The sequence below is a fragment of the Carcharhinus amblyrhynchos genome, unplaced genomic scaffold (genome assembly GCF_965287045.1).
Source record: "Carcharhinus amblyrhynchos unplaced genomic scaffold, sCarAmb.v2.hapA scaffold_47, whole genome shotgun sequence".
NCBI lineage: Eukaryota > Metazoa > Chordata > Chondrichthyes > Carcharhiniformes > Carcharhinidae > Carcharhinus > Carcharhinus amblyrhynchos.
The window spans coordinates 3,165,074-3,309,252 of NW_027649788.1; the positions used below are offsets into that span (position 1 = coordinate 3,165,074).

At 47.4% G+C, this 144,179-nt stretch overlaps 1 protein-coding gene across 1 annotated transcript; it reads left to right on the top strand.

Annotated features, from left to right (window-relative positions):
* The first annotated feature begins 24,094 nt into the window (after positions 1–24,094).
* Positions 24,095–76,969, top strand: LOC145337370 (putative G-protein coupled receptor 139). Its single transcript, XM_080182161.1, has 2 exons — positions 24,095–24,179; positions 76,074–76,969. Exons 1-2 carry the CDS (start codon positions 24,095–24,097, stop codon positions 76,967–76,969), a joined length of 981 nt encoding a protein of 326 aa, XP_080038287.1.
* The last annotated feature ends 67,210 nt before the right edge of the window (positions 76,970–144,179 follow it).

Here is a 144,179-nt window from a genome sequence, read left to right on the forward strand (position 1 = left end):
CGTCGTTAGTGTACGCTTAAACTGAACCAGATGATGGGCAAGGCGACAGATCAGTGACTATCACTGCTGTGCAGATACATGGATTTGGGCCAGTGTCTGCAGGAGTTTGCACATTCTCCCCGTGCTTGCGTCAGTTTTCTCCTGGTGCTCCGGTTTCCTCTCACACCCCAAAGATGTGCTGTTAGGCTGATTGGTGGAACAAATTGTCCCTAAATTAGTCTTCCCTCAATCTGGAATTCCATAAGCATAGACAAGGGTCATGGGTGGAGAGGGGACTCAATGTTAAAATGGCGGTGCGGGCTCGTTGGGCCGAAGGGCCTGTTTCCCGTGCTTTTTTCTTTGACTGTCATCAAAACTTGACCATCACTCTTGAGGAACCAGTTCGAACCTCGTCATGCCCACTTACCCAATCACAGACCCATAACCGTTAAGACAATTATCTTCCAATCTAATATGACCTTCCCCAAAACTATGGACTTCGGAAAACTAAAAGCAATGCATCATCATTTCACCAGCAACTTCATTTAAGACTCAAGAATGATGCTTCTCAGGAGGAAGCAGATGCCAGCCCGTAGCTGCAACATTTTTTGCTTAAGTAGCACCTTCCTGATGCAATTTTGCTGATTTCCTCCCTGCCTTCCATTCCTACTTCATGACTGCTTCTGATATGATATAGAACATAGAACACTACAGCACAAACAGGCCCTTCGGCCCACGAGTTGCGCCGATCACATCAACACCTATCTATAACCCCCAATCCCATAAAACCCCATATACTCATCCAGAAGTCTTTTAAAAGACCCCAGCGAGTTCGCCTCCACCACCACTGACAGCAGCCGATTCCATTCACTCACCACCCTCTGAGTGAAAAACTTACCCCTAACATCACTTCTGTACTTTCCTCCCCGCACCTTAAACCTGTGTCCTCTCGTAGCGACCATTTCAACCCGGGGAAATAGCCTCTGAGAATCCACCCTATCTATTCCTCTCAACATCTTATAAACCTCTATCAGGTCGCCTCTCAACCTACGTCTCTCCAGGGAAAAGAGACCCAGTTCCCTCAACCTATCTTCATAAGGCATGCCTCCCAGTCCAGGCAACATCCTTGTAAATCTCCTCTGTACCCTTTCAATAGCTTCTACGTCTTTCCTATAGTGAGGCGACCAGAACTGCGCACAGTACTCCAAATGAGGCCTGACAAGGGTCTTATAAAGTTGATGATACTTGTGTCCTCTATAGTGATTCATGTTGCAAAATTAATTTCAAGTTAATTCAGTTTAAGGGAAACTGCTGATGAGAATTTGAAGCCAGGTAGCTGGGTTGGAGTAGACATCCACTTTCTGGATGCAATTACCTTACTGATGTCATGGAGGGAGTTGGCAATATTGATTAGGACTGGAAGCAAAAGAAAGTGGCCAGGAACCCTGTGAAGATCGACATTCTTCAATTGAGTTGCATGTTGATCCATTTGATTTGGGCAGCTGGACACCATCCACTTTTTTTTTATTATTATTAATTCATAAGATGTAGTGCTTGCTGCCTTAGCCAGCATTTATTGTCCAATTCCATGAGATAGCGGTGGTGATCTTCCTTTTTGAACTGCTGCAGTCCATGTAATATATGTAAACACATTGTGTTGTTTGGGAAACAGTTCCAGGATTCCTCTCTAATGGCAGTGAAGGATTGGCAATGTATTTCCCGATCAGTATGTTGAGTGACTTCGAGGAAAATTTCCAGGCGGTGATTTTCCCATGTGTCAACTGCCTTTTTCTTTCTAGATGACAGTGGTTGTGGGTTTGGAATTTGCTACTTCAGAAGGCTTAATAAGATTCTGTAGTGCAACTGTTAGATTGCACATACTGCTACCAATGCACATTGACGATGGAGGGAGTGGGTATTTTTTGATGAGGTGCCAATCAAATGGGTTACTATGTCCTGGACGGCATAACGTGTCTTGAGCATTGTTGAAGCTGTACTCATCCCAAAAGAAATAACAGAGTACTCCATCAAACACCTGATTCCTTGGTTTTCGAAAGTCAGGAGATGAGATTTTGCCATTGGTTATTTCTAATCATGGGATCTGAGCATCGTTGGCTGGGCCAGCATTTATTGTTCCTCTCCCCTTTCCGTTGAACTGAATGGCTTGTTAGGTTATTTCAGAAGGCATTTTCAGAGACAACAATATTGTTTTTAGTCTGAGGTTACATAAAGGCCAGCCCAGGCAAGGATCATAGATTTACTTGAGTAAAGGACATCAGTGAACCAGATGGGTTTTCACAACAATTGACAACGGTTTCATAGGGTTTGAACACAGGTCTTCAGTTCAACAGCCTGGCCCTATGTCTTTGGATTATTGCACTGATTACAATACGACTGCATACGATCTCCCCTCCCACCTGACCTGCTGTTGGAGCAATAGTATGCATATGAGTAAACCAGTTCAGTTTCAGGACAACAGTAAACCCCAGGGTGTCGGTAACGGACAATTCGGCGACGGTAATGCAATTGAATGTCAAAGGAGGAATGATCAGATTTTCTCTTATTGGAGATAGTCATTGCCTGACACTTGTGTGGCGCTAACACTACTTGTCATTTGTCAACCCAAAAGTGGATATTGTCTATTTCTTACTACATTTGAACATGGTCGACTTCAGTATCTGAGGGTTTGCGAATGGTGTTGTGCATTGTTCAGTTATTAGTGAATGTCCCCACTTGGAAGAATAGCGAAAGGCAGGTAGGCCTCAGAAACGCACATGAGAAGCTCCAGCAGTAGTGCCATGGAACGGAGGTGGCGGACCTCCAACAATTACATGTGCTCGTGAAAACAGAGGTCCTGAGGGTGTTGGCATGAGATCCCAATGAGGAAGGAACGAGTTTACAGAGGAGTGTTTTGGAGGTTTCCTCTGCAGTCCTGAGGAGGTGATGCTTTTAGCCGAGGGTTCTATCAAGAAATACATCTGGGTGAACAAGTTTGGGGCCTTGATGCTGTTGTGACCACCAGGGTGATATCCAATTCCATCTTGGTGCTGGTAGTGTGAAGGTGAAATATATTGTTGACTGCTTTCCTGGGTTCCTATATGTGAAGACATGTCTCGTGACTGGCAGGCAGCTCTTCAATATCTAAGTCTGCACGCTAATGTAGATGATGACATCTGTGTTGATAAATCTACCAGGACCAAGTTGAAAGTCGTAATGTGACGTACAAGTGAAGATGTGTGGGGTAAATCCGAGGTAAATATTCTGTGAAGGATCTGGTTTTGTCACCCAGAAGTACCGTGAAACATCTGGACAGCAATTCAATGGTTGAGGAAAGAAAAAAACTCTTGACTGTGACAAACAGATTTAACCTGCCAGGATGTACAGCAGCGTTCAGTAAAGGAAAGGAATTGTATCCCCAGTTCTTTTGAAAGCCATTTTTCAGCCAATGTGAGTGTTATTAGGAGCTGAGCACCAATTGCTAATTCTTCCTTGTTTAAAGTCTGCTCCATCCACACTGATGAGAACCTTTCACTGGGGTCAAGACAGCACACTGATGAGAAGGACCTTCCTATTGGCTGGGAGCAGGTGATTGATAGCCGCTACAACAAATGGGGAGAGGGTGTAGATTGCAGCCCCGCCCTCTTCATTCTCCAGGCAGCGGCGCGCTCGGGTTGTAACCGTCAGTGCGCGAGACGGACAGCACGGAAGGAATTCCAAGACTCGCGCACTGCGCAGGCCCTTTGTGAGTTGTTATCTGGGGAGGTGGGGAGGAGGGGGAGATGGGGAAGGAAGGGGAGGTGGGGAAGGAAGAAGCAGTTGTCCGTATGCGCATGCGCCGGGCTCTTTGAGCGCGTGCAGTTTTACCTCACAAACAACGACGCGCAGTCGCAGAGTTGCTTCTTTCCAGAAGTTTCGGCGGTAGAAAGTCCGGGTGAGAAAGTGATGCAAATATTTATACTCGGTTCTGAGCAGGGAGGATTTTCAGCTTTTTTAATCGTGTTTAAGAAGCGGCCTGGTTCCTGGACCAATTCTGGGGAGAAAATGGCGAATTCCGACTTTCCCAGAAAGCAAAGAGAGTGAAGATGGAGATAGTGAAATCAGAGAGAGTAATCCCAGGGAGATAGAGATAGTGAGATCAGAGAGAGTAATCCCAGGGAGATAGAGATAGTGAAATCAGAGAGAGTAATCCCAGGGAGATAGAGATAGTGAAATCAGAGAGAGTAATCCCAGGGAGATAGAGATAGTGAGATCAGAGAGAGTAATCCCAGGGAGATAGAGATAGTGAAATCAGAGAGAGTAATCTCAGGGAGATAGAGATAGTGAAATCAGAGAGTGTAATCCCAGGGAGATAGAGATAGTGAAATCAGAGAGAGTAATCTCAGGGAGATAGAGATAGTGAAATCAGAGAGAGTAATCCCAGGGAGATAGAGATAGTGAAATCAGAGAGAGTAATCCCAGGGAGATAGAGATAGTGAGATCAGAGAGAGTAATCCCAGGGAGATAGAGATAGTGAAATCAGAGAGAGTAATCCCAGGGAGATAGAGATAGTGAAATCAGAGAGTGTAATCCCAGGGAGATAGAGATAGTGAAATCAGAGAGAGTAATCCCAGGGAGATAGAGATAGTGAAATCAGAGAGAGTAATCCCAGGGAGATAGAGATAGTGAAATCAGAGAGAGTAATCCCAGGGAGATAGAGATAGTGAAATCAGAGAGAGTAATCCCAGGGAGATAGAGATAGTGAGATCAGAGAGTGTAATCCCAGGGAGATAGAGATAGTGAGATCAGAGAGTAATCCCAGGGAGATAGAGATAGTGAAATCAGAGAGAGTAATCCCAGGGAGATAGAGATAGTGAGATCAGAGAGAGTAATCCCAGGGAGATAGAGATAGTGAGATCAGAAAGTGTAATTCCAGGGAGATAGAGATAGTGAAATCAGAGAGAGTAATCCCAGGGAGATAGAGATAGTGAGATCAGAGAGAGTAATCCCAGGGAGATAGAGATAGTGAGATCAGAGAGAGTAATCCCAGGGAGATAGAGATAGTGAGATCAGAGAGTGTAATCCCAGGGAGATAGAGATAGTGAAATCAGAGAGAGTAATCCCAGGGAGATAGAGATAGTGAAATCAGAGAGAGTAATCCCAGGGAGATAGAGATAGTGAAATCAGAGAGAGTAATCCCAGGGAGATAGAGATAGTGAAATCAGAGAGAGTAATCCCAGGGAGATAGAGATAGTGAGATCAGAGAGAGTAATCCCAGGGAGATAGAGATAGTGAGATTAGAGAGTGTAATCCCAGGGAGATAGAGATAGTGAGATCAGAGAGTGTAATCCCAGGGAGATAGAGATAGTGAGATCAGACAGTGTAATCCCAGGGAGAGAGAGATAGTGAGATCAGAGAGTGTAATCCCAGGGAGATAGAGATAGTGAAATCAGAGTGTGTAATCCCAGGGAGATAGAGATAGTGAAATCAGAGTGTGTAATCCCAGGGAGATAGAGATAGTGAGATCAGAGAGAGTAATCCCAGGGAGATAGAGATAGTGAGATCAGAGAGTGTAATCCCAGGGAGATAGAGACAGTGAGATCAGAGAGCGTAATCCCAGGGAGATAGAGCTAGTGAGATCAGACAGTGTAATCCCAGGGAGATAGAGTTAGTGAGATCAGAGAGTGTAATCCCAGGGAGATAGAGATAGTGAGATCAGATAATGTGTAATGGGGGGAGGGTGGGAATGGAGGCAGTGAGATCTGTCTGTAAACACAAGAGGATGGTACCAATATGAACAGACAGTGTCCAATCCGGGCAGGATGGAGACATGGCGATCAGACAGTGTGTAAACTGGAGAAAACGGAGGCAGCGAGTTCAGACATTGCGTAACCCGGGAAGGATGGAAACTGAGTTCGGGGGCATGGAGCCAGTGAGATCAGACGATGTGTAACCCGGAGGGGATGGCCGCAGTGTGTAGCCTGGGGAGGATGGAGGGTGATGCTAACGGGTAAGGCCGTAAGAACATAAGAAATAGGAGCAGGAGTAGGCCATCTAGCCCTTCCAGCCTGCCCTGCCACTCAATAAGATCATGGCTGATCTGAAAGTGGCTCAGTTCCACTTTCCCGCTTTCTCCCCATAACCCTTAATTCCCTTGTCTATCAGAAATCTATCTACCCGTGTTTTAAAAATATTTAGCGAGGTGGCCTCAACCAGTTCAACGGGCAGAGAATTCCAGAGATTCACCACCCTTTGAGTGAAGAAGTTCCTCCTCAACTCCATTCTAAACCGCCCCCCCACCCCCCCCAACCTTATGTTGAGGCTGTGCCCTCTAGTCCTGCTGTCCTTTCTGAGCGGGAAGAATCTCTCTACTTCTACCCTATCCATCCCTTTCATTATCTTGTACATCTCTATAAGATCCCCCCTCATCGTTCTAAACTCCAACGAGTACAGACCCAGTCTCTTTAGTCTCCCTTCATAGTCTAACCCCCTCATCTCCAGTATCAGCAGTGAACCTCCTCTGCACTCCCTCCAAGGCCAAAATATCCTTGTGCAAGTACAGCGACCAAAACTTCACACAGTACTCCAGCTGCAGCCTCACCAATGCCCTGTACAGTTGCAGCAAGACCTCCCTGCTTTTATATTCTATCCCCCTCGCTATAAAGGCCAGCATCCCATTCGCCTTCTTGATCACCTGCTGCACCTGCAGACTGGGTTTTAGCGACTCATGGACAAGGACCCCCAGGTCCCTCTGCACCATAGCATGCTGCAGCTTTTCGCCCTTTAAATAGTAATCCCTCCTACTATTATTTCTGCCAAAGTGGATAACCTCACACTTGCTAACATTGTACTCCATCTGCCAGGTCCTCGCCCACTCGCTCAGCCTATCCAGATCCCTCTGCAGACTTTCCACACCCTCCACGCAATTTGCTTTTCCACTCATCTTCGTGTCACCAGCAAATGTCGTCACCCTAAACTCAGCCCCCTCCTCCAGATCATCTATATAAATGGTAAATAGCTGAGGCCCCAGCACCGATCCCTGTGGCACTCCACAAGTCACCAACCGCCAATCAGAATAGCACCCATCGATACCAACTCTCTGCCTCCTATTGGACAACCAATCCTCTATCCACACTAACACCTTACCCCCAACTCCATTTTTAGTCATTTATTTTTCATCAAATTGATTTTCCCCAGCTACATTTGCACTTTTCATGTGTGACACTTCCCTTCCTTTTCTGGAATTCTCCATCTGAATATCAGCGAATAGACACGGATGAACACTTACAATAAACCAGAATTCCAGAGTGAGATTGACCGTACTTCCTCTGAGCCTTTGAATAATGTTCCCTTAACCTGTGTATTTGTTTGGATGATGCAACGTCTGAGCATCTGACATTGTTTTCTTAACCTCAGAAGTTGACTACCCGCACTATAGTTTGAAAAGATGATGCCGTTTTGCTGCGTTTCCCAAAATAATGTCTTCATTCGTTGGCGTCCAGAAAGAAATTTAGCATTTCACTCATTCGTTCCTTCAAACGAGGGAAGAAGTGTTAGGGCTTTTAGAGGGCATTAAAACCAATAAATCTCCGGGGCCTGATTGCATTTATCCTAGGCTGCTTAGAGAGGCGAGGGATGAGATTGCTGGGCCTCTGACGCAAATCTTTGTCTCTTCTTTGGACACAGGGGAGGTCCCAGAGGACTGGAGGATAGCGAACGTGGTACCGTTGTTTAAAAAGGGTAGGAGGGATAGCCCAGGTAACTATAGGCCAGTGAGCTTAACGTCAGTGGTAGGTAAGTTGATGGAGAGGATTCTTAGGGATAGGATGTATGCGCACTTGGAGCATTGCGATCTGATTAAGGATACGCAGCATGGCTTTGTCAAGGGGAAGTCTTGCCTTACGAATCTGGTAGAATTCTTTGAGGAGGTGACAAAAACGGTTGACGAAGGACGAGCCGTTGATGTCGTCTGTATGGATTTCAGTAAGGCGTTTGACAAAGTCCCTCATGGTAGGTTGGTACAGAAGATTAAAGCTCATGGGATATGTGGTCAGGTATCTAGATGGGTAGAGAACTGGCTTGCAAAGAGGAGTCAGAGAGGAATTGTGGAGGGGTCTTTTTCTAGCTGGAGGTCTGTCACTAGTGGGGTGCCGTAGGGACCCCTTCTCTTTGTAGTGTATATAAATGATTTGGAAGGGGGAGTCGGTGGTGTGATCAGCAAATTTGCTGATGACACCAAGATGGCTGGATTGGCGGGCAGTGAGGAGCAGTGTCTCGCAACACAGCGGGATATTGATAGGCTGGTTGATTGGGCAGATACGTGGCAAATGGAGTTTAATCCGGATAAATGTGAGGTGATGCATTTTGGCCGGAATAATGTAGGGGGAAGTTATATGATAAAGGGTAAGCCTGTAAGGAGTGTAGAGTCGAAGCGAGACCTGGGGGTGCAAGTGCACAAGTCTTTGAAGGTGGCAGTGCAAGTGGAGAGTGTGGTGAAGAAAGCCTATGGTATGTTAGCCTTTATAGGAAGGGGTATAGAATATAAGAGCCGGAGCCTAATGTTGCAGATGTATAGAACGTTGGTTAGGCTGCATTTGGAGTACTGCGTACAGTTCTGGTCGCCTTACTACCAGAAGGACGTGGAGACTCTGGAGAGAGTGCAGAGGAGATTTACCAGGATGTTGCCTGGTATGGAAGGACTGGGGTATGAGGAAAGATTGAAGAAATTGGGGCGCTTTTCCCTTGAACGACGCCGACTGAGGGGGGATCTAATAGAGGTATATAAGATTATGAAGGGTATAGATAGAGTAAACAGAGGTAGGCTATTTCCTATAATAGAGTCACGTAGGACAAGGGGCCATGGACTTAAGGTGAGGGGGTAGAGGTAGAACACAGATATTAGAGGGAGGTTTTTCACACAGAGGGTAGTGGGGGTATGGAATGCTCTGCCAAGTAAGGTGGTGGAGGCAAACACGCTAGAGTCCTTTAAGAGTAACTTAGACAGGCACATGAGGAGTATTCGCAATAAAGTGGATGAACTTGCAGCGTGGACCAGTACCTGGGACTTTGATGTTGTGGCCATTTCAGAGACTTGGATAGAGCAGGGTCAGGAATGGATGTTGCAGGTCCCGGGGTACAAATGCTTTAGCCGGAGTAGAGAAGGAGGTAGAAGGGGGGGTGGGGTAGCATTATTGGTCAAGGACTGTATCACAGTGTCAGAGAGGAACTTTGATGAGGACTTGTCTGTTGAGGTAGTATGGGCGGAGATTAGAAATAGGAGAGGAGAGGTCACCCTGTTGGGAGTCTTTTATAGACCTCCAAAAAGTTCTAGAGAGGTTGAGGAAAGGATTGCGGAGACGATCCTTATTAGGAGTGAAAGTAATAGGGTAATTGTTATGGGGGACTTTAACTTTACTCATGTTGATTGGAATTGCTATAGCTCTAGCTCGTTAGAGGGGTCAGTTTTTGTTCAAAGTGTGCAGGAAGGTTTTTTGACTCAGTATGTAGATAGGCCGACTAGAGGTGAGGCTATATTGGATTTGGTGCTGGGTAATGAGCCAGACCAGGTGCTAGACTTGGAAGTTGGTGTGCATTTTGGGGATAGTGACCACATTCGATTACGTTCACCTTAGTGATGGAAAGGGATAGGCATGAACCTCGGGTCAGTAGTTTCAGCTGGGGGAAGGGTAATTATGAGGCTATTAGGAGAGAATTAGGAAGCATTGGTTGGACTAGGAGATTACAGGGACTGGGAACGTCCGAGATGTGGAGATTTTTCAAGGAGCAGCTACTGCGGGTCTGTGATAGGTATATCCCTGTCAGGCAAGGAGGATTTGGTAGGCCCAGGGAACCGTGGTGCACTAAAAAAGTTGATTCGTTGGTTAGGAAGAAAAAGGAGGCTTATGTTCGGATGAGGCTTGAGGGCTCAGGTAGTGCATTAGAAAGCTTTAGATTGGCTAGGAGGGAGTTGAAGAGGGAGTTAAGATGGGCTAAAAGAGGACATGAGATGACTTTGGCTGATAGGATTAAGGAGAACCCTAAGGCATTTTACAGGTATGTCAAGAACAGAAGGTTGGTTAGGGCAAGATTAGGGCCAGTTACAGACAGTAGAGGGAAGTTGTGTGTGGAACCGGAGGAGATTGGAGAGGCGTTGAACCAATATTTCTCTTCGGTGTTCACGCAAGGGGACATGAATGTAGCTGAGGAGGACACTGGGGTGCAGGGGTGTAAATTAGATAGTATTGCAATTGATACGGGGGATGTGCTGGATATTTTAGAGGGTTTGAAAATAGATAAGTCCCCTGGTCCGGATGGGATTTACCCTAGGATTCTCTGGGAGGCAAGAGAGGTGATTGCGGAGCCTCTGGCTCTGATCTTCAGGTCGTCGTTGGTCTCTGGTATAGTACCGGAAGATTGGAGGACAGCAAATGTTGTCCCATTGTTTAAGAAGGGGAGCAGAGACTTCCCTGGGAATTATAGACCGGTGAGTCTTACTTCTGTGGTGGGTAAGGTTTTGGAAAGGATTATTAGAGACAGGATTTATAGTTATTTGGAGAGTAATGAATTGATTAGAGACAGTCAGCATGGTTTTGTAGCGGGTAGGTCGTGCCTTACTAACCTTATCGAGTTCTTTGAGAAAGTGACCAAAGAGGTGGATAGGGGTAAGGCAGTTGACGTGGTGTATATGGATTTTAGTAAGGCGTTTGATAAGGTTCACCATGGTAGGCTTCTGCAGAAAATGCAGATGTATGGGATTGGGAGTGATCTAGGTAATTGGATCAGGAATTGGCTAGCAGATAGGAGACAGAGGGTGGTGGTTGATGGTAAATATTCATCATGGAGTTCGGTTACGAGTGGTGTGCCTCAGGGATCTGTTTTGGGGCCACTGCTGTTTGTAATTTTTATTAATGATCTGGATGAGGGTATAGTTGGGTGGATTAGTAAGTTTGCTGATGACACCAAAGTCGGAGGTGTGGTAGATTGTGAGGAAGGGTGTCATAGTTTGCAGGGTGACTTAGAAAGGTTGCAGAGCTGGGCCGCGAGGTGGCGGATGGAGTTTAATGTGGAGAAGTGTGAGGTAATTCATTTCGGTAGGAATAACAGATGTGTTGAGTATAGGGCTAACGGGAGGACTTTGAATAGTGTGGAGGAGCAGAGGGATCTAGGTGTATGTGTACATAGATCCCTGAAAGTTGGGAATCAAGTAGATAAAGTTGTTAAGAAGGCATACGGTGTCTTGGCGTTTATTGGCAGGGGGATTGAATTTAGGAGTCGCAGCATCATGATGCAACTGTACACAACTCTGGTGCGGCCGCACTTGGAGTATTGTGTGCAGTTCTGGTCCCCACATTACAGGAAGGATGTAGAGGCTTTGGAGAGGGTGCAGAGGAGGTTTACCAGGATGTTGCCTGGTATGGAGGGGAGATCCTATGAGGAGAGACTGAGAGATTTGGGGTTGTTTTCGCTGGAAAGAAGGCGGCTAAGAGGGGACCTTATTGAAACATATAAGATGATTAGAGGTTTAGACAGGGTGGATAGTGATAGCCTTTTTCCTAGGATGGAGAAAGCTAGCACGAGGGGGCACGGCTTTAAATTAAGGGGGGGTAGTTATAGGACTGATGTCAGGGGTAGGTTCTTTACCCAGAGGGTGGTGAGGGACTGGAATGCCCTGCCAGCTGCAGTTGTAAATGCGCCTAGTTTGGGGGCGTTTAAGAGATCTGTGGATAGGTTTATGGATGATATGGGATTGGTTTAGATTAGTGGGTTAGTGTTTTTTTTAAAAGCTGGTCGGCGCAACATCGTGGGCCGAAGGGCCTGTTCTGCGCTGTAATGTTCTGTGTTCTATGACTGAGCTGGAGATGGGTGGATATAGGAGAACCTTTAATTAAGGGTCATTAGCATTGGGGTGTCCCTAGAAATGTAAATGGGTGTAGTATGAAAATAATGTTTTTCTCTGTTTTCATTCACAGGTTTGAAGTCGGTCCACCTCGTGTCCAACGAGGGGCATACACGCGATGGGTCGTACTGGGGCTGCTCTTGGTTGTTCGAGATTGGCCCAGTGCTTCACGTCGTTAGTGTGTGCCTAAACTGGACAAGATACTGGGCAAGACGACAGCTCAGTGACTATCGCTGATTGCTGTGCAGACACATGGATTTGGGCCGGTGTCTGTGGGAGTTTGCGCATTCTCCCCGTGCTTGCGTGGGTTTTCTCCGGGTGCTCCGGTTTCCTCCCACACCCCAAAGATGTGCTGTTAGGCTGATTGGCAGGAATAAATTGTCCCAAAATCAGTTTTCCCTCAATCTGGATGGCCATGAAACATTAGATCGGGGTCATGGGTAGAGAGGTGGAGTTGAGATGGCAGCGTGGGCTCGTTGGGCCGAAGGGCCTGTTTCCCAGGCTGATTTTGTTCTTTGTTCTTTGACTGGTTAATGTTTTCCCCGACTGGTCAATGTTTTCCCCTCGGTTGGTTAATGTTGTGCCCCTGCTTCTCCAGGGACTGTGCCCGACTGGTTAATGTTTTCCCCTCACTTCTCCAGCCACCAAGTCCAGCTGGTTAATGTTTTCCCCGACTGGTTAATGCTTTGCCCCTGCTTCTCTGGAGACTAAGTGCAACTGGTTAATGTTTTCCCTTCTACTCCAGGGAGCAGATCCAACTGGTTAATGTTTTCCCCTCACTTCTACAGGGACTCAGTGCACCTGGTTCATGTTTTGCCCCTGCTTGTCCAGAGGGTACAATAAAAGGGGGACTGCCATTGCCCACACCGCAGCAGCAGCAGCAGGTTAATGTTTTCCCCTGGCAAGTGGAAGCCTCCCTTCCCCCATCTGGCTGACACACTGACTTTCCCATTCCCTCAGCATCTTTACAAACACTGCCTGCCATTTCTTCAAAGCTTTGTTGGCAGCTGCCTGCACCGGCTTCAATATTCACCTCTCCCCCACTCTCACTCGAACACTCAACCTGTGCCTGAACTGAGAGAGGCAGAGAGTGAGTTTTTAAAGTTTATTAAGTGTCCGAAGTCAGGCTGACATTAACACTGCAGTGAAGTTACTGAGAGAGAGAGGGACAGTGAGAGAGAGACAGAGAGACAGACAGAGAGTGGGGGATCGATATTTAAAGGTGTCACCTTGAATGGTTCGTACTGACAAGCAAGGCCTACATTCACACTGAATCAGCTTACTGGGACACAGAGATACAGAGGGAGAGGTGAAAGTTTTCCCCGACTGGTTAATGTTTTCCCCCCTGCTTCTCCAGGCTCCAAGTCCCACTGGTTAATGTTTTCCCCGGTTGGTTAATGTTTTCCCCACGGTTGCTTAATGTTTTGCCCATCCAGCCGGAGACTAAGGCCCACTGGTTAATGTTTTCCCCAGTTGGTTAATGTTTTGCCCGACTGGTTAATGTTTTCCCCACGGTTTGTTAATGTGCTCCCATCCAGCCAGAGCCCAAGGCCCACTGGTTAATGTTTTCCCCAGTTGATTCATGTTTTCCCCACGGTTGGTTTATGTTTTGCCCATCCATCCAGAGCCCCAATCCCACTGGTTGATGTTTTGCCCGGTTGGTTAATGTTTTGCCCCTGCTTCCTCAGGGACCAAGTCCAACTGGTTAATGTTTTCCCCTCCGTTCTCCAGGGGTTAGGTCCGACTGGTTCATGTTTTCCCCAACAGGTTAATTATTTCCCCGACTGGTTAACGTTTTCCCCGGTTGGTTAATGTTTTCCCCGACTGGTTCATGTTTTCCCCACGGTAGGTTAATGCTGTGCCTCTGCTTCTCCAGGGACTATATCCAACTGGTTCATGGTCTCCCCAAGCTCCTCCTGGGACTATGTCCAACTGGTTAATGTTTCCCCTTCTGCTTCTCTAGGGACTAAGTCCCACTGGTTAATGTTTTCCCCATGGTTGGTTCATGCTTTCCCCACCGTTGCTTAATGTTTTCCCCATCCAGGCAGAGCCTAAGTCCCACTGGTTAATGTTTTGCCCGACTGGTTAATGTTTTCCCCACGGTTGGTTAATGTTGTGCCCCTCCTTCTCCAGGGACAATGTCCGACTGGTTAATGTTCTCCCCTTGCTTCTCCAGGGACTCTGTCCGCCTGGTTAATGTTTTCCCTTCTGCTCCAGGCACCCAGTCCAAATGTTTCAGCTTTCCCCGGCTTCTCCAGGGACAAGGTCGGACTAGTTACTGATTTCCCCACGGTTGGTGAATGTTTTGTCCACTCCAGCCAGTGCCTAAGTCCCACTGGTTAATGTTTTCCCCGGCTGGTTAATGTTTTCCCCATGGTTTGTTAATGCTTTGCCCCTGCTTCTCCAGAGACTAAGTCCGACTGGTTGATGCTTTCCCCAAGCTTCTCCAGGCACCATGTCCCACTGGTTAATGCTTTCCCTTCTGCTCCAGGCACCCAGCCCAACTGGTTAATGTTTTCCCCCTGCTTCTCCAGGGCCCAAGTCCCACTGGTTAATGTTTTCCCCGGTTGGTTAATGTTTTCCCCGACTGGTTAATGTTTTCCCCACGGTTGGTTAATGTTGTGCCTCTGCTTCTCCAGGATCTATGCCCAACTGGTTCATGTATTCCCCTCGCTTCTCCAGGCACCCAGCCCAACCGGTTAATGTTTTCCCCCTGCTTCTCCAGGGCCCAAGTCCCACTGGTAAATGTTTTCCCCATGGTTGGTTCATGCTTTCTCCTTGGTTGGTTAATGTTTTGCCCATCCAGCCAGGGCTTAAGTCCCACTGGTTAATGTTTTCCCTGACTGGTTAATGTTTTCCCCCCCCGGTTGGTTAATGTTGTGCCCCTGCTTCTCGAGGGAGTATGACCAACTGGTTCATATTTTCCCCTCGCTTCTCCAGGCACTAAGTCCAAGTGGTTAATATTTTCCCCCTGCGTCTCCAGGCACCATGTCCCAATGGTTAATGTTTTCCCTTCTGCTCCAGGCACCCAGCCCAACTGGTTAATGTTTTCCCCCTGCGTCTCCAGGCACCATGTCCCACTGGTTAATGTTTTCCCCGACTGGTTAATGTTTTCCCTGACTGGTTAATGTTTTCCCCCCCGGTTGGTTATTGTTGTGCCTCTGCTTCTCCAGGATCTATGCCCAACTGGTTCATGTATTCCCCTCGCTTCTCCAGGCACCCAGCCCAACTGGTTAATGTTTTCCCCCTGCGTCTCCAGGGACCCATGTCCCACTGGTTAATGTTTTCCCCGCAGTTGGTTAATGTTTTGCCCACTCCAGCCAGAGACTAAGTCCCACCGGTGAATGCTTTCCCCGTTTGGTTAATGCTTTCCCCGTTTGGTTAATGCTTTCCCCGACTGGTTAATGCTTTGCCCCTGCTTCTCTGGAGACTCAGTGCAACTGGTTTAATGTTTTCCCTTCTACTCCAGGGACCAGAGTCTAACTGGTTAATGTTTTCCCTTCTGCTCCAGGCACCACGTCCAACTGGTTCATGTTTTGCCCCTGCTTGTCCAGAGGGTACAATAAAAGGGGGACTGCCATTGCCCACACCGCAGCAGCAGCAGCTGGTTAATGTTTTCCCCTGGCAAGTGGAAGCCTCCCTTCCCCCATCTGGCTGACACACTGACTTTCCCATTCCCTCAGCATCTTTACAAACACTGCCTGCCATTTCTTCAAAGCTTTGTTGACAGCTGCCTGCACCGGCTTCAATACTCACCTCTCCGCCGCTCTCACTCGAACACTCAACCTGTGCCTGAACTGAGAGAGGCAGAGAGTGAGTTTTTAAAGTTTATTAAGTGTCAGAAGTCAGGCTGACATTAACACTGCAGTGAAGTTACTGAGAGAGAGGGACAGTGAGAGAGAGGGAGAGACAGACAGACAGAGAGTGGGGGATCGATATTTAAAGGTGTCAACTTGAATGGTTCGTCCTGACAAGCAAGGCCTACATTCACACTGAATCAGCTTACTGGGACACAGAGATACAGAGGGAGAGGTGAAAGTTTTCCCCGGTTGGTTAATGTTTTCCCCCCTGCTTCTCCAGGCTCCAAGTCCCACTGGTTAATGTTTTCCCCGGTTGGTTAATATTTTCCCCCACGGTTGGTTCATGTTTTGCCCATCCAGCCATAGCCTAAGGACCAGTGGTTCATGTTTTGCCCGGTTGGTTCATGTTTTGCCCAGTTGGTTAATGTTTTGCCCCTGCTTCTATAGGTACCAAGTCCAACTGGTTAATGTTTTCCCCTCGGTTCTCCAGGGATTAGGTCCGACTGGTTAATGTTTTCCCCTTGCTTCTCCAGGGACCATCTCCAACTGGTTAATTATTTTCCCCTCGCTTCTCCAGGGACTATGCCCAACTGGTTAATGTTTTCCCCCTGCTTCTCCAGGCACCAAGTACGACTGGTTCATGTTTTCCCCCGCTTCTCCTGGGACCAAGTGCCACTGGTTCCTGTTTCCCCCAACTGGTTAGTGTTTTCCCCTACTTGTTAATGTTTTCCCCGGTTGGTTAATGTTTTCCCCGACTGGTTAATGATTTGCCCACGGTTGGTTAATGTTTTGCCCCTGCTTCTTCAGAGACCAAGACCAACTGGTTAATGTTTTCCCCCTGCTTCTCCAGGCACCAAGCCCAACTGGTTAATGTTTTCCCCTCGGTTCTCCAGGTGCCAGGTCCGACAGGTTCATGTTTTCCCCTCGCTTCTCCATGCACCAAGTCCAACTGGTTCATGCTTTCCCCGGTTGGTTAATGTTTTCCCCTCGGTTGGTTCATGTTTTGCCCATCCAGCCAGAGCCGACGTCCCACTGGTTAATGTTTTCCCCGGTTGGTTAATGTTTTCCCTACGGTTGGTTAATGTTTTCTCCCTGCTTCTCCAGGGACAAGGTCCGACTGGTTAATGTTTTCCCCGTGCTTCTCCAGTCACCATGTCCAACTGGCTAATGCTTTCCCTTCTGCTCCAGGCACCCAGGCCAACTGGTTAATGTTTTCCCCCTGCTTCTCCAGGCACCCAGCCCAACTGGTTAATGTTTTCCCCTCGCTTCTTCAGGGATCAAGTCCCACTGGTTAGTGATTTCCCCATGGTTGGTTCATGCTTTCCCCACCGTTGTTTCATGTTTTGCCCATCCAGCCAGACCCTAAGTCCCACTGGTTAATCTTTTCCCTGGTTGGTTAATGTTTTCCCCAGTTGGTTAATGTTTTCCCTGACTGGTTAATGTTTTGCCCTCCTGGTTAATGTTTTCCCCACGGTTGGTTAATGTTGTGCCCCTGCTTCTCCAGGGATTATGTCCAACTGGTTCATATTTTCCCCTTGCTTCTCCAGGCACCATATCCCACTGGTTAATGTTTTCCCCGTGGTTGGTGCCTGGAGAAGCAGGGTCAAAGTATTAACCAACCGTGGGCAAAACATTAACCAATCGGGGAAAACATTAACCAGTGGGACTTGGTCTCTGGAGAAGCAGGGGGAAAACATGAACCAGTCGTACTTGGTGCCTGGAGCAGAAGGGAAAACATTAACCAGTCGGGCTTGGCGCCTGGAGAAGCAGGGGGAAAACATTAACCAACTGCGAACAAAACATTAACCAGTTGGGGAAAACACGAACCAACCGGTGAAAACATGAACCAGGAGGGGAAAACATTAACCAATCGGGGAAAACATTAACCAAACGGGCAAAACATTAACCAGTGGGACTTGGTCTCTGGAGAAGCAGGGGGAAAGCATTGTACAGTTGGACTTGAAGCCTGGAGAAGCGAGGGGAAAACATTAACCAGTCGGACATAGTCCCTGGAGAACCGAGGGGACAACATTAACCAGTTGCACATAATCCCTGCAGAAGCAGGGGCAATACATGAACCAGTCGGGGAAAACATTAACCAACGGGGGAAAACATTAACCGGGGGAATTAGTCTCCAGCTGGATGGGCAAAACATGAACCAACCATGGGGAAAACATTAACCAACCGGGGAAAACATTAACCAGTGGGACTTGGAGCTTGGAGAAGCAGGGGAGAAAACATTAACCAGTCAGGGAAAACTTTCACCTCTCCCTCTGTATCTCTGTGTCCCAGTAAGCTGATCCAGTGTGAATGTAGGCCTTGCTTGTCAGTACGAACCATTCAAGTTGACAACTTTAAATATCGATCCCCCACTCTCTGTCTGTCTGTCTCTCTCTCACTGTCCCTCTCTCTCAGTAACTTCACTGCAGTGTTAATGTCAGCCTGACTTCTGACACTTAAGAAACTTTAAAAACTCACTCTCTGCCTCTCTCTGTTCAGGCAAACAACTGCAACATTAGACTCCAGCTGTTATTATCAATACCCCTTCCTATAAAGGCTAACAAACCATTGGCTTTCTTCACAACCTTCTCCACTTGTACTGCCGCCTTCAAAGACTTGTGCACTTGCACCCCCAGGTCTCACTGTGTTTCTATACTCTTTATAGGCTTACCCTTTATCATGTAACTGCCCCCTACATTATTCTGGCCAAAATGCATCACCTCACATTTATCCGGATTAAACTCCATTTGCCATATATCTGCCCAATATCCCAGCCTATCAATATCCCGTTGTATTGCCAGACACTGCTCCTCACTGCCCGCCAATCCAGCCATCTTCGTGTCATCTGCAAATTTGCTGATCACACCACCGACTCCCTCTTCCAAGTCATTTATATACACTACAAAAAGAAGGGGTCCCAGTACCGAGCCCTGTGGCACCCCACTAGTGACAGACCTCCAGCTAGAAAAGGACCCCTCCACAACTCCTCTCTGTCTCCTCTTAGCAAGCCAGTTCTCTACCCATCGAGATACCTGGCCTTGAATCCCATGAGCCTTAATCTTTTCCACCAACTTACCATGAGGGACTTTGTCAAACGCCTCACTGAAATCCTTGGTTGGAGTTGAGTTGTAGTGGGACTCCCCACCTCGGGATGATTCCGTATGCTGGGATGGGGCTCCGGTGGTGTCTTCACAATCCCGAGTTGGGAATGCTTCCACCCAGCGGGTGAATTGATCGATTCAGACTAAACAATATTTCTTCCCTCGGCGAGTGGGTAGGGGGCCTCTGAAGTCGATCTGCAGGTTTTCCCAGGATCCCTTTGGTCGGGGTTGGTGGGTCAGTTTGACTCTCAGGGGTGGGCCCGGGTTGTGCTGGGCGCGTATGATACAGCGCTGGCAATGTTTGGCTCCACCCCGTCCCATCCCTGGCCACCACCAATCAGCTGATAGTGGGGCCAGAGTCCCATCCCGGCCGGAGTGGTGGGGCTCGTGGTGGACTCGGAGTAGTTTGGTGGGTAGAAATGAGGGGGCGACGACTTGGTGCCCTCTGCGCCACACTCCATCTTTGTCCCTGGACGCCCCTGCCTGTTCCCACTGTGCCACCTCATGTGGGCTGGTGTTACCCTGCAGCTTATAAAGATCCACTTCCTCCAAGGGTGCTGTTGTGGTGGGGGCTGTGTGCGGGAGGGCTTCCCCAGCTACAGCCTTGGCTGCAGTGTCTGCGAGTTGGTTCCCTTTCTGTTCCGCTGTCTTTACCCTTTGGTGGGCTTTTATCTTCATTACGGCTGCTTCTGAGGGCAGCCTGGCTGCAGCTACCAGGTCTCGGGTTATATTTTCATGCCTTATGCACCCCCCCAACTCCACCCCCCCCACCCCCAACCGTGCTGATAAAACTGTGCCTTTTCCAGGTCATCATGTAATCGTGGACCACCCCAAATGCGTATCGGCTGTCAGTATACACATTTACTCACTTTTCCCTTCCTGTCTTGAGGGCTTCCGTGAGGGCTATGAGTTTGGCCATTTGGGCTGAGGGCTTCCCACTCATCGTGTCCTTTGCTCCCAGTGTCCCTTCCTGGTCTACTATTGCCCAGCCTGTGTGGTATTGTCCCTCTACTTGTCTTCGGGACCCGTCTACATACAGTATGAGGTCGGGGTTATCTCGGGGTTGGTCATTAATGCCTCCCTCCGCTTCAGTGTCTGGGTTAATCGGGCAGTAATGCGGACTTCCCTCTGATAGGAGTCCCTCAGTGGGGTTCTTCCCAGGGTCCCGCACTATCTGGACTGACCGGTCTCGGGGGAGGAGTACCGCTTCCCAGTTGGCCCTTCGGGCGTCCGAAACAGTCCGGAGTCGGCCTGTATTCAGGAGCTCAGCGATGGTGTGTTTCGTGTGTGAAATGATTTGTCCTGACACAGTGATCGGTTCCCGTACCCTGACTGCCCAGGAGGGGCAATCTAGAGCTGCCACACACTTGTGCAGTCCCTGGGCTCCCGGGGATTGTCGGGTGGAATAATATGCCACCGGTCGCATGGTCCCCCTGTATTCTTGGGTTCCCACGGAGCGATAAAATCCCTCTTCTGGGTCATAGAAGAGGTGGAAGGGTTTGATTATATTAGGCGGGCGTAGGGCTGGAGCTGCTAATAGTTCTGATTTTAGGCGGGTGAATGCTACCTCCTGTTCGGGTCCCCACTCGATCGTTCCTGCTCCTGGCTTTCCCCCTTTGACCAGCCGCTGAATTGGTTCAGACAGAGATGCGAACTGGTCAATGCAATCCCGGCAGTCGTTAAATAGTCCCATAACTCTACACACCCCTTTAACTGTGTTTGGACAGGGCATATTTATAATCCCGGTCTTCCGATCGGAGGAGAGGGCTGTCTTTCCCTGACTTATGTTGTTTCCCAAATCCCGGAGCTCCTGTTGTGCAATCTGTGCCTTGGTTGGGTTGATTTTAAACCCCGCAGCCTGCGAGGCGCGTAGGATTGTGGACAGGGCTCCGATATGTGCTGTGCGGTTGGTGGAGGCAATGAAGATGTGGTCCACATATTGGAGGAAGGTGCTTCCGTATGGGGACAGATCGCAGTCCTCAAGGGCCTCACTCATAACTGGGTGGAAAATGTTGGGAATGTTGTGGAGCCCTTGGGGGAGGCGTGTCCGTGTGTACTGTTTCCCTCCACAGGGAAAGGCCAACCTTTCCTGGGAGTCTGTGTGAAGCGGGATGGACGAGAATCCGTTTGCTGTGTCTAACACAGAGAAAATACCATGTTCAGATCCGAGTCCGTTAAAAATAGTGGATGGACTGGCGACTATGGGGTGTTCTTTGGGGGTTATTTTGTTGAGGGCAGTGTAGTCTATGGCCAGTCGGTAACTTCCGTCTGGCTTACGGACTGGTCGTATCGGGGAGTTGGTGTTAGACACTGTAGGTCTTCAAATACCCTGGGCAACCAAAGCCTGAATGGTTTTCTCAGGGGCCTGTAGTGCCTGGGGCTTTATGGGGTATTGTATGTGAGGGGTGCGGATGGGCCCGTGTATGTGTAGGGGAGGGGTTTTTACCAGGCCGCAGTCTTGTTTCCCTGCTGCCCAGACTTGGGGTAATGATGGACATAGAAGCCCTACTATCCCTTCCCTTCTCCAATCTCGGGCTGTGGGTGTGTGGTCTCCTGCCCGGATTGCATCCACGTTTGTGTTCGGGACCCAATATCCCCGAATCCCACTTTTGTGTTCCTTTCTCGCAGTCCACAGCAGGCGCTTGTTAAAGGCACCCACCACCGCCCCCAAACTCCCCCCAGGAGGTCTATTCCCAAGATTGTTCCTTCCAGATTGGGGCAGACCCAGAAGTGTACTGGGAGTAAGATGTCCTCAATCTCTAGTAGGACTGCCTGGCTCTGGTAAGCTGTAGTTCTATTTCCCCCGACCCCCCCACTACTACGATGGAACGGTGGGTTGTAGGAAGTGCCATGTTGGTGAGGGATATCGCGGCCCCCCCCGCCCCGTATGTATTAATATTCTGCATCACCGGCCCCCCCCAACGATGTGTTAACCCAGATGTGGGGGTGGGCTCCCGGGGTGAGGGGGGGCCGATGCGATTCATGCGGTCTTTCTCTCCGCCAGAGTCTGGATAATATCCAGCAGCTGCTGGTGGCTGAGGTGTGCGGGATTGGGAATGACTTCATTCCCTTTCAGCTCGGGGGGGGCTTGCCGGGGTTTGGTCGTACCTGGGGGGGGCTCCCTCTCTCTCTCTCTCCTTGGGAACCTCCTGCTTCAGCAAGCTGAATCGCTGTGTCCAGTCCTGCTGCAATTGGGGCAAATGTGGGAGGGTTGGGACGCCTGGGCTGGGCCGTCCTTTCTATAATGACCAGGTTTCCCACACTTGTAGCAGCTCCCTCCGTCAGTTCCCAGGGAAGATCCCCCTGCCCTAGCGCTTTGGATCTTTCTCTGTTGGTTGTCTACAGTAATAGCCCAGTTCTCTCGCTCGTCAAAGGTGTTAAAGTTTACCAACCTGGTCTTTAGGATTGCTCGGTGCGCTGGGCTCAGCCCGTCCTTATATAGCTGGAGGAACGCGGGGTTCTGTCTATCGGCATCGGGCATTCCCCCGTGGGCCCAAAAAGGCATCAAATTTCCATCGCCCGTATTCCTGGGCTTTCTCCTCCTTCCCCTGCACTAACCCTACGATTGCGTTCCAGCTCACGGGGACTCGCCCCATGGTTTGGGTAATATCATCTTTAAAATCCCTCAGAGCTCGGTCTTGCTCTGGGCGGCTCTGGTTCAGGTTGGCGCACCAGGTCCCGTTCTGGTGCTGTCCCTGAAGCCGGGTCCAATAATTCCCCGGCATTTTGGCTCTTAGGAGCCCTGCTATCTCCCGATGATATAAATTGGGACACATTTGCATCTCTTTAAGTGTTTTTGCCAGAAGATCGCGTTACTGTGTGTGGGCTGGAGGGTCGGGAGTTTGTCCAGCAGTTTCACGGTGTCCCCCCCCCGGGGTAAGGGATACACGGGTCATCTTTCTCCGAGCCTGGGCAGATCGCCCTCACCCGTCTCCCCCTTGCCCCCCCCAGGGACACACTCAATTTTAACGGGGGGGCTGCCATAACGCTCTGGGATGGGGGGGTCGGTGGGAGGTGGAATGCTCCCTCCTGTTGGGGCTAATGGACCCGTCTCATCCACTAAACATTCCCAGTCGGGACACTCCTCACTGGGAGGTTGGTGTGAGAAGTCGGACAGCGCTGGCAGCACAGGGTTAGTGTCCATCACAGCGGCGTGTTGTCCCTGTGCAGCTTGTTCCTGCTTGCCTTGTACATATTTATGAACTCGTCCTGCAAGGGTGAGATCAGCCTTTAATATTAGCATCCAAGCCTTCTCATCCTTGCTCCTTTTCTCTTTCACCCACCACTCCCGTTGGGTTTCGAGAGGGTCGTGGGGTTTCCACCCTGCCTTCATCGTGCTTTTAATTAGATTCTTGTTTTTTCTCTCTGCTCGATAGCGGGTGAGGGACCCTTCTGGTCCCCATTCAAAGGTGATACTGTTGCTCTCCGTGTTAGTTTCCTTTACACGGGTCAGTAGTGTAACTAACCCTGGCTCTAATGCTTTCACAGATACTTGTGTGTGTATCTGATTGGGTTATGGTCTCGTGTTCCCACTGTTAGTACGTTTGTCCCTTCAGTGACAACCCGCAGAGCCCGACCTGCGTGTAGCGGGGAGATTGCCGCTCTCAGAGGCAGGTGAGCTCTGTACAGCCTCTCCGCAGGGGCCGCAGTGTACGGAGAGACTCCCGACTACAGTGACCGGGGCCACTAGCTCCTACCCAAACTCCTATCGCTAAATCGACTCTCAGAGGGCAGCCGTTTCCCGATCTCCCAGGGAGTCACCCGGACCTGGGTGCGGACTGGCGTGTAGTCGACCGCGGGTCGGAGTTCCCCCGATGTGTAGTGGTTTTTTCACGCTACCAGAGGTCTCCTGCTTGTAGTGGTGGAGACACTCACAGAGGCTCCAGAATTAGGAGCGCCCGGACATGGAGCAAATTCCTGGGGGATTTTGCCCCCAGTGGCCCGATCTCTCGCGCCTGCAGAGGTCCTCACCGACTTGCAGCTTCCGGACGTGTCCCGAACTCCGTGAGTCCGATCCCAGTGGCCCGAAACCTTGGACGTCCTCCTTCACCTTAAATCCCAGGGTGCTGTCCCTGAACCATAAATCCCAGAGGAATATCCCTACTCTGTAAGACCTGTTCTGTCGGCTCCCCTAGTGGGCAGTCAGTCTGTGGTCGGGCTGGTCGGGGGGGTCAGCGGGAATGTAAAAATAACACGATCCCAGCCCCCCCGCCCAAAAAGAAACTTAAACCCACGTTCCCGCTGTGCAGCTACTGAACGGACCCTGTTCACAAGTACAGATCGAGGCAGCCGTGAAACACCGCTCTGACACTGGGACACTCATATTCCACGGGTTTGATGAAATGAGTAAAGATACTCACCCAGTGCCGGGAGGCGGCGTTCCAGCGACGGTCGCGATCCCGGACGAGCCCCCAATTGTTAGCGCCAGTGAGCGAAATGACCACGACGGACTCAGGGTGAAGTTCAATAACGGCACAGCTTTATTTTCATTTCCGTCGATGGAGAAGCACAGTCAGGACATCCAATCGGACTGTCCCGAAAGCGCTCTGCCCGTCCCTGGCAGCAGGCTATAGTTATAGCTGAACTTCGGGGCAGTGTGCGATTCAAATGCTAATACTTTTATTTACAGTATTCGACCTTAGCCACCCTGTCTCGATGTTTCCAAGTGTTGAGGAAATTGTTTTCGGTGTGTGTTAATTGTTTTGTCTGGTTATTTAATAGTCTAGAATCTCCGGGGTTTGAATCATAGGTGTGTCATTGATCTCAAAAGAGGTTTTGAGGGGCCAGGAATGTTTCCTTAACGATGCTAATTTTAGGTGTCTCCATGGGTTGGTTGACTGTTTTAAAGGTGCTGATTTTGACGGGGTGGAGATTTAGTTCCTGTCGGTGCCATCCTGTCCAGCTTCCCTTATGTGCCAGCCCTCACCTGCATTCTAAAAGCATGCTCTTGCCCACAGATTGGTGTCTGTTACTTTGTGATTCTTGGTGGAGGGGCTCTGAGGGGAGCTTTAGTTTGCTGCCATTTTGTGAGCCCAATTTCATGAAATTTATCGTCCGATAACAAGGGCAATTTAAAATCAAACTGTTTGAGTTCAGTGGAAATGCAAAGGTAATATATGTCTAGGAATGTTTCCTCAGGGGGACTCAGGAGGTTTTTAAAATGAGTCAGATCTCACATTCCATTATCCTAGAATTGTGCAATTATAGAATGTGTGCAGAGCGAAAAGAGTCCAAGAATCTGAATAACTTATTGAAATCGACGGATCTGCAGGGACATTTTGAATCAGACAGGGGAACATATCCCGTGGTGTGATGAATTGCGCTACTGTGTCGGACAGATTTATTTTCATTTAATGGAGGGCGGGTCCGAAAGGCCATTGGTTTCAGAAAAAAAAAGGCTGATAAGGAATATTCACACGAGGGCAAAAAATGATCAAACTGTCGTTTTGCGGTAGGAAGATTCTATTCGAACCTCTATCGTCATTCGTTCACCCTATAAACAGACCACAAGTCATTGGGAAGTCTTTTCTGTGAGTCCAAATACACTCTTCCCATTGCCAGCTGATCAGGACCATATTGTGCACAGAACAGGGGAAAACAACGAGACTGTGAATGTGTTGAGTCATCTCCCTTTCTTGGATTTGCCATTCAAGGCATTGTGTCTTCCCATGGTATCTCTTTTTACTGGAAACATTTTCCAATCTCCAAAACAGACGAAGCAGTTGATGGACAGAGACTCTGTTCTGTCAAAAGTTAATCCATTTGTGTTGCAAAGATAGGCAACTATCATAGAGGATGAGTTATGTATGCAGGATTGATGCATACTGTGGGGGGTCACGGATGGCTGTTTCGACCCTGTCTGGGAGCAGAATTCATGATTAATATCACAGTTCTTGTTAAACTGGGAAACTACATCAAATATTTGCAACTCATGGTACACATGATTCGTCTGTTTTGGATAATGGAACCGCGTACACAATGTTTTTTTCAAGAATTTATGCAAAACAATGGCATTTACTATTTCCGTCCTGCACCATTTCAAATGGTTTGGCGGAACTCTGAAGTAGGGATTGAAAAAAAACTGGTAGATGATTCGTTGAGTACAAAGATCTGAAGATTTTTATTCCAGTATTGTTTCACGCTACAAATGACAACTGGGCTATTTCCAGCGGAACTGCTGCTATGTGGATGGTCAAGTGTCACGTGGATCTGTACCGTCAAAATCTCATAGCAAAACAGAACAAGAGACAAGAGAAGCTGGAACAGTTCGGGAGGGCAAAGTATTACTGATTCTCCATTTAAGTTCAGTATGTTCCTCAGTGGTTTTATTCGATGACAATTGTTTTAACGGTGTTGAGGGACTTAAGCATTTGTGAGTTTTGACTTTTTTTTGGTTTTGATCGACAAGAGCGTGACCTGGAAACAAAGAGAGAGAGGGATGGAGAGAAAAGAATAATAATAGCAGATTTACAGAGGGACAGCTAGGTAGAGGAATGGATAGAGAGATAGATAAACAACAAGGTAGACAGACAGACTGACTGGCATACAGGCAGACAGACTGTCAGACAGTCAGGTTGACAGATAGATGGATAGAAAAATAGACAGATAACCAGATAGACAGACGGATGAGTGCACGGGTGGGCAAACGGGCGGACGGACGTGTGATGGATGGACAGATGGATGTTGGAGAGACAGACAAACAGAGCCCCCGTTATTTCCTTCTCGTAATCTGTATGCCACCACGAGCCATTTTGCTGCGTCACTTTGGTGTGTCCGATTCTACCTGCTACAAATTTGTATTTGGTACACATGGTTCAAACTTTTCCCTTGTGTTTATGAATCTGTTTATTGTTTTGCCTGTATTTTTCCACTCATTGTTTTTTTTTTCAGTCCTTGAATTGGTTGCAGTTTCCCCTGGGTCATGGACTTATTCTGTATACTTTACCCACTGCTATTTTGTCTCTCGTCGTGCCTCTCTCTATTGCCCCCGACCCATCGTTAATATTATTTTCACGATTTTGCCCTTCCAAATATTGTACTTCTGGTTCACTGAAGATCACATATTGTAGCACACCGATGCTGTGAGCTGTTTTCATTGTTTGCTTTTATTAATTAATTTAATAATTGATGTAGCAGGATATTTCACTGCTTCCTTTAACGCCTCTCTGAATTTCGACTGTGTTGCTACATAAATAAATGTGTTTGTGCAGCAACTTAAATCGCGCAGCATATATGCAATGTATTCAAATATATAAAATGAAGGATCATCGAAGCCATTTGCAACATTAAAGAAATATAAAAGGTACACCAACCACAGAAATATAAAGCTCCCAGATACGGTGAACAGTAAAACTATAGATTTCCTTCTGCTCTCCATTTCTGGATCATTGCAATTATCTGCTTTTTTCTGACCCCTTAATCCCTTGCGGACTCGACTGGCCACTAAAATGTGTCTGACAGTCATGGCGTTGAGCAACAGAATTAACCCGAATGGCATCAACGGGGTTAAAATCTTTTCAAAATGTCTAAACCCAATCCATCTGGGGTCAGTGAAATAGCTTGGCTTATTCAAACAGAGCCATGGTACATTGTCGAGAATTATTTTAGGTTTAAATCTAAAATAGATAGGAATATTTTTCAAAACGAACAAAGTGCTAGTTGTCCCTAGAACGACGGACGCAGTTTTCTTGGTGCAATATTTTGATGCTAGCGTTTGGCAACAAATCTATCAAAAGTGAAAGCGACTGTGAACCAGACAGAACAGTCTGTGGCTACACGGAGCAGGACATAGCGAACACTACACACAGGCGTTACTGCGAGGAAATTCAGTGGGAAATAATAATTCTTGATTTGATAGAGAATGACCTCAGTAATAATGACCAGTAGATCCGCTATGGCCATTGCCATCAGGTAGCACGTGGTACAACTGGAAAGGCCACTTTTCCCGTTGGACAGAATGATGATTGCCACTGAGTTAACTGCAAATAAAAAGAAGGAACAGACATTATAAGCCACCAATAAGCATCTTCCCTTTCTGCACAGAGCATACTTTTCTTTTTGCAGCAATGAAGCGTGCATGGGGATTCCGACGTTTCCAGATTCCCTTGCAAACTCAAAACACTCCCTCAATCAGAGAAAACGATTTGTTTTGGGCCATTCCCTGGATTCCGGAACGGTGCTGTTGATGTTTCAGTGTTTTATATTCAGAAGAATAATAATGTTAGTATTCAGGCATGATCAAAGTGCAGCATTATTTTCCACATGGGAGATTACTAAATTAAGAGAAGTTGTGTTCTTTTTGGATCGAAACCCTTTGCCTATTGTTTGTGTTCCTATCTTCAGGTGATTTTTTTTTGTGGCGCAGTTGTATTATTACGGAAGTCACACCAAAACTGTGGAGGTGTGGATTAGCTAAAAATAACGCGTCTCTATAATAGGGAGACGAGGAGGATAAGGGGTGACTCAACAGAAGAAATTCAAATTTTCGAGGGGTTTGAGATTTTGAATGTGGATAAGATACCTGTAACACTTATGAGGCTGTGCAAACATAAATTTCATCAAAACTAGGCAAAACTATTTATGAATCCACAAAGATATATATTTCACAGGCAATCTTTTATTCCATGAGTGGAGTAAAAATACATTTGCTCCGACATAGAATCATAGAGTACTGAAAGTATGGAAGGAAGCCTTTCGGCCCATTATATAGCAACTGGCTCTCTGAAAGAATATTCAACCTCGTATCAGAACCATGACCTATCCCCGTAACTTTACACTTTACTGCTTTTAGTTTGCATGCCGATTTCCTATTCCATGCCTTGAAAGGATATTCCTCTATCATTTGTTTCATGGAAATTCAATCCAGATTCCAGCAACAGTCTGAGTGAAAATAAACTCACATTCTCTTTCGAACTTTGTGCCCATTATGTTGCATCTCTTCTCTAGTTTTTGCTGCTCTCTCAGTTGGGAGCAATTTCTCATGATTTTGTTCTGTGTCCCTCGGCATCTTGAACAACCAGATCAAGTGGCGTCTCAGCCTTATTTCCTCCGCAGATGATAGACCACTCTCTCCAATCCATCAAAACAGCTCCAGTTCGTTTGGCTTGGAATCAGGCTTCTGAATTTCCTCTATACACTTTCCAAAGCCTTCACATCCTTCTCAAGTATTGTACACATACATGGACGGAGTGTATTTCAAACGTTTATGAAATGTGAAAAAATGTTCACGGAGTGAGTTTTCACCACGGCGAGGAAGGAATGGAGATTAGACCAGCTGTAATAAAGATAGCCTGAGGACAAAATAAAGATTGAAGTAAATCAGTTGGGGCGAGTTTCCATGTTTTAAGATCCGAAACTTGAGTATTACATGGTCAGAGATATTAATGTTTATTTCATGACATTTGTGGAGATAACCTCTTAAAAACACTGCGCCCAGGACCTACTGATTATCAGGACCACACTTGGGGAAGAAGATCAATCGTTACAAGACAATTCAGTCATTGAATTTCCTTAGTATGAGTGAAGTTTCATAGAACATAGAACATTACAGCGCGGAACAGGCCCTTCGGCCCACAATGTTGCGCCGACCAGTCTTATTTTTAAAAAAAAACATTGACCCACTAATCTAAACCAATCCCTTTTCGTCCATAAACCTATCCACCAATCTCTTAAACGCCCCCAAACTAGGCGCATTTACAACTGCAGCAGGCAGGGCATTCCAGTCCCTCACCACCCTCTGGGTAAAGAACCTGCCCCTGACATCCGTCCTATAACTACCCCCCCTTAATTTAAAGCCATGCCCCAGATTCTTCCCAGATTGAACTATATTGTCCATTGACAAGTCTTTATCTGCTCTCCAGTTACCACCCCAAACACAAGATTATTTTAACATGATAAACATTATTTTTTTCTCATTACTGAAGCCAGATGCCACATTTTAATTGGTCAGCATATTCAGTATAACTTTTGCCAGCTCGTCACCTTGGAAATTCATGTTCCTGATGATTTTTTTCCCCTACTTCGATGTTTGGATCAACAGAAACAATATTGCACTGAATCCAACAACTGAAAGTCATGGGTGAGATGGAAATAGTTCGTCCAATACAACATGACTGCAAGAATAATTCAGGAAATTTATTTTCTCCAGATTATTTATTTCATTAGAATCCAACTAATTATGTCACTTCAATGCAATACAACATGACAAGAAACAGATTTATAGCAGAAACAAGCTTATGCATAGTTACACTATATAATGTGTTTTAGCTACGTACCAGGAACACCAACTAAGGCAAGCAACAGATAGAATATTTTCCAGACCAATTCAATAGGTAGATGCATTTTCTGCGTGGAATGGCCCTCTTCCTTTGCTGAGCAAGTTATTCCTCTGAATTAAAATCTGTAGTGACACGTCCCTGTGCATTCACCTTTATGCGTTCCCTCGATCTCCATGGAGATACAGCTGTTGCAAAAGTGTTCTAAAAATTGTGATCTTTATATTAGAACAAACACATTAGGAGAACGGGATAAATTCCCTGTGGATTGAATACACGAGATGCTGAGACTAAATTGAATCAATGTGTTTTTTTCATTTACTAAGAAACCGTCATTATATGCAATGTTTATTCATAATTGTAGACTATATTTAAAAGCAAACGAAAGTGATATCATTACCCTCCAACCACCATGACTCCCATGCCTTGACCTCATGTCAGGAGTGCAAGGACTGGGAGTTGAATGTCCAAAGCTACTCAGTGTTCTAAAAGAATATACATGGTAGAACACGATCTGGGGTTGCTTTACTGGGTAAATATAATGTCAAAGCTCCATGAAGAAATTATATTGGCATTAAAGACAAAAATGTTGCTTCTATCACGGTGGAAATAAAAAAAGAAAGAACATTCTGGTAGTAGAAAGTTGAGGGCCCCGAGCTTTAATTCCAAAGTAGGGTACAGTATATAACAATAAAAGAAAAAGAATGCTCCTGAGAAAAGTGCAGCAGTGATCACGGGTGATTTAAATATGCATCTTGACAGGATTAGTGAAATTCGCAAAGAAAATCTCCCTCTTAACGCCAGCAGTTATTCAGACAATATCTCCCACCGAACTTGCATTGCAGGTGTTCTGCGCCAAATGTCTTCTCGTTCTGTCATTAGAGTTCACTAATCATGATTGAAATCATCCCTTGTCCTCCCGAATTATCAACATCAACCTAATGATACAACATTGCTATCTTTCACATTTTCCATATAGTCAGCTCGGCTCACCTCATCCAGGAATGTTTCCTTTCTCTTTAGATGATACGGTTCTTGCCGTAAACTTATCCTGAACGAACTCTGGAAACTCTTGCCCACTTCTGCCCTTTACAGTAGTATTAACACTCACGTGTAATCAAATAAATGAAATCTCAAAATATAACTATCAGTCTAGTCTCTTACTTAGATGCAAATTGCCGTTAAATGTGTTCATCTTTGTATTTCCTACCATCGGGTGACATGGACAGCGCACTGGGTGAAATGGACGGTGGAAATTGAAAAGGAGAGAAAAGGGCCTGAAATATACTTGGGCCAAATAATCCAAGTTTCATGCATCTGAGGCCTGCAGTCGAGAGGGTGCAGAGATACAGTCCATATTATTGATTTCAGAATCGCGATTCTGAAAAATTCAATGTTTTGGAAAATGGCACCGTCACATGTCTGTCCATGAAATGAGGAAGACAAAAAACAGAAAATTCCACTCCAATTGGCCTCATATCTGTCATTGGGCAAATACCTGAATTCATTAAAGGAAAGAACAGCAGGAAATTTAGAAAATCAGAACACCATCCAGATTAGGAAATATGGTTTCACGAAAGAAAATTATGTTTTAAGGATTTACTAGAATGTTCTGAGGATTTAACAGAAAGATTCGGTCATGGACATCAAGTAAAGTAATGTATTAGTACTATGAAAAAAACGAGAATTCGTTAATGTTCCACATAAAAGGTTGCAGCTCTTCGTGTTAAGAGATTAGCATGGATATCGGATTAGTTCACAAACAGGAATCATAGAATTGGGATAAACAGTTCATTTTAAGGTTAGTATAAAGTAAGTATTGAATTCACAGGGATTAATCCTTGTGGATCACTGACTTGCAATCAATATGAATTTATTCAATACAGTCAACTCTTCTGAAAATTCCAAGATAGGTCGAAAAGTACATCGTTATGAGGAGACACAAAGTTCCCGTGTAGATTAAATGAAGAGGTAAAACTTGGACATGTTACACACAATGTGGGAAAATTGAGGTTGCCACATGGTTCGGAAGAATACAAAAGCAGAGCATATTTCATATTGAAAGCCACTGCAGAATGTTGTGATATAGAGGGGCAAGGATGTCCTGGTACACGAATGACAAAGTCATAGAAACATAGAGGCACACGGTGCAGATCATGGGAATTCGGCCCATTGAGTCTGCAAAGATTTTCTAACAGAGAATTTTACCTCGGCACACCAACCATGCTTTCCCATGGCTAATCAATCTAACCTGGTCTCCTTGAGAAAATAAGGGACAATTTAGCATGGACAATCGACTGAACCTGCACATCGTTGGCTTTTGGGAGGAGACCTAACACACCCAGAGGAAAAACATGCAAACACGGAGAGAATGTCTCGCTCCACACAGTCAGTCACCCACGACAGCAACTAAATCCAGGTCCTCACGCGGGGAGACTGCTGTGCTAATCCCTGTGCCACCACACGGCCCTCTCTGTCGTATCAGCAACTATATTATCTCATCGTAAAATATGATACCCAGGCCGAATGGTCCCTTGTTTCTGGGCCCGATGACCTCATAACCTTATTTAAAAGGACACGTGTTCTATGTCCTGCATGTTCATGGGAAGGAAGGAGAGGAGGGTTGTGTTGGCTGGAGTTCGGTGGATGTCTGCAAATAATCCTATACTGGGTGTGATTGAAGACTCTCTATTGTTTTGAAATTGAAGAGGAACAGGGAGAGACCCGAAAAAAATGTTGTTTGTCCGGTCAAGTCTGTGTCGAGAAATGATGTTTTTCTAAACTAATGATTTTGTTTTGCATCTACGCAGCCTGTATCCCCCTATTCCCTGTTTATTCATGTATCTATCTGTCGAGATTTTTTTTTAACCATTGCTATTGTATCTGCTTCTGTCATCCCCTCCGTCAGCGAAATACAGGTACTTACCACCCTCTCTGTTAAGAAAAATCTTGCCTCTCTCATCTCTTTTAAAGTTTCCCCGTTATGCCATAAAAAATATGTCCTGTAGCAATTGACATTTATACCCTGAGATTAAAAGACTCTGACAAGACATTCTGCCGATTGGTCTCGTAATTGTGTAAACATCTATCAGGTCAATCCTCAGCTTTTACCAAAAATAATCTGTGGTTGGTGAGTAAAGTTGAACATTTTGAGATTGGAGCATCAGATGTGTTGCATGTGGTGGAGTTGAGGTTTGAAGGAAGGAATGAGTGAAATGCTAGATTCCTTTCTGGAGGGCAAGGGATAAAGACAGTATTCTGGGAAATGCAGCATAACGGCATCATCTTTTCAAAATATAGTGCGGGGAGTCAACTTCTCAGGTTGAGAAATCAATGTCAGAAGCTCAGACGTTGCATCATCCAAACAAACACACAGGTTAAGGGAACATTATTCAAAGGCTGTATAGAAGCAGACTAAGAGAAGTTTGGTCAATGTCCATTTGGAATTCTGGTTTATAGTAAGTATTCATCCGTGTCTATTCGCTGATATTGAGATGGAGAATTCGGGAAAGGGAAGGGAAGTGTCACACATGAAAAGTGGAAATGTGAGTGGGGAACATCAAATTGATGGAAAAAAAATGACTGTAGTGTACAGCCTTGCCAGAAAGATGGAATGATAGAAACTGAATCTTTAATGTTTCGAATATAGAGATGAAACGGCGACATAAGCATACCAGAGACTGCTAAGAATAGAGGGTGTTAGCACAAGTGGGCAAAACGACCACGACGGACTCAGGGTGAAGGTCAATAACGGCACAGCTTTATTTTCATTTCCACCGACGGAGAAGCACAGTCAGGACATACAATGTTGCAGATGTATAGAACGTTGGTTAGGCCGCATTTGGAGTACTGCGTACAGTTCTGGTCGCCTTACTACCAGAAGGTCGTGGAGACTCTGTAGAGAGTGCAGAGGAGGTTTACCAGGATGGTGCCTGGTTTGGAAGGACTGGGGTATGAGGAAAGATTGAAGAAATTGGGGCTCTTTTCCCTTGAAGGACGCCGACTGAGTGGGGGATCTAATAGAGGTATATAAGATTATGAAGGGTATAGATAGAGTAAACAGAGGTAGGCTATTTCCTATAATAGAGTCCCGTAGGACAAGAGGCCATGGACTTAAGGTGAGGGGGGAGAGGTACAACACAGATATTAGGGGGAGGTTTTTCACACAGAGGGTAGTGGGGGTATGGAATGCTCTGCCAAGTAAGGTGGTGGAGGCAAACACGCTAGAGTCCTTTAAGAGTAACTTGGACAGGCACATGACTGAGCTGGAGATGGGTGGATATCGGAGAACCTTTAATTAAGGGTCATTAGCATTGGGGTGTCCCTAGAAATGTAAATGGGTATAGTATGATAATAATGTTTTTCTCTGTTTTCATTCACAGGTTTGAAGTCGGTCCACCTCGTGTCCAACGAGGGGCATACACGCGATGGGTCGTACTGGGGCTGCTCTTGGTTGTTCGAGATTGGCCTCGTGCTTCATGTCGTTAGTGTGTGCCTAAACTGGACAAGATTCTGGGCAAGACGACAGCTCAGTGACTATCGCTGATTGCTGTGCAGACACATGGATTTGGGCCGGTGTCTGTGGGCGTTTGCACATTCTCCCCGTGCTTGCGTGGGTTTTCTCCGGGTGCTCCGGTTTCCTCCCACACCCCAAAGATGTGCTGTTAGGCTGATTGGCAGGAATAAATTGTCCCTAAATCAGTTTTCCCTCAATCTGGATGGTCATAAAACATTAGATAGGGGTCATGGGTAGAGAGGTGGAGTTGAGATAGCAGCGTGGGCTCGTTGGGCCGAAAGGCCTGTTTCCCAGGCTGATTTTGTTCTTTGACTGGTTCATGTTTTCCCCGACTGGTCAATGTTTTGCCCTCGGTTGGTTAATGTTGTGCCCCTGCATCTCCAGGGACCAAGTCCCACTGGTTCATGTTTTCTCCGACTGGTTAATGTTTTGCCCCTGCTTCTCCGGAGACCATGTCCGACTGGATAATGTTTTCCCCTCGCTTCTCCAGGGATTCAGTACACCAGGTTCATGTTTTGCCCCTGCTTGTCCAGAGGGTACAATAAAAGGGGGACTGCCATTGCCCACACCGCAGCAGCAGCAGCAGGTTAATGTTTTCCCCTCGCAAGTGGAAGCCTCCCTTCCCCCATCTGGCTGACACACTGACTTTCCCATTCCCTCAGCATCTTTACAAACACTGGCTGCCATTTCTTCAAAGCTTTGTTGACAGCTGCCTGCACCGGCTTCAATACTCACCTTTCCCCCGCTCTCACTCGAACACTCAACCTGTGCCTGAACTGAGAGAGGCAGAGAGTGAGTTTTTAAAGTTTCTGAAGTGTCAGAAGTCAGGCTGACATTAACACTGCAGTGAAGTTACTGAGAGAGAGGGTCAGTGAGAGAGAGGGAGAGACAGACAGACAGACAGACAGAGAGTGGGGGATCGATATTTAAAGGTGTCAACTTGAATGGTTCGTACTGACAAGCAAGGCCTACATTCACACTGAATCAGCTTACTGGGACACAGAGATACTGAGGGAGAGGTGAAAGTTTTCCCCGACTGGTTAATGTTTTCCCCCCTGCTTCTCCAGGCTCCAAGTCCCACTGGTTAATGTTTTTCCCGGTTGGTTAATGTTTTCCCCACGGTTGGTTCATAATTTGCCCATCCAGCCAGAGCCTATGGACCACTGGTTCATGTTTTGCCCACGGTCGGTTAATGTTTTACAAAAGAACGTAAGAGCATAAGAAATAGGAGCAGGAGTAGGCCATCTAGCCCTTCGAGCCTGCCCCGCCATTCAATAAGATCATGGCTGATCTGTCGTGGCTCAGTTCCACATTCCTGCCCTCTCCCCATAACCCTTAATCCCCTCTCTTATCAAAAACCCATCAACTCGCGTCTTAAATATATTTAGCGAGGCAGCCTCCACCACTTCAACGGGCAGAGAATTCCAGAGATTCACCACCCTTTGAGTGAAGAAGTTCCTCCTCAACTCCGTTCTAAACCACCCCCCCTTTATCTTGAGGCTGTGCCCCCTAGTCCTACTGTCCTTTCTGAGCAGGAAGAGTCTCTCCACCTCTATCCTATCCATCCCATTCATCATCTTATACGTCTCAATGAGATCTCCCCTCATTCTTCTAAACTCTAACGAGTACAAGCCTTGTTTATTCAGCCTCTCCTCATAGCTCAACCCCCTCAACTCCGGTATCAGCCTAGTAAACCTCCTCTGCACTCCCTCCAAGGCCAAAATATCCTTGCGTAAGTGCGGCGCCCAAAACTGCACACAGTACTCCAGCTGCGGCCTCACCAATGCCCTATACAGCTGCAGCAAGACCTCCCTACTTTTATATTCAATCCCCCTCGCTATGAAGGCCAGCATCCCATTCGCCTTCCTGACCACCTGCTGCACCTGCAGGCTGGGTTTTTGCGACTCATGCACAAGGACCCCGAGGTCCCTCTGCACCGTCACCTGCTGCAGTTTTTCGCCACGTAAGTAATAGTCCTTCCAAACATTAACCAGGCAGGAATAGTCCCTGGAGAACCGAGGGAAAAACATTAACCAGTCGGGCATACTCCCTGGAGAAGCAGGGGCACAACATTAACCAACCGTGGGGGAAACATTAACCAGTCGGGCAAAACATTAACCAGTCGGGGAAAACATTAACCAGTCGGGGAAAACATTAACCAACCGGGGAAAACATTAACCCATGGGACTTAGGCTCTGGCTGGATGGGCAAAACATTAGCCAACCGTGGGGAAAGCATGAACCAACCACAGGGATAACATTTACCAGTGGGACTTGGGCCCTGGAGAAGCAGGGGGAAAACATTAACCAGTTGGACTTGGTGCCTGGAGAAGCTTGGGGAAAACATTAACCAGTTGGACTTAGTCTCTGGAGAAGCAGGGGCAAAGCATTAACAAAATTTGGGAAAACATTAACCAACCGGGGAAAGCATGAACCAACCATGGGGAAAACATTAAACAGTGGGACTTGGTCCTTGGTTAATGTTTTCCCCCCTGCTTCTCCAGGGACCAAGTCCCACTGATTAATGTTTTCCCCATGGTTGGTTCATGTTTTCCCCACGGTTGTTTCACGTTTTGCCCTTCCAGCCACAGACTAAGTCCCACTGATTAATGTTTTCCCCTTTTGGTTAATGTTTTCCCCTTTTGGTTAATGCTTTCCCCAACTGGTTAATGTTTTCCCCGACTGGTTAATGTTTTCCTCACAGTTGGTTAATGTTTTGCCCCTGCTTCTCCAGAGACCAAGACCAACTGGTTAATGTTGTCCCTTCTGCTCCAGCTACCAAGTATGACTGGTTTATGTTTTCCCCCTGCTTCTCCAGGGACCAAGTCCCACTGGTTCATGTTTTCCCCGACAGGTTAATTATTTCCCCAACTGGTTAATGTTTTCCCCGGTTGGTTAATGTTTTGACCCTGCTTCTCCAGAGACCAAGACCAACTGTATCTCCAGGGAATATGTCCACTGGTTAATGTTTTCCCCTCGGTTCTCCAGGGACCAGGTCCAACTGGTCAATGTTTTCCCCCTGCTTCTCCATGCACCAAGTCCCACTGGTTAATGTTTTCCCCGGTTGGTTAATGTTTTCCCCACGGTTGGTTCATGTTTTGCCCATCCAGCCGTAGCCTACGTCCCACTGGTTAATGTTTTCCCCAGTTGGTTAATGTTTTCCCCAACTGGTTAATGTTTTCCCCACGGTTGGTTAATGTTTTGCCCCTGCTTCTCCAGGGATTATGTCCAACTGGTTAATGTTTTCCCCCTGCTTCTCCAGGGATCAAGTCCCACTGGTTAGTGATTTCCCTATGGTTGGTTCATGCTTTCTCCACCGTTGTTTCATGTTTTGCCCATCCAGCCAGACCCTAAGTCCCACTGGTTAATGTTTTCCCCACGGTTGGTAAATGTTGTGCCCCTGTTTCTCCAGGGACTATGTCCAACTGGTTAATGTTTTCCCCTCGCTTCTCCAGGGACTCTGTCCGACTGGTTCATGTTCTCCCCAAGCTCCTCCAGGGATTATGTCCGACTGGTTAATGTTTTCCCTTCTGCTTCTCCAGGGACTAAGTCCCACTGGTTAATGTTTTCCCCATGGTTGGTTCATGCTTTCCCCACCGTTGCTTAATGTTTTGCCCATCCAGACAGAGCCTAAGTCCCACTGGTTAATGTTTTGCCTGACTAGTTAATGTTTTCCCCAGTTGGTAAATGTTTTCCCCGACTGGTTAATGTTTTCCCCGACTGGTTAATGTTTTCCCCACGGTTGGTTAATAATGTGCCCCTGCTTCTCCAGGGACTCTGTCCGCCTGGTTCATGTTTTCCCTTCTCCTCCAGGCACCAATCCACAATGTTTCAGCTTTCCCCGGCTTCTCCAGGGACAAGGTCCGACTGGTTACTGCTTTCCCCATGGTTGGTTAATGTTTTGCCCACTCCAGCCAGCACCTAAGTCCCACTGGTTAATGTTTTCCCCCACTGGTTAATGTTTTCCCCGACTGGTTAATGTTTTCCCCATGGTTTGTTAATGCTTTGCCCCTGCTTCTCCAGAGACTAAGTCCGACTGGTTAATCCTTTCCCCAAGCTTCTCCAGGCACCCAGCCCAACTGGTTAATGTTTTCCCCCTGCTTCTCCAGGGGCCCAAGTCCCACTGGTAAATGTTTTCCCCGTGGTTGGTTCATGCTTTCCGCACGGTTCGTTAATGTTTTGCCCATCCAGCCAGAGCCTGTCCCACTGGTTAATGCTTTCCCCCTGGGTCTCCAGGGACCATGTCCCACTGGTTAATGTTTTCCCCGGAGTTGGTTAATGTTTTGCCCACTCCAGCCAGAGACTAAGTCCCACTGGTGAATTTTTTCCCCGGTTGGTTAATACTTTCCCCGGTTGGATAATGTTTTCCCCGACTGGTTAATGTTTTCCCCGACTGGCTAATGCTTTCCCCTCACTTCTCCAGGGACCATCTCCAACTGGTTAATGTTTTCCCATCGCTTCTCCAGGGACTATGACCAACTGGTTAATGTTTTCCCCAGCTGGTTAATATTTTCCCCGGTTGGTTAATGTTTTCCCCTACTGGTTAATGTTTTGCCCCTGCTTCTCCAGCAACTGGTTAATGTTTTCTCCTTGGTTCTCCAAGGACTATGTCCGACTGGTTAATGTTTTCCCCTCGCTTCTCCATGCACCAAGTCCCACTGGTCAATGATTTCCCCCCTGCTTCTCCAGGCTCCAAGTCCAACTGGTTAATGCTTTCCCCCTGCTTCTCCAGGGACCAAGTCCCACTGGTTCATGTTTTCCCCACGGTTGTTTCACGATTTGCCCTTTCAGCCGCAGACTAAGTCCCACTGGTTATAGTGACCACAATTCGGTTACGTTCACCTTAGTGATGGATAGGGATAGGCATGAACCTCGGGTAAGTAGTTTTAGCTGGGGAAAGGGTAATTATGAGGCTATTAGGAGAGAATTAGGAAGCATAGGTTGGACTATGAGATTACAGGGACTGGGAACGTCCGAAATGTGGAATTTTTTCAAGGAACAGCTACTGCGGGTCTGCAATAGGTATGTCCCTGTCAGGCAAGGAGGATTTGGTAGGGCTAGGGAACCGTGGTGTACTAAAAAAGTTGATTCGTTGGTTCGGAAGAAAAAGGAGGCTTATGTTCGGATGAGGCTTGAGGGCTCAGGTAGTGCATTAGAAAGTTTTAGATTGGCTAGGAGGGAGTTGAAGAGGGAGTTAAGAAGGACTAAAAGAGGACATGAGATGACTTTGGCTGATAGGATTAAGGAGAATCCTAAGGCGTTCTATAGGTATGTCAAGAACAGAAGGTTGGTTAGGGCAAGATTAGGGCCAGTTATAGACAGTAGAGGGAAGTTGTGTGTGGAACCGGAAGAGATTGGAGAGGCATTGAACCAATATTTCTCTTCGGTGTTCACGCAGGGGGACATGAATGTGGCTGTGGAGGACACTGGGGTGCAGGGGTGTAAATTAGATAGTATTGCAGTTGAAACCGGGGATGTGCTGGATATTCTAGAGGGCTTGAAAATAGATAAGTCCCCTGGTCCGGATGGAATTTACCCTAGGATTCTCTGGGAGGCTAGAGAGGTGATTGCAGAGCCTCTGGCTCTGATCTTCAGGTCATCGTTGGTCTCTGGTATAGTACCGGAAGATTGGAGGACAGCGAATGTTGTCCCATTGTTTAAGAAGGGGAACAGAGACTTCCCCGGGAATTATAGACCGGTGAGTCTTACTTCTGTTGTGGGCAAGGTTTTAGAAAGAATTATTAGGGATAGGATTTATAGTTATCTGGAGAGTAATGAATTGATTAGAGACAGTCAGCATGGTTTTGTAGCAGGTAGGTCGTGCCTTACTAACCTTATTGAGTTCTTTGAGAAAGTGACCAAAGAGGTGGATAGGGGTAAGGCAGTTGACGTGGTATATATGGATTTTAGTAAGGTGTTTGATAAGGTTCACCATGGTGGGCTTCTGCAGAAAATGCAGATGTATGGGATTGGGGGTAATCTAGGTACTTGGATTAGGAATTGGCTAGCAGATAGGAGACAGAGGGTGGTGGTTGATGGTGAATATTCGTCATGGAGTTCGGTTACGAGTGGTGTGCCTCAGGGATCTGTTTTGGGGCCACTGCTGTTTGTAATTTTTATTAATGATCTGGATGAGGGTATAGTTGGGTAGATTAGTAAGTTTGCTGATGACACCAAAGTCGGTGGTGTGGTAGATTGTGAGGAAGGGTGTCATAGTTTGCAGGGTGACTTAGACAGGTTGCAGAGCTGGGCCGCGAGGTGGCGGATGGAGTTTAATGTGGAGAAGTGTGAGGTAATTCATTTCGGTAGGAGTAACAGATGTGTTCAGTATAGGGCTAACGGGAGGACTTTGAATAGTGTGGAGGAGCAGAGGGATCTAGGTGTATGTGTACATAGATCCCTGAAGGTTGGGAATCAAGTAGATAAGGTAGTTAAGAAGGCATACGGTGTCTTGGCGTTTATTGGTAGGGGGATTGAATTTAGGAGTCGCAGCGTCATGTTGCAACTGTACACAACTCTGGTGCGGCCGCACTTGGAGTACTGTGTGCAGTTCTGGTCCCCACATTACAGGAAGGACGTTGAGGCTTTGGAGAGGGTGCAGAGGAGGTTTACCAGGATGTTGCCTGGTATGGAGGGGAGGTCATATGAGGAGAGACTGAGGGATTTGGGGTTGTTTTCGCTGGAAAGAAGGAGGCTAAGAGGGGATCTTATTGAAACATATAAGATGATTAGAGGTTTAGATAGGGTGGATAGTGATAGCCTTTTTCCTCGGATGGAGAATGCTAGCACGAGGGGGCATGGCTTTAAATTAAGGGGTGGTAGTTATAGGACGGATGTCAGGGGTAGGTTCTTTACCCAGATGGTGGTGAGGGATTGGAATGCCCTGCCTGCTGCGGTTGTAAATGCGCCTAGTTTGGGGGCGTTTAAGAGATCTATGGATAGGTTTATGGACGAAAAGGGATTGGTTTAGATTAGTGGGTCAGTGTTTTTTTTAAAAAAAAAACTGGTCGGCGCAACATCGTGGGCCGAAGGGCCTGTTCTGCACTGTAATGTTCTATGTTCTATGGTTAATGTTTTCCTCGTTTGGCTAATGTTTTCCCCCACTGGTTCATGTTTTCCCCTACTGGTTAATGTTTCCACCGGTTGGTTAATGTTTTCCCCGGTTGGTTAATGCTTTCCCCGACTGGTTCATGTTTTGCCCCACGGTTGGTTAACGTTGTGCCCCTGCTTCTCCAGGGACTATGTCCAACTGGTTAATGTTTTCCCCTCACTTCTCCAGGCACCAAGTCCAACTGGTTAATGTTTTCCCCCTGCTTCTCCAGGGACCAAGTCCCACTGGTTAATGTTTTCCCTGACTGGTTAATGCTTTGCCCCTCCTTCTCTGGAGACTAAGTGTGACTGGTTAATGTTTTGCCTTCTACTCCAGGGAGCAGATCCAACTGGTTAATGTTTTCCCCTCGCTTCTCCAGGGACTCTGTCCGACTGGTTAATGACTTCCATGATGCTCCAGCGGCTTTGGCTTTCTGGTTAACGTTTTCCCCAGCTGGTTAATATTTTCCCAACTGGTTAATCTTTTCCCCGTTTGGTTAATGTTTTCCCTACGGTTGGTTAATGTTTTGCCCCTGCTTCTCCAGGGACTATGTCCAACTGGTTTATGTTTTCCCCTCGCTTCTCCAGGGACAAGGTCCGACTGGTTAATGTTTTGCCCCTGCTTCTCCAGGGTCTATGTCCAACTGGTTAATGTTTTCCCCTCGCTTCTCCAGGGGCCAAGCCCGACGGGTTCATGTTTTCCCCCTGCTTCTCCAGGCACCATGTCCAACTGCCTAATGCTTCCCTTCTGCTCCAGGCACCCAGGCCAACTGGTTAATGTTTTCCCCCTGCTTCTCCAGGGATCAAGTCCCATTGGTTAGTGATTTCCCCATGGTTGGTTCATGCTTTCCCCACCATTGTTTCATGTTTTGCTCATCCAGCCAGACCCTAAGTCCCACTCGTTAATGTTTTCCCTGACTGGTTAATGTTTTCCCCAGTTGGTTAATGTTTTCCCCGACCGGTTAATGTTTTGCCCTACTGGTTAATGTTTTCTCCACGGTTGGTTAATGTTGTGCCCCTGCTTCTCCAGGGACTATGTCCGACTTGTTGATGTTTTCCCCAAGCTTCTCCAGGGGCTCTGTCCGACTGGTTCATGTTCTCCCCAAGCTCCTCCAGGGACTATGTCCGACTGCTTAATGTTTTCCCCGTGGTTGGTTCACACTTTCCCCACCGTTGCTTAATGTTTTCCCCATCCAGGCAGAGCCTAAGTCCCACTGGTTAATGTTTTCCCCGACTGGTTAATGTTTTGCCCGACTGGTTAATGTTTTCCCCTGCTGGTAAATGTTTTCACCGGTTGGTTAATGTTTTCCCCGACTGGTTAATGTTTTGCTCATGGTTGGTTAATGTTTTGCCCTTGCTTCTCCAGAGACCAAGACCAACTGGTTAATGTTTCCCCCTGCTTCTCCAGGCACCAAGTGCGACTGGTTAATGTTTTCCCCCTGCTTCTCCAGGCACCAAGCCCAACTGGTTAATGTTTTCCCTTCTGCTCCAGGCACCAAGTACGACTGGTTCATGTTTTTCCCCTTCTTCTCCAGGGACCAAGTCCAACTGGTTCATGTTTTCCCCTCGGTTGGTTAATGTTTTGCCCATCCAGCCGGAGCCTACGTCCCACTGGTTAATGTTTTCCCCGGTTGGTTCATGCTTTCCCCACCGTTGCTTAATGTTTTGCCCATCCAGCCAGAGCCTACGTCCCACTGGTTAATGTTTTCCCCGGTTGGTTAATGTTTTCCCTGTGGTTGGTTAATGTTTTGCCCCTGCTTATCCAGGGGCAATGTCCAACTGGTTAATGTTTTCCCCTCGGTTCTCCAGGGGCCAAGCCCAACTGGTTATTGTTTTCCCCCTGCTTCTCCAGGGACTATGTCCAACTGGTTAATGTTTTCCCCCTGCTTCTTCAGGGATCAAGTCCCACTGGTTAGTGATCTCCCCATGGTTGGTTCATGAGAGACTGAGAGATTTGGGGTTGTTTTCACTGGAAAGAAGGTGGCTTCGAGGGGATCTTATAGAAACATATAAGATGATTAGAGGTTTAGATAGGGTGGATGGTGATAGCCTGTTTCCTCGGATGGAGAAAGCTAGCACGAGGGGGCATGGCTTTAAATTAAGGGGGGGTAGTTATAGGACGGATGTCAGGGGCAGGTTCTTTACCCAGAGGGTGGTGAGGGACTGGAATGCCCTGCCTGCTGCAGTTGTAAATGCGCCTAGTTTGGGGGCATTTAAGAGATTGGTGGATAGGTTTATGGATGAAAAGGGATTGGTTTAGATTAGTGGGTCAATGTTTTTTAAAAATAAGACTGGTCGGCGCAACATTGTGGGCCGAAGGGCCTGTTCCGCGCTGTAATGTTCTATGTTCTATGCTTTCCCCACCATTGTTTCATGTTTTGCCCATCCAGCCAGACCCTAAGTCCCACTGGTTAATGTTTTCCCCGGTTGGTTAATGTTTTCCCCGACTGGTTAATGTTTTCCCCACGGTTGGTTAATGTTGTGCCCCTGCTTTTCCAGGGACTGTGTCCAAAAGGATAACATACTCCCCAACCTTCTCCAGGGACTATGTCCGACTGGTTAATGTTTTCCCTTCTGCTTCTCCAGGTTCTAAGTCCCACGGGTTAATGTTTTCCCCACTGTTGCTTAATGTTTTGCCCATCCAGGCAGAGCCTAAGTCCCACTGGTTAATGTTTTGCCCGACTGGTTAATGTTTTGCCCAGTTGGTAAATGTTTTCCCCGACTGGTTAATGTTTTCCCCACGGTTGGTTAATATTTTGCCCCTGCTTCTCCAGGGACTATGTCCAACTGGTTAATGTTTTCCCCTCGGTTCCCCAGGAACAAAGTTCGACTGGTTAATGTTTTGCCCCTGCCTCTCCACGGGGCTATGTCCAACTGGTTAATGTTTTCCCCATGGTTCGTTCATGCTTTCCCCGACTGGTTAATGTTTTCACCAGTTGGTAAATGTTTTCCCCCCCCGGTTGGTTAATGTTGTGCCCCTGCTTCTCCAGGGAATATGTCCAACTGGTTAATGTTTTCCCCCTGCTTCTCCAGGGACCATGTCCCACTGGTTAATGTTTTCCCCATGGTTGGTAAATGTTTTCCCCTCGCTTCTCCAGAGACCAAGACCAACTGGTTAATGTTTTCCCCCTGCTTCTCCTGGCACCAAGTGGGACTGGTTAATGTTTTACCTCTGCTTCTCCAGGCACCAAGTCCAACTGGTTAATGTTTTCCCCTCGGATCTCCAGGGACCAGGTCCAACAGGTTAATGTTTTCCCCTCGCTTATCCATGCACCAAATCCAACTCGTTCATGTTTTCCCCATGGTTGGTTAATGTTTTCCCCACGGTTGGTTCATGTTTTGCCCATCCAGGCAGAGCATAAGTCCCACTGGTTAATGTTTTGCCCGACTGGTTAATGTTTTCCCCAGTTGGTTAATGTTTTCCGCGACTGGTTTATGTTTTGCCGTACTGGTTAATATTTTCCCCAGTTGGTTAATGTTTTCCCCGGTTGGTTAATGTTTTGCCGGACTGGTTAATGTTTTCCCCACGGTTGGTTAATGTTGTGTCCCTGCTTCTCCAGGGACTATGTCCAACTGGTTGATGTTTTCTCCAAGCTTCTCCAGGGGCTCTGTCCGACTGGTTCATGTTCTCTCCAAGCTCCTCCAGGGACTATGTCCGACTGCTTAATGTTTTCCCTTCTGCTTCTCCAGGGACTAAGTCCCACTGGTTAATGTTTTCCCCAGTTGGTTAATGTTTTCCGCGACTGGTTTATGTTTTGCTGTACTGGTTAATGTTTTCCCCAGGGTTGGTTAATGTTGTGCCCCTGCTTCTCCAGGGACTGTGTCCAACTGGTTAATGTTTTCCCCTCGCTTCTCCAGTGACTCTGTCTGCCTGGTTAATGCTTTCCCTTCTGCTCCTGGCAACAAGTCCAAACGTTTCAGCTTTCCCCGGCTTCTCCAGGGACAAGGTCCGACTGGTTACTGCTTTCCCCATGGTTGGTTAATGTTTTGCCCACTCCAGCTAGCGCCTAAGTCCCACTGGTTAATGTTTTCCCTGGTTGGTTAACGTTTTCCCCGACTGGTTAATGTTTTGCCTCTGCTTCTACAGGAACCAAGTCGAACTGTTTTCCCCTCGGTTCTCCAAGGACTATTCCTGCCTGGTTAATGTTTTCCCCTCGGTTCTCCAGGGACTATTCCTGCCTGGTTAATGTTTTCCCCTCGCTTCTCCAGGGACTCTGTCCGACTGGTTAATGTTTTCCCCGACTGGTGAATGCTTTGCCCCTGCTTCTCTGGAGACTAAGTGCAACTGGTTTAATGTTTTCCCTTCTACTCCAGGGACCAGAGTCTAACTGGTTAATGTTTTCCCTTCTGCTCCAGGCACCACGTCCAACTGGTTCATGTTTTGCCCCTGCTTGTCCAGAGGGTACAATAAAAGGGGGACTGCCATTGCCCACACTGCAGCAGCAGCAGCTGGTTAATGTTTTCCCCTCGCAAGTGGAAGCCTCCCTTCCCCCATCTGGCTGACACACTGACTTTCCCATTCCCTCAGCATCTTTACAAACACTGCCTGCCATTTCTTCAAAGCTTTGTTGGCAGCTGCCTGCACCGGCATCAATACTCACCTCTCCCCCGCTCTCACTCGAACACTCAACCTGTGCCTGAACTGAGAGAGGCAGAGAGTGAGTTTTTAAAGTTTCTTCAGTGTCCGAAGTCAGGCTGACATTAACACTGCAGTGAAGTTACTGAGAGAGAGGGACAGTGAGAGAGAGGGAGAGACAGACAGACAGAGAGAGGGGGGGATCGATATTTAAAGGTGTCAACTTGAATGGTTCGTACTGACAAGCAAGGCCTACATTCACACTGAATCAGCTTACTGGGACACAGAGATACAGAGGGAGAGGTGAAAGTTTTCCCCGACTGTTTAATGTTTTCCCCGCTGCTTCTCCAGGCTCCAAGTCCCACTGGTTAATGTTTTTCCCGGTTGGTTAATGTTTTCCCCACAGTTGGTTCATGATTTGCCCATCCAGCCAGAGCCTATGGACCACTGGTTCATGTTTTCCCCACGGTTGGTTAATGTTTTACAAAAGAACATAAGAACATAAGAAATAGGAGCAGGAGTAGGCCATCTAGCCCTTCGAGCCTGCCCTGCTATTCAATAAGATCATGGCTGATCTGTCGTGGTTCAGTTCCACATTCCCGCCCTCTCCCCATAACCCTTAATCCCCTCGCTTATCAAAAACCCATCAACCCGCGTCTTAAAAATATTTAGCGAGGCAGCCTCCACCACTTCAACGGGCAGAGAATTCCAGAGATTCACAACCCTTTGAGTGAAGAAGTTCCTCCTCAACTCCATTCTAAACCACCCCCCCTTTATCTTGAGGCTGTGCCCTCTAGTCCTACTGTCCTTTCTGAGCAGGAAGAGTCTCTCCACCTCTATCCTATCCATCCCATTCATCATCTTATACGTCTCAATGAGATCTCCCCACGGTTAACATTAACCAGTGGGACTTGGTCCCTGGAGAAGCAGGGGGAAAACATTAACCAGTCGGTCTGGGTGCCTGGAGAAGCAGGGGAAAAACATTCACCACTTGGACTTGGTCCCTGGAGAAGCAGGGGGAAAACATGAACCAGTTGGGCATACTCCCTGGAGAAGCAGGGGCACAACATTAACCAACCGTGGGGAAAACATTAACCAGTCGGGGAAAGCATTAACCAGTCGGGGAAAGCATTAACCAGTCGGGGAAAGCATTAACCAACCGGGGAAAGCATTAACCAACCGGGGAAAGCATTCAGCAGTGGGACTTAGTCTCTGGTTGGAGTGGGGCAAAACATTAACCAACTGCAGGGAAAACATTAACCAGTGGGACTTAGGCACTGGCTGGAGAGGGCAAAACATTTACCAACCGTGGGGAAAGCAGTAACCAGTCGGACATTGTCCCTGGAGAAGCCGGGGAAAGCTGAAACATTTGGACTTGGTGCCTGGAACAGAAGGGAAAACGTTAACCAGTCGGACAGAGTCCCTGGAGAAGCAGGGGCACAACATTAACCAACCGTGGGGAAAACATTAACCAGTCGGGCAAAACATTAACCAGTCAGGGAAAACATTAACCAACTGGGGAAAACATTAACCAGTCGGGCAAAACATTAAACAGTGGGACTTAGGCTCTGCCTGGATGGGCAAAACATTAAGCAACGGTGGGGAAAGCATGAACCAACCATGGGGAAAACATTAACCAGTGGGACTTGGTCCCTGGAGAAGCAGAAGGGAAAACATTAAGCAGTCGGACATAGTCCCTGGAGGAGCTTGGGGAAAACATCAACCAGTTGGACATAGTCCCTGGAGAAGCAGGGGCACAACATTAACCAACTGTGGGGAAAACATTAACCAACTGGGGAAAACATTAACCAGTGGGTCATAGGCTCTGGCTGGATGGGCAAAACATGAACCAACCGAGGGGAAAACATGAACCAGTACAGCAAAACATAAACCAATCGGGGAAAACATTAACCAACTGGGGAAAACATTAACCAGTGGGACTTAGGCTCTGGCTGGATGGGCAAAACATTAACCAACCGTGGGGAAAGCATGAACCAACCATGGGGAAAACTTTTACCAGTGGGACTTGGGCCCTGGCGAAGCAGGGGGAAAACATTAACAAGTTGGGCTGGGTGCCTGGAGCAGAAGGGAAAGCATTAACCGGTCGGACTTGGTGCCTGGAGAAGCAGGGGCAAAGCAGTAACAAACTATGCGGAAAACATTAACCAGTCGGGGAAAGCATTAACCAACCGGGGAAAACATTAACCAACCGGGGGAAACATTAACCAGAGGGACTTAGGCGCTGGCTGGAGTGGGCAAAACATTAACCAACCGTGGGGAAAGCAGTAACCAGTCGGACCTTGTCCCTGGAGAAGCCGGGGGAAGCTGAAACATTTGGACTTGGTGCCTGGAGCAGAAGGGAAAACATTAACCAGTCGGACAGAGTCCCTGGAGAAGCGAGGGGAAAACATTAACCAGTTGGACACAATCCCTGGAGAAGCAGGGGCACAACATTAACCAACCGTGGGGAAAACATTAACCAGTCGGGGAAAACATTAACCAACCGGGGAAAACATTAATCTGTCGGACCTGGTCCCGGGAGAACCGAGGGGAAAACATTAACCAGTGGGGCTTGGTCCCTGGAGAAGCAGGGGGAAAACATTAACCAGTCGGGCTGGGTGCCTGGAGAACCGAGGGGAAAACATTAACCCGTCAGGCAAAACATTCACCAACCGGGGAAAACATTCACCAGTGGGACTTAGTCTCTGGCTGGATGGGCAAAACATTAACCAACCGCGGGGAAAACATGAACCAGTGGGACACGGTCCCTGGAGACGCAGGGGGAAAAAATTAACCAGTTGGGCTGGGTGCCTGGAGCAGAAGGGAAAGCATTAACCAGTTGGACTTGGTGCCTGGAGAAGCGAGGGGATAAATGAACCAATTGGACATACTCCCTTGAGAAGCAGGGGCACAACGTTAACCAACCGGGGGGAAATCATTAACCAGTCGGGGAAAACATTTACCAGTGGGACTTGGGCTCTGGAGAAGCGGGGGAAAACATTAACCAGTTGGGCTGGGTGCCTGGAGCAGAAGGGAAAGCATTAACCAGTTGGACATGGTCCCTGGAGAAGCTTGGGGAAAGCATTAACCAGTCGGACTTAGTCTCTGGAGAAGCAGGGGCAAAGCATTAACAAACCGTGGAGAAAACATTAACCAGTCGGGGAAAACATTAACCAACCGAGAAAACATTAAGAACGGGGGAAAACATTAACCAGTGGGTCTTCGGCGCTAGCTGGAGTGGCCAAAACATTAACCAACCGTGGGGAAAGCAGTAACCAGTCGGACCTTGTCCCTGGAGAAGCCGGGGAAAGCTGAAACATTTGGACTTGTTGCCTGGAGCAGAAGGGAAAACGTTAACCAGGCAGACAGAGTCCCTGGAGAAGCGAGGGGAAAACATTAACCAGTTGGACATAGTCCCTGGAGAAACAGGGGCACAACATGAAACAACGGTGGGGAAAACATTAACCAGTAGGGCAAAACATTAACCAGTTGGGGAAAGCATGAACCAACAGGGGAAAACCATGGGGAAATCACTAACCAGTGGGACTTGATCCCTGGAGAAGCAGGGGGAAAACATTAACCAGTTGGGCGGGGTGCCTGGAGAAGCAGGGGGAAAATATTAACGAGTTGGCCTGGGTGCCTGGGGCAGAAGGGAAAGCATTAGCCAGTTGGACATTGTGCCTGGAGAAGCACGGGGAAAACATTAACCAGTTGGTCTTGGCCCCTGGACAACCGAAGGGAAAACACTAACCAGTTGGACATAACGCCTGGAGGAGCAGGGGCAAAACATTAACCAGTCGGACCTTGTCCCTGGAGAACCGAGGGGAAAACATTAACCAGTTGGACTTAGTCCCTGGACAAGCAGGGGCAAAACATTAACCAACCGTAGGGAAAACATTAACCAACCGGGGAAAACATTAACCAGCTGGGGAAAACATTAACCAGTTAGGGAAAACATTAACCAACTGGGGAAAACATTAATCAACCGGGGAAAACATTAACCAGTGGGACGTAGGCTCCGGCTGGATGGGCAAAACATGAACCAACCGAGGGGAAAACATGAACCAACCGGGGAAAACATGAACCAGTTGGAGTTGGTGCAAGGAGAAGCGAGGGGAAAACATTAACCAGTCGGACCTGGTCCCTGGAGAACCCAGGGGAAAACATTAACCAGTTGGGCTTGGTCTCTGGAGAAGCAGGGGCAAAACATTAACCAACCGTGGGCAAAACATTAACCAGTCGGGGAAAACATTAACCAACCAGGGAAAACATTAACCCGTAGGGAAAAACATTAACCAGTATCGGAAAACATTAACCAGTCGGGGAAAACATGAACCAGTCGTACTTGGTGCCTGGAGCAGAAGGGAAAACATTAACCAGTTGTACTTGGTGCCTGGAGAAGCAGGGGGAAAACATTAACCAGTCGAACTTGGTCCCTGGAGAAGCAGTGGGAAAACATTAACCAGTTGGTCTTGGTCTCTGGAGAAGCAGTATCAAAACATTAACCAAATGTGAGCAAAACATTAACCAACTGAGGAAAACATTAACCAGTGGGACTTAGGGTCTAGCTGGATGGGCAAAACATGAAACAACGGTGGGGAAAGCATGAACCAACCATGGGGAAATCACTAACAGTGGGACTTGATCCCTGGAGAAGCAGAGCGAAAACATTAACCAGTTGGGCTGGGTGCCTGGAGAAGCAGGGTGAAAACATTAACGAGTTGGGCTTGGCCCCTGGAGAACCGAGGGGAAAACATTAACCAGTTGGACTTGGCCCCTGGAGAAGCAGGGGCACAACATTAACCAACCGTGGGGAAAACATTAACCAACCGGGGAAAACATTAACCAGTGGGACGTAGGCTCTGGCTGGATGGGCAAAACATGAACCAACCGAGGGGAAAACATTAACCAACCGGGGAAAACATGAACCAGTTGGACTTGGTGCATGGAGAAGCGAGGAGAAAACATTAACCTGTCGGACCTGGTACCTGGAGAACCGAGGGGAAAACATTAACCAGTTGGGCTTGGTGCCTGGAGAAGCAGGGGGAAAACATTAACCAGTTGGGCTTGGTGCCTGAAGAACCGAGGTGAAAACATTAACCAGTCGCACTTGGTGCTTGGAGAAGCATGGAGAAAACATTAACCGGTTGGTTTTGGTCACTGGAGAAGCAGCGGCAAAACATTAACAAACCGTGGGCAAAACATTAACCAGTTGGGGAAAACATTAACCAACCGGGGAAAACATTAACCCGTAGGGGAAAACATTAACCAGTCGGGGAAATCTTGAACCATTGGGAGTTGGTCCCAGGAGAAGCAGGGGAAAGCATGAACCAGTTGTACTTGGTGCCTGGAGAAGCAGGGGGAAAACATTAACCAGTTGGTCTTGGTCTCTGGAGAAGCGAGGGGAAAACATTAACCAGTTGGTCTTGGTCTCTGGAGAAGCAGTATCAAAACATTAACCAAACGTGAGCAAAACATTAATCAGTCGGGGAAAACATTAAAAAGTAGGGGAAATTATTAACCTGTCGGGGAAAACATGAACCAGTGGGACTTGGTCCCTGGAGAAGCAGGGGGAAAACATGAACCAGTCGTACTTGGTAGCTGGAGCAGAAGAGAAAACATTAACCAGTTGGACTTGGTGCCTGGAGAAGCAGGGGCAAAACATTAACCAACCGTGAGCAAAACATTAACAGTCGGGGAAAACATTAACCAGTCGGGGAAAACCTTAGCCAACCATTGAAAACATTAACCAGTCGGGGAAAACATTAACCACTCGGGGATAACATTAACCAGTGGGACTTAGTCTGTGGCTGAAAGGGTAAAACGTGAAACAACCGTGGGTAAAACATGAACCAACCATGGGGAAAACATTAACCAGTGGGACTTGGTCCCTGGAGAAGCAAGGGGAAAGCATTAACCAGTCGGACATAGTCCCTGGAGAACCGAAGGGAAAACATTAACCAGTTGCACATAATCCCTGGAGAAGCAGGAGCAAAACATTAACCAGTCAGGGAAAACATTAACCAGTGAGGGAAAACATTAACCAGTGGGACTTGGGCTCTGCCTGGATGGGCCAAACATTCAGCAACGGTGGGGAAAGCACGAACCAAGCATGGGGTAAACATTAACCAACCGGGGAAAACATGAACCAGTGGGACTTGGAGCCTGGAGAAGCAGGGGGGAAAACATTAACCAGTCGGGGAAAACTTTCACCTCTCCCTCTGTATCTCTGTGTCCCAGTAAGCTGATTCAGTGTGAATGGAGGCCTTGCTTGTGAGGCAAATCATTCATGTTGACACCTTTAAATATCGATCCCCCCCTCTCTGCCTGTCTGTCTGTCTCTCCCTCTCTCTCACTGTCCCTCTCTCTCAGTAAATTCACTGCAGTGTTAATGTCAGCCTGACTAGGACACTTAATAAACTTTAAAAACTCACTCTCTGCCTCTCTCAGTTCAGGCACAGGTTGAGTGTTCGAGTGAGAGCGGGGGAGAGGTGAGTATTGAAGCCGGTGCAGGCAGCTGTCAACAAAGCATTGAAGAAATGACATGTGTCAGAGGCCCAGCAATCTCATCCCTCGCCTCTCTAAGCAGCCTAGGATAAATGCAATCAGGCCCCGGAGATTTATCGGTCTTAATGCCCTCTAAAAGCCCGAACACTTCTTCCCTCGTAATCAATAGATCTTTCAATCGGTCTACCGCTCCCTCAATGACCGTACTAGACATCAAGCCCCTCTCCTTCGTGAATACTGATGCAAAGTATTCATTCAGGATCTCCCCCATTCCCTCTGCCTCTAAGCACAATTCCCCACGTCCGTCCCTGAGAGGACTGATTTTACCCCTAACCACCCTTTTGTGAGACGACCTCAAATATTACCGAGAGCCAGAACAGGTCCCCATCCCACACTTAGCAGAAGTACTGAGAGAGTTACGTCTCTAAGTGGGACACTCTGTTCGATTATACCACCAGTTCCAATCACATATCAAAACCCTAGAGCATGACACAGAGTCAGCCTTACAGAGCCAGACATGGGTTCGGAGGGTGTGGGACTGGGGTCTAAGTGTGGACATTTACCCCTGGATCTGGATAGTCTCGCACATACTGGTTACCTTCCAACTCATACTGGCAATATCCTGGGGGGGGTCATAATGTGCTATACATCCCACCAGCACAAGAAAAATAAAACTAGGAGGGAACTCATCGGAACGATTGGCAACACGGGACAATCAACATCTCAGGAAGACTTCTCCCGCATACACCTAATTTGACAAACCCAGGGCTCCCCTAAACTGTACGACTGCAGCGTGCAAATGCAGGGAGCACCGGACATAGCATTTGTGAAAGAAATCGGTCTGAGGGAGGAGGAACAAGCCCGCTCCCACACAGGGGGAACTGTTATGGGACAACAAATTTTATGAAATTGGGCTCACAAAATGGAAGCAAACTAAAGCTCCCCTCAGAGCCCCTCCACCAAGAATCACAAAGTAACAGACACCGATCTGTGGGCAAGAGCATGCTTTTAGAATGCAGGTGAGGGCTGGCACATCAGGGAAGCTGGACAGGATGGCACCGACAGGAACTAAATCTCCACCCCGTCAAAATCAGCACCTTTAAAACAGTCAACCAACCCATGGAGACACCTAAAATTAGCATAGTTAAGGAAACATGCCTGGCCCCTCAAAACCTCTTTTGAGATCAATGACACACCTATGGTTCAAACCCCGGAGATTTGAGACTATTAAATAACCAATCAGACAAAACAATTAACACACACCGAAAACAATTTCCTCAACACTTGGAAACATCAAGACAGGATGGCTAAGGTTGAATACTGTAAATAAAGTATTAGCATTTGAATCGCACACTGCCCCGAAGTTCAGGTATAACTATAGATCAGACAGTGTAATCTCCCTGGGATTACACTGTCTGATCGCACTCTCTCTATCTCCCTGGGATTACACTGTCTGATCGCACTCTCTCTATCTCCCTGGGATTACACTGTCTGATCGCACTCTCTCTATCTCCCTGGGATTATACTGTCTGATCTCACTATCTCTATCTCCCTGGGATTACACTGTCTGATCGCACTCTCTCTATCTCCCTGGGATTACACTATCTGATCTCACTATCCGTATCTCCCTGAGATTACTCTCTCTGATCTCACTATCTCTATCTCCCTGGGATTACACTGTCTGATCTCACTATCTGTATCTCCCTGGGATTACTCTCTCTGATCTCACTATCTCTATCTCCCTGGGATTACACTGTCTGATCTCACTATCTCTATCTCCCTGGGATTACTCTCTCTGATCTCACTATCACTATCTCCCTGGGATTACTCTCTCTGATCTCACTATCTCTATCTCCCTGGGATTACTCTCTCTGATCTCACTATCTCTATCTCCCTGGGATTACACTGTCTGATCTCACTATCTCTATCTCCCTGGGATTACTCTCTCTGATCTCACTGTCTCTATCTCCCTGGGATTACTCTCTCTGATCTCACCGTCTCTATCTCCCTGGGATTACTCTCTCTGATCTCACCGTCTCTATCTCCCTGGGATTACTCTCTCTGATCTCACCGTCTCTATCTCCCTGGGATTACTCTCTCTGATTTCACTATCTCTATCTCCCTGGGATTACACTGTCTGATTTCACTATCTCTATCTCCCTGGGATTACACTCTCTGATCTCACTATCTCTATCTCCCTGGGATTACTCTCTCTGATTTCACTATCTCTATCTCCCTGGGATTACTCTCTCTGATCTCACTATCTCTATCTCCCTGGGATTACACTCTCTGATCTCACTATCTCTATCTCCCTGGGATTACTCTCTCTGATCTCACTATCTCTATCTCCCTGGGATTACTCTCTCTGATTTCACTATCACTATCTCCCTGGGATTACACTCTCTGATCTCACTATCTCTATCTCCCTGGGATTACTCTCTCTGATCTCACTATCTCTATCTCCCTGGGATTACTCTCTCTGATTTCACTATCTCTATCTCCCTGGGATTACTCTCTCTGATTTCACTATCTCTATCTCCCTGGGATTACTCTCTCTGATTTCACTATCTCTATCTCCCTGGGATTACACTCTCTGATTTCACTATCTCTATCTCCCTGGGATTACTCTCTCTGATTTCACTATCTCTATCTCCCTGGGATTACACTCTCTGATTTCACTATCTCTATCTCCCTGGGATTACTCTCTCTGATCTCACTATCTCTATCTCCCTGGGATTACTCTCTCTGATTTCACTATCTCTATCTCCCTGGGATTACTCTCTCTGATCTCACTATCTCTATCTCCCTGGGATTACTCTCTCTGATTTCACTATCTCTATCTCCCTGGGATTACACTCTCTGATCTCACTATCTCTATCTCCCTGGGATTACTCTCTCTGATTTCACTATCTCTATCTCCCTGGGATTACTCTCTCTGATCTCACTATCTCTATCTCCCTGGGATTACTCTCTCTGATTTCACTATCTCTATCTCCCTGGGATTACTCTCTCTGATTTCACTATCTCCATCTTCACTCTCTTTGCTTTCTGGGAAAGTCGGAATTCGCCATTTTCTCCCCAGAATTGGTCCAGGAACCAGGCCGCTTCTTAAACACGATTAAAAAAGCTGAAAATCCTCCCTGCTCAGAACCGAGTATAAATATTTGCATGGCTTTCTCACCCGGACTTTCTACCGCCGAAACTTCTGGAAAGAAGCAACTCTGCGACTGCGCGTCGTTGTTTGTGAGGTAAAACTGCACGCGCTCAAAGTGCCCGGCGCATGCGCATACGGAAAACTGCTTCTTCCTTCCCCATCCCCCCACCTCCCCCCCTCCCCAGATAACAACTCACAAAGGGCCTGCGCAGTGCGCGAGTCTTGGAGTTCCTTCCGTGCTGTCCGTCTCGCGCACAGGCGGTTACAACCCGAGCGCGCCGCTGCCTGGACAATGAAGAGGGCGGGGCTGCAATCTACACCCTCTCCCCATTTGTTGTAGCGGCTATCAATCACCTGCTCCCAGCCAATAGGAAGGTCCTTCTCATCAGTGTGCTGTCTTGACCCCAGTGAAAGGTTCTCATCAGTGTGGATGGAGCAGACTTTAAACAAGGAAGAATTAGCAATTGGTGCTCAGCTCCTAATAACACTCACATTGGCTGAAAAATGGCTTTCAAAAGAACTGGGGATACAATTCCTTTCCTTTACTGAACGCTGCTGTCCATCCTGGCAGGTTAAATCTGTTTGTCGCAGTCAAGAGTTTTTTTCTTTCCTCAACCATTGAATTGCTGTCCAGATGTTTCACGGTACTTCTGGGTGACAAAACCAGATCCTTCACAGAATATTTACCTCGGATTTACCCCACACATCTTCACTTGTACATCACATTACGACTTTCAACTTGGTCCTGGCAGATTGATCAACACAGATGTCATCATCTACATTAGCGTGCAGGCTTAGATATTGAAGAGCTGCCTGCCAGTCACGAGACATGTCTTCACATATAGGAACCCAGGAAAGCAGTCAACAATATATAAGAACATAAGAAATAAGAACATAAGAAATAGGAGCAGGAGTAGGCCATCTAGCCCTTCGAGCCTGCCCCGCCATTCAATAAGATCATGGCTGATCTGTCGTGGCTCAGTTCCACTTTCCCGCCCTCTCCCCATAACCCTTAATCCCCTCTCTTATCAAAAACCCATCAACCCGCTTCTTAAAAATATTTAGCGAGGCAGCCTCCACCACTTCAACGGGCAGAGAATTCCAGAGATTCACCACGCTTTGAGTGAAGAAGTTCCTCCTCAACTCCATTCTAAAACGCCCCCCCCTTTATCTTGAGGCTGTGCCCCCTAGTCCTACTGTCTTTTTTGAGCGGGAAGAGTCTCTCCACCTCTATCCTATCCATCCCATTCATCATCTTCTACGTCTCAATGAGATCTCCCCTCATTCTTCTAAACTCTAACGAGTACAAGCCTAGTTTATTCAGCCTCTCCTCATAGCTCAACCCCCTCAACTCCGGTATCAGCCTAGTAAACCTCCTCTGCACTCCCTCCAAGGCCAAAATATCTTTGCGCAGGTGCGGCGCCCAAAACTGCACACAGTACTCCAGCTGCGGCCTCACCAATGCCCTATACAGCTGCAGCAAGACCTCCCTACTTTTATATTCAATCCCCCTCGCTATGAAGGCCAGCATCCCATTCGCCTTCCTGACCACCTGCTGCACCTGCAGGCTGGGTTTTTGCGACTCATGCACAAGGACCCCGAGGTCCCTCTGCACCGTCGCCTGCTGCAGTTTTTCGCCACGTAAGTAATAGTCCTTCCTACCATTCTTCCTACCAAAGTGGACCACCTCACACTTGCCAACATTAAATCCCATTTGCCATTTCCTGGCCCATTCGCCCAGCCTATCTGGATCCTTCTGTAGACTCTCCCCACCCTCCGCACAATTTGCCTTTCCACCAATTTTGGTGTCATCAGCAAATTTCGACACCCTACACTCGGTTCCCTCCTCCAGATCATCTATATAAATGGTAAAAAGCTGAGGCCCCAGCACCGAACCCTGGGGCACTCCACTAGTCACCATCTGCCAATCCGAATAGCACCCGTTGACCCCCACTCTCTGCCTCCTATTTGACAACCAGTCCTCTATCCACGCTAACACCCTACCCCCAACTCCATGCCCCCTGACCTTCTGCAATAACCTCTTGTGAGGTACCTTGTCAAACGCCTTCTGAAAATCCAGAAAGACCACATCCACCGGCTCTCCTCTGTCCACCGCCCTAGACACATCCTCATAGAACTCCAGTAAATTTGTCAGACATGACTTCCCTTTAACGAAACCGTGCTGCGTCTGCTCTATCAAGCAATTCCCCTCAAGATGCCTCGCTATTTCCTCCTTGATGACGGATTCTAACATTTTACCTACAACAGACGTTAAACTAACAGGCCTATAATTCCCCACCTTTTGCCTGGCACCCTTCTTAAACAACAGCGTAACATTAGCCGTTTTCCAATCTTCCGTCATTTCCCCGGAATCCAGCGACGTCTGGAAAATAACCACCAAGGCATCCACTATCACCTCCGCCATTTCTTTCAGGATCCTCGGATGCATTCCATCCGGTCCTGGGGACTTGTCCACAATCAGCCCCTCCAGTCTGTCGAGCACCGCCTCTCTAGTAACAGTAATGTCATTAAGACCCTCCAGTCCTACCACCTTTCCATCACTAACGCCCGGCAAATTATTCACGTCCTCCTCCGTGAAGACCGAAACAAAAAAGTTATTCAAGACCTCAGCCATTTCCCCATCCCCTACCACTAAGTCCCCCTTCTCATCAAGTCCCACTGGTTAATGTTTTCCCCGACTGGTTAATGTTTTCCCCACGGTTGGTTAATGTTGTGTCCCTGCTTCTCCAGGGACAATGTCCAACTGGTTAATGTTCTCCCCAAGCTCCTCCAGGGACTATGTCCGACTGCTCAATGTTTTCCCTTCTGCTTCTCCAGGCACTAAGTCCCCCTGGTTACTGATTTCCCCATGGTTGGTTCATGCTTTCCCCACCGTTGCTTAATGATTTGCCCAACCAGGCAGAGCCAAAGTCCCACCGGTTAATGTTTTGCCCAACTGGTTAATGTTTTCCCCAAGGATGGTTAATGTGTTGCCTATCCATCCAGAGCCTGTCGCACTGCTTAATGTTTTGCACGTTTGGTTAATGTTTTCCCCGGTTGGTTAATGTTTTCCCAAACTGGTTAATGTTTTCCCCGTTTGGTTAATGTTTTCCCTACGGTTGGTTAATGTTTTGCCCCTGCTTCTCCAGGGACAAGGCCCGACTGGCTAATGTTTCCCCTTCTGCTTCTCCAGGGACCAAGTCCCACTGGTTAATGTTTTCCCCATGGTTGGTTCATGTTTTCCCCACGGTTGTTTCACGTTTTGCCCTTCCAGCCACAGACTAAGTCCCACTGGTTAATGTTTTCCCGTTTGGTTAATGTTTTCCCCGACTGGTTAATGTTTTCACTGGGTGGTTAATGTTTTGCCCCTGCTTCTCCAGGGACTATGTCGAACTGGTTAATGTTTTCCCCTCGCTTCTCCAGGGACTCTGTCCGACTGGTTAATGTTTTCCCCGACTGGTTAATGCTTTGCCCCTGCTTCTCTGGAGACTAAGTGCAACTAGTTTAATGTTTTCCCTTCTACTCCAGGGACCAGAGTCTAACTGGTTAATGTTTTCCCTTCTGCTCCAGGCACCACGTCCAACTGGTTCATGTTTTGCCCCTGCTTGTCCAGAGGGTACAATAAAAGGGGGACTGCCATTGCCCACACCCCAGCAGCAGAAGCTGGTTAATGTTTTCCCCTCGCAAGTGGAAGCTTCCCTTCCCCCATCTGGCTGACACACTGACTTTCCCATTCCCTCAGCATCTTTACAAACACTGCCTGCCATTCCAGGCCTGCCTGCCTGGAATTTAATGTTGGCAAGTGTTGGCAAGTGTGAGGTGGTCCACTTTGGAAGGAAGAATGGTAGGAAGGACTATTACTTACGTGGCGAAAAACTGCAGCAGGCGACGGTGCAGAGGGACCTCGGGGTCCTTGTGCATGAGTCGCAAAAACCCAGCTTGCAGGTGCAGCAGGTGGTCAGGAAGGCGAATGGGATGCTGGCCTTCATAGCGAGGGGGATTGAATATAAAAGTAGGGAGGTCTTGCTGCAGCTGTATAGGGCATTGGTGAGGCCGCAGCTGGAGTACTGTGTGCAGTTTTGGGCGCCGTACTTACGCAAGGATATTTTGGCCTTGGAGGGAGTGCAGAGGAGGTTTACTAGGCTGATACCGGAGTTGAGGGGGTTGAGCTATGAGGAGAGGCTGAATGAACTAGGCTTGTACTCGTTAGAGTTTAGAAGAATGAGGGGAGATCTTATTGAGACGTATAAGATGATGAATGGGATGGATAGGATAGAGGTGGAGAGACTCTTCCTGCTCAAAAAAGACAGTAGGACTAGGAGGCACAGCCTCAAGATAAAGGGGGAGGCAGTTTAGAACAGAGTTGAGGAGGAACTTCTTCACTCAAAGGGTGGTGAATCTCTGGAATTCTCTGCCCGTTGAAGTGGTGGAGGCTGCCTCGCTAAATATTTTTAAGACGCGGGTTGATGGGTTTTTGATAAGAGAGGGGATTAAGGGTTATGGGGAGAGGGCCGGAAAGTGGAACTGAGCCACAACAGATCAGCCATGATCTTATTGAATGGCGGGGCAGGCTCGAAGGGCCAGATGGCCTACTCCTGCTCCTATTTCTTATGTTCTTATTTTCTTATGTTCTTATTTCTTCAAAGCTTTGTTGACAGCTGCCTGCATCGGCTTCAATACTCACCTCTCCCCCACTCTCACTCGAACACTCAACCTGTGCCTGAACTGAGAGAGGAGAGAGTGAGTTTTTAAAGTTTCTTAAGTGTCAGAAGTCAGGCTGACATTAACACTGCAGTGAAGTTACTGAGAGAGAGGGACAGTGAGAGAGAGGGAGAGACAGACAGACAGACAGAGAGAGAGTGGGGGATCGATATTTAAAGGTGTCAACTTGCAAAGTTCGTACTGTGAAGCAAGGCCGACATTCACACTGAATCAGCTTACTGGGACACAGAGATACAGAGGGAGAGGTGAAAGTTTTCCCCGACTGGTTAATGTTTTCCCCCCTGCTTCTACAGGCACCAAGTCCCACTGGTTAATGTTTTCCCTGGTTGGTTCATGTTTTCCCCACGGTTGGTTCATGTTTTGCCCATCCAGCCAGAGCCCAAGTCCCACTGGTTAATGTTTTCCCCGGTTGGTTAATGTTTTCCCCGGTTGGTTCATGTTTTCCCCTCGGTTGGTTCATGTTTTGCCCATCCAGCCGGAGACTAAGTCCCCCTGGTTAATGTTTTCCCCGGTTGGTCAATGTTTTGCCCATCCAGCCAGCGCCTAAGACCCACTGGTTAACGTTCCTAAAAAAAAAATGAATGTTCAGGTCTGTGTTCAATTGACTTTGTAGAATAAAAAGTAACAAAATTTAAAGCTTGAGGATCTTTATATATCTTGACAGGATCGGCGCGGTGAGAATGTTTCATGTTGTGGGAGAATGTGTTAATGGGACAGCGATTAGGACATTGATACTTTCTCTGATTTTCATGATTCTTTGGAAAGCAAGTTTTTAGAATACACTTAGAATACACTTAAGCCAGAGTGAGATGGAAACTTGATTAGTGCGGGAAAAGGAGTGGGTTTCGGGGTGAGTGGAAATGTGGAGGTGACGAACCGATGAGCTGTGATCTTGCTGAATAGTGGGACAGACTCGAGCCGCTCTGTATCCTACTCTGGTTCCTCATTCTTAAAATGGAAAGTTGGCTGTCACACGTGAACTGATGCCATAAGGGCACAAAATGAATTCTGGGCTGAACAAGTGACACAAAACAAACATAAGAACATAAGAACATAAGAAATAGGAGCAGGAGTAGGCCATCTGGCCCTTCGAGCCTGCCCCGCCATTCAATAAGATCATGGCTGATCTGTTGTGGCTCAGTTCCACTTTCCTGCCCTCTCCCCATAACCCTTAATCCCCTCTCTTATCAAAAACCCATCAACCCGCTTCTTAAAAATATTTAGCGAGGCAGCCTCCACCACTTCAACGGGCAGAGAATTCCAGAGATTCACCACCCTTTGAGTGAAGAAGTTCCTCCTCAACTCCGTTCTAAACCGCCTCCCCTTTATCTTGAGGCTGTGCCCCCTAGTCCTACTGTCTTTTTTGAGCGGGAAGAGTCTCTCCACCTCTATCCTATCCATCCCATTCATCATCTTATACGTCTCAATGAGATCTCCCCTCATTCTTCTAAACTCTAGCGAGTACAAGCCTAGTTTATTCAGCCTCTCCTCATAGCTCAACCCCCTCAACTCCGGTATCAGCCTAGTAAACCTCCTCTGCACTCCCTCCAGGGCCAAAATATCCTTGCGCAGGTGCGGCGCCCAAAACTGCACACAGTACTCCAGCTGCGGCCTCACCAATGCCCTATACAGCTGCAGCAAGACCTCCCTACTTTTATATTCAATCCCCCTCGCTATGAAGGCCAGCATCCCATTCGCCTTCCTGACCACCTGCTGCACCTGCAAGCTGGGTTTTTGCGACTCATGCACAAGAACCCCAAGGTCCCTCTGCACCGTCGCCTGCTGCAGTTTTTTGCCACATAAGTAATAGTCCTTCCTACCATTCTTCCTACCAAAGTGGACCACCTCACATTTGCCAACATTAAATCCCATTTGCCATTTCCTGGCCCATTCGCCCAGCCTATCTAGATCCTTCTGCAGACTCTCTACACCCTCCGCACAATTTGCCTTTCCCCCAGTCTTGGTGTCATCAGCAAATTTCGACACCCTGCACTCGGTTCCCTCCTCCAGATCATCTATATAAATGGTAAATAGCTGAGGCCCCAGCACCGACCCCTGGGGCACCCCACTAGTCACCAACCGCCAATCCGAATAGCACCCGTTGACCCCCACTCTCTGCCTCCTATTTGACAACCAATCCTCTATCCACGCTAACACCCTACCCCCAACTCCATGTCCCCTGACCTTCTGCAATAACCTCTTGTGAGGTACCTTGTCAAACGCCTTCTGAAAATCCAGAAAGACCACATCCACCGGCTCTCCTCTATCCACTGCCCTAGACACATCCTCATAGAACTCCAGTAAATTTGTCAGACACGACTTCCCTTTAATGAAACCGTGTTGCGTCCGCCCTATCAAGCAATTCCCTTCAAGATGCCTCGCAATTTCCTCCTTAATGACGGATTCTAACATTTTACCTACCACAGATGTTAAACTAACCGGCCTATAATTCCCCGCCTTTTGCCTGGCACCCTTCTTAAACAATGGCGTAACATTAGCTGTTTTCCAATCTTCCGGCACTTCCCCGGAATCCAGCGACGTCTGGAAAATAACCACCAAGGCATCCACTATAACCTCCGCCATTTCTTTCAGAACCCTCGGATGCATTCCATCCGGTCCTGGGGACTTGTCCACAATCAGCCCCTCCAGTCTGTCGAGCACCGCCTCTCTAGTAACAGTAATGTCATTAAGACCCTCCATTCCTACCACCTTTCCATCGCTAACACCCGGCAAATTATTCACGTCCTCCTCCGTGAAGACAGAAACAAAAAAGTTATTCAAGACCTTAGCCATATCCCCATCCCCCACCACTAGCTCCCCTTTCTCATCCTCTAAAGGACCAACGTTCACCCTAGCCAGCCTCTTCCTTTTTATATATTTATAAAAACTCTTGCTATCCTTTTTTATATTAAGTGCTAGCCCAGCCTCATAGCTTCTCCTACCCTCCTTTATCAACTTCTTTGTCAATCTTTGTTGACATTTAAACCTTTCCCAATCCTCTTCTCGCCCACTGCTCTTAGCTACTCTAAATTCCTCCGCTTTTAATTTAACACTTTCCTTCACCTCCTTCGTTATCCACGGCTTATTACCTCTCTTCCTACTGTCCTTTTTAACCATCGGAATAAATTTCTGCTGAGCACCAAGAAAGATCTCCTTAAAGATCCTCCACTGCTCCTCAGCAGACCTACCTTCCAACGCACTCCCCCAGTCCACATTCGCCAATTCTTCTCTCATCCTACCATACTCCCCTCTATTCAAAACAAACCCCAACTCCTCCTCATCAATCTAACATTTGCAAATGTCTCTCTTCATGCTTGCTACAGAATTGCTATGCCTGGTTACCACACAATCCATTTGTGGGTGAAGTTACATCCTAATGGTGAGAATACTCTCCATTCTGTTGTACCACAATGTCAGATGACATATGTTTCAAACATTTCTATCAATCTAAAATGTGACACCCACTGTGGACCAGCAACAATAGCATCATTGTTTCCAACCACTCTGTGCTACCTTGCGCCTGGTGTATTCCCGATCCTACCATTACAATCCAGCTAGGGAATCAAACCTGATTCAACTAATGCAAGAGAGCAAGTCAGGATCAGTATCGGAAATACCTAAAAATTGGATGCCAAGGTGGTGAAGCGAAAACATGAGACTGTGCCCATGCCAGACAATGGAAGCATGGCACTATAGCCAGGAATAAGTGATACCACAATCAGCCTCTCCGATTTTTTTTAACAAATTTGTCATTAGATGTGACTGTCTAGGTGAGAAAGAATTGCTCATCTCTAATTTCCCATGAGAAGCTGCTGAATAACTGAAGTTCCATCATAAACTGCTGCAGTCCATGATTAATCGGAAGAACCAACAAGCTGGAAGGGGCATCTGAGCTTTTTTACTGAGTAATAATAAAGGGACGGAGATATTGTTAATGGTCAGGGTGGATCATGGCTTGGGGACAAGCTGCAGTTGATGTTATCCATATGCATCTGTTGCCTTTGTCTTGTGAGGTGGTAGAGGTTGTGGATTTGGACGGTGCTGTCACAGAAGCCTTGTCATTTCCCTTGTAAATGATACGCACTGGTGACACTGTGCGTTGTTAGCAGAGGGATGCTTTAAAGCCACCATATAAGTCTTTCTTCTGTATTCCTGGGCATCGCCTGAAGCAACACAGTTCAAAATACCTACTTGAAAATAAAAATAAACGTCTGGACATCTGTAATCTAATCATGTCTTGAGAACACGACCTTTTGAGCTAATCACAATGAACCAGAGAGTCTGGTGGGCTGTAAGAATGATACTCCTTCTATGCCGATATGTGTGGTTAAATTCCCCTCCAATTTGATATTCATGTTTGCTGAAGACACCAACCCGTAAATGGCTCGGATCTCAAACAGGGGTATAGGAGTGATACAGAGAACCTGGCATACTGATGCAGCAACAATAAGCTGTCCCTCAATGTCAAGAGAACGGAGGAAATTGTCATCGAATTCAGGGAGCGTACAGGAGAACATGTCCCTGTCTACATCAACGAGAACGAAGTTGACAGCGTCGAGAGCTTTACATTTTTAGGTGTCCAGATCACCAACAACCTGTCCCGGTCCCCCTATGATGACATTGTAAATTAAGAAAGCCCATCAACGCCTCTACTTTCTCAGAAGACTAACGAACTTTGGCATGCCAGCTACGAATCTCGCCAACTTTTGCAGATGCACCATAGAAAACATTTTTTCTCGTTGTTTCACAGCTTGGTATGGCTCCTGCTCTGCCCAAGAAGCAAGGTTATGAATTTAGCCCAATCCATCATGCAAACATAAGAACATAAGAAATAGGAGCAGGAGTAGGCCATCTCGCCCTTCGAGCCTGCCCCGCCATTCAATAAGATCATGGCTGATCTGTCGTGGCTCAGTTCCACATTCCCTCCCTCTCCCCATAACCCTTAATCCCCTCGCTTCAACGGGTAGAGAATTCCAGAAAACATTAACCAGTCGCACTTAGCCTCCAGAGAAACAGGGGCAAAGCATTAACCAGTCGGGGAAAACATTAACCAGTAAACATTAACAAGTGGGACTTGGCCTCTGGCTGGATGGGCAAAACATTAACCAACCGTGGGGAAAGCATGAACCAACCATGGAGGAAAACATTAACCAGTGGGACTTGGGCCCTGGAGAAGCAGGGGGAAAACATTAACCAGTTGGGCTGGGTGCCTGGAGAAGCAGGGGGAAAACATGAAACGTGGGACCTGGTCCCTGGAGAATGGAGGGGAAAACATTAACCAGTCGGGCAAAACATTAACCAGTCGGGGAAAACATTAACCAGTGGGACTTAGGGTCTGGCTGGATGGGCAAAACATGAAACAACGGTGGAGAAAGCATGAACCAACCATGGGGAAATCACTAACCAGTGGGACTTGATCCCTGGAGAAGCAGGGGGGAAACATTAACCAGTTGGGCTGGGTGCCTGGAGAAGCAGGGGGAAAACATAAACCAGTCGGGGAAAACATTAACCAGTAGGGGAAAACATTAACCAACCGGGGAGAACATTAACCAGCCGGGGAAAACATGAACCAGTTGGAGATGGTCCCTGGAGAACCGAGGGGAAAACATTAACCAGTTCGACTTGGTGCCTGGAGAAGCAGGGGCAAAACATTAAACAACTGCGCAAAACATTAACCAACCGGGCAAAACATTAACCAGTGGCCTTGTGCTCTTGATGGATCGGCAACACATTAACCAACCATGGGGAAAACATTAACCAACTGGGGAAAACATTAACCAGTGGGACTTGGAGCCTGGAGAAGCAGGGGGAAAACATTAACCAGTCGGGGAAAACTTTCACCTCTCCCTCTGTATCTCTGTGTCCCAGTAAGCTGATCCAGTGTGAATGTAGGCCTTGCTTGTGAGGCGAATCATTCAAGTTGACAACTTTAAATATCGATCCCCGACTCTCTGTCTGTCTGTCTGTCTGTCTCTCCCTCTCGCTCACTGTCCCTCTCTCTCAGTAACTTCACTGCAGTGTTAATGTCAGCCTGACTTCGGACACTTAAGAAACTTTAAAAACTCCCTCTCTGCCTCTCTCAGTTCAGGCACAGGTTGAGTGTTCGAGTGAGAGCGGGGGAGAGGTGAGTATTGAAGCCGGTGCAGGCAGCTGTCAACAAAGCTTTGAAGAAATGGCAGGCAGTGTTTGTAAAGATGCTGAGGGAATGGGAAAGTCGGTGTGTCAGCCAGATGGGGGAAGGGAGGCTTCCACTTGCGAGGGGAAAACATTAACCAGCTGCTGCTGCTGCGGTGTGGGCAATGGCAGTCCCCCTTTTATTGTACCCTCTGGACAAGCAGGGGCAAGACATGAACCAGTTGGACATGGTGCCTGGAGCAGAAGGGAAAACATTAACCAGTTAGACTCTGGTCCCTGGAGTAGAAGGGAAAACATTAAACCAGTTAGATTCTGGTCCCTGGAGTAGAAGGGAACACATTAACCAGTCGCTCTTAGTCTCCAGAGAAGCAGGGGCAAAGCATTAACCAACCGGGGAAAACATTAACCAGTGGGACTTGGTCCCTGGAGAACCGAGGGGAAAACATTAACCAGTTGGGCTTGGTCTCTGGAGAAGCAGGGGCACAACATTAACCAACTGTGGGCAAAACATTAGCAGTCGGGGAAAACATTAACCAGTCGAGGAAAACATGAACCAGTGGGACTTGGTCCCTGGAGAAGCAGGGGGAAAACATTAACCAACCGTGGGCAAAACATTAACCAGTCGGGCAAAACATTAACCAAATGGGGAAAACATTAACCAGTGGGACATAATCTGTGGCTGGATGGGCAAAACGTGAAACAACCGTGGGGAAAACATTAACCAACCACGGGGAAAACATTAACCAGTGGGAGATGGTCCCTGGAGAAGCAGGGGGAAAGCATCAACCAGTGGGACTTTGAGCCTGGAAAATCAGGGGGAAATCGTTAACCAGTTGGACTTGGTGCATGGAGAAGCAGGGGAAAACATTAACCAGTGGGACTTAGGCTCTGGCTGGATGGGCAAAACATTAACCAACCAAGGAGAAAGCATGAACCAACCACGGGGAAAACATTTACCAGTGGGACTTGGGCCCTGGAGAAGCAGGGGGAAAACATTAACCAGTTGGGCTGGGTGCCTGGAGCAGAAGGGAAAGTATTAACCAGTTGGACATGGTGCCTGGAGAAGCTTGCAGAGAGCATAAACCAGTCGGACTTAGTCTCAGGAGAAGCAGGGGCAAAGCATTAACAAACCGTGGGGAAAAGATTAACCAACCGGGGGAAAGCATGAACCAACCATGGGGAAAACATTAACCAGTGGGACTTAGTCCCTGGAGAGGCAGAAGGGAAAACATGAACCAGTCGGACATAGTCCCTGGAGGAGCTTGGGGAGAACATGAACCAGTCAGACAGAGCCCCTGGAGAAGCTTGGGGAAAACATTAATCAGTTGGACACAGTCCCTGGAGAAGCAGGGACACAACACTAACCAACCGTGGGGAAAACATTAACCAGTCGGGCAAAACATTAACCAGTGGGACTTAGGCTCTGCCTGGATGGGCAAAACATTAAGCAACGGTGGGGAAAGCATGAACCAACCATGGGGAAAACATTAACCAGTGGGACTTGGTCCCTGGAGAAGTAGAAGGGAAAACATAAAGCAGTTGGACACAGTCCCTGGAGAAGCAGGGACACAACATTAACCAACCGTGGGGAAAACATTAACCAACCGGGGAAAACATTAACCAGTCCGGCAAAACATTAATCAACTGGGGAAAACATTAACCAGTGGGACTTCGGGTCTGGCTGGATGGGCAAAACATGAAACAACGGTGGGGAAAGCATGAACCAACCATGGGGAAATCACTAACCAGTGGGACTTGATCCCTGGAGAAGCAGGGGGAAAACATTAACCATCTGGGGAAAACATTAACCAGGGGGACTTAGGCACTGGCTGGATGGGCAAAACATTCACCAACCGTGGGGAAAGCATGAACCAACTGGGGAAAACATTAACCAACCGGGCAAATCATTAACCAGTGGGACTTGGTGCCCGGAGAAGCAGGGGGGAAAACATTAACCGGTCGGGGAAAACTTTCACGTCTCCCTCTGTATCTCTGTGTCCCAGTAAGCCGATTCAGTGTGAATGTAGGCCTTGCTTGTCAGTACGAACCATTCAAGTTGACACCTTTAAATATCGATCCCCCACTCTCTGTCTGTCTGTCTGTCTGTCTCTCCCTCTCTCTCACTGTCCCTCTCTCTCTCTCTCAGTAACTTGACTGCAGTGTTAATGTCAGCCTGACTTCGGACACTTAATAAACTTCAAAAACTCCCTCTCTGCCTCTCTCAGTTCAGGCACAGGTTGAGTGTTCGAGTGAGAGCGGGGGAGAGGTGAGTATTGAAGCCGGTGCAGGCAGCTGTCAACAAAGCTTTGAAGAAATGGCAGGCAGTGTTTGTAAAGATGCTGAGGGAATGGGAAAGTCAGTGTGTCAGCCAGATGGGGGAAGGGAGGCTTCCACTTGCCAGGGGAAAACATTAACCAGCTGCTGCTGCTGCGGTGTGGGCAATGGCAGTCCCCCTTTTATTGTACCCTCTGGACAAGCAGGGGCAAAACATGAACCAGGTGTACTGAATCCCTGTAGAAGCGAGGGGAAATCATTAACCAGTCGGACGTGGTCTCCGGAGAAGCAGGGGCAAAACATTAACCAGTCGGAGAAAACATGAACCAGTTGGACTTGGTGCATGGAGAAGAGAGGGGAAAACATTAACCAGTCGGACATCGTCCCTGGAGAAGCCAGGGGACAACATTAACCAACCATGGGGAAAACATTGACCAGTCGGGCAAAACATTGACCAGTCGGGGAAAACATTAACCAGTCAAAGAACAAAGAACAAAATCAGCCTGGGAAACAGGCCCTTCGGCCCAACGAGCCCACGCTGCCATCTCAACTCCACCTCTCTACCCATGACCCCTATCTAATGTTTTATGGCCATCCAGATTGAGGGAAAACTGATTTGGGGACAATTTATTCCTGCCAATCAGCCTAACACCACATCTTTGGGGTGTGGGAGGAAACCGGAGCACCTGGAGAAAACCCACGCAAGCACGGGGAGAATGCGCAAACTCCCACAGACACCGGCCCAAATCCATGTGTCTGCACAGCAATCAGCGATAGTCACTGAGCTGTCGTCTTGCCCAGAAACTTGTCCAGTTTAGGCATACACTAACGACATGAAGCACTAGGCCAATCTCGAACAACCAAGAGCAGCCCCAGTATGACCCATCGCGTGTATGCCCCTCGTTGGACACGAGGTGGACCGACTTCAAACCTGTGAATGAAAACAGAGAAAAACATTATTATCATACTATACCCATTTACATTTCTAGGGACACCCCAATGCTAATGACCTTTAATTAAAGGTTCTCCTATATCCACCCATCTCCAGCTCAGTCATGTGCCTGTCTAAGTTACTCTTAAAGGACTCTAGCGTGTTTGCTTCCACCACCTTACTTGGCAGAGCATTCCATACCCCCACTACCCTCTGAGTGAAAAACCTCCCTCTAATATCTGTGGTACCTCTATACCGAAGTTCAGTTATAACTATAGCCTGCTGCCAGGGACGGGCAGAGCGCTTTCGGGACAGTCCGATTGGATGTCCTGACTGTGCTTCTCCGTCGACGGAAATGAAAATAAAGCTGTGCCGTTATTGACCTTCACCCTGAGTCCGTAGTGGTCGTTTCGCCCACTCGCGCTAACACCCTCTTTTCTTAGCAGTCTCTGGTATGCTTACGTCGCCGTTTCATCTCTTAATTAGAAAAATTAAAGATTCAGTTTCTATCATTCCATCTTTCTGGCAAGGCTGTACACTACAGTCATTTTTTTTCCCATCAATTTGATGTTCCCCACTCACATTTCCACTTTTCATGTGTGACACTTCCCTTCCCTTTCCCGAATTCTCCATCTCAATATCAGCGAATAGACACGGATGAATACTTACTATAAACCAGAATTCCAAATGGACATTGACCGAACTTCCTCTTAGTCTGCTTCTATACAGCCTTTGAATAATGTTCCCTTAACCTGTGTGTTTGTTTGGATGATGTAACGTCTGAGCTTCTGACATTGATTTCTCAACCTCAGAAGTTGACTCCCCGCACTATATTTTGAAAAGATGATGCCGTTATGCTGCATTTCCCAGAATATTGTCTTCATCCCTTGCCCTCCAGAAAGGAATCTAGCATTTCACTCATTTGTTCCTTCAAACCTCAACTCCACCACACGCAACACATCTGATGCTCCAATCTCAAAATGTTCAACTTTACTCACCAACCACTAGATTATTTTTGGTAAAAGCTGAGGATCGACCTGATAGATGTTTACACAATTATGAGACCAGTCGGCAGAATGTCTTGTCAGAGTCTATTTATCTCAGGGTATAAATGCCAATTGCTGCAGGACTTATTTTTTATGGCATAACGGGGAAACTTTAAAAGAGATGAGAGAGGCAAGATTTTACTTAACAGAGAGGGTGGTAAGTACCTGTATTTCGCTGACGGAGGGGATGACAGAAGCAGATACAATAGCAATGGTTAAAAAAAATCTTGACAGATAGATACATGAATAAACAGGGAATGGGGGTATACAGTCTGCGTAGATGCAAAACAAAATCATTACTTTAGAAAAACATCATTTCTCGGCACAGACTTGACCGGACAAACGACATTTTTTTTCGGGTCTCTCCCTTTTCCTCTTCAATTTCAAAACAATAGAGAGTCTTCAATCACACCCAGTATAGGATTATTTGCAGATGTCCACCGAACTCCAGCCAACACAACCCTCCTCTCCTTCCTTCCCATGAACATGCAGGACATAGAACACGTGTCCTTTTAAATAAGGTTATGAGGTCATCGGGCCCAGAAACAAGGGACCATTTGGCCTGGGTATCATATTTTACGATGAGATAATATAGTTGCTGATACGACAGAGAGGGCCGTGTGGTGGCACAGGGATTAGCACAGCAGTCTCCCCGCGTGAGGACCTGGATTTAGTTGCTGTCGTGGGTGACTGACTGTGTGGAGCGAGACATTCTCTCCGTGTTTGCATGTTTTTCCTCTGGGTGTGTTAGGTCTCCTCTCAAAAGCCAACGATGTGCAGGTTCAGTCGATTGTCCATGCTAAATTGTCCCTTATTTTCTCAAGGAGACCAGGTTAGATTGATTAGCCATGGGGAAGCATGGTTGGTGTGCCGAGGTAAAATTCTCTGTTAGAAAATCTTTGCAGACTCAATGGGCCGAATTCCCATGATCTGCACCGTGTGCCTCTATGTTTCTATGACTTTGTCATTCGTGTACCAGGACATCCTTGCCCCTCTATATCACAACATTCTGCAGTGGCTTTCAATATGAAATATGTTCTGCTTTTGTATTCTTCCGAACCATGTGGCAACCTCAATTTTCCCACACTGTGTGTAACATGTCCAAGTTTTACCTCTTCATTTAATCTACACGGGAACTTTGTGTCTCCTCATAACGATGTACTTTTCTACCTATCTTGGAATTTTCAGAAGAGTTGACTGTATTGAATAAATTCATATTGATTGCAAGTCAGTGATCCACAAGGATTAATCTCTGTGAATTCAATACTTACTTTATACTAACCTTAAAATGAATTGTTTATCCCAATTCTATGATTCCTGTTTGTGAACTAATCCGATATCCATGCTCATCTATTAACATGAAGACCTGCAACCTTTTATGTGGCACATTAACGAATTCTCATTTGTTTCGTAGTACTAATACATTACTTCACTTGATGTCCATGACTGAATCTTTCTGCTAAATCATCAGAACATTCTCGTAAATCCTTAAAACATAATTTTCTTTTGTGAAACCATATTTCCTAATCTGGATGGTGTTCTGATTTTCTAAATTTCCTGCTGCTCTTTCCTTTAATAAATTCAGGCATTTGCCCAATGACAGATATGAGGCCAATTGTAGTGGAATTTTCTGTTTTTTGTCTCCCTCATTTCATGGACAGACATGTGACGCTGCCATTTTCCAAAACATTGAATTTTTCAGAATCGCGATTCTGAAATAAATAATATGGACTGTATCTCTGCACCCTCTCGACTGCAGGCCTCAGATGCATGAAACTTGGATTATTTGGCCCAAGTATATTTCAGGCCCTTTTCTCTCCTTTTCAATTTCCACCGTCCATTTCACCCAGTGCGCTGTTCATGTCGCCCGATGGAATGAAATACAAAGATGATCACATTTAACGGGAATTTGAACCTAAATAAGAGACTAGACTGATTGTTATATTTTGAGATTTCATTTATTTGATGACACGTGAGTGTTAATACTACTGTAAAGGGCAGAAGTGGGCAAGAGTTTCCAGAGTTCGTTCAGGATATGTTTACGGCAAGAACCGTATCATCTAAAGAGAAAGGAAACATTCCTGGATGAGGTGAGCCGAGCTGAGTATACGGAAAATGTGAAAGATAGCAATGTTGTATCATGAGGTTGATGTTGATAATTTGGGAGGACAAGGGATGATTTCAATCATGATTAGTGAACTCTAATGATAGAATGAGAAGACATTTGGTGCAGAACACCTGCAATGCAAGTTCGGTGGGAGATATTGTCTGAATAACTGGTGGCGTTAAGAGGGAGATTTTCTTTGCAAATTTCACTAATCCTGTCAAGATGCATATTTAAATCACCCATGATTACTGCTGCACTTTTCTCATGAGAATTCTTTTTTTTATTGTTATATACTGTACCCTACTTTGGAATTAAAGCTCGGGGCCCTCAACTTTCTACTACCAGAATGTTCTTTCTTTTTTTATTTCCACCGTGATAGAAGCAACATTTTTGTCTTTAATACCAATATAATTTCTTCATGGAGCTTTGATGTTATATTTAACCAGTAAAGCAACCCCAGCTCGTGTTCTACCATCTATATTCTTTTAGAATACTGAGTAGCTTTGGACATTCAACTCCCAGTCCTTGCACTCCTGACATGAGGTCAAGGCATGGGAGTCATGGTGGTTGGAGGGTAATGATATCACTTTCGTTTGCTGTTAAATATAGTCTACAGTTATGAATATGCATTGCATATAATGGCGGTTGCTTAGTAAATGAAAAAAACACATTGATTCAATTTAGTCTCAGCATCTCGTGTATTCAATCCACAGGGAATTTATCCCGTTGCCCTAATGTGTGTGTTCTAATATAAAGATAGCAATTTTTAGAACACTTTTGCAACAGCTGTATCTCCATGGAGATCGAGGGAACGCATAAATGTGAATGCACAGGGACGTGTCACTACAGATTTTAATTCAGAGGAATAACTTGCTCAGCAAAGGAAGAGGGCCATTCCACGCAGAAAATGCATCGACCTATTCAATTGGTCAGGAAAATATTCTATCTGTTGCTTGCCTTAGTTGGTGTTCCTGGTACGTAGCTAAAACACATTATATAGTGTAACTATGCATAAGCTTGTTTCTGCTTTCAATCTGTTTCTTGTCATGTTGCATTGCACTGAAGTGACATAATTAGTTGGATTCTAATGAAATAAATAATCTGGAGAAACTAAATTTCCTGAATTATTCTTGTAGTCGTGTTGTGTTGGACGAACTATTTCCATCCCACCCATGACTTTCAGTTGTTGGATTCAGTGGAATATTGTTTCTGTTGATCCAAACTTCGAAGTAGGGAAAAAACCATCAGGAACATGAATTTCCAAGGTGACGAGTTGACAAAAGTTAGACTGAATATGATGACCAATTAGAATGTGGCATCTGACTTCAGTAATGAGAAAAAAATAATGTTTATCAAGTTAAAATAATCCTGTGTTTGGGGTGGTAACTGGAGAGCAGATAAAGACTTGTCAATGGACAATATAATTCAATCTGGGAAGAAACTTCACTCATACTAAGGAAATTCAATGACCGAATTGTCAATGAACGATTGATCTTCTTCCCCAAGTCTGGTCCTGATAATCATTAGGTCCTGGGCGCAGTGTTTTTAAGAGGTTATCTCTACAAATGTCATGAAATAAACATTAATATCTCTGGCCATGTAATACTCAAGTTTCGGATGTTAAAACATGGAAACTCGCCCCAACTGATTTACTTCAATCTTTATTTTGTCCTCAGTCTATCTTTATTACAGCTGGTCTAATCTCCATTCCTTCCTCGCCGTGGTTCAAACTCACTCCGTGAACATTTTTTCACATTTCATAAACATTTGAAATACACTCCATCCATGTATGTGTACAATACTTGAGAAGGATGTGAAGGCTTTGGAAAGTGTATAGAGGAAATTCAGAAGCCTGATTCCAAGCCAAACGAACTGTAGCTGTTTTGATGGATTGGAGAGAGTGGTCTATCATCTGCGGAGGAAATAAGGCTGAGACGCCACTTGATCTGGTTGTTCAAGATGCCGACGGACACAGATAGAACAAAATCATGAGAAATTGCTCCCAACTGAGAGAGCAGCAAAAACTAGAGAAGAGATGCAACATAATGGGCACAAAGTTCGAAAGAGAATGTGAGTTTATTTTCACTCAGACTGTTGCTGGAATCTGGATTGAATTTCCATGAAACAAATGATAGAGGAATATCCTTTCAAGGCATGAGATAGGAAATCGGCATGCAAACTAAAAGCAGTAAAGTGTAAAGTTACAGGGATAGGTCATGGTTCTGATACGAGGTTGAATATTCTTTCAGAGAGCCAGTTGCTATATAATGGGCCGAAAGGCTTCCTTCCATACTTTCAGTACTCTATGATTCTATGTCGGAGCAAATGTACTTTTACTCCACTCATGGAATAAAAGATTGCCTGTGAAATATATATCTTTGTGGATTCATAAATAGTTTCGCCTAGTTTTGATGAAATTTAGGTTTGCACAGCCTCATAAGTATTACAGGTATCTTATCCACATTCAAAATCTCAAACCCCTCGAAAATTTGAATTTCTTCTGTTGAGTCACCCCTTATCCTCCTCGTCTCCATATTATAGAGACGCGTTATTTTTAGCTAATCCACACCTCCACAGTTTTGGTGTGACTTCCGTAATAATACAACTGCACCACAAAAAAAAAATCACCTGAAGATAGGAACACAAACAATAGGCAAAGGGTTTCGAACCAAAAAGAACACAACTTCTCTTAATTTAGTAATCTCCCATGTGGAAAATAATGCTGCACTTTGATCGTGCCTGAATACTAACATTATTATTCTTCTGAATATAAAACACTGAAACATCAACAGCTCCGTTCCAGAATCCAGGGAATGGCCCGAAACAAATCGTTTTCTCTGATTGAGGGAGTGTTTTGAGTTTGCAAGGGAATCTGGAAACGTCGGAATCCCCATGCACGCTTCATTGCTGCAAAAAGAAAAGTATTCTCTGTGCAGAAAGGGAAGATGCTTATTGGTGGCTTATAATGTATGTTCCTTCTTTTTATTTGCAGTTAACTCAGTGGCAATCATCATTCTGTCCAACGGGAAATGCGGCCTTTCCAGTTGTACCACATGCTACCTGATGGCAATGGCCATAGCGGATCTACTGGTCATTATTAATGAGGTCATTCTCTATCGAATCAATGATTATTATTTCCCACCGAATTTCCTCATAATAACGCCTGTGTGTAGTGTTCGCTATGTCCTGCTCCGTGCAGCCACAGACTGTTCTGTCTGGTTCACAGTCGCTTTCACTTTTGATAGATTTATTGCTATTTGTTGCCAAAAGCTAACATCAAAATATTGCACCAAGAAAACTGCGTCCATAGTTCTAGGGACAACCAGCACTTTGTTCGGTTTGAAAAATATTCCTATCTATTTTAGATTTAAACCTAAAATAATTGTCGACAATGTACCATGGTACTGTTCCAATAAGCGAAGCTATTTCACTGACCCTAGATGGATTGGGTTCAGAAATTTTGAAAAGATTTTAAACCCGTTGATGCCATTCGGGTTAATTCTGTTGCTCAACGCTCTGACTGTCAGACACATTTTAGTGGCCAGTCGAGTCCGCAAGGGATTCAGGGGTCAGAAAAAAGCAGATAATTGCAATGATCCAGAGATGGAGAGCAGAAGGAAATCTATAGTTTTACTGTTCACCATATCTGGGAGCTTTATATTTCTGTGGTTAGTGTACGTTTTATATTTCTTTAATGCTGCTAGTAGCTTAGATGATCTTTCATTTTATATCTTTGAAAACATTGCATATATGCTGCGCAATTTAAGTTGCTGCACAAACACATTTATTTATGTAGCAACTCAGTCGAAATTCAGAGAGCAGTTAAAGGGAGCAGTGAAATATCCTGCTACATCAATTATTAAATTAATTAATAAATGCAAACAATGAAAACAGCTCCCAGCATCGGTGTGCTGCAATAGGTGAAATTCAGTGAACCAGAAGTAAAACATTTGGAAGGGCAAAAACGTGGAAGTACTATTAACGATGGGTCAGGAGGCAACAGCCCATGACTCAGGAGAAAGGGCAACCAATTCAAGGGCTGGAAAAAGAAACAATGAGTGGAAAATGCAGACAAAACAATAAACGGATTGATAAACACACGGGAGAACTTTGAATGATTTGTAGCAACTACAAATTTGTAGCAGGTGGAATCGGACACACCAAAGTGACACGGCAAAATGGCGAGTGGTGGCATGCAGATTATTAGAAGGAAATAACGGGAGCTCTGTTTGTCTGTCTCTCTAATGTCCATCTATCCATCCATCACATGTCCGTCCGTCCGGCGACCCGTCTGTCTGTCTGTCTATTTATCAATCCATCTGTCTGTCAACCTGACTGTCTGACAGTCTTCCTGCCTGTATGCCAGTCTGTTTGTCTGTCTACCTTTTTGTTGATCTATCTCTCCAAACATTCCTCTACCTATCTGTCTGTCTCTCTATAAATCTGCAATTATTTTTTCCCTCTCCTTCCCTCTCTCTCTTTGTTTCCAGATCACGCTCTTGAAGATCAAAACCAAAAAAAAGTCAAAACTCACACATGCTTAAGTCCCTCAACACCGTTAAAACAATTGTCATCGAATAAAACCACTAAGGAACATACTGAACTTAAATGGAGAGTAAGTAATAAGAACATAAGAACATAAGAAATAGGAGCAGGAGTAGGCCATCCAGCCCTTCGAGCCTGCCCCGCCATTCAATAAGATCATGGCTGATCAGAAGTGGATCAGTTCCACTTTCCCGCTTTCTCCCCATCACCCTCAATTCCCTTGTCTATCAAAAACCTATCTACCCCTGATTTAAATATATTTAGCGAGGCAGCCTCCACCACTTCAACGGGCAGAGAATTCCAGAGATTCACCACCCTTTGAGTGAAGACGTTCCTCCTCAACTCCGATCTAAACTGCCTCCCCACCCCGCCCTTTTCTTGAGGCTGTGCCCTCTAGTCCTGCTATCTTTTCTAAGCGTCAGGAATATCTCTACCTCTACCCTATCCATCCCTTTCATTATTTTCTACGTCTCTATAAGATCCCCCCTCATCCTTCTAATCTCCAACGAGTACAGACCCAGTCTATTTAGTCTCTCTTCATAGTCTAACCCCATCATCTCCGGTATCAGCCTAGTGAACCTCCTCTGCACTCCCTCCAAGGCCAAAATATCCTTGCGCAAGTGCGGCGACCAAAACTGCACATAGTACTCCAGCTGTGGCCTCACCAGTGCCCTGTACAGTTGCAGCAAGACCTCCCTACTTTTATATTCTATCCCCCTCGCTATAAAGGCCAGCATCCCATTCGCCTTCTTGATCACCTGCTGCACCTGCAGACTGGGTTTTAGCGACTCATGGACAAGGACCCCCAGGTCCCTCTGCACCATAGCATGCTGCAGCTTTTCGCCCTTTAAATAGTAATCCCTCCTACTATTATTTCTGCCAAAGTGGATAACCTCACACTTGCTAACATTGTACTCCATCTGCCAGGTCCTCGCCCACTCGCTCAGCCTATCCAGATCCCTCTGCAGACTTTCCACACCCTCCACACAATTTGCTTTTCCACTCATCTTCGTGTCACCAGCAAATGTCGTCACCCTAAACTCAGCCCCCTCCTCCAGATCATCTATATAAATGGTAAATAGCTGAGGCCCCAGCACCGATCCCTGCGGCACTCCACAAGTCACCAACCGCCAATCAGAATAGCACCCATCGATACCAACTCTCTGCTTCCTCTTGGACAACCAATCCTCTATCCACGCTAACACCTTACAACCAACTCCGTGCACCCAAACATTCTGTAGCAACCTTTTATGAGGCACCTTATCAAATGCCTTCTAAAAATCTAAAAACACCACATCCACCGGTTCCCCTCTGTCTACCACACGAGTCACATCCTCATAGAAATCCAAGAAATTCGTCAAACACGACTTCCCCTTAACGAATCCATGCTGCATAATTTGTAATATTTTGTCCTCCTGAACAACTCCTGCTTCTCTTCTCTCTTGCCCTTTTTTGCTCTGAGATTTCGATGGTACGTGACACTTGACCATCCACATAGCAGCAGTTCCGCTGGAAATAGCCCAGTTGTCGTTTGTAGCGTGAAACAATACTGGAATAAAAATCTTCAGATCTTTGTACTCAACGAATCATCTACTTTTTTTTTCAATCCCTACTTCAGGGCTCCGCCAAACCATTTGAAATCGCATGAAATGGTGCAGGACGGAAATAGTATATGCCATTGTTTTGCATAAATTCTTGAAGAAAAAACATTGTGTACATAGTTCCATTATCCAAAACAGAAGAATCATGTGCACCATGAGTTGCAAATATTTGATGTAGTTTCTCACTTTCATAGAAGTTGGAATATTAATCATGAATTCTGCTCCCAAACAGGGTCGAAATGGCCATCCGTGACCCCCACAGTATGCATCAATCCTGCATACATAACTCATCCTCTATGATAGTTGCCTATCTTTACAACACAAATGGATTAACTTTTGACAGAACAGAGTCTCTGTCCGTCAACTGCTTCATCTGTTTTGGAGATTGGGAAATGTTTCCAGTAAAAAGAGATACCATGGGAAGACAGAATGCCTTGAATGGCAAATCCAAGAAAGGGAGATGACTCAACACATTCACAGTCTCGTTGTTTTCCCCTGTTCTGTGCACAATATGGTCCTGATCAGCTGGCAATGGGAAGAATGTATTTGGACTCACATAATAGATTTCCCAATGTCTTGTGGTCTGTTTATAGGGTGAACGAATGACTATAGAGGTTCGAATAGAATCTTTCTACCGCACAAGGACAGTTAGATCTCTTTTTGTCCTCGTGTGAATATTCCTTATCAGCCTTTTTTTTCTGAAACCAATGGCCTTTCGGACCCGCCCTCCATTAAATGAAAGTAAATCTGTCTGACACAGTAGCGCAATTCATCACACCACGGGATACGTTCCCCTGTCTGATTCAAAATGTACTCGCAGATCCGTCGATTTCAATAAGTTATTCACATTCTTGGACTCTTTTCGCTCTGCACACATTCTATAATTGCACAATTCTAGGATAATGGAATGTGAGATCTGAGACTCATTTTAAAAATCTCCTGAGTCCCCCTGAGGAAACATTCCTAGACATATATTATCTTTGCATTTCCACTGAACTCAAACAGTTTGATTTTAAATTGCCCTTGTTATCGGACAACAAATTTTATGAAATTGGGCTCACAAAATGGCAGCAAACTAAAGCTCCCCTCAGAGCCCCTCCATCAAGAATCACAAAGTAACAGACACCGATCTGTGGGCAAGAGCATGCTTTTAGAATGCAGGTGAGGGCTGGCACATAAGGGAAGCTGGACAGGATGGCACCGACAGGAACTAAATCTCCACCCCGTCAAAATCAGCACCTTTAAAACAGTCAACCAACCCATGGAGACACCTAAAATTAGCATCGTTAAGGAAACATTCCTGGCCCCTCAAAACCTCTTTTGAGATCAATGACACACCTATGGTTCAAACCCCGGGGATTCGAGACTATTAAATAACCAATCAGACAAAACAATTAACACACACCGAAAACAATTTCCTCAACACTTGGAAACATCGAGACAGGGTGGCTAAAGTCGAATACTGGAAATAAAGTATTAGCATTTGAATCGCACACTGCCCCGAAGTTCAGCTATAACTATAGCCTGCTGCCAGGGACGGCCAGAACGCTTTCGGGACAGTCCGATTGGATGTCCTGACTGTGCTTCTCCGTCGACAGAAATGAAAATAAAGCTGTGCCGTTATTGACCTTCACCCTGAGTCCGTCGTGGCCGTTTCGTCTACTGGCGCTAACAATTGGGGGCTCGTCCGGGATCGCGACCGTCGCTGGAACGCCGTCTCGCGGCACTGGGTGAGTATCTTTACTCATTTCATCAAACCCGCGGAATATGAGTGTCCCAGTGTCAGAGCGGTGTTTCACGGCTGCCTCGATCTGTACTTGTGAACAGGGTCCGTTCAGTAGCTGCACAGCGGGAACGTGGGTTTAAGTTTCTTTTTGGGCTGGGGGCTGGAATCGTGTTATTTTTACATTCCCGCTGACCCCCCCGACCAGCCCGACCACAGACTGACTGCCCACTAGGGGAGCCGACAGAACAGGTCTTACAGAGTAGGGATATTCCTCTGGGATTTATGGTTCAGGGACAGCACCCTGGGATTTAAGGTGAAGGAGGACGTCCAAGGTTTCGGGCCACTGGGATCGGACTCACGGAGTTCGGGACACGTCCGGAAGCTGCAAGTCGGTGAGGACCTCTGCAGGGGCGAGAGATCGGGCCACTGGGGGCAAAATCCCCCAGGAATTTGCTCCATGTCCGGGCGCTCCTAAGTCTGGAGCCTCTGTGAGTGTCTCCACCACTACAAGCAGGAGACCTCTGGTAGCGTGAAAAAACCACTACACATCGGGGGAACTCCGACCCGCGGTCGACTACACGCCAGTCTGCACCCAGGTCCGGGTGACTCCCTGGGAGATCGGGAAACGGCTGCCCTCTGAGAGTCGATTTAGCGATAGGAGTTTGGGTAGGAGCTAGTGGCCCCGGTCACTGTAGTCGGGAGTCTCTCCGTACGCTGCGGCCCCTGCGGAGAGGCTGTACAGAGCTCACCTGCCTCTGAGAGCGGCAATCTCCCCGCTACACCCAGGTCGGGCTCTGAGGGTTGTCACTGAAGGTACAAACGTACTAACAGTGGGAACACGAGACCGTAACCCAATCAGATACACACACAAGTATCTGTGAAAGCATTAGAGCCAGGGTTAGTTACACTACTGACCCGAGTAAAGGAAACTAACACGGAGAGTGACAGTACCACCTTTGAATGGGGACCAGAAGGGTCCCTCACCCGCTATCTAGCAGAGAAAAAAAACAAGAATCTAATTAAAAGCACGATGAAGGCAGGGTGGAAACCCCACGACCCTCTCGAAACCCAACGGGAGTGGTGGGCGAAAGAGAAAAGGAGCAAGGATGAGAAGGCTTGGATGCTAATATTAAAGGCTGATCTCACCCTTGCAGGACGAGTTCATAAATATGTACAAGGCAAGCAGGAACAAGCTGCACAGGGACAACACGCCGCTGTGATGGACACTAACCCTGTGCTGTCAGCGCTGTCCGACTTCTCACACCAACCTCCCAGTGAGGAGTGTCCCGACTGGGAATGTTTAGTGGATGAGATGGGTCCATTAGGCCCAACAGGAGGGAGCATTCCACCTCCCACCGACCCCCCCATCCCAGAGCGTTATGGCACCACCCCCGTTAAAATTGAGTGTGTCCCCGGGGGGGGGCAAGGGGGAGACGGGCGAGGGCGATTTGCCCAGGCTCGGAGAAAGATGACCCGTGTATCCCTTACCCCGGGGGAGGGACACTGTGAAACTGCTGGACAAACTCCCGACCCTCCAGCCCACACACAGTAACGCGATCTTCTGGCAAAAACACTTAAATAGATGCAAATGTGTCCCAATTTCTATCATCGGGAGATAGCAGGGCTCCTAAGAGCCAAAATGCCGGGGAATTATTGGACCTGGCTTCAGGGAGAGCACCAGAACGGGACCTGGTGCGCCAACCTGAACCAGAGCCGCCCAGAGCAAGACCGAGCTCTGAGGGATTTTAAAGATGATATTACCCAAACCATGGGGCGAGTCCCCGTGAGCTGGAACGCAATCGTAGGGTTAGTGCAGGGGAAGGAGGAGAAAGCCCAGGAATACGGGCGATGGAAATTTGATGCCTTTTTGGGCCCACGGGGGAATGCCCGATGCCGATAGACAGAACCCCGCGTTCCTCCAGCTATATTAGGACGGGCTGAGCCCAGCGCACCGAGCAATCCTAAAGACCGGGTTGGGAAACTTTAACACCTTTGACGAGCGAGAGAACTGGGCTATTACTGTAGACAACCAACAGAGAAAGATCCAAAGCGCTAGGGCAGGGGGATCTTCCCTGGGAACTGACGGAGGGAGCTGCTACAAGTGTGGGAAACCTGGTCATTATAGAAAGGACGGCCCAGCCCAGGCGTCCCAACCCTCCCACATTTGCCCCAATTGCAGCAGGACTGGACACAGCGATTCAGCTTGCTGAAGCAGGAGGTTCCCAAGGAGAGAGAGAGAGAGAGAGCCCCCCCCAGGTACGACCAAACCCCGGCAAGCCCCCCCCGAGCTGAAAGGGAATGAAGTCATTCCCAATCCCGCACACCTCAGCCACCAGCAGCTGCTGGATATTATCCAGACTCTGGCGGAGCGAAAGACCGCATGAATCGCGTCGGCCCCCACCCCACCCCAGGAGCCCACCCCCACATCTGGGTTAGTGCATCGTTACGGGGGGGCCAGCGATGCAAAATATTAATAGATACGGGGGGGGGGGGGGGGCCGCGATATCCCTCACCAACATGGCACTTCCTACAACCCACTGTTCCATCGTAGTAGTGGGGGGGTCGGGGGAAATAGAACTACAGCTTACCAGAGTCAGGCAGTCCTACTAGAGATTGAGGACATCTTACTCCCAGTACACTTCTGGGTCTGCCCCAATCTGGAGGGAACAATCTTGGGAATAGACCTCCTGGGGGGGAGTTCGGGGGCGGTGGTGGGTGCCTTTAACAAGCGCCTGCTGTGGACTGCGAGAAAGGAACACAAAAGTGGGATTCGGGGATATTGGGTCCCGAACACAAACGTGGATGCAATCCGGGCAGGAGACCACACACCCACAGCCTGAGATTGGAGAAGGGAAGGGATAGTAGGGCTTCTATGTCCATCATTACCCCAAGTCTGGGCAGCAGGGAAACAAGACTGCGGCCTGGTAAAAACCCCTCCCCTACACATACACGGGCCCATCCACACCCCTCACATACAATACCCCATAAAGCCCCAGGCACTACAGGCCACTGAGAAAACCATTCAGGCTTTGGTTGCCCAGGGTATTTGAAGACCTACAGTGTCTAACACCAACTCCCCGATACGGCCAGTCCGTAAGCCAGACGGAAGTTACCGACTGGCCATAGACTACACTGCCCTCAACAAAATAACCCCCAAAGAACACCCCATAGTCGCCAGTCCATCCACTATTTTTAACGGACTCGGATCTGAACATGGTATTTTCTCTGTGTTAGACACAGCAAACGGATTCTCGTCCATCCCACTTCACACGGACTCCCAGGAAAGGTTGGCCTTTCCCTGTGGAGGGAAACAGTACACACGGACACGCCTCCCCCAAGGGCTCCACAACATTCCCAACATTTTCCACCCAGTTATGAGTGAGGCCCTTGAGGACTGCGACCTGTCCCCATATGGAAGGACCTTCCTCCAATATGTGGACCACATCTTCATTGCCTCCACCAACCGCACAGCACATATCGGAGCCCTGTCCACAATCCTACGCGCCTCGCAGGCTGCGGGGTTTAAAATCAACCCAACCAAGGCACAGATTGCACAACAGGAGCTCCGGGATTTGGGAAACAACATAAGTCAAGGAAAGACAGCCCTCTCCTCCGATCGGAAGACCGGAATTATAAATATGCCCTGTCCAAACACAGTTAAAGGGGTGTGTAGAGTTATGGGACTATTTCACGACTGCCGGGATTTCATTGACCAGTTCGCATCTCTGTCTGAACCAATTCAGCGGCTGGTCAAAGGGGGAAAGCCAGGAGCAGGAACGATCGAGTGGGGACCCGAACAGGAGGTAGCATTCACCCGCCTAAAATCAGAACTATTAGCAGCTCCAGCCCTACGCCCGCCTAATATACTCAAACCCTTCCACCTCTTCTATGACCCAGAAGAGGGATTTTATCGCTCCGTGGTAACCCAAGAATACGGGGGGACCATGCGACCGGTGGCATATTATTCCACCCGACAATCCCCGGGAACCCAGGGACTGCACAAGTGTGTGGCAGCTCTAGATTGCCCCTCCTGGGCAGTCAGGGTACGGGAACCGATCACTATGTCAGGAGAAATCATTTCACACACGAATCACACCATCGCTGAGCTCCTGAATACAGGCCGACTCCGGACTGTTTCGGACGCCCGAAGGGCCAATTGGGAAGTGGTACTCCTCCCCCGAGACCGGTCAGTCCAGATAGTGCGGGTCACTGGGAAGAACCCCGCTGAGGGACTCCTATCAGAGGGAAGTCCGCACTACTGCCCGATTAACCCAGACACTGAAGCGGAGGGAGGCATTAATGACCAACCCCGAGATAACCCCGACCTCATACTGTATGTAGATGGGTCCCGAAGACAAGTAGAGGGACAATACCACACAGGCTGGGCAATAGTAGACCAGGAAGGGACACTGGGAGCAAAGGACACTATGAGTGGGGAGACCTCAGCCCAAATGGCCAAACTCATAGCCCTCACGGAAGCCCTCCAGACAGGAAGGGAAAAGCGAGTAAATGTGTATACTGACAGCCGATATGCATTTGGGGTGGTCCACGATTACATGATGACCTGGAAAAGGCGCGGGTTTATCAGCACGGTTGGGGGTTGGGGGGTGCATCAGGCATGAAAATATAACCCAAGACCTGGTAGCTGCAGCCAGGCTGCCCTCAGAAGCAGCCGTAATGAAGATAAAAGCCCACCAAAGGGTAAAGACAGCGGAACAGAAAGGGAACCAACTCGCAGACACTGCAGCCAAGGCTGTAGCTGGGGAAGCTCTCCCGCACACAGCCCCCACCACAACAGCACCCTTGGAGGAAGTGGATCTTTATGAGCTGCAGGGTAACACCAGCCCACATGAGGTGGCACAGTGGGAACAGGCAGGGGCGTCCAGGGACAAAGATGGAGTGTGGCGCAGAGGGCACCAAGTCGTCGCCCCCTCATTTCTACCCACCGAACTACTCCGAGTCCACCACGAGCCCCACCACTCCGGCTGGGATGGGACCCTGGCCCCACTATCAGCTGATTGGTGGTGGCCAGGGATGGGACGGGGTGGAGCCAAACATTGCCAGCGCTGTATCATACGCGCCCAGCACAACCCGGGCCCACCCCTGAGAGTCAAACTGGCCCACCAACCCCGACCAAAGGGATCCTGGGAAAACCTGCAGATCGACTTCAGAGGCCCCCTACCCACTCGCCGAGGGAAGAAATATTGTTTAGTCTGAATCGATCAATTCACCCGCTGGGTGGAAGCATTCCCAACTCGGGATTGCGAAGACACCACCGGAGCCCATCCCAGCATACGGAATCATCCTGAGGTGGGGAGTCCCACTACAACTCGACTCCGACCAAGGATTTCAGTGAGGCGTTTGACAAAGTCCCTCATGGTAGGTTGGTGGAAAAGATTAAGGCTCATGGGATACAAGGCCAGGTATCTCGATGGGTAGAGGACTGGCTTGCTAAGAGGAGTCAGAGAGGAGTTGTGGAGGGGTCCTTTACTAGGTGGAGGTCTGTCACTAGTGGTGTCCCGCAGGGCTCGGTACTGGGACCCCTTCTCTTTGTAGTGTATATAAATGATTTGGAAGAGGGAGTCGGTGGTGTGATCAGCAAATTTGCTGATGACACCAAGATGGCTGGATTGGCGGGCAGTGAGGAGCAGTGTCTGGCAATACAACGGGATATTGATAGGCTGGGATATTGGGCAGATATATGGCAAATGGAGTTTAATCCGGATAAATGTGAGGTGATGTATTTTGGCTGGAATAATGTAGGGGGCAGTTATATGATAAAGGGTAAGCCTATAAAGTGTATAGAAACACAGTGAGACCTGGGGGTGCAAGTGCACAAGTCTTTGAAGGTAGCAGTACAAGTGGAGAAGGTTGTGAAGAAAGCCAATGGTTTGTTAGCCTTTATAGGAAGGGGTATTGATAATAACAGCTGGAGTCTAATGTTGCAGTTGTTTGCCTGAACTGAGAGAGGCAGAGAGTGAGTTTTTAAAGTTTCTTAAGTGTCAGAAGTCAGGCTGACGTTAACACTGCAGTGAAGTTACTGAGAGAGAGGGACAGTGAGAGAGAGGGAGAGACAGACAGACAGAGAGTGGGGGATTGATATTTAAAGTTGTCAACTTGAATGGTTCGTACTGACAAGCAAGGCCTACATTCACACTGGATCAGCCTACTGGGACACAGAGATACAGAGGGAGAGGTGAAAGTTTTCCCTGACTGGTTAATGTTTTCTCCCCTGCTTCTCCAAGCTCCAAGTCCCACTGGTTAATGTTTTCCCCGGTTGGTTAATGTTTTCCCCATGGTTGGTTCATGTTTTGCCCATCCAGCCACAGACTAATTCCCCCGGTTAATGTTTTCCCCCGTTGGTTAATGTTTTCCCCGACTGGTTCATGTATTGCCCCTGCTTCTGCAGGGATTATGTGCAACTGGTTAATGTTTTCCCCTTGGTTCTCCAGGGACTATGTCCGACTGGTTAATGTTTTCCCCTCGCTTCTCCAGGCTTCAAGTCCAACTGTACAATGCTTTCCCCCTGCTTCTCCAGAGACCAAGTCCCACTGGTTAATGTTTTGCCCATTTGGTTAATGTTTTCCCCGATTGGTTAATGTTTTCCCCTACTGGTTCATGTTTTCACCGGTTGGTTCATGTTTTCCCCAACTGGTTAATGTTTTGTTCACAGTTGGTTAAAGTTTTGCCTCTGCTTCTCCAGGCACCAAGCCCGACTGGTTAATGTTTTCCCTTCTGCACCAGGCACCAAGTACGACTGGTTCATGTTTTCCCCCTGCTTCTCCAGAGACCAAGTCCCACTGGTTAATGTTTTCCCCGATTGGTTAATGTTTTCCCCGGTTGGTTAATGTTTTCCCCGACTGGTTAATGTTTTGCCCACGGTTGGTTAATACTTTGACCCTGCTTCTCCAGGCACCAACCACGGGGAAAACATTTACCAGTGGGACTTGGGCCCTGGAGAAGCAGGGGGAAAACATTAACCAGCTGGGCTGGGTGCCTGGAGCAGAAGGGAAAACATTAACCAGTGGGATATGGTGCCAGGAGAAGCAGGGGGAAAACATTAACCACTTGGACTTGGTGCCTGGAGAAGCAAGGGGAAAATATGAACCAGTTGGACATAATCCCTGGAGAAGCAGGGGCACAACATTAACCAACCGTGGGGAAAACATTAACCAGGACGGCAAAACATTAACCAGTCAGGGAAAACATTAACCAACTGGGGAAAACATTAACCAGTGGGACTTAGGGTCTGGCTGGATGGGCAAAACATGAAACAACGGTGGGGAAAGCATGAACCAACCATGGGGAAATCACTAACCAGTGGGACTTGATCCCTGAAGAAGCAGGGGGAAAACATTAACCAGTTGGACATGGTGACTGGAGAAGCAGGGGCAAAACATTAACCAGTCGGACCTTGTCCCTGGAGAAGCAGGGAGAAAACATTAACCAACCGTAGGGAAAACATTAACCAACCGGGGAAAACATTAACCAGTCGGGGAAAACATTAACCAGTCGGGGAAAACATTAACCAACTGGGGAAAACATTAACCAACCGAGGAAAACATTAACCAGTGGGACGTCGGCTCTGGCTGGATGGGCAAAACATTAACCAACCGTGGGGGAAAATATTAACCAACCGGGGAAAACATTAACCAGTGGGACTTGGAGCCTGGAGAAGCAGGGGGGAAAACATTAACCAACCGGGGAAAACTTTCACCTCTCCCTCTGTATCTCTGTGTCCCAGTAAGCTGATCCAGTGTGCATGTAGGCCTTGCTTGTCAGGACGAACCATTCAAGTTGACACCTTCAAATATCGATCCCCCACTCTCTGTCTGTCTGTCTCTCCCTCTCTCTCACTGTCCCTCTCTCTCAGTAACTTCACTGCAGTCTTAATGTCAGCCTGACTTCTGACACTTAATAAACTTTAAAAACTCACTCTCTGCCTCTCTCAGTTCAGGCACAGGTTGAGTGTTCGAGTGAGAGCGAGGGAGAGGTGAGTGTTGAAGCCGGTGCAGGCAGCTGTCAACAAAGCTTTGAAGAAATGGCAGGCAGTGTTTGTAAAGATGCTGAGGGAATGGGAAAGTCGGTGTGTCAGCCAGATGGGGGAAGGGAAGCTTCCACTTGCGAGGGGAAAACATTAACCAGCTGCTGCTGCTGCGGTGTGGGCAATGGCAGTCCCCCTTTTATTGTACCCTCTGGACAAGCAGGGGCAAAACATGAACCAGTTGGACGTGGCGCCTGGAGCAGAAGGGAAAACATTAACCAGTTAGACTCTGGTCCCTGGAGTAGAAGGGAAAACATTAAACCAGTTGCACTGAGTCTCCAGAGAAGCAGGGGCAAAGTATTAACCAGTCAGGGAAAACATTAACCAGTGGGACTTGGTCCCTGGAGAAGCAGGGGGAAAACATTAACCAGTTGGACTTGGTGCCTGGAGAAGCGAGGGGAAAACATGAACCAGTCGGACCTGGTCCCTGGAGAAGCAGCGGCACAACATTAACCAACCGGGGGGGAAAACATTAACCAGTCGGGCAAAACCAGTGGGACTTTGTCCCTGGAGAAGTAGAAGGGAAAACATTAAGCAGTCGGACATGGTCCCTGGAGGAGCTTGCGGAGAACATGAACCAGTCGGACAGAGCCCCTGGAGAAGCTTGGGGAAAACATTAACCAGTTGGACATAGTCCCTGGAGAAGCAGGGACACAACATTAACCAACCGTGGGGAAAACATTAACCAGTCAGGGAAAACATTCAGCAGTTGGGCAAAACATTAACCAACCGGGGAAAACATTAACCAGTCGGGGAAAACATTAACCAGTGGGACTTGGCCTCTGGCTGGATGGGCAAAACATTAACCAACCGTGGGGAAAGCATCAACCAACTATGGGGAAAACATTAACCAGTGGGACTTGGTCCCTGGAGAAGTAGGGGGAAATCATTAACCAGTCGGGCTGGGTGCCTGGAGAAGCAGGGGGAAAACATGAACCAGTTGGACTTGGTGCCTGGAGAACTGAGGGGAAAACATTAACCAGTCGGACATACTCCCCAGAGAAGCAGGGGCACAACATTAACCAACCGTGGGGAAAGCATTCACCAGTCGGGGAAAGCATTCACCAGTCGGGGAAAGCATTCACCAAACGGGGAAAGCATTCACCAAACGGGGAAAGCATTCACCAAACGGGGAAAGCATTCACCAGTGGGACTTAGTCTCTGGCTGGAGTGGGCAAAACATTAATCAACTGCGGGGAAAACATTAACCAGTGGGACATGGGTCCCTGGAAATGCAGGGGGAAAACATTAACCAGTTGGGCTGGGTGCCTGGAGCAGAAGGGAAAACATTAACCAGTGGGACATGGTGCCTGGAGACGCAGGGGGAAAATATTAACCACTTGGACTTAGTGCCTGGAGAAGCGAGGGGAAAATATGAACCAGTTGGTCATACTCCCTCGAGAAGCAGGGGCACAACATTAACCAACCGGGGGGGAAAACATTAACCAGTCGGGGAAAACATTAACCAATGGGACTTAAGCCCTGGCTGGATGGGCAAAACATTAACCAACCAAGGAGAAAGCATGAACCAACCATGGGGAAAACATTTACCAGTGGGACTTGGGCCCTGGAGAAGCAGGGGGAAAACATTAACCAGTTGGGCTGGGTGCCTGGACCAGAAGGGAAAGCATTAACCAGTTGGACATGGTGCCTGGAGAAGCTTGCAGAGAGCATAAACCAGTCAGACTTAGTCTCAGGAGAAGCAGGGGCAAAGCATTAACAAACCGTGGGGAAAAGATTAACCAACCGGGGAAAAGCATGAACCAACCATGGGGAAAACATTAACCAGTGGGACTTGGTTCCTGGAGAAGCAGGGGGAAAACATTAACCAGTCGGGCTGGGTGCCTGGAGAAGCAGGGTGAAAACATGAACCGTGGGACCTGGTCCCTGGATAACCGAGGGGGAAACATTAACCAGTCGGGCATACTCCCTGGAGAAGCAGGGGCACAACATTAACCAACCGTGGGGAAAACATGAATCAACTGGGGAAAACATTAACCAGTGGGCCTTGGGCTCTGGCTGGATGGGAACACATTAACCAACCGTGGGGAAAACATTAACCAGTCGGGCAAAACATTAACCAACTGGGGAAAACATTAACCAGTGGGCCTTAGTCTCCGGCTGGATGGGCAAAACATTAAGCAACCGTGGGGAAAACATTAACCAACCGGTGAAAACATTATCCAGTGGGAGTTGGAACCTGGAGAAGCAGGGGGGAAAACATTAACCAGTCGGGGAAAACTTTCACCTCTTCCTCTGTATCTCTGTGTCCCAGTAAGCTGATTCAGTGTGAATGTAGGCCTTGCTTGTCAGTACGAACCATTCAAGGTGACACCTTTAAATATCGATCCCCCCTCTCTCTGTCTGTCTGTCTGTCTCTCTCTCACTGTCTCTCTCTCTCTCTCTCTCTCTCTCAGTAACTTCACTGCAGTGTTAATGTCAGCCTGACTTCGGACACTTAAGAAACTATAAAAACTCACTCTCTGCCTCTCTCAGTTCAGGCACAGGTTGAGTGTTCGAGTGAGAGCGGGGGAGAGGTAAGTATTGATGCCGGTGCAGGCAGCTGTCAACAAAGCTTTGAAGAAATGGCAGGCAGTGTTTGTAAACATGCTGAGGGAATGGGAAAGTCAGCGTGTCAGCCAGATGGGGGAAGGGAAGCTTCCACTTGCGAGGGGAAAACATTAACCAGCTGCTGCTGCTGCGGTGTGGGCAATGGCAGTCCCCCTTTTATTGTACCCTCTGGACAAGCAGGGGCAAAACATGAACCAGGTGTACTGAATCCCTGGAGAAGCGAGGGGAAAACATTAACCAGTTGGACTTCGTCCCTGTAGAAGCAGAGGCAAAACATTATCCAGTCGGGCAAAACATTAACCAGTCGGGGAAAACATTAATCAGAAAGCCAAAGCCACTGGAGCACTGTGGAAGTCATTAACCAGTCGGACAAAGTCCCTGGAGAAGCGAGGGGAAAACATTAACCAGTTGGATCTGCTCCCTGGAGTAGAAGGGAAAACATTAACCAGTTGCACTTAGTCTCCAGAGAAGCAGGGGCAAAGCATTAACCAGTCGGGGAAAACATTAACCAGCTGGACTTGGTGCCTGGAGAAGTGAGGGGAAAACATTAACCAGTCGGGCACAGTCCCTGGAGAAGCAGGGGCAAAACATTAACCAACCGAGGGGAAAACATTGACCAGTCGGGGAAAACATTAACCAGTCAAAGAACAAAGAACAAAATCAGCCTGGGAAACAGGTCCTTCGGCCCAACGAGCCCACGCTGCCATCTCAACTCCACCTCTCTACCCATGACCCCTATCTAATGTTTTATGGCCATCCAGATTGAGGAAAAACTGATTTCGGGACAATTTATTCCTGCCAATCAGCCTAACAGCACATCTTTGGGGTGTGGGAGGAAACCGGAGCACCCGGAGAAAACCCACGCAAGCACGGGGAGAATGCGCAAACTCCCACAGACACCGGCCCAAATCCATGTGTCTGCACAGCAATCAGTGATAGTCACTGAGCTGTCGTCTTGCCCAGTATCTTGTCCAGTTTAGGCACACACTAACGACATGAAGCACTAGGCCAATCTCGAACAACCAAGAGCAGCCCCAGTACGACCCATCGCGTGTATGCCCCTCGTTGGACACGAGGTGGACCGACTTCAAACCTGTGAATGAAAACAGAGAAAAACATGATTATCATACTATACCCATTTACATTTCTAGGGACACCCCAATGCTAATGACCCTTAATTAAAGGTTCTCCTATATCCACCCATCTCCAGCTCAGTCATGTGCCTGTCTAAGTTACTCTTAAAGGACTCTAGCGTGTTTGCCTCCACCACCTTACTTGGCAGAGCATTCCATACCCCCACTACCCTCTGAGTGAAAAACCTCCCTCTAATATCTGTGTTGTACCTCTCCCCCCTCACCTTAAGTCCATGGCCCCTTGTCCTACGTGACTCTATTATAGGAAATAGCCTACCTCTGTTTACTCTATCTATACCCTTCATAATCTTATATACCTCTATTAGATCCCCCCCTCAGTCGGCGTCGTTCAAGGGAAAAGCGCCCCAATTTCTTCAATCTTTCCTCATACCCCAGTCCTTCCATACCAGGCAACATCCTGGTAAATCTCCTCTGCACTCTCTCCAGAGTCTCCACGTCCTTCTGGTAGTAAGGCGACCAGAACTGTACGCAGTACTCCAAATGCAGCCTAACCAACGTTCTATACATCTGCAACATTAGACTCCAGCTCTTATATTCTATACCCCTTCCTATAAAGGCTAACATACCATAGGCTTTCTTCACCACACTCTCCACTTGCACTGCCACCTTCAAAGGCTTGTGCACTTGCACCCCCAGGTCTCGCTTCGACTCTATACTCCTTACAGGCTTACCCTTTTTCATATAACTTCCCCCTACATTATTCCGGCCAAAATGCATCGCCTCACATTTATCCGGATTAAACTCCATTTGCCACGTATCTGCCCAATCAACCAGCCTATCAATATCCCGCTGTGTTGCCAGACACTGCTCCTCACTGCCCGCCAATCCAGCCATCTTGGCGTCATCAGCAAATTTGCTGATCACACCACCGACTCCCCCTTCCAAATCATTTATATACACTACAAAGAGAAGGGGTCCCAGTACCGAGCCCTACGGCACACCACTAGTGACAGACGTCCAGCTAGAAAAAGACCCCTCCACAATTCCTCTCTGACTCCTCTTTGCAAGCCAGTTCTCTACCCATCTAGATACCTGACCAGATATCCCATGAGCTTTAATCTTCTGTACCAACCTACCATGAGGGACTTTGTCAAACGCCTTACTGAAATCCATATAGACGACATCAACGGCTCGTCCTTCGTCAACCGTTTTTGTCACCTCCTCAAAGAATTCTACCAGATTCGTAAGGCAAGACTTCCCCTTGACAAAGCCACGCTGCGTATCCTTAATCAGATCGCAATGCTCCAAGTGCGCATACATCCTATCCCTAAGAATCCTCTCCATCAACTTACCTACCACTGATGTTAAGCTCACTGGCCTATAGTTACCTGGGCTATCCCTCCTACCCTTTTTAAACAACAGTACCACGTTCGCTATCCTCCAGTCCTCTGGGACCTCACCTGTGTCCAAAGAAGAGACAAAGATTTGCGCCAGAGGCCCAGCAATCTCATCCCTCGCCTCTCTAAGCAGCCTAGGATAAATGCAATCAGGCCCCGGAGATTTATTGGTTTTAATGCCCTCTAAAAGCCCTAACACTTCTCCCCTCGTTTGAAGGAACGAATGAGTGAAATGCTAGATTCCTTTCTGGGCGCCAACGAATGAAGACATTATTTTGGGAAATGCAGCAAAACGGCATAATTTTTTCAAACTATAGTGCGGGTAGTCAACTTCTGAAGTTGAGAAAACAATGTCAGATGCTCAGACGTTGCATCATCCAAACAAATACACAGGTTAAGGGAACATTATTCAAAGGCTCAGAGGAAGTACGGTCAATCTTACTCTGGAATTCTGGTTTATTCTAAGTGTTCATCCGTGTCTATTCGCTGATATTCAGATGGAGAATTCCAGAAAAGGAAGGGAAGTGTCACACATGAAAAGTGCAAATGTAGCTGGGGAAAATCAATTTGATGAAAAATAAATGACTAAAAATGGAGTTGGGGGTAAGGTGTTAGTGTGGATAGAGGATTGGTTGTTCAATAGGAGGCAGAGAGTTGGTATCGATGGATGCTATTCTGATTGGCGGTTGGTGACTTGTGGAGTGCCACAGGGATCAGTGCTGGGGCCTCAGCTATTTACCATTTATACAGATGATCTGGAGGAGGGGGCTGAGTTTAGGGTGACGACATTTGCTGGTGACACGAAGATGAGTGGAAAAGCAAATTGTGTGGAGGGTGTGGAAAGTCTGCAGAGGGATCTGGATAGGCTGAGCGAGTGGGCGAGGACCTGGCAGATGGAGTACAATGTTAGCAAGTGTGAGGTTATCCACTTTGGCAGAAATAATAGTAGGAGGGATTACTATTTAAAGGGCGAAAAGCTGCAGCATGCTACGGTGCAGAGGGACCTGGAGGTCCTTGTGCATGAGTCGCTAAAACCCAGTCTGCAGGTGCAGCAGGTGATCAAGAAGGCGAATGGTATGCTGACCTTTATAGCGAGGGGGATAGAATATAAAAGTAGGGAGGTCTTGCTGCAACTGTACAGGGCATTGGTGAGGCTGCAGCTGGAGTACTGTGTGAAGTTTTGGTTGCCGTACTTGCGCAAGGATATTTTGGCCTTGGAGGGAGTGCAGAGGAGGTTCACTGCTGATATTGGAGATGAGGGGGTTAGACTATGAAGGGAGACTAAATAGACTGGGTCTGTACTCGTTGGAGTTTAGAACGATGAGGGGGGATCTTATAGAGATGTACAAGATAATGAAAGGGATGGATAGGGTAAGAAGTAGAGAGATTCTTCCTGCTTAGAAAGGACAGCAGGACTAGAGGGCACAGCCTCAACATAAGGCGGGGGGGGGGGTGGCGCGGTTTAGAATGGAGTTGAGGAGGAACTTCTTCACTCAAAGGGTGGTGAACTCTGGAATTCTCTGCCCGTTGAACTGGTTGAGGCTACCTCGCTAAATACTTTTAAAACACGGGTAGATAGATTTCTGATAGACAAGGGAATTAAGGGTTATGGGGAGAAAGCGGGAAAGTGGAACTGAGCCACTTCAGATCAGCCATGATCTTATTGAATGGCGGGGCAGGCTGGAAGGGCTAGATGGCCTACTCCTGCTCCTATTTCTTATGTTCTTATGGCCTTACCCGTTAGCATCACCCTCCATCCTCCCCAGGCTACACACTGCAGCCATCCCTTCCGGGTTACACACCGTCTGATCTCACTGGCTCCATGCCCCCGAACTCAGTTTCCATCCTTCCCGGGTTACGCACTGTCTGAACTCGCTGCCTCCATTTTCTCCAGTTTACACACTGTCTGATCGCCATGTCTCCATCCTGCCTGGATTGGACACTGTCTGTTCATATTGGTACCATCCTCTTGTGTTTACAGACAGATCTCACTGCCTCCATTCCCACCCTCCCCCCATTACACATTATCTGATCTCACTATCTCTATCTCCCTGGGACTACACTGTCTGATTTCGATAGCTCTATCTCCCTGGGATTACACTGTCTGATTTCGCTAGCTCTATCTCCCTGGGATTACGCTGTCTGATTTCGCTAGCTCTATCTCCCTGGGATTACGCTGTCTGATTTCGCTAGCTCTATCTCCCTGGGATTACGCTGTTTGATTTCGCTAGCTCTATCTCCCTGGGATTACGCTGTCTGATTTCGCTATCTCTATCTCCCTGGGATTACACTGTTGGATCTCACTATCTCTATCTCCCTGGGATTACACTGTCTGATTTCACTGCTCCATCTCCCTGGGATTACACTCTCTGATCTCACTATCTCTATCTCCCTGGGATTACACTGTCTGATCTCACTATCTCTATCTCCCTGGGATTACACTGTCTGATCTCACTATCTCTATCTCCCTGGGATTACACTGTCTGATCTCACTATCTCTATCTCCCTGGGATTACACTGTCTGATCTCACTATCTCTATCTCCCTGGGATTACACTGTCTGATCTCACTATCTCCCTGGGATTACACTGTCTGATCTCACTATCTCTATCTCCCTGGGATTACACTCTCTGATCTCACTATCTCTATCTCCCTGGGATTACACTCTCTGATTTCACTATCTCTATCTCCCTGAGATTACACTCTCTGATCTCACTACCTCTATCTGCCTGGCATTACTCTCTCTGATCTCACTATCTCTATCTCCCTGGGATTACTCTCTCTGATCTCACTATCTCTATCTCCCTGGGATTACACTCTCTGATCTCACTATCTCTATCTGCCTGGGATTACACTCTCTGATCCCACTATCTCTATCTCCCTGGGATTACTCTCTCTGATTTCACTATCTCTATCTCCCTGGGATTACACAGTCTGATCTCACTATCTCTATCTCCCTGGGATTACTCTCTCTGATTTCACTATCTCTATCTCCCTGGGATTACCCTCTCTGATTTCACTATCTCTATCTCCCTGGGATTACACTGTCTGATTTCACTATCTCTATCTCCCTGGGATTACTCTCTCTGATTTCACTATCTCTACCTCCCTGGGATTACTCTCTCTGATTTCACTATCTCTATCTCCCTGGGATTACTCTCTCTGATCTCACTATCTCTATCTCCCTGGGATTACTCTCTCTGATCTCACTATCTCTATCTCCCTGGGATTACTCTCTCTGATCTCACTATCTCTATCTCCCTGGGATTACTCTCTCTGATCTCACTATCTCTATCTCCCTGGGATTACTCTCTCTGATTTCACTATCTCCATCTTCACTCTCTTTCCTTTCTGGGAAAGTCGGAATTCGCCATTTTCTCCCCAGAATTGGTCCAGGAACCAGGCCGCTTCTTAAACACGATTAAAAAAGCTGAAAATCCTCCCTGCTCAGAACCGAGTATAAATATTTGCATCGCTTTCTCACCCGGACTTTCTACCGCCGAAACTTCTGGAAAGAAGCAACTCTGCGACTGCGCGTCGTTGTTTGTGAGGTAAAACTGCACGCGCTCAAACAGCCCGGCGCATGCGCATACGGAGAACTGCTTCTTCTTTCCGCCCCCTCCCCTCCCCTCCGCAACAGCTCACAGACAAAGGGCCTGCGCAGTGCGCGAGTCTTGGAGTTCCTTCCGTGCTGTCCGTCTCGCGCACAGACGGTTGCAACCCGAGCGCGCCGCTGCCTGGACAATGAAGAGGGCGGGGCTGCAATCTACACCCTCTCCCCATTTGTTGTAGCGGCTGTCAATCACCTGCTCCCAGCCAATAGGAAGGTCCTTCTCATCAGTGTGCTGTCTTGACCCCAGTGAAAGGTTCTCATCAGTGTGGATGGAGCAGACTTTAAACAAGGAAGAATTAGCAATTGGTGCTCAGCTCCTAATAACACTCACATTGGCTGAAAAATGGCTTTCAAAAGAACTGGGGATACAATTCCTTTCCTTTACTGAACGCTGCTGTCCATCCTGGCAGGTTAAATCTGTTTGTCACAGTCAGGAGTTTTTTTCTTTCCTCAACCATTGAATTGCTGTCCAGATGTTTCACGGTACTTCTGGGTGACAAAACCAGATCCTTCACAGAATATTTACCTCGGATTTACCCCACACATCTTCACTTGTACGTCACATTACCACTTTCAACTTGGTCCTGGTAGATTGATCAACACAGATGTCATCATCTACATTAGCGTGCAGGCTTAGATATTGAAGAGCTGCCTGCCAGTCACGAGACATGTCTTCACATATAGGAACCCAGGAAAGCAGTCAACAATATATTTCACCTTCATGCTACCAGCGCTAAGATGGAATTGGATATCACCCTGGTGGTCACAACAGTATCAAGGCCCCAAACTTGTTCACCCAGATGTATTTCTTGATAGAACCCTTGGCTAAAAGCATCACCTCCTCAGGCCTGTAGAGGAAACCTCCAAAACACTCCTCTGAAAACCCGTTCCTTCCTCATTGGGATCACACGCCAACACCCTCAGGACCTCTGTTTTTGCGAGCACATGTAATTGTTGGAGGTCAGCCATCTCCGTTCCAAAGCACTACTGCTGGAGCTTTTCATGTGCGCTTCTGAGGCCTACCCGCCTTTAGCTATTCTTCCAAAATACCATCAGAAGTGGGGACATTCACTAATAATTGAACAATGCACAACACCATTCGCAAACCCTCAGATACTGAAGTCGACCATGTTCAAATGTAGTAAGAAATAGACAATATCCACTTTTGGGTTGACAAATGACAAGTAGTGTTAGCGCCACACAAGTGTCAGGCAATGACTATCTCCAATAAGAGAAAATCTGATCATTCCTCCTTTGATATTCAATTGCATTACCATCGCTGAATTGTCCGTTACCGACACCCTGGGGTTTACTGTTGGCCTGAAACTGAACTGGATTGCTCATATGCATACTATTGCTCCAACAGCAGGTCTGGTGGGAGGGGAGGTAGTATACAGTCGGATTGTCATCAGTGCAATAATCCAAAGACATAGGGCCAGGCTGTTGAACTGAAGACCCGTGTTCAAACCCTATGAAACCGTTGTCAATTGTTGTGAAAACCCATCTGGTTCACTGATGTCCTTTACTCAAGTAAATCTATGATCCTTGCCTGGGCTGGCCTTTATGTAACCTCAGACTAAAAACAATATTGTTGTCTCTGAAAATGCCTTCTGAAATAACCTAACAAGCCATTCAGTTCAACGGAAATGGGAGAGGAACAATAAATGCTGGCCCAGCCAACGATGCTCAGATCCCATGATTAGAAATAACCAATGGCAAAATCTCATCTCCTGACTTTCAAAAACCAAGGAATCAGGTGTTTGATGGAGTACTCTGTTATTTCTTTTGGGATGAGTACAGCTTCAACAATGCTCAAGACACGTTATGCCGTCCAGGACATAGTAACCCATTTGATTGGCACCTCATCAAAAAATACCCACTCCCTCCATCATCAATGCGCATTGGTAGCAGTATGTGCAATCTAACAGTTGCACTACAGAATCTTATCAAGCCTTCTGAAGTAGCAAATTCCAAACCCACAACCACTGTCATCTAGAAAGAAAAAGGCAGTTGACACATGGGAAAATCACCACCTGGAAATTTTCCTCGAAGTCACTCAACATACTGATCAGGAAATACATTGCCATTCCTTCATTGCCATTAGAGAGGAATCCTGGAACTGTTTCCCAAACAACACAGTGTGTTTACGTATATTACATGGACTGCAGCAGTTCAAAAAGGAAGATCACCACCGCCATCTCATGGAATTGGACAATAAATGCTGGCTAAGGCAGCAAGCACTACATCTGATGAATTAATAATAAAAAAAAGTGGATGGTACCCAGCTGCCCAAATCAAATGGATCAACATGCAACTCAATTGAACAATGTCGATCTTCACAGGGTTCCTGGCCACTTTCTTTTGCTTCCAGTCCTAATCAATATTGCCAACTCCCTCCATGACATCAGTAAGGTAATTGCATCCAGAAAGTGGATGTCTACTCCAACCCAACGACCTGGCTTCAAATTCTCATCAGCAGTTTCCCTTAAACTGAACTAACTTGAAATTCATTTTGCAACATGAATCACTATAGAGGACACAAGTAGCATATCAGAAGCAGTCATGAACTAGGAATGGAAGGCAGGGAGGAAATCAGCAAAATTGCATCAGGAAGGTGCTACTTAAGAAAAAAGTGTTGCAGCTATGGGCTGGCATATGTTTCCTCCTGAGAAGCATCATTCTTGAGTCTTAAATGAAGTTGCTGGTGAAATGATTGATGCATTGCTTTTAGTTTTCCGAAGTCCATAGTTTTGGGGAAGGTCATATCAGATTGGAAGATAATTATCTGAACGGTTATGGGTCTGTGATTGGGTAGGTGGGCATGACGAGGTCCGAACTGGTTCCTCAAGAGTGATGGTCAAGTTTTGATGACAGTCAAAGAAAAAAGCACGGGAAACAGGCCCTTCGGCCCAACGAGCCCGCACCGCCATTTTAACATTGAGTCCCCTCTCCACCCATGACCCTTGTCGATGCTTATGGCATTCCAGATTAGGGAAGACTAATTTAGGGACAATTTGTTACACCAATCAGCCTAACAGCACATCTTTGGGGTGTGAGAGGAAACCGGAACACCAGGAGAAAACTGACGCAAGCACGGGGAGAATGTGCAAACTCCTGCAGACACTGGCCCAAATCCATGTATCTGCACAGCAGTGATAGTCACTGATCTGTCGCGTTGTCCATCATCTGGTTCAGTTTAAGCGTACACTAGCGACATGAAGTACTAGGCTATTCTCGAAACAACCAACAGCAGCCCTCGTACGACCCGTCATTGTTCCCTGACCGCTCGACATTATCAATTACCTGTGGGACGATCCCACTAATTAAAGTTTGTTTGTTACTTCAGCTGATTCTTGTCAAGGTAAAATAACTTTCATGATATCGGCCTTACCAATTTGTTTAGATGGGAAAATATGTTGTCATGTTCCCATGATTAATATTGTGAGCTCCCAAACAGTGAACCTAAACTATTTGCAATATATATAATGTCTTAGATACAGGGATAGAAGGTATTATTGCCAAGTCTGCAGATGACACAAAAGTAGATGGGATACTAATTTGCAGTGAGGGAAGATGAAACTTAAAAGATGGATGTAACTAGGCTCGGTGAGTGTGCCAAAATGTGGCAGATAGAGTTTTACGTGGATATGTGTAAGCTTATCTATTTTGTCCAGAAAAGTAGAAAGGTAGCATTTCTCTTTCTCAATTGAAATGCAGTGGGACCTGGGTATCGTTGTGCGCAATTTGCGGGCAACTAGTATGCTGGTATAGAAGATAATAAGGACAGCAAATGGAACTTTGGCATTTATAGCTGAAAGAATTGAGTATAAAAATAACAAAGTGTTGCTGCTGCTACATGGGGCATTGGTGAGACCAAGTCAGAATACTATGCAAAGTTTTGTTTCTCTTATTTGAAGAAGGATGCAGAGACATTAGAGTCAGTTCAGAGGCAATTCACTGCATTGATTCCAGAGACAAGGAGTTCTTTTACGAAGATAAGTTGAGAAGCTTAGGCTGATACTCTTTAGAATTGAGAATCATGAGTGGAGATGAAGTATACAATATGATAAAGAATATTTGGTTTAATTAATTTGGACCTGATTTGTCTGTAAAATTATCGCCACAGAAATGGAAACTGTAATATTCTGATTATAGTACGAATTACAGGATAATCAGATGTCTTACTGAATAAGCCATTTGACTGATCTCAGTTGGCTGGACTGCTGGATAGCGATTTTAAAAAGTGATACCAAAAACGTAGATTTAATTCCCGTACTGACTAAAATTATTCATTAAGTCCCACCTTCTCAAATATTCCTGACGGTTGGTGATCATTGGGTTAAATCACCATCAGTCACAACTTATATTTAGCTGGGACTATGACGAATTTACCTTTTGCAAGTAAGATAAGAAAAAGTTTTGACAAAGTAAGTGAAAAATGGACATTTCCTCTTTTGGGGCAATTTCGAATGAGAGGTCATAACTTTAGGATGGAAGGTAGCTGATTTAAAACAGATGAGAAGAAAATACTTCTCTCAAATGTTACGAATCTGTGGAATTCACTTTAATCATTGAATTATTACAGTGCACAATCATAGAAGGCCATTCAGCCCATTGAATGTTGTTCAGTTATTCTCTCCAATTAAGCATGGTTTTGATGTCTCAGTGAGACTTCTGCAGAATTTCATATTTTAAATATATATTCTGATATTTCATAGAACATAGAACACTACAGCACAAACAGGCCCTTCGGCCCACGAGTTACGCCGATCACATCAACACCTACCAATCCATAGACCTATCTATAACCCCCAATCCCATTAAATCCCATATACTCATCCAGAAGTCTTTTAAAAGACCCCAGCGAGTTCGCCTCCACCACCACTGACGGCAGCCGATTCCATTCACTCACCACCCTCTGAGTGAAAAACTTAGCCCGAACATAACTTCTGTACTTGCCTCCCTGCACCTTAAATCTGTGTCCTCTCGTAGCGACCATTTCAACCCGGGGAAATAGCCTCTGAGAATCCACCCTATCTATTCCTCTCAACATTTTATAAACTTCTATCAGGTTGCCTCTCAACCTTCGTCTCTCCAGGGAAAAGAGTCCCAGCTCACGCAACCTAACTTCATAAGGCATGCCTCCCAGTCCAGGCAACATCCTTGTAAATCTCCTCTGTACCCTTTCAATAGCTTCTACGTCCTTCCTATAGTGAGGTGACCAGGACTGCGCACAGTACTCCAAGTGAGGCCTGACAAGGGTCTTATAAAGGTGCAGCATTACCTCCCGATTCCTGAACTCAATCCTTTGATTAATGAAGGCCAGTACACCATATGCCTTCTTGACCACATCCTCCACCTGCGAGGCTGATTTAAGATACTTCTTAGATACCGGACCCCAAGATACTTCTGCTCTTCAACACTACTAAGACTCCTGCCCTTGATAGTGTACTCATTCATCCCATTGGTTCTGCCAAAATGGACGACTACACATTTATCCGCGTTGAAGTCCATCTGCCACTTCTCCGCCCAGTCCTGCTACAACTTCTGACATCCTTCCAGACCATCCACAACACCACCGACCTTTGTGTCATCAGCGAACTTACTAACACATCCCTCCACTTCCTCATCTAGGTCATTTATGAAAATGACAAACAGCAAGGGTCCTAGAACAGATCCCTGGGGCACTCCACTGGTGACTGACCTCCATGCAGAAAAAGACCCATCCACAACCACTCTCTGCCTTCTGCAGGCAAGCCAGTTCTGGATCCACAAGGCCAAAGCCCCTTGGATCCCATGCCCTCTCACCTTCTCAAGAAGTCTTGCATGGGGGACCTTATCAAACGCCTTGCTGAAGTCCATGTACACCACGTCCACTGCACTTCCTTCGTCAATGTGTTCAGTCACATTTTCGAAGAACTCAACTAGGCTCGTAAGGCACGACCTGCCCTTGACAAAACCATGCTGACTATTTCTGATCATGTCAAACCTCTCCAAATGCTCGTAAATCTTGTCCCTCAGAAGCCTCTCCATCAGCCTACCAACCACTGAGGTCAGACTCACCGGTCGGTAATTTCCCGGGCTATCTCTGTTCCCTTTCTTGAAAATAGGAACCACATCCGCAATCCTCCAAACTTCCGGAACCTCTCCCGTCTCCATTGACGACGCAAAGATCATCGCCAGGGGCTCTGCAATCACTTCCCTCACCTCCCACAGTATCCTGGGGTACATCCCATCTGGTCCCGGCGCCTTATCTATCTTGATGGAATTCAAACATTCTAACACATCCTCCTCCTTAATATCCACATACTCAATCTTTTCCATCTGCTGCAAATCCGTAGCAAAATCTCCCAGATCAGTTTCCATCGTGAATACTGAGGCAAAGTACTCATTAAGCACCTCTGCCATTTCTCCTGATTCCACACAGACCTTTCCCCCTTCACCTTTTATAGGTCCTATCCCTTCTCTTCTCATCCTTTTACTTTTCACATATTTATAGAAGGCCTTGGGATTCTCCTTAATCTTACCCGCCAAGGTCTTCTCATGACCCCTTCTGGCTCTCCTAATTTCCCTTTTAAGCTCCTTTCTACAATCCTTATACTCCTCAAGATCCTTAACATCTCCTAGCTCCCTGAACCTTTTGTACACCTTCCTTTTCCTCCTGACTAGGTTCACCACAGCCTTCGTGCACCACGGTTCCCGCGACCTACCAAAACCCCCTTGTCTCATCGGAACGTTGTCATGCAGAGCTCCAGACAAACATTCCTTGAATATCTGCCACCTTCCTTCGGTACTTTTTCCAGTTTATTTGTCCAAGTAACTTCCTGACTTCTTCGTATTTCCCCTTACTCCAGACAAACACCTTCCTAGTATAAGTGTTATAGGTGTGACAGAGGAGGGTTAAAGAGAGGTGGAGGGGTGGCACTGTTAGTAAAGGAAAACATCACAGTAGTGCAGAGGGAGGACAATATGGAGGAGTTAGGGATTGAGTCGCTGTGGGTGGAGTTGAGAAATAAAAAGGGAGAGATTACGATGCTAGGGGTATACTAGAGGCCACCCAACAGCCCGAGGTCAGTGGAGGAAGGCATTTGCAGGGGTATTTTGGATAGGTGCAGGAAGAATAGGGTGGTTGTAGTGGGTGACTTTAATCTTCCTGGAGTGGATTGGAAGGGGCCTAGAGTTGGGGGTACGGAGGGAGAGGAGTTTGTAAAATGTGTTTTGGAAGGGTCTCCAAAGCAGTATGTAACTAGCCCGACTAGGGAAGGGGCTATACTGGATTTAGTGTTGGGTAATGAGCCGGGGCAGGTGGTTGAGGTTGAGGTAGGCGAACATGTGGCTAACAGTGACCACAAGTCCGTCTACTTTAGGATAAAAATGGAAAGGGATGAGTGCCGGCCAAACGGGAGGGCGCTGAACTGGGGAAAGGCGAGCTATAGCCGGATTAGGAGGGAGCTGAAGGACACTGACTGGGAGGGACTGTTAGCTGGCAAGTCCACGGTCGGCAAGTGGGAAGCTTTTAAGGGCAAACTGAAAATGTTGCAGGAGAGGCATGTTCCGGTTAAGCGGAAGGATGGGAAAGGTAGGATTAGAGACCCGTGGATTACAGGGGGTATCGAAGACTTGGTGAGGAAGAAGAGGGATGCGTATGTTAGGTCGAAACAACTGGGTACGGAGAGTGCGCTGGAGGAATATAGAGAGAGTAGGAGGGAGCTAAAAAGGGGAGTTAGAAGGGCGAAGAGAGGGCATAAAATGGCTTTGGCTGATAGGATTAAGGAAAATCCAAAGGCATTTTATTCCTATATTAGGAGCAAGAGTGTAGTTAGAGGGAAAATTGGTCCTCTTAGGGACAAAGGTGGGGAGTTATGTATTGAGTCGGAGGGAATGGGGGAGCTCCTGAATGAATACTTTGCGTCGGTATTCACAAAGGAGAGGGGTTCGGTGTCATCCTGGAGGGAGCTGTGGATCAGTGGCAGGAAATATCTATTACGAGGAAGGAAGTGCTAGGGCTTTTAGGTAGTGTAAGGACGGATAAAGCTCTGGGGCCTGATGGTATTTATCCCAGGCTGCTTAGGGAGGTGAAAGATGAAATTGCTGGGCCTCTGGCACAAATCTTTGTCTCTTCTTTGGACACAGGTGAGGTCCCAGAAGACTGGAGGGTAGCAAATGTGGTACCGCTGTTTAAAAAAGGTAGTAGGGATAACCCTGGAAATTATAGACCGGTGAGTTTGACATCGGTGGTAGGGAAATTAATGGAAAAAATACTTAGGGGTAGGATGTATGAGCATTTGGAGCGTTGCGGTCTGATTAGGGATAGGCAACATGGCTTTGTTAGAGGGAGGTCTTGCCTTACGAATCTGGTAGAATTCTTTGAGGAGGTGACAAAAACGGTTGACGATGGGAGAGCTGTTGATGTCATCGATATGGATTTCAGTAAGGCGTTTGACAAAGTGCCTCATGGTAGGCTGGTAGAAAAGGTTAAGGCGCATGGGATACAAGGACAGGTAGCTAGGTGGATTGAGAACTGGCTGGGCAATAGGAGACAGAGGGTAGTTGTTGAGGGGACCTTTTCGGGCTGGAGGCCAGTGACCAGTGGTGTGCCGCAGGGCTCAGTACTGGGACCTCTCCTCTTTGTAGTATATATAAACGACTTGGAAGAGAGCGTACGTGGTGTGATCAGCAAGTTTGAGGATAACACCAAGATGGCAGGGTTGGCAGATACTGAGGTGGAATGTCAGGTGATACACCAGGATATAGATCGGTTGGTACATTGGGCAGATAGGTGGCAGATGGAATTTAATCCTGACAAATGCGAGGTGATGCATTTTGGAAGGAATAATGCAGAGAGGAGCTACGTGATAAAAGGTAGACCGATTAGGAGTATAGAAATACAGAGGGACCTGGGAGTGCAGGTTCACAAGTCTATGAAGGTTGCGACACAAGTGGAGAACGTTGTGAGGAAAGCTTATGGAATGCTAGCCTTTATAGGAAGGGGTATAGAGTATAGGAGCTGCCGTCTAATGCTTCAGTGGTACAGAACGTTGGTTAGACCGCATTTGGAGTACTGCGTCCAGTTCTGGTCACCTTACTACCGGAAGGACGTGGAGACCCTGGAGAGGGTGCAGAGGAGGTTTACCAGGATGTTGCCTGGCATGGAAGGACTGAGTTACGAGGAAAGGTTGGAGAAACTGGGACTTTTCTCCTTGGAAAGACGGAGATTGAGGGGAGACATGTTAGAGGTATATAAGATACTGAAGGGAATAGATAGAGTCAATAGTGAGAGGCTGCTACCTAGACTGGGTACAATTACGAGAGGTCATGATCTAAGGGTGAGGGGGGAGAAGTATAATTTGGATGTGAGAGAAAGGTTCTTCACGCAGAGGGTCGTGGGGGTGTGGAACGCACTACCGAGTAGGGTGGTGGAGGCAGGAACGTTGGACTCGTTTAAGGTTTACTTCGATAGACACATGAGCGAAACGAGGATGGAGGGTTATAGTAGGGGGTATTAAATAGGGTCAGAGCCTCGGGAGACACCGGAAATGCAGACTTATATGTTAACGTTTTTGTCTTTTATTCCGCAGGTGGAGGTCCACCTTGTTGTCAAACGAGGGGCATGCACACGGTGGGTCGTGCGTGGGCTGCTCTTGGAGGTTCCGGGAGTGGCCTAGTACTTTGTGTCGGTGTGTGTGCTTGATCCTGGACCAGTAGACGGGTGCCGCAACAGCTCAGTGACTATCACTGCTAGCTGTGCAGATACATGGATTTGGGCCTGTGTCTGTGGGAGTTTGCGCAGTCTCCCTGTGGTTGCGTGGGTTTCCTCCGGACGCTCCGGTTTCCTCCCACACCCCAAAGATGTGCTATTAGGCTGATTGGTTTACCAAATTGACACTATTCTCCCTGAATCTGGCTAAGTTAGCGGTTCCACTTGCAGACACGCAGGGCAGGGTAGGTGTAGGAGGATATGGCGGCGCGGGCTCGTTGGGCCGAAGGGCCTGTTTCCCGTGCTGGGTTGTTCTTTGTTCTTTGTAAATGGTTCATGTTTTCCCCTCGCTTCTCCAGGGACAATGTCCAACTGGTTAATGTTTTCCCCGGCTGGTTAATGTTTTCCCCTGTTGCTTCATGTTTTCCCCTCGCTTCTCCAGGGACAATGTCCAACTGGTTAATGTTTTCCCTGGCTGGTTAATGTTTTCCCCGGTTGGTTAATGTTTTCCCCGGTTGTTTAATGTTTTCCCTGGTTGGTTAATGTTTTCCACTACTGGTTAATGTTTTCCTCTACTGGTTAATGTTTTCTCCGACTGGTTAATGTTTTGCCCCTGCTTCTCCAGGGATTATGTGCAACTGGTTAATGTTTTCCCCTCGGTTCTCCATGCACCAAGTCCAACTGGTTAATGTTTTCCCTTCGCTTCTCCAGTGACTATGCCCAGCTGGTTCATGTTTTCCCCTCGCTTCTCCAGGGACAATGTCCAACTGGTTAATGTTTTTCCCGGCTGGTTCATGTTTTCCCCGGTTGGCTAATGTTTTGCCCGACTGGTTAATGTTTCCCCCGACTGGTTGATGTTTTCCCTGATTGGTTAATGTTTTGCCCCTGCTTCTCCAGGGATTACGTGCAACTGGTTAATGTTTTGCCCGACTGGTTAATGTTTTCCCCGACTGGTTAATGTTTTCCCTGACTGGTTAATGTTTTGCCCCTGCTTCTCCAGGGATTATGTGCAACTGGTTAATGTTTTGCCTGACTGGTTAATGTTTTCCCCGACTGGTTAATGTTTTCCCTGACTGGTTAATGTTTTGCCCCTGCTTCTCCAGGGATTACATGCAACTGGTTAATGTTTTCCCCTCGGTTCTCCAGGGTCTATGTCCAACTGGTTAATGTTTTCCCCTCGATTCCCCATGCACCAAGTCCAACTGGTTAATGATTTCCCCCTGCTTCTCCAGGCTCCAAGTCCAACTGGTTAATGATTTCCCCCTGCTTCTCCAGCGACCAAGTCCCACTGGTTAATGTTTTCCCCATGGTTGGTTCATGTTTTCCCCGGTTGGTTAATGTTTTCCCAAATTTTGTTAATGCTTTGCCCCTGCTTCTCCAGAGACAAGACCAACTGGTTAATGATTTCCCCAAGCTTCTCCAGGCACCCAGTCCAACTGGTTAATGTTTTCCCCCTGCTTCTCCAGGGCCCAAGTCCCACTGGCAAATGTTTTCCCCATGGTTGGTTCACACTTTCCCCACGGTTGGTTAATGTTTTCCCCGACTGGTTAATGTTTTGCCCATGGTTGGTTAATGTTGTGCCCCTGCTTCTCCAGGGAGTATGCCCGACTGGTTAATGTTTTCCCCTCGGTTCTCCAGGGACCAGGACTAACTGGTTCATGTTTTCCCCCTGCTTCTCCAGGCACCAAGTCCGACTGGTTAATGTTTTCCCCTCGGTTCTCCAGGGACTATTCCTGCCTGGTAAATGTTTGGAAGAACTATTACTTACGTGGCGAAAAACCGCAGCAGGCGATGGTGCAGAGGGACCTCAGGGTCCTTGTGCATGAGTCGCAAAAACCCAGCCTGCAGGTGCAGCAGGTGGTCAGGAAGGCGAATGGGATGCTGGCCTTCATAGCGAGGGGGATTGAATATAAAAGTAGGGAGGTCTTGCTGCAGCTGTATAGGGCATTGGTGAGGCCGCAGCTGGAGTACTGTGTGCAGTTTTGGTCTCCGCACTTACGCAAGGATACTTTGGCCTTGGAGGGAGTCCAGAAGAGGATTACTAGGCTGATACCAGAGTTGATGGGGTTGAGCTATGAGGAGAGGCTGAATAAACTAGGCTTGTACTCGTTAGAGTTTAGAAAAATGAGGGGAGATCTCATTGAGACGTATAAGATGATGAATGGGATGGATAGGATAGAGGTGGAGAGACTCTTCCCGCTCAGAAAGGACAGTAGGACTAGGGGGCACAGCCTCAAGATAAAGTGGGGGGGTGCGGTTTAGAACGGAGTTGAGGTGGAACTTCTTCACTCAAAGGATTGTGAATCTCTGGAATTCTCTGCCCGTTGAAGTGGTGGAGGCTGCCTCGCTAAATATTTTTAAGACGCGGGTTGATGGGTTTTTGATAAGCGAGGGGATTAAGGGTTATGGGGAGAGGGCGGGAATGTGGAACTGAGCCACGACAGATCAGCCATGATCTTATTGAATGGCGGGGCAGGCTCGAAGGGCTAGATGGCCTACTCCTGCTCCTATTTCTTATGTTCTTATTTCTTATGTAAAACATTAACCAACCATGGGGAAAACATGAACCAGTGGGGGAAGCCATTAACCAGTGGGACTTGGAGCCTGGAGAAGCAGGGGGGAAAACACTAACCAGTCGGGGAAAACTTTCACCTCTCCCTCTGTATCTCTGTGTCCCATTAAGCTGATTCAGTGTGAATGTCGGCCTTGCTTGTGAGTACGAAACATTCAAGTTGACAACTTTAAATATCGATCCCCCACTCTCTGTCTCTCTGTCTGTCTGTCTCTCCCTCTCTCTCTCTCTCTCTCTCTCAGTAACTTCACTGCAGTGTTAATGTAAGCCTGACTTCGGACACTTAAGAAACTTTAAAAACTCACTCCCTGCCTCTCTCAGTTCAGGCACAGGTTGAGTGTTCGAGTGAGAGCGGGGGAGAGGTGAGTATTGAAGCCGGTGCAGGCAGCTGTCAACAAAGCTTTGAAGAAATGGCAGGCAGTGTTTGTAAAGATGCTGAGGGAATGGGAAAGTCAGTGTGTCAGCCAGATGGGGGAAGGGAGGCTTCCACTTGCGAGGGGAAAACATTAACCAGCTGCTGCTGCTGCGGTGTGGGCAATGGCAGTCTCCCTTTTATTGTACCCTCTGGACAAGCAGGGGCAAAACATGAACCTGGTGTACTGAGTCCCTGTAGAAGCGAGGGGAAAACGTTAACCAGTCGGACATGGTCTCCAGAGAAGCAGGGGCAAAACATTATCCAGTTGGAGAAAACGTTAACCAGTTGGACTTGGTGCATGGAGAAGCGAGGGGAAAACATTAACCACTCAGACATCGTCCCTGGAGAAGCCAGGGGACAACATTGACCAGTCAGACTTGGTCTCTGGAGAAACAGGGGCAAAACATTAACCAACCGTGCGCAAAACATTAACCAACCGTGGGGAAAACATTAACCAACCAGGGAAAACATTAACCAACCGGGGAAAACATTAACCAGTCGGGGAAAACATTAACCAGTCAGGGAAAACATTAACCAGTGGGACTTAGGCGCTGGCTGGATGGGCAAAACATTAACCAACCGTGGGGAAAGCAGTAACCAGTCCAACCTTGTCCCTGGAGAAGCCGGGGAAAGCTGAAACATTTGGACTTGGTGCCTGGAGCAGAAGGGAAAACATTAACCAGGCCGACAGAGTCCCTGGAGAAACAAGGGGAGAACATTAACCAACCATGGGGAAAACATTAACCAGTAGGGCAAAATATTAACCAGTCAGGAGAAACATTTACCAACCGGGGAAAACATTAACCAGTGGGACTTCAGCTCTGCCTGGATGGGCAAAACATTAACCAACCGTGGGGAAAGCATGAACCAACCATGGGGAAAACATTAACCAGTTGGATTTGGACCCTGTAGAAGCAGGGGCAAAACATTAACCAACTGGGCAAAACATTAACCAGTGGGATGGGCTCTGGCTGGATGGGCAAAACATTAACCAACCGTGGGGAAAACATTAACCAACCGGGGAAAATATTAACCAGTGGGACTTGGAGCTTGGAGAAGCAGAGGGGGAAACATTAACCAGCCAGGGAAAACTTTCACCTCTCCCTCTGTATCTCTGTGTCCCAGTAAGCTGATTCAGTGTGAATGTAGGCCTTGCTTGTCAGTACGAACCATTCAAGTTGACACCTTTAAATATCGATCCCCCCTCTCTCTGTCTGTCTGTCTGTCTGTCTCTCCCTCTCTCTCACTGCCCCTCTCTCTCAGTAACTTCACTGCAGTGTTAATGTCAGCCTGACTTCGGACACTTCAGAAACTTTAAAAACTCACTCCCTGCCTCTCTCAGTTCAGGCACAGGTTGAGTGTTCGAGTGAGAGCGGGGGAGAGGTGAGTATTGAAGCCGGTGCAGGCAGCTGTCAACAAAGCTTTGAAGAAATGGCAGGCAGTGTTTGTAAAGATGCTGAGGGAATGGGAAAGTCAGTGTGTCAGCCAGATGGGGGAAGGGAGGCTTCCACTTGCGAGGGGAAAACATTAACCAGCTGCTGCTGCTGCGGTGTGGGCAATGGCAGTCCCCCTTTTATTGTACCCTCTGGACAAGCAGGGGCAAAACATGAACCAGTTGGACGTGGTGCCTGGAGCAGAAGGGAAAACATTAACCAGTTAGACTCTGGTCCCTGGAGTAGAAGGGAAAACATGAAACCAGTTGCACTTAGTCTCCAGAGAAGCAGGGGCAAAGCATTAACCAGTCGGGGAAAACATTAACCAGTGGGACAGAGTCCCTGGAGAAGCGAGGGGAAAACATTAACCAGTTGGACTTGGTCCCTGTAGAAGCAGAGGCAAAACATTAACCAGTCGGGGAAAACATTAACCAGAAAGCCAAAGCCGCTGGAGCATCGTGGAAGTCATTAACCAGTCGGACCTTGTCCCTGGAGAAGCGAGGGGAAAACTGAAACATTTGGACTTGGTGCCTGGAGCAGAAGGGAAAACATTAACCAGGCGGACAGAGTCCCTGGAGAAGCAAGGGGAGAACATTAACCAGTTGGACATTGTCCCTGGAGAAGGAGGGGCACAGCATTAACCAACCGTGGGGAAAACATTAACCAGTCGGGCAAAACATTAACCAGTGGGACTTAGGCTCTGCCTGGATGGGCAAAACATTAAGCAACGGTGGGGAAAGCATGAACCAACCATGGGGAAAACATTAACCAGTGGGACTTAGTCCCTGGGGAAGCAGAAGGGAAAACATTAACCAGTCGGACAGAGCCCCTGGAGAAGCTTGGGGAAAACATTAACCAGTTGAACATAGTCCCTGGAGAAGCAGGGACACAGCATTAACCAACCGTGGGGAAAACATGAACCAGTCGGGGAAAACATTAACCAGTGGGACTTAGGGTCTGGCTGGATGGGCAAAACATGAAACAACGGTGGGGAAAGCATGAACCAACCATGGGGAAATCACTAACCAGTGGGACTTGATCCCTGGAGAAGCAGGGGGAAAACATTAACCAGTTGCACCTGGTGCATGGAGAACTGAGGGGAAATATCGATCCCCCACTCTCTGTCTGTCTGTCTGTCTCTCCCTCTCTCTCACTGTCCCTCTCTCTCAGTAACTTCACTGCAGTGTTAATGTCAGCCTGACTTCTGACACTTAAGAAACTTTAAAAACTCACTCTCTGCCTCTCTCTGTTCAGGCAAACAACTGCAACCTTAGACTCCAGCTGTTATTATCAATACCCCTTCCTATAAAGGCTAACAAAACCATTGGCTTTCTTCACAACCTTCTCCACTTGTACTGCCACCTTCAAAGACTTGTGCACTTGCACCCCCAGGTCTCACTGTGTTTCTATACTCTTTATAGGCTTACCCTTTATCATATAACTGCCCCCTACATTATTCCAGCCAAAATACATCACCTCACATTTATCCGGATTAAACTCCATTTGCCATATATCTGCCCAATATCCCAGCCTATCAATATCCCGTTGTATTGCCAGACACTGCTCCTCACTGCCCGCCAATCCAGCCATCTTCGTGTCATCTGCAAATTTGCTGATCACACCACCGACTCCCTCTTCCAAATCATTTATATACACTACAAAGAGAAGGGGTCCCAGTACCGAGCCCTGCGGCACACCACTAGTGACAGACCTCCAGCTAGAAAAGGAACCCTCCACAACTCCTCTCTGACTCCTCTTTGCAAGCCAGTTCTCGACCCATCGAGATACCTGGCCTTGTATCCCATGAGCCTTAATCTTTTCCACCAACCTATCATGAGGGACTTTATCAAACGCCTCACTGAAATCCTTGGTCGGAGTCGAGTTGTAGTGGGACTCCCCACCTCGGGATGATTCCGTATGCTGGGATGGGGCTCCGGTGGTGTCTTCACAATCCCGAGTTGGGAATGCTTCCACCCAGCGGGTGAATTGATCGATTCAGACTAAACAATATTTCTTCCCTCGGCGAGTGGGTAGGGGGCCTCTGAAGTCGATCTGCAGGTTTTCCCAGGATCCCTTTGGTTGGGGTTGGTGGGCCAGTTTGACTCTCAGGGGTGGGCCCGGGTTGTGCTGGGCGCGTATGATACAGCGCTGGCAATGTTTGGCTCCACCCCGTCCCATCCCTGGCAACCACCAATCAGCTGATAGTGGGGCCAGGGTCCCATCCCGGCCGGAGTGGTGGGGCTCATGGTGGACTTGGAGTAGTTCGGTGGGTAGAAATGAGGGGGCGACGACTTGGTGCCCTCTGCGCCACACTCCATCTTTGTCCCTGGACGCCCCTGCCTGTTCCCACTGTGCCACCTCATGTGGGCTGGTGTTACCCTGCAGCTTATAAAGATCCACTTCCTCCAAGGGTGCTGTTGTGGTGGGGGCTGTGTGCGGGACGGCTTCCCCAGCTACAGCCTTGGCTGCAGTGTCTGCGAGTTGCTTCCCTTTCTGTTCTGCTGTCTTTACCCTTTGGTGGGCTTTTATCTTCATTACGGCTGCTTCTGAGGGCAGCCTGGCTGCAGCTACCAGGTCTCGGGTTATATTTTCATGCCTTATGCACCCCTCCCCCACCCCCCCTCCCCCCACCCCCAACCGTGCTGATAAACCCGCCCCTTTTCCAGTCCATCATGTAATCGTGGACCGCCCCAAATGCATATCGGCTGTCAGTATACACATTTACTCGCTTTTCCCTTCCTGTCTTGAGGGCTTCCGTGAGGGCTATGAGTTTGGCCATTTGGGCTGAGGGCTTCCCACTCATAGTGTCCTTTGCTCCCAGTGTCCCTTCCTGGTCTACTATTGCCCAGCCTGTGTGGTATTGTCCCTCTACTTGTCTTCGGGACCCATCTACATACAGTATGAGGTCGGGGTTATCTCGGGGTTGGTCATTAATGCCTCCCTCCGCTTCAGTGTCTGGGTTAGTCGGGCAGTAGTGCGGACTTCCCTCTGATAGGAGTCCCTCAGTGGGGTTCTTCCCAGTGTCCCGCACTATCTGGACTGACCAGTCTCGGGGGAGGAGTACCGCTTCCCAATTGGCCCTTCGGGCGTCCGAAACAGTCCGGAGTCGGCCTGTATTCAGGAGCTCAGCGATGGTGTGTTTCGTGTGTGAAATGATTTGTCCTGACACAGTGATCGGTTCGCGTACCCTGACTGCCCAGGAGGGGCAATCTAGAGCTGCCACACACTTGTGCAGTCCCTGGGCTCCCGGGGATTGTCGGGTGGAATAATATGCCACCGGTCGCATGGTCCCCCCGTATTCTTGGGTTCCCACGGAGCGATAAAATCCCTCTTCTGAGTCATAGAAGAGGTGGAAGGGTTTGATTATATTAGGCGGGCGTAGGGCTGGAGCTGCTAATAGTTCTGATTTTAGGCGGGTGAATGCTACCTCCTGTTCGGGTCCCCACTCGATCGTTCCTGCTCCTGGCTTTCCCCCTTTGACCAGCCGCTGAATTGGTTCAGACAGAGATGCGAACTGGTCAATGCAATCCCGGCAGTCGTTAAATAGTCCCATAACTCTACACACCCCTTTAACTGTGTTTGGACAGGGCATATTTATAATCCCGGTCTTCCGATCGGAGGGGAGGGCTGTCTTTCCTTGACTTATGTTGTTTCCCAAATCCCGGAGCTCCTGTTGTGCAATCTGTGCCTTGGTTGGGTTGATTTTAAACCCCGCAGCCTGCGAGGCGCGTAGGATTGTGGACAGGGCTCCGATATGTGCTGTGCGGTTGGTGGAGGCAATGAAGATGTGGTCCACATATTGGAGGAAGGTCCTTCCATATGGGGACAGATCGCAGTCCTCAAGGGCCTCACTCATAACTGGGTGGAAAATGTTGGGAATGTTGTGGATCCCTTGGGGGAGGCGTGTCCGTGTGTACTGTTTCCCTCCACAGGGAAAGGCCAACCTTTCCTGGGAGTCCGTGTGAAGTGGGATGGACGAGAATCCGTTTGCTGTGTCTAACACAGAGAAAATACCATGTTCAGATCCGAGTCCGTTAAAAATAGTGGATGGACTCGCGACTATGGGGTGTTCTTTGGGGGTTATTTTGTTGAGGGCAGTGTAGTCTATGTTCCGTCTGGCTTACGGACTGGCCGTATCGGGGAGTTGGTGTTAGACACTGTCGGTCTTCAAATACCCTGGGCAACCAAAGCCTGAATGGTTTTCTCAGGGGCCTGTAGTGCCTGGGGCTTTATGGGGTATTGTATGTGAGGGGTGTGGATGGGCCCGTGTATGTGTAGGGGAGGGGTTTTTACCAGGCCGCAGTCTTGTTTCCCTGCTGCCCAGACTTGGGGTAATGATGGACATAGAAGCCCTACTATCCCTTCCCTTCTCCAATCTCGGGCTGTGGGTGTGTGGTCTCCTGCCCGGATTGCATCCACGTTTGTGTTCGGGACCCAATATCCCTGAATCCCACTTTTGTGTTCCTTTCTCGCAGTCCACAGCAGGCGCTTGTTAAAGGCACCCACCACCGCCCCCGAACTCCCCCCAGGAGGTCTATTCCCAAGATTGTTCCCTCCAGATTGGGGCAGACCCAGAAGTGTACTGGGAGTAAGATGTCCTCAATCTCTAGTAGGACTGCCTGGCTCTGGTAAGCTGTAGTTCTATTTCCCCCGACCCCCCCCCACTACTACGATGGAACGGTGGGTTGTAGGAAGTGCCGTGTTGGTGAGGGATATCGCGGCCCCCCCCCCCCCCCACCTCCCCCGTATCTATTAATATTTTGCATCGCCGGCCCCCCCCCTAACGATGCATTAACCCAGATGTGGGGGTGGGCTCCCGGGGTGGGGGGGGGCCGACGCGATTCATGCAGTCTTTCTCTCCGCCAGAGTCTGGATAATATCCAGCAGCTGCTGGTGGCTGAGGTGTGCGGGATTGGGAATGACTTCATTCCCTTTCAGCTCGGGGGGGGCTTGCCGGGGTTTGGTCGTACCTGGGGGGGGGCTCTCTCTCTCTCTCTCTCTCCTTGGGAACCTCCTGCTTCAGCAAGCTGAATCGCTGTGTCCAGTCCTGCTGCAATTGGGGCAAATGTGGGAGGGTTGGGACGCCTGGGCTGGGCCGTCCTTTCTATAATGACCAGGTTTCCCACACTTGTAGCAGCTCCCTCCGTCAGTTCCCAGGGAAGATCCCCCTGCCCTCGCGCTTTGGATCTTTCTCTGTTGGTTGTCTACAGTAATAGCCCAGTTCTCTCGCTCGTCAAAGGTGTTAAAGTTTCCCAACCCGGTCTTTAGGATTGCTCGGTGCGCTGGGCTCAGGCCGTCCTTATATAGCTGGAGGAACGCGGGGTTCTGTCTATCGGCATCGGGCATTCCCCCGTGGGCCCAAAAAGGCATCAAATTTCCATCGCCCGTACTCCTGGGCTTTCTCCTCCTTCCCCTGCACTAACCCTACGATTGCGTTCCAGCTCACGGGGACTCGCCCCATGGTTTGGGTAATATCATCTTTAAAATCCCTCAGAGCTCGGTCTTGCTCTGGGCGGCTCTGGTTCAGGTTGGCGCACCAGGTCCCGTTCTGGTGCTCTCCCTGAAGCCGGGTCCAATAATTCCCCGGCATTTTGGCTCTTAGGAGCCCTGCTATATCCCGATGATATAAATTGGGACACATTTGCATCTCTTTAAGTGTTTTTGCCAGAACATCGCGTTACTGTGTGTGGGCTGGAGGGTCGGGAGTTTGTCCAGCAGTTTCACGGTGTCCCCCCCCCAGGGTAAGGGATACACGGGTCATCTTTCTCTGAGCCTGGGCAGATCGCCCTCGCCCGTCTCCCCCTTGCCCCCCCCCAGGGACACACTCAATTTTAACGGGGGGGCTGCCATAATGCTCTGGGATGGGGGGGTCGGTGGGAGGTGGAATGCTCCCTCCTGTTGGGCCTAATGGACCCGTCTCATCCACTAAACATTCCCAGTCGGGACGCTCCTCACTGGGAGGTTGGTGTGAGAAGTCGGACAGCGCTGGCAGCACAGGGTTAGTGTCCATCACAGCGACGTGTTGTCCCTGTGCAGTTTGTTCCTGCTTGCCTTGTACATATTTATGAACTCGTCCTGCAAGGGTGAGATCAGCCTTTAATATTAGCATCCAAGCCTTCTCATCCTTGCTCCTTTTCTCTTTCACCCACCATTCCCGTTGGGTTTTGAGAGGGTCGTGGGGTTTCCACCCTGCCTTCATCGTGCTTTTAGTTAGATTCTTGTTTTTTTTCTCTGCTAGATAGCGGGTGAGGGACCCTTCTGGTCCCCATTCAAAGGTGGTACTGTTGCTCTCCGTGTTAGTTTCCTTTACACGGGTCAGTAGTGTAACTAACCCTGGCTCTAATGCTTTCACAGATACTTGTGTGTGTATCTGATTGGGTTACGGTCTCGTGTTCCCACTGTTAGTACGTTTGTCCCTTCAGTGACAACCCGCAGAGCCCGACCTGCGTGTAGCGGGGAGATTGCCGCTCTCAGAGGCAGGTGAGCTCTGTACAGCCTCTCCGCAGGGGCCGCAGCGTACGGAGAGACTCCCGACTACAGTGACCGGGGCCACTAGCTCCTACCCAAACTCCTATCGCTAAATCGACTCTCAGAGGGCAGCCGTTTCCCGATCTCCCAGGGAGTCACCCGGACCTGGGTGCGGACTGGCGTGTAGTCGACCGCGGGTCGGAGTTCCCCCGATGTGTAGTGGTTTTTTCATGCTACCAGAGGTCTCCTGCTTGTAGTGGTGGAGACACTCACAGAGGCTCCAGACTTAGGAGCGCCCGGACATGGAGCAAATTCCTGGGGGATTTTGCCCCCAGTGGCCTGATCTCTCATCCCTGCAGAGGTCCTCACCGACTTGCAGCTTCCGGACGTGTCCCGAGCTCCGTGAGTCCGATCCCAGTGGCCCGAAACCTTGGACGTCCTCCTTCACCTTAAATCCCAGGGTGCTGTCCCTGAACCATAAATCCCAGAGGAATATCCCTACTCTGTAAGACCTGTTCAGTCGGGTCCCCTAGTGGGCAGTCAGTCTGTGGTCGGGCTGGTCGGGGGGGTCAGCGGGAATGTAAAAATAACACGATCCCAGCCCCCCGCCCAAAAAGAAACTTAAACCCACCTTCCCGCTGTGCAGCTACTGAACGGACCCTGTTCACAAGTACAGATCGAGGCAGCCGTGAAACACCGCTCTGACACTGGGACACTCATATTCCACGGGTTTATAGAATGTGTGCAGAGCGAAAAGAGTCCAAGAATGTGAATAACTTATTGAAATCGACGGATCTGCAGGGACATTTTGAATCAGACAGGGGAACGTATCCCGTGGTACAATGAATTGCACTACTGTGTTGGGCAGATTTACTTTCATTTAATGGAGGGCGGGTCTGAAAGGCCATTGGTTTCAGAAAAAAAGGCTGATAAGGAATATTCACACGAGGACAACCAAAATGTAACTGTCGTTTTGCGGTAGAAAGATTGTATTCGAACCTCTATCGTCATTCGTTCAGCCTATAAACAGACCACAAGTCATTGGGAAGTCTATTATGTGAGTCCAAATACACTCTTCCCATTGCCAGCTGATCAGGACCATATTGTGCACAGAACAGAGGAAAACAACGAGACTGTGAATGTGTTGAGTCATCTCCCTTTCTTGGATTTGCCATTCAAGGCATTGTCTTCCCATGGGATCTCTTTGTACTGGAAAGAACGTAAGAACATAAGAAATAGGAGCAGGAGTAGGCCATCTAGCCCTTCGAGCCTGCCCTGCCGTTCAATAAGATCATGGCTGATCTGTCGTGGCTCAGTTCCACTTTCCCGCCCTCTCCCCATAACCCTTAATCCCCTCTCTTATCAAAAACCCATCAACCCGCTTCTTAAAAATATTTAGTGAGGCAGCTTCCACCACTTCAATGGGCAGAGAATTCCAGAGATTCACCACCCTTTGAGTGAAGAAGTTCCTCCTCAACTCCGTTCTAAACCGCCCCCCCTTTATCTTGAGGCTGTGCCCCCTAGTCCTACTGTCTTTTTTGAGCGGGAAGAGTCTCTCCACCTCTATCCTATCATCCCATTCATCATCTTATACGTCTCAATGAGATCTCCCCTCATTCTTCTAAACTCCAACAAGTACAAGCCTAGTTTATTCAGCCTCTCCTCATAGCTCAACCCCCTCAACTCCGGTATCAGCCTAGTAAACCTCCTCTGCACTCCCTCCAAGGCCAAAATATCTTTGCGCAGGTGCGGCGCCCAAAACTGCACACAGTACTCCAGCTGCGGCCGCACCAATGCCCTATACAGCTGCAGCAAGACCTCCCTACTTTTATATTCAATCCCCCTCGCTATGAAGGCCAGCATCCCATTCGCCTTCCTGACCACCTGCTGCACCTGCAAGCTGGGTTTTTGCGGCTCATGCACAAGGACCCCGAGGTCCCTCTGCACCGTCGCCTGCTGCAGTTTTTCGCCCCGTAAGTAATAGTCCTTCCTACCATTCTTCCTACCAAAGTGGACCACCTCACACTTGCCAACATTAAATTCCATTTGCCATTTCCTGGCCCATTCGCCCAGCCTATCTAGATCCTTCTGCAGATTCTCCACACCCTCCGCACAATTTGCCGTTCCACCAATCTTGGTGTCATCAGCAAATTTCGACACCCTACACTTGGTTCCCTCCTCCAGATCATCTATATAAATGGTAAATAGCTGAGGCCCCAGCACCGACCCCTGGGGCACTCCACTAGTCACCAACCGCCAATCCGAATAGCACCCATTGACCCCCACTCTCTGCCTCCTATTTGACAACCAATCCTCTTTCCACGCTAACACCCTACCCCCAACTCCATGTCCCCTGACATTCTGCAATAACCTCTTGTGAGGCACCTTGTCAAACGCCTTCTGAAAATCCAGAAAGACGACATCCACCGGCTTTCCTCTACCCACTGCCCTAGACACGTCCTCATAGAACTCCAGTAAATTTGTCAGACACGACTTCCCTTTAATGAAACCGTGTTGCGTCTGCTCTATCAAGCAATTCCCTTCAAGATGCCTCACAATTTCCTCCTTAATGACGGATTCTAACATTTTACCTACCACAGACGTTAAACTAACCGGCCTATAATTCCCCGCCTTTTGCCTGGCACCCTTCTTAAACAACGGCGCAACAGTAGCCGTTTTCCAATTTCCGGCACTTCCCCGGAATCCAGCGACGTCTGGAAAATAACCACCAAGGCATCCACTATAACCTCCGCCATTTCTTTCAGAACCCTCGGATGCATTCCATCCGGTCCTGGGGACTTGTCCACAATCAGCCCCCTCCAGTCTGTCAAGCACCACCTCTCTAGTAACAGTAATGTCATTAAGACCCTCCAGTCCTACCACCTTTCCATCGCTAACACCCGGCAAATTATTCACGTCCTCCTCCGTGAAGACAGAAACAAAAAAGTTATTCAAGATTTCCCAAACATTTCCCAATCTCCAAAACAGACGATGCAGTTGACGGACAGAGACTCTGTTCTGTCAAAAGTTAATCCATTTGTGTTGCAAAGATAGGCAACTATCATAGAGAATGAGTTATGTATGCAGGATTGATGCATACTGTGGGGGTCACGGATGGCCGTTTCGACCCTGTTTGGGAGCAGAATTCATGATTAATATAACAGCTCTTGTTAAAGTGAAAAACTACATCAAATATTTGCAACTCATGGTGCACATGATTCTTCTGTTTTGGATAATGGAACTACGTACACAATGTTTTTTTTCAAGAATTTATGCAAAACAATGGCATATACTATTTCCGTACTGCACCATTTCATGTGGTTTCAAATGGTTTGGCGGAGCCCTGAAGTAGGGATTGAAAAAAAAAGTGGAAGATGATTCGTTGAGTACAAAGATCTGAAGATTTTTATTCCAGTATTGTTTCACGCTGCAAACGACAACTGGGCTATTTCCAGCGGAACTGCTGCTATGTGGATGGTCAAGTGTCACGTGGATCTGTACCATCGAAATCTCATCGCAAAAGAGAACAAGAGACAAGAGAAGCCGGAACAGTTCGGGAGGGCAAAGTATTACTGATTCTCCATTTAAGTTCAGTATGTTCCTCAATGGTTTTATTGGATGATAATTGTTTTAACTGTGTTGAGGGACTTAAGCATCTGTGAGTTTTGACTTTTTTTTGGTTTTGATCTACAACAGCGTGACCTGGAAACAAAGAGAGAGAGGGATGGAGAGAAAAAAATAATAGCAGATTTATAGAGGGACAGACAGATAGGTAGAGGAATGGATAGAGAGATAGATAAACAAAAAAGGTAGACAGACAGACAGACTGGCATACAGGCAGACAGACTGTCAGACAGTCAGGTTGACAGATAGATAGATGGATAGATAAATAGACAGATAACCAGACAGACGGACGGGTGCACAGGTGGGCAGACGGATGGTCGGACGTGTGATGGATGGACAGATGGATGTTAGAGAGACAGACAGACAGACAAACAGAGCTCCCGTTATTTCCTTCTAATAATCTGCATGCTCATTGTTCCGTGGGAGCACTGAAGAGAGGCAGCGATTTGCGAGAGGAGATCTTGTGGGTGAGTAGAGCGATTTTTTAAAGCTAACTTTTTACTAGTTTTTTTTCTTTAAATTTTATACCGGAAGCAGTTGCAAAGACACTCAGGTAGAGTTTTTTTTTAACATATAAAAGTTACTCACCTCGGGGATTCAACCTCATTGTTCCATTGGAGCACTGAAGAGAGGCTGCGGTTTGCGAGAGGAGAGCTTGTGGGTGAGTACAGCGATTTTTTTAAAACTAACTTTGTATTTGTTTTTTTTTCTTTAAATTTTTGCACCGGAAGCAGTTATTAGGGCACTCGGGTAGAGTTTTTTTTACCTTACTATAAATTAGAGCGGTGAGGAATCCCGATACTCTACATAGGTAGAGTATCCCAGCCCTCCCCGCTCCTCTAACCTCAAAAAGAGAGAGAGAGAGAGAGGGGCTCTGACTGAGAGCAGGTAAGTCTGTTTTTGTTTTTGAGTGTGCTGTAAGGGCTTTGGCTCACAGGGCCAAAGAGATAAGGGTGAGGCAAGGTAAGCTATAAGTTTTTTTTTACTTTTTCCTCTGGGTTACAAAAAAGGGGCAAGTATGGGTGTGAGGCCAGTATGTTGTTGCCAATGCAACATGTGGGAGGTCTTGGAGGCTCCTGGTCTACCAGACATCCACACCTGTGCTCGGTGTGTGGAGCTGCAGACCCTACGGAACCAGGTTAAGGAGCTGCAAATGCAGCTCGAGGACCTTCGGCTCATTAGAGAGAGTGAGGAGGTAATTGATAGGAGCTATCAGCAAGCAGCCACACCAGGGCAACGGGAAGAAGTCACGTGGGTAACTATTAGGAAGGGGAAACCTCAGGTGATGGAGAGCACGCCGGTGGATGTCCCCCTTCAAAATAAGTCCTCCTGCCTGAGTACTACTGGGGGGGACAGCTCATCTGAGGGAGGCAGCAGTGGCCAGGTCTCTGGAGCTGAGCCAGTATGTCAAAAAATTAAAAAAGAGAGCAGAAAGGTAGTATTAATAGGGGACTCCACAGTGAGGGGGGCGGACAGGCGTTTTTGTGGACGTAGACGTGAGTCGTGGATGGTGGTTCGTCTCCCTGGAGCTGGGATCCGGGATGTCTCTGGGCGTGTCCCAGACATCCTGAAGGGGGTGGGTGAGGAACCAGAGGTTGTAGTGCATATAGGTACTACTGACGTAGGCAAGAAGAGGGAGGCAGTGGTGAAAAGGGACTATAGGGAACTGGGTAGGCAGCTGATGAAGAGAAAAGTGAAGGTAGTAATCTCAGGATTGCTGCCTGTGCCACGGGAGAATGAGGGCAGGAATGGAATGAGGTGGAGGCTGAATGCGTGGCTGAGGGACTGGAGCAGGGGGCAGGGATTTTGGTTCCTAGATCATTGGGACCTCTTTAGGGGCAGGTGTGACCTGTACAGTAAAGACGGGTGGCACTTAAATCCCAGGGGGACTAATATCTTGGTGGGAAGACTGGCTAAGGCTACTGGGGGGACTTTAAACTAGAAAGGATGGGGGCAGGGAATTGTGATGGGGAGACTGGGACCGAGGAGGTTAGCTCCCAGGTAGGGAAGGACTGCAGGCAGTATGAGAGGGAGGTTAGACGGGGGTGGAGAAGGGAAATGCCCAGACTGAGGGGCTGAAGTGTATCTATTTTAACGCCAGGAGTGTAGTAAATAAGGTAGATGAGCTTAGGGCGTGGATTGCTGCTTGGGAATGTGATGTGGTGGCCATTACGGAGACTTGGATGTCTCAGGGACAGGACTGGGTACTCCAGGTGCCAGGATTCAGATGCTTCAGGAAGGACAGGGAGGGAGGCAAAAGAGGTGGTGGAGTGGCTCTGTTGATCAGGGACAGTGTCATGGCTGCAGAGAAGGAGGATGCCGTGGAGGGACTGTCTCCAGAGTCTCTGTGGGTGGAAGTTAGGAACAGCAAAGGGTCGAAAACTTTGCTGGGTGTATTCTATAGGCTGCCCAATAGTGACAGGGAAGTTGAGGTGCAGATAGGGAAACAGATTCTTGAGAGATGTAGTAATAACAGAGTTGTCGTGATGGGAGACTTCAATTTCGCAAACATTGATTGGAATATCCCAAGGGTAAGGGGTTTGGATGGGGAGGAGTTTGTTAGGTGTGTTCAGGAAGGTTTCCTGACACAGTACGTGGATAAGCCGATGAGAGGAGAGGCTGTACTTGACCTGGTGCTGGCGAATGAACCAGGACAGGTGACGGATCTCTCGGTAGGAGAGAATCTTGGGAATGGTGATCCTAATTCTATCTCCTTCACAATTACAGTGGAACGAGATAGGATCAGGCAGGCTAGGAAGGTGTTTGTCTGGAGTAAGGGGAACTACGAAGATGTCAGGCAGTTACTTGGACAAATAAACTGGAAGGAGGCGTTCTTGGGGAAAAGTACCGAAGGAAGGTGGCGGATATTCAAGGAATGTTTGTCTGGAGCTCTGCACGACAACGTTCCGATGAGACAAGGAGGTTTTGGTAGGTGGCGGGAACCATGGTGCACGAAGGATGTGGTGAACCTAGTCAGGAAGAAAAGGAAGGTGTACAAAAGGTTCACGGAACGAGGAGATGTTAAGGATCTAGAGGAGTATAAGGATTGGAGAAAGGAGCTTAAAAGGGAAACTGGGAGAGCCAGAAGGGGTCATGAGAATGCCTTGGTGGGTAAGATTAAGGAGAATCCCAAGGCCTTCTATAAAGATGTGAAAAGTAAAAGGATGAGAAGAGAAGGGATAGGACCTATAAAAGGTGAAGGGGGAAAGGTCTGTGTGGAACCAGAAGAAATGGCAGAGGTGCTTAATGAGTACTTTGCCTCAGTATTCACGGTGGAAACTGATCTGGGAGATTTTGCTACAGGTTTGCAGCAGATGGAAAAGATTGAGTATGTGGATATTAAGGAAGAGGATGTGTTAGAACTTTTGAATTCTACCAAGATAGACAAGTCGCCGGGACCAGACGGGATGTACCCCAGGTTACTGTGGGAGGTGAGGGAGGTGATTGCAGAGCCCCTGGTGATGATCTTTGCGTAGTCAATGGAGACGGGAGAGGCTCCGGAGGATTGGAGGATTGCGGATGTGGTTCCTATTTTCAAGAAAGGGAACAGAGATAGCCCAGGAAATTACCGACCGGTGAGTCTGACCTCAGTGGTTGGTAAGCTGATGGAGAGGCTTCTACGGGACAAGATTTATGAGCATTTGGAGAGGTTTAGCATGATCAGAAATAGTCAGCATGGTTTTGTCAAGGGCAGGTCGTGCCTTACGAGCCTAGTTGAGTTCTTCGAAAATGTAACTGAACATATTGACGAAGGAAGAGCAGTGGACGTGGTGTACATGGACTTCAGCAAGGCGTTTGATAAGGTCCCCCATGCAAGACTTCTTGAGAAGGTGAGAGGGCATGGGATCCAAGGGGCTTTGGCCTTGTGGATCCAGAACTGGCTTGCCTGCAGAAGGCAGAGAGTGGTTGTGGATGGGTCTTTTTCTGCATGGAGGTCAGTCACCAGTGGAGTGCCCCAGGGATCTGTTCTAGGACCCTTGCTGTTTGTCATTTTCATAAATGACCTAGATGAGGAAGTGGAGGGATGGGTTAGTAAGTTTGCCGATGACACGAAAGTCGGTGGTGTTGTGGATGGTCTGGAAGGATGTCAGAAGTTGCAGCAGGACATAAATAGGATGCAAGACCGGGCAGAGAAGTGGCAGATGGACTTCAACGCGGATAAATGCGTAGTGGTCCATTTTGGCAGGACCAATGGGATGAACGAGTACACTATCAAGGGCAGGAGTCTTAGTAGTGTTGAAGAGCAGAAGGATCTTGGGGTCCGGGTCCACAGGACTCTTAAATCAGCCCGCAGGTGGAGGAGGTGGTCACGAAGGCGTATGGTGTACTGGCCTTCATTAATCGAGGGATTGAGTTTAGGAATCGGGAGGTAATACTGCAACTTTATAAAACCCTTGTCAGGCCTCACTTGGAGTACTGTGCGCAGTTCTGGTCGCCTCACTATAGGAAGGACGTCGAAGCTATTGAAAGGGTACAGAGGAGATTTACAAGGATGTTGCCTGGACTGGGAGGCATGCCTTATGAAGTTAGGTTGAGGGAGCTGGGACTCTTTTCCCTGGAGAGACGAAGGTTGGGAGGCGACCTGATAGAAGTTTATAAAATGTTGAGAGGAATAGATAGGGTGGATTCTCAGAGGCTATTTCCCCGGGTTGAAATGGTCGCTACGAGAGGACACAGATTTAAGGTGCAGGGAGGCAAGTACAGAAGTGATGTTAGGGGTAAGTTTTTCACTCAGAGGGTGGTGAGTGAATGGAATCGGCTGCCGTCAGTGGTGGTGGAGGCGAACTCGCTGGGGTCTTTTAAAAGACTTCTGGATGAGTATATGGGATTTAATGGGATTGGGGGTTATAGATAGGTCTATGGATTGGTAGGTGTTGATGTGATCGGCGCAACTCGTGGGCCAAAGGGCCTGTTTGTGCTGTAGTGTTCTATGTTCTATGAAATATGAGAATATATATTTAAAATATGAAATTCTGCAGAAGTCTCACTGAGACATCAAAACCATGCTTAATTGGAGAGAATAACTGAACAACAATCAATGGGCTGAATGGCCTTCTATGATTGTGCAGTGTAATAATTCAATGATTAAAGTGAATTCCACAGATTCGTAACATTTGAGAGAAGTATTTTCTTCTCATCTGTTTTAAATCAGCTACCTTCCATCCTAAAGTTATGACCTCTCATTCTAAATTGCCCCAAAAGAGGAAATGTCCATTTTTCACTTATTTTGTCAAAACTTTTTCTTATCTTATTTGCAAAAGGTAAATTCGTCATCGTCCCAGCTAAATATAAGTTGTGACTGATGGTGATTTAACCCAATGATCACCAACCGTCAGGCATATTTGAGAAGGTGGGACTTAATGAATAATTTTAGTCAGTACGGGAATTAAATCTACGTTTTTGGTATCACTTTTTAAAATCGCTATCCAGCAGTCCAGCCAACTGAGATAAGTCAAATGGCTTATTCAGTAAGACTTCTGATTATCCTGTAATTCGTACTATAATCAGAATATTGCAGTTTCCATTTCTGTGGTGATAATTTTACAGACAAATCAGGTCCAAATTAATTAAACCAAATATTCTTTATCATATTGTATACTTCATCTCCACTCATGATTCTCAATTCTAAAGAGTATCAGCCTAAACTTCTCAACTTATCTTCGTAAAAGAACTCCTTGTCTCTGGAATCAATGCAGTGAATTGCCTCTGAACTGACTCTAATGTCTCTGCATCCTTCTTCAAATAAGAGAAACAAAACTTTGCATAGTATTCTGACTTGGTCTCACCAATGCCCCATGTAGTAGCAGCAACTCTTTGTTATTTTTATACTCAATTCTTTCAGCTATAAATGCCAAAGTTCCATTTGCTGTCCTTATTATCTTCCATACCAGCATACTAGTTGCCCGCAAATTGCGCACAACGATACCCAGATCCCACTGCATTTCAATTGAGAAAGAGAAATGCTACCTTTCTACTTTTCTGGTCAAAATAGATAAGCTTACACATCTCCACGTAAAACTCTATCTGCCACATTTTGGCACGCTCATCTAGCCTAGTTACATCCATCTTTTATGTTTCATATTCCCTCACTGCAAATTAGTATCCCATCTACTTTTGTGTCATCTGCAGACTTGGCTATAATACCTTCTATCCCTGCATCTAAGACATTATATATATTGCAAATAGTTTAGGTTCACTGTTTGGGAGCTCACGATATTAATCATGGGAACATGACAACATATTTTCCCATCTAAACAAATTGGTAAGGCCGATATCATGAAAATTATTTTACCTTGACAAGAATCAGCTGAAGTAACAAACAAACTTTAATTAGTGGGATCGTCCCACAGGTAATTGATAATGTCGAGCGGTCAGGGAACAATGACGGGTCGTACGAGGGCTGCTGTTGGTTGTTTCGAGAATAGCCTAGTACTTCACGTCGTTAGTGTACGCTTAAACTGAACCAGATGATGGGCAAGGCGACAGATCAGTGACGATCACTGCTGTGCAGATACATGGATTTGGGCCAGTGTCTGCAGGAATTTGCACATTCTCCCCGTGCTTGCGTCAGTTTTCTCCTGGTGCTCCGGTTTCCTCTCACACCCCAAAGATGTGCTGTTAGGCTGATTGGTGTAACAAATTGTCCCTAAATTAGTCTTCCCTCAATCTGGAACGCCATAAGCATAGACAAGGGTCATGGGTGGAGAGGGGACTCAATGTTAAAATGGCGGTGCGGGCTCGTTGGGCCAAAGGGCCTGTTTCCCGTGCTTTTTTCTTTGACTGTCATCAAAACTTGACCATCACTCTTGAGGAACCAGTTCGAACCTCGTCATGCCCACCGACCCAATCACAGACCCATAACCGTGAAGACAATTATCTTCCAATCTAATATGACCTTCCCCAGAACTATGGACTACAGAAAACTAAAAGCAATGCATCAATCATTTCACCAGCAATTTCATTTAATACTCAAGAATGATGCTTCTCAGGAGGAAGCATATGCCAGCCCGTAGCTGCAACATTTTTTTCTTAAGTAGCACCTTCCTGATGCAATTTTGCTGATTTCCTCCCTGCCTTCCATTCCTAGTTCATGACTGCTTCTGATATGCTACTTGTGTCCTCTATAATGATTCATGTTGCAAAATGAATTTCAAGTTAATTCAGTTTAAGGGAAACTGCTGATGAGAATTTGAAGCCAGGTAGCTGGGTTGGAGTAGACATCCACTTTCTGGATGCAATTACCTTACTGATGTCATGGAGGGAGTTGGCAATATTGATTAGGACTGGAAGCAAAAGAAAGTGGCCAGGAACCCTGTGAAGATCGACATTGTTCAATTGAGTTGCATGTTGATCCATTTGATTTGGGCAGCTGGACACCATCCACTTTTTTTTTATTATTAATTCATAAGATGTAGTGCTTGTTGCCTTAGCCAGCATTTATTGTCCAATTCCATGAGATGGCGGTGGTGATCTTCCTTTTTGAACTGCTGCAGTCCATGTAATATATGTAAACACACTGTTGTTTGGGAAACAGTTCCAGGATTCCTCTCTAATGGCAGTGAAGGATTGGCAATATATTTCCTGATCAGTATGTTGAGTGACTTTGAGGAAAATTTCCAGGTGGTGATTTTCCCATGTGGCAACTGCCTTTTTCTTTCTAGATGACAGTGGTTCTGGGTTTGGAATTTGCTACTTCAGAAGGCTTGATAAGATTCTGTAGTGCAACTGTTAGATTGCACATACTGCTACCAATGCGCATTGATGATGGAGGGAGTGGGTATTTTTTGATGAGGTGCCAATCAAATGGGTTACTATGTCCTGGACGGCATAACGTGTCTTGAGCATTGTTGAAGCTGTACTCATCCCAAAAGAAATAACAGAGTACTCCATCAAACACCTGATTCCTTGGTTTTCGAAAGTCAGGAGATGAGATTTTGCCATTGGTTATTTCTAATCATGGGATCTGAGCATCGTTGGCTGGGCCAGCATTTATTGTTCCTCTCCCATTTCCATTGAACTGAATGGCTTGTTAGGTTATTTCAGAAGGCATTTTCAGAGACAACAATATTGTTTTTAGTTTGAGGTTACATAAAGGCCAGCCCAGGCAAGGATCATAGATTTACTTGAGTAAAGGACATCAGTGAACCAGATGGGTTTTCACAACAATTGACAACGGTTTCATAGGGTTTGAACACGGGTCTTCAGTTCAACAGCCTGGCCCTATGTCTTTGGATTATTGCACTGATGACAATCCGACTGTATACTACCTCCCCTCCCACCTGACCTGCTGTTGGAGCAAGAGTATGCATATGAGTAATCCAGTTCAGTTTCAGGCCAACAGTAAACCCCAGGGTGTCGGTAACGAACAATTCGGCGATGGTAATGCAATTGAATATCAAAGGAGGAATGATCAGATTTTCTCTTATTGGAGATAGTCATTGCCTGACACTTGTGTGGCGCTAACACTACTTGTCATTTGTCAACCCAAAAGTGGATATTGTCTACTTCTTACTACATTTGAACATGGTCGACTTCAGTATCTGAGGGTTTGCGAATGGTGTTGTGCATTGTTCAGTTATTAGTGAATGTCCCCACTTGTAAGAATAGCTAAAGGCGGGTAGGCCTCAGAAACGCACATGAGAAACTCCAGCTGTAGTGCCATGGAACGGAGATGGCTGACCTCCAACAATCACATGTGCTCGCGAAAACAGAGGTCCTGAGGATGTTGGCATGTAAGAACATAAGAACATAAGAAATAGGAGCAGGAGTAGGCCATCCAGCCCTTCGAGCCTGCCCTGCCATTCAATAAGATCATGGCTGATCTGTCGCTGCTCAGTTCCACTTTCCCGCCCTCTCCCCATAACCCTTAATCCCCTCTCCTATCAAAAACCCATCAACCCGCGTCTTAAAAATATTTAGCGAGGCAGCCTCCACCACTTCAGCGGGCAGAGAATTTCAGAGATTCACCACCCTTTGAGTGAAGAAGTTCCTCCTCAACTCCGTTCTAAACCGCCCCCCTTTTATCTTGAGGCTGTGCCCCCTAGTCCTATTGTCTTTTTTGAGCGGGAAGAGTCTTTCCACCTCTATCCTATCCATCCCATTCATCATCTTATACGTCTCAATGAGATCTCCTCTCATTCTTCTAAACTCTAACGAGTACAAGCCCAGTTTATTCATCCTCTCCTCATAGCTCAACCCCCTCAACTCCGGTATCAGCCTAGTAAACCTCCTCTGCACTCCCTCCAAGGCCAAAATATCTTTGCGCAGGTGCGGCGCCCAAAAATGCACACAGTACTCCAGTTGCAGCCTCACCAATGCCCTATACAGCCGCAGCAAGACCTCCCTACTTTTATATTCAATCCCCCTCGCTATGAAGGCCAGCATCCCATTCGCCTTCCTGACCACCTGCTGCACCTGCAAGCTGGGTTTTTGCGACTCATGCACAAGGACCCCGAGGTCCCTCTGCACCGTCGCCTGCTGCAGTTTTTCGCCTCGTAAGTAATAGTCCTTCCTACCATTCTTCCTACCAAAGTGGACCACCTCACACTTGCCAACATTAAATTCCATTTGCCATTTCCTGGCCCATTCGCTCAGCCTATCTAGATCCTTCTGCAGACTCTCCACACCCTCCGCACAATTTGCCGTTCCCCCAATCTTGGTGTCATCAGCAAATTTCGACACTCTTCAGTCGGTTCCCTCCTCCAGATCATCTATATAAATGGTAAAAAGCTGAGGCCCCAGCACCGACCCCTGGGGCACTCCACTAGTCACCATCCGCCAATCCGAATAGCACCCGTTGACCCCCACTCTCTGCCTCCTATTTGACAACCAATCCTCTATCCACGCTAACACCCTACCCCCAACTCCATGTCCCTCGACCTTCTGCAATAACCTCTTGTGAGGCACTTTGTGAAACGCCTTCTGAAAATCTAGAAAGACCACATCCACCGGCTCTCCTCGATCCACCGCCCTAGACACATCCTCATAGAACTCCAGTAAATTTGTCAGACACGACTTCCCTTTAATGAAACCGTGCTGCGTCTGCTCTATCAAGCAATTCCCTTCAAGATGCCTCGCAATTTCCTCCTTAATGACAGATTCTAACATTTTACCTACCACAGACGTTAAACTAACCGGCCTATAATTCCCCGCCTTTTGCCTGGCACCCTTCTTAAACAACGGCGTAACATTAGCCGTTTTCCAATCATCCGGCACTTCCCCGGAATCCAGCGACGTCTGGAAAATAACCACCAAGGCATCCACTATAACCTCCGCCATTTCTTTCAGAACCCTCGGATGCATTCCATCCGGTCCTGGGGACTTGTCCACAATCAGCCCCTCCAGTCTGTCGAGCACCGCCTTTCTAGTAACAGTAATGTCAGTAAGACCCTCCAGTCCTACCATCTTTCTATCGCTAACACCCGGCAAATTATTCACGTCCTCCTCCGTGAAGACAGAAACAAAAAAGTTATTCAATACCTTAGCCATATCCCCATCCCCTACCACTAGGTCCCCTTTCTCATCCTCTAAAGGACCAACATTCACCCTAGCCATCCTCTTCCTTTTTATATATTTATAAAAACTCTTGCTATCCTTTTTTATATTAAGCGCTAGCCCAGCTTCATAGTTTCTCCTACTCTTCCTTATCAACTTCTTTGTCAATCTTTGTTGACATTTAAACCTCTCCCAATCCTCTTCTCGCCCACTACTCTTAGCTACTCTAAATTCCTCTAAATGTGATCCCAATGAGGAAGGAACGACTTTACAGAGGAGTGTTTTGGAGGTTTCCTCTGCAGTCCTGAGGAGGTGTTGCTTTTAGCCAAGGGTTCTATCAAGAAATACATCTGGGTGAACAAGTTTGGGGCCTTGATACTGTTGTGACCACCAGGGTGATATCCAATTCCATCTTGGCGCTGGTAGCGTGAAGGTGAAATATATTGTTGACTGCTTTCCTGGGTTCCTATATGTGAAGACATGTCTCGTGACTGGCAGGCAGCTCTTCAATATCTAAGCCTGCACGCTAATGTAGATGATGACATCTGTGTTGATCAATCTACCAGGACCAAGTTGAAAGTCGTAATGTGATGTACAAGTGAAGATGTGTGGGGTAAATCCGAGGTAAATATTCTGTGAAGGATCTGGTTTTGTCACCCAGAAGTACCGTGAAACATCTGGACAGCAATTCAATGGTTGAGGAAAGAAAAAAACTCTTGACTGTGACAAACAGATTTAACCTGCCAGGATGGACAGCAGCGTTCAGTAAAGGAAAGGAATTGTATCCCCAGTTCTTTTGAAAGCCATTTTTCAGCCAATGTGAGTGTTATTAGGAGCTGAGCACCAATTGCTAATTCTTCCTTGTTTAAAGTCTGCTCCATCCACACTGATGAGAACCTTTCACTGGGGTCAAGACAGCACACTGATGAGAAGGACCTTCCTATTGGCTGGGAGCAGGTGATTGATAGCCGCTACAACAAATGGGGAGAGGGTGTAGATTGCAGCCCCGCCCTCTTCATTGTCCAGGCAGCGGCGCGCTCGGGTTGTAACCGCCTGTGCGCGAGACGGACAGCACGGAAGGAACTCCAAGACTCGCGCAGTGCGCAGGCCCTTTGCGTGTTGTGAGCGGGGGAGGGGAGGGCGGACGAAGAAGCAGTTGTCCGTATGCGCATGCGCCGGGCACTTCGAGCGCGTGCAGTCATACTTCACGAACAACGACGCGCAGTCGCAGAGTTGCTTCTTTCCAGAAGTTTCGGCGGTAGAAAGTCCGGGTGAGAAAGCGATGCAAATATTTATATTCGGTTCTGAGCAGGGAGGATTTTCAGCTTTTTTAATCGTGTTTAAGAAGCGGCCTGGTTCCTGGACCAATTCTGGGGAGAAAATGGCGAATTCCGACTTTCCCAGAAAGCAAAGAGAGTGAAGATGGAGATAGTGAAATCAGAGAGAGTAATCCCAGGGAGATAGAGATAGTGAAATCAGAGAGAGTAATCCCAGGGAGATAGAGATAGTGAGATCAGAGAGTGTAATCCCAGGGAGATAGAGATAGTGAAATCAGAGAGAGTAATCCCAGGGAGATAGAGATAGTGAAATCAGAGAGAGTAATCCCAGGGAGATAGAGATAGTGAAATCAGAGAGTGTAATCCCAGGGAGATAGAGATAGTGAGATCAGAGAGAGTAATCCCAGGGAGATAGAGATAGTGAAATCAGAGAGAGTAATCCCAGGGAGATAGAGATAGTGAGATCAGAGAGTGTAATCCCAGGGAGATAGAGATAGTGAAATCAGAGAGAGTAATCCCAGGGAGATAGAGATAGTGAAATCAGAGAGAGTAATCCCAGGGAGATAGAGATAGTGAAATCAGAGAGAGTAATCCCAGGGAGATAGAGATAGTGAAATCAGAGAGAGTAATCCCAGGGAGATAGAGATAGTGAGATCAGAGAGAGTAATCCCAGGGAGATAGAGATAGTGAAATCAGAGAGAGTAATCCCAGGGAGATAGAGATAGTGAGATCAGAGAGTGTAATCCCAGGGAGATAGAGATAGTGAGATCAGAGAGAGTAATCCCAGGGAGATAGAGATAGTGAAATCAGAGAGAGTAATCCCAGGGAGATAGAGATAGTGAAATCAGAGAGAGTAATCCCAGGGAGATAGAGATAGTGAGATCAGAGAGAGTAATCCCAGGGAGATAGAGATAGTGAAATCAGAGAGAGTAATCCCAGGGAGATAGAGATAGTGAGATCAGAGAGTGTAATCCCAGGGAGATAGAGATAGTGAGATCAGAGAGTGTAATCCCAGGGAGATAGAGATAGTGAGATCAGAGAGTGTAATCCCAGGGAGATAGAGATAGTGAGATCAGAGAGTGTAATCCCAGGGAGATAGAGATAGTGAAATCAGAGAGTGTAATCCCAGGGAGATAGAGATAGTGAAATCAGAGAGAGTAATCCCAGGGAGATAGAGATAGTGAAATCAGAGAGAGTAATCCCAGGGAGATAGAGATAGTGAGATCAGAGAGAGTAATCCCAGGGAGATAGAGATAGTGAAATCAGAGAGTGTAATCCCAGGGAGATAGAGATAGTGAGATCAGACAGTGTAATCCCAGGGAGATAGAGATAGTGAAATCAGAGAGTGTAATCCCAGGGAGATAGAGATAGTGAGATCAGAGAGAGTAATCCCAGGGAGATAGAGATAGTGAAATCAGGGAGAGTAATCCCAGGGAGATAGAGATAGTGAAATCAGAGAGTGTAATCCCAGGGAGATAGAGATAGTGAGATCAGAGAGAGTAATCCCAGGGAGATAGAGATAGTGAAATCAGAGAGAGTAATCCCAGGGAGATAGAGATAGTGAAATCAGAGAGAGTAATCCCAGGGAGATAGAGATAGTGAAATCAGAGAGAGTAATCCCAGGGAGATAGAGATAGTGAGATCAGAGAGAGTAATCCCAGGGAGATAGAGATAGTGAGATCAGAGAGTGTAATCCCAGGGAGATAGAGATAGTGAGATCAGAGAGTGTAATCCCAGGGAGATAGAGATAGTGAGATCAGAGAGAGTAATCCCAGGGAGATAGAGATAGTGAGATCAGAGAGAGTAATCCCAGGGAGATAGAGATAGTGAAATCAGAGAGTGTAATCCCAGGGAGATAGAGATAGTGAAATCAGACAGTGTAATCCCAGGGAGATGGAGATAGTGAAATCAGAGAGTGTAATCCCAGGGAGATAGAGATAGTGAAATCAGACAGTGTAATCCCAGGGAGATGGAGATAGTGAAATCAGAGAGTGTAATCCCAGGGAGATAGAGATAGTGAGATCAGAGAGTGTAATCCCAGGGAGATGGAGATAGTGAGATCAGAGAGTGTAATCCCAGGGAGATAGAGATAGTGAGATCAGAGAGAGTAATCCCAGGGAGATAGAGATAGTGAGTTCAGAGAGTGTAATCCCAGGGAGATAGAGATAGTGAGATCAGAGAGTGTAATCCCAGGGAGATGGAGATAGTGAAATCAGAGAGAGTAATCCCAGGGAGATAGAGATAGTGAAATCAGAGAGAGTAATCCCAGGGAGATCGAGATAGTGAAATCAGAGAGTGTAATCCCAGGGAGATAGAGATAGTGAAATCAAACAGTGTAATCCCAGGGAGATAGAGATAGTGAAATCAGAGAGAGTAATCCCAGGGAGATAGAGATAGTGAAATCAGAGAGAGTAATCCCAGGGAGATAGAGATAGTGAAATCAGAGCGTGTAATCCCAGGGAGATAGAGATAGTGAAATCAGACAGTGTAATCCCAGGGAGATAGAGATAGTGAAATCAGACAGTGTAATCCCAGGGAGATAGAGATAGTGAAATCAGAGAGAGTAATCCCAGGGAGATAGAGATAGTGAAATCAGAGAGTGTAATCCCAGGGAGATAGAGATAGTGAAATCAAACAGTGTAATCCCAGGGAGATAGAGATAGTGAAATCAGAGAGAGTAATCCCAGGGAGAGAGAGATAGTGAAATCAGACAGTGTAATCCCAGGGAGATAGAGATAGTGAGATCAGAGAGAGCAATCCCAGGGAGATAGAGATAGTGAAATCAGAGAGTGTAATCCCAGGGAGATAGAGATAGTGAGATTAGAGAGTGTAATCCCAGGGAGATAGAGATAGTGAAATCAGAGAGTGTAATCCCAGGGAGATAGAGATAGTGAAATCAGAGAGTGTAATCCCAGGGAGATAGAGACAGTGAAATCAGACAGTGTAATCCCAGGGAGATAGAGATAGTGAGATCAGAGAGAGTAATCCCAGGGAGATAGAGATAGTGAAATCAGAGAGTGTAATCCCAGGGAGATAGAGATAGTGAGATCAGAGAGAGTAATCCCAGGGAGATAGAGATAGTGAAATCAGAGAGTGTAATCCCAGGGGGATAGAGATAGTGATATCAGAGAGAGTAATCCCAGGGAGATAGAGATAGTGAGATCAGAGAGAGTAATCCCAGGGAGATAGAGATAGTGAGACCAGAGAGAGTAATCCCAGGGAGATAGAGATAGTGAGATCAGAGAGTGTAATCCCAGGGAGATAGAGATAGTGAGATCAGAGAGTGTAATCCCAGGGAGAGAGAGATAGTGAGATCAGAGAGTGTAATCCCAGGGAGATAGAGATAGTGAAATCAGAGAGAGTAATCCCAGGGAGATAGAGATAGTGAAATCAGAGAGTGTAATCCCAGGGAGATAGAGATAGTGAAATCAGAGAGAGTAATCCCAGGGAGATAGAGATAGTGAGATCAGAGAGTGTAATCCCAGGGAGATAGAGATAGTGAGATCAGAGAGTGTAATCCCAGGGAGATAGAGATAGTGAGATCAGATAATGTGTAATGGGGGGAGGGTGGGAATGGAGGCAGTGAGATCTGTCTGTAAACACAAGAGGATGGTACCAATATGAACAGACAGTGTCCAATCCGGGCAGGATGGAGACATGGCGATCAGACAGTGTGTAAACTGGAGAAAACGGAGGCAGCGAGTTCAGACATTGCGTAACCCGGGAAGGATGGAAACTGAGTTCGGGGGCATGGAGCCAGTGAGATCAGACGATGTGTAACCCGGAGGGGATGGCCGCAGTGTGTAGCCTGGGGAGGATGGAGGGTGATGCTAACGGGTAAGGCTGTAAGAACATAAGAAATAGGAGCAGGAGTAGGCCATCTAGCCCTTCCAGCCTGCCCCGCCACTCAATAAGATCATGGCTGATCTGAAGTGGCTCAGTTCCACTTTCCCGCTTTCTCCCCATAACCCTTAATTCCCTTGTCTATCAGAAATCTATCTACCCGTGTTTTAAAAATATTTAGCGAGGTGGCCTCAACCAGTTCAACGGGCAGAGAATTCCAGAGATTCACCACCCTTTGAGTGAAGAAGTTCCTCCTCAACTCCACTCTAAACCGCGCCCCTCCCAACCTTATGTTGAGGCTGTGCCCTCTAGTCCTGCTGTCCTTTCTGAGCGGGAAGAATCTGTCTACTTCTACCCTATCCATCCCTTTCATTATCTTGTACATCTCTATAAGATCCCCCCTCATCGTTCTAAACTGCAACGAGTACAGACCCAGTCTCTTTAGTCTCCCTTCATAGTCTAACCCCCTCATCTCCAGTATCAGCAGTGAACCTCCTCTGCACTCCCTCCAAGGCCAAAATATCCTTGTGGAAGTACAGCGACCAAAACTTCACACAGTACTCCAGCTGCAGCCTCACCAATGCCCTGTACAGTTGCAGCAAGACCTCCCTGCTTTTATATTCTATCCCCCTCGCTATAAAGGCCAGCATCCCATTCGCCTTCTTGATCACCTGCTGCACCTGCAGACTGGGTTTTAGCGACTCATGGACAAGGACCCCCAGGTTCCTCTGCACCATAGCATGCTGCAGCTTTTCGCCCTTTAAATAGTAATCCCTCCTACTATTATTTCTGCCAAAGTGGATAACCTCACACTTACTAACATTGTACTCCATCTGCCAGGTCCTCACCCACTCGCTCAGCCTATCCAGATCCCTCTGCAGACTTTCCACACCCTCCACGCAATTTGCTTTTCCACTCATCTTCGTGTCACCAGCAAATGTCGTCACCCTCAACTCAGCCCCCTCCTCCAGATCATCTATATAAATGGTAAATAGCTGAGGCCCCAGCACTGATCCCTGTGGCACTCCACAAGTCACCAACCGCCAATCAAAATAGCACCCATCGATACCAACTCTCTGCCTCCTATTGGACAACCAATCCTCTATCCACACTAACACCTTACCCCCAACTCCATTTTTAGTCATTTATTTTTCATCAAATTGATTTTCCCCAGCTACATTTGCACTTTTCATGTGTGACACTTCCCTTCCTTTTCTGGAATTCTCCATCTGAATATCAGCGAATAGACACGGATGAACACTTACAATAAACCAGAATTCCAGAGTGAGATTGACCGTACTTCCTCTGAGCCTTTGAATAATGTTCCCTTAACCTGTGTATTTGTTTGGATGATGCAACGTCTGAGCATCTGACATTGTTTTCTTAATCTCAGAAGTTGACTACCCGCACCATAGTTTGAAAAGATGATGCCGTTTTGCTGCGTTTCCCAAAATAATGTCTTCATTCGTTGGCGTCCAGAAAGGAATCTAGCATTTCACTCATTCGTTCCTTCAAACGAGGGAAGAAGTGTTAGGGCTTTTAGAGGGCATTAAAACCAATAAATCTCCGGGGCCTGATTGCATTTATCCTAGGCTGCTTAGAGAGGCGAGGGATGAGATTGCTGGGCCTCTGACGCAAATCTTTGTCTCTTCTTTGGACACAGGGGAGGTCCCAGAGGACTGGAGGATAGCGAATGTGGTACCGTTGTTTAAAAAGGGTAGGAGGGATAGCCCAGGTAACTATAGGCCAGTGAGCTTAACATCAGTGGTAGGTAAGTTGATGGAGAGGATTCTTAGGGATAGGATGTATGCGCACTTGGAGCATTGCGATCTGATTAAGGATACGCAGCATGGCTTTGTCAAGGGGAAGTCTTGCCTTACGAATCTGGTAGAATTCTTTGAGGAGGTGACAAAAACGGTTGACGAAGGACGAGCCGTTGATGTCGTCTATATGGATTTCAGTAAGGCGTTTGACAAAGTCCCTCATGGTAGGTTGGTACAGAAGATTAAAGCTCATGGGATATATGGTCAGGTATCTAGATGGGTAGAGAACTGGCTTGCAAAGAGGAGTCAGAGAGGAATTGTGGAGGGGTCTTTTTCTAGCTGGAGGTCTGTCACTAGTGGGGTGCCGCAGGGCTCGGTACTGGGACCCCTTCTCTTTGTAGTGTATATAAATGATTTGGAAGGGGGAGTCGGTGGTGTGATCAGCAAATTTGCTGATGACACCAAGATGGCTGGATTGGCGGGCAGTGAGGAGCAGTGTCTCGCAACACAGCGGGATATTGATAGGCTGGTTGATTGGGCAGATATGTGGCAAATGGAGTTTAATCCGGATAAATGTGAGGTGATGCATTTTGGCCGGAATAATGTAGGGGGAAGTTATATGATAAAGGGTAAGCCTGTAAGGAGTATAGAGTCGAAGCGAGACCTGGGGGTGCAAGTGCACAAGTCTTTGAAGGTGGCAGTGCAAGTGGAGAGTGTGGTGAAGAAAGCCTATGGTATGTTAGCCTTTATAGGAAGGGGTATAGAATATAAGAGCTGGAGCCTAATGTTGCAGATGTATAGAACGTTGGTTAGGCTGCATTTGGAGTACTGCGTACAGTTCTGGTCGCCTTACTACCAGAAGGACGTGGAGACTCTGGAGAGAGTGCAGAGGAGATTTACCAGGATGTTGCCTGGTATGGAAGGACTGGGGTATGAGGAAAGATTGAAGAAATTGGGGCGCTTTTCCCTTGAACGACGCCGACTGAGGGGGGATCTAATAGAGGTATATAAGATTATGAAGGGTATAGATAGAGTAAACAGAGGTAGGCTATTTCCTATAATAGAGTCACGTAGGACAAGGGGCCATGGACTTAAGGTGAGGGGGTAGAGGTAGAACACATATATTAGAGGGAGGTTTTTCTCACAGAGGGTAGTGGGGGTATGGAATGCTCTGCCAAGTAAGGTGGTGGAGGCAAACACGCTAGAGTCCTTTAAGAGTAACTTAGACAGGCACATGAGGAGTATTCGCAGTAAAGTGGATGAACTTGCAGCGTGGACCAGTACCTGGGACTTTGATGTTGTGGCCATTTCAGAGACTTGGATAGAGCAGGGTCAGGAATGGATGTTGCAGGTCCCGGGGTACAAATGCTTTAGCCGGAGTAGAGAAGGAGGTAGAAGGGGGGGTGGGGTAGCATTATTGGTCAAGGACTGTATCACAGTGTCAGAGAGGAACTTTGATGAGGACTTGTCTGTTGAGGTAGTATGGGCGGAGATTAGAAATAGGAGAGGAGAGGTCACCCTGTTGGGAGTCTTTTATAGACCTCCAAAAAGTTCTAGAGAGGTTGAGGAAAGGATTGCGGAGACGATCCTTATTAGGAGTGAAAGTAATAGGGTAATTGTTATGGGGGACTTTAACTTTACTCATGTTGATTGGAATTGCTATAGCTCTAGCTCGTTAGAGGGGTCAGTTTTTGTTCAAAGTGTGCAGGAAGGTTTTTTGACTCAGTATGTAGATAGGCCGACTAGAGGTGAGGCTATATTGGATTTGGTGCTGGGTAATGAGCCAGACCAGGTGCTAGACTTGGAAGTTGGTGTGCATTTTGGGGATCGTGACCACAATTCGATTACGTTCACCTTAGTGATGGAAAGGGATAGGCATGAACCTCGGGTCAGTAGTTTCAGCTGGGGGAAGGGTAATTATGAGGCTATTAGGAGAGAATTAGGAAGCATTGGTTGGACTAGGAGATTACAGGGACTGGGAACGTCCGAGATGTGGAGATTTTTCAAGGAGCAGCTACTGCGGGTCTGTGATAGGTATATCCCTGTCAGGCAAGGAGGATTTGGTAGGCCCAGGGAACCGTGGTGCACTAAAAAAGTTGATTCGTTGGTTCGGAAGGAAAAGGAGGCTTATGTTCGGATGAGGCTTGAGGGCTCAGGTAGTGCATTAGAAAGCTTTAGATTGGCTAGGAGGGAGTTGAAGAGGGAGTTAAGATGGGCTAAAAGAGGACATGAGATGACTTTGGCTGATAGGATTAAGGAGAACCCTAAGGCGTTTTACAGGTATGTCAAGAACAGAAGGTTGGTTAGGGCAAGATTAGGGCCAGTTACAGACAGTAGAGGGAAGTTGTGTGTGGAACCGGAGGAGATTGGAGAGGCGTTGAACCAATATTTCTCTTCGGTGTTCACGCAAGGGGACATGAATGTAGCTGAGGAGGACACTGGGGTGCAGGGGTGTAAATTAGATAGTATTGCAATTGATACGGGGGATGTGCTGGATATTTTAGAGGGTTTGAAAATAGATAAGTCCCCTGGTCCGGATGGGATTTACCCTAGGATTCTCTGGGAGGCAAGAGAGGTGATTGCGGAGCCTCTGGCTCTGATCTTCAGGTCGTCGTTGGTCTCTGGTATAGTACCGGAAGATTGGAGGACAGCAAATGTTGTCCCATTGTTTAAGAAGGGGAGCAGAGACTTCCCTGGGAATTATAGACCGGTGAGTCTTACTTCTGTGGTGGGTAAGGTTTTGGAAAGGATTATTAGAGACAGGATTTATAGTTATTTGGAGAGTAATGAATTGATTAGAGACAGTCAGCATGGTTTTGTAGCGGGTAGGTCGTGCCTTACTAACCTTATCGAGTTCTTTGAGAAAGTGACCAAAGAGGTGGATAGGGGTAAGGCAGTTGACGTGGTGTATATGGATTTTAGTAAGGCGTTTGATAAGGTTCACCATGGTAGGCTTCTGCAGAAAATGCAGATGTATGGGATTGGGAGTGATCTAGGTAATTGGATCAGGAATTGGCTAGCAGATAGGAGACAGAGGGTGGTGGTTGATGGTAAATATTCATCATGGAGTTCGGTTACGAGTGGTGTGCCTCAGGGATCTGTTTTGGGGCCACTGCTGTTTGTAATTTTTATTAATGATCTGGATGAGGGTATAGTTGGGTGGATTAGGAAGTTTGCTGATGACACCAAAGTCGGAGGTGTGGTAGATTGTGAGGAAGGGTGTCATAGTTTGCAGGGTGACTTAGAAAGGTTGCAGAGCTGGGCCGCGAGTTGGCGGATGGAGTTTAATGTGGAGAAGTGTGAGGTAATTCATTTCAGTAGGAATAACAGATGTGTTGAGTATAGGGCTAATGGGAGGACTTTGAATAGTGTGGAGGAGCAGAGGGATCTAGGTGTATGTGTACATAGATCCCTGAAAGTTGGGAATCAAGTAGATAAAGTTGTTAAGAAGGCATACGGTGTCTTGGCGTTTATTGGTAGGGGGATTGAATTTAGGAGTCGCAGCGTCATGATGCAACTGTACACAACTCTGGTGCGGCCGCACTTGGAGTATTGTGTGCAGTTCTGGTCCCCACATTACAGGAAGGATGTAGAGGCTTTGGAGAGGGTGCAGAGGAGGTTTACCAGGATGTTGCCTGGTATGGAGGGGAGATCCTACGAGGAGAGACTGAGAGATTTGGGGTTGTTTTCGCTGGAAAGAAGGCGGCTAAGAGGGGACCTTATTGAAACATATAAGATGATTAGAGGTTTAGACAGGGTGGATAGTGATAGCCTTTTTCCTAGGATGGAGAAAGCTAGCACGAGGGGGCACGGCTTTAAATTAAGGGGGGGTAGTTATAGGACTGATGTCAGGGGTAGGTTCTTTACCCAGAGGGTGGTGAGGGACTGGAATGCCCTGCCAGCTGCAGTTGTAAATGTGCCTAGTTTGGGGGCATTTAAGAGATCTGTGGATAGGTTTATGGATGATATGGGATTGGTTTAGATTAGTGGGTTAGTGTTTTTTTTTAAAGGCTGGTCGGCGCAACATCGTGGGCCGAAGGGCCTGTAATGTTCTATGTTCTATGACTGAGCTGGAGATGGGTGGATATAGGAGAACCTTTAATTAAGGGTCATTAGCATTGGGGTGTCCCTAGAAATGTAAATGGGTATAGTATGATAATAATGTTTTTCTCTGTTTTCATTCACAGGTTTGAAGTCGGTCCACCTCGTGTCCAACGAGGGGCATACACGCGATGGGTCGTACTGGGGCTGCACTTGGTTGTTCGAGATTGGCCTAGTGCTTCATGTCGTTAGTGTGTGCCTAAACTGGACAAGATACTGGGCAAGACGATAGCTCAGTGACTGTCGCTGATTGCTGTGCAGACACATGGATTTGGGCCGGTGTCTGTGGGAGTTTGCGCATTCTCCCCGTGCTTGCGTGGGTTTTCTCCAGGTGCTCCGGTTTCCTCCTACACCCCAAAGTAGTGCTGTTAGGCTGATTGGCAGGAATAAATTGTCCCGAAATCAGTTTTCCCTCAATCTGGATGGCCATAAAACATTAGATAGGGGTCATGGGTAGAGAGGTGGAGTTGAGATGGCAGCGTGGGCTCGTTGGGCCGAAGGGCCTGTTTCCCAGGCTGATTTGGTTCTTTGTTCTTTGTTTAAAATTCAATCTAACAACACATATAGGTTTACAAGTAACAGACGCATACTAGTCACATATTTACCTTTGAAGCCATTTCAGAAGCTTCTAATTTCTCTTTTTAATGGCTGCCCACATTTTCACTCAATCAGAGGTTGCTGTCTGACTCCAAAGCTCGATATCGCAAGGTCAGTTCGTGCATGTCTAGCAAGTTCTTGCATTTGGAAATTCTGCTGACTTTAAGTTGTGAAAAAGGTGCTAACTTTTGTAACTGAGAACAAACTTGTTTTCCTCTGTGACA

Coding starts and splice junctions, on each gene's coding strand:
- LOC145337370 (XM_080182161.1), top strand. CDS start 24,095: ATGAGTAAAGATACTCACCCAGTGCCGGGAGGCGGCGTTCCAGCGACG. Junction 24,180..76,073: donor GCCCCCAATTGTTAGCGCCA/GTGAGCGAAATG, acceptor TTTTATTTGCAG/TTAACTCAGTGGCAATCATC.